Below are 129,037 nucleotides of genomic sequence, written 5' to 3'. Positions count from 1 at the left end.
TGTGATGACACACACACATAGAGACGAGACACGCACAGACACGACACACAAACAGAGTCATAGTGAGAGAGATATCCAAAAGTTGGGTTGATCTAGGTTCACTTAGAGTGGCGCGCCACTCTAAGTGAACCTAGACCAACCCAACTTTTTGGATATCTCTCTCACTAAGACTTTGTTTGTGTGTCATGTCTGTGTGTGTCTCGTCTCTATGTGTGTGTGTCATCACAGAGACGATACAGAGACGACACAGAGACGTCAATTTTTTTGCAATGTGTAGGAACCAGTGGGGAATCCCCGCTCGTTTGGAAAGGTGCCAAGGAAAGGCAAGCAAATAGCATGTAGTTTCAAAACGTGTTTAATCACGTGTAGAGGTCCCATAGAATGAAATTTCTGTATTGTGCATGTAAACGGCGAATTCAAGAATGAGTTTTTTACTTACTTAGAATTTTGTCATAATTTCTTGAATGAAATGTTTTTTTTTTGTATCCAAGAGATGTCAAGAAAGAGTTTGTTACTTACTTTCCTTTTTTTTATAATTTCTTGAATTAAATTTCTACATCGTGTATCTAAGTCGTGAAAACAATGAAGCGTTGTGTATCCATGAGGTAACTTCAAGAAAGGATTTGTTACTCATTTAGAATTTTGTCATAATTTCTTGAATGAAATGACTTTTTTGTTTATCCAAGAGGCGAATTCATGAAAGAATTTGCTACTTACTTACTATTTAGAATATTTTTTTCATAATTTATTGAATGAAATTTCCGTTTTGTGTATCCAGGAGTTTACTTCAAGAAAGAAATTGTTACTTACTGAAAATTTTGTCATAATTTCTTGAATTAAATTTCTACATCGTGTATCTAAGTCGTGAAAACAATAATGAGTTTGTTACTTACTTGGAATTTTGTTATAATTTCTTGAATGAAATGTCTTTTTGTTTATCCAGCAGGTGAATTCAAGAAAGAATTTGCTACTTACTTACAATTTTTTCATAATTTCTTTAATGAAATTTCTGCATTGTGTATCCACGAGGTGACTTCAGGAAAGAGTTTGTTACTTGCTCACAATTTTTTCATAATTTCTTAAATGAAATTTCTGCATTATGTATCCATGAGGTAACTTCAAGAAAGAGTTTGTTACTTACTTAGAATTTTGTCATAATTTCTTGAATGAAATATTTTTTTTATTGATCCAGGAGGCGAATTCGAGAAAGAATTTGATACTTACTTACAATTTTTGATAATTTCTGATATGAAATTTCTGCATTGTGTATCCACGAGGTGTATTCAAGAAAGAGTTTGTTACTTGCTTACAATTTTTTCATAATTTCTTAAATGAAATAACTGTATTGTGCATTCAGAAGGAGGATTCAAGAAACAGTTTGTTACTTACTTAGAATTTGTCATTATTTCTTGAATGAAATGTCTTTTGTATTTATCCAGGAGGCGAATTCAAGAAAGAATTTGCTTTAGTAAAATTCAGTAGAGAAATTGAACTTTTCTTCACTTCGTTGAGAAAATTGTAAATTGAACTAGAACTTTTTATCTTCAGGGAAAATATTCACAATTATGGTATTACTTTTTCTATCTTCCACCTAAAAACTTATAATTTAACTTTAAGTTTATTTATGTCCTTGTGAAATAAAGAACTTAAGTGGAAGATTTTTATTGTCTCTGGTGAAAATAGAATTGAAATGTGTACTTTGTTAAAATTCCGAAGAGAATATGAACTTTTTTATCTTCTGTGAAAAATTTGGAACAGAATTTAAAATATTTCATCTCTTCGAGAAAATATTCACAGGTATGTTAATACTTTTTCTATCTTCCACTAAAAAATTTAGAAATGAACTTTAAATTTCTTCATTTCTTTGTGAAATAAAGAACTGGAGGGTAAGATTTTTATGTTCTCTGGTGAAATTGGAATTGAATTGTGTGCTATGGAAAAATTCAAAAGAGAATTTGAATTTTTCTTCACTTCGTTTAGAAAATTTTGAATTGAACGAAAACTTTTTGTCTTCTAGGAAAATATTCACAAGTATGGTATTACTTTTTCTATCTTCCATCGAAAAATTTAGAATTGAACTCTAAATTTCTTTATGTCTTTGTAAAATAAAGAACTTAAGTGGAAGATTTTTTTTTTCTCCGGAGATATTAGAATTGAATTGTGTTCTTTGGTTAAATTCAGTAAAGAACTTGAACTTTTCTTCACTTCGTTGAGAAAATTTTAAATTGAACTAGAACTTTTTTATCTTCCGTGAAAATATTCACAAGTATGGTATTACTTTTTCTATCTTCCACCGAAAAATTTGGAATTGAACTTTAAATTTCTTTATGTCTTTGTGAAATAAAGAACTGAAGTGGAAGATTTTTATTTTCTTTGGTGAAATTAGAATTGAATTGTGTTCTTTGGTACAAATTCAGAAGAGAACTTGAATTCTTCTTCACTTCTTTGAGAAAATTTTGAATTGAACTATAACTTTTTATCTTCCGGGAAAATATTCAGTAGTATGGTATTACTTTTCCTATCTTCCATCGAAAAATTTAGAATTGAACTCTAAATTTATTTATGTCTCTGTAAAATAAAGAACTTAAGTGGAAGATTTTTGTTTTCTCTGGAGAAATCAGAATTGAAGTGTGTTCTTTGTTAAAATTCAGTAGAGAACTTGAACTTTTCTTCACTTCATTGAGAAAATTTTAAATTGAACTAGAACTTTTTTATCTTCCGTGAAAATATTCACAAGTATGGTATTACTTTTTCTATCTTCCACCGAAAATTTAGAATTGAACTTGAATTTCTTTATGTCTGTGAAATAAGAACTGAGTGGAAGATTTTTATTTTCCGTGAAATTAGAATTGAATTGTGTCTTTGTTCGAAGAGAACTTGAATTCTCTTCCTGTGAGAAAATTTAAATTAACGAACTTTTATCTTCGGAAAATATTCACAGTATGGTATTACTTTTCATTTCCACTGAAAATTTAGAATTAACTTTAAATTCTTTGTCTTTGTAAAGAACTTATGGAAGATTTTTATTTTCTGGATAAATTAGAATTGAATTGTGTTCTTTGGTAAAATTCAGTAGGGAACTTGAACTTTTCTTCACTTCATTGAGAAAATTTAAAATTGAACTAGAACTTTTTATCTTCCGTGAAAATATTCACAAGTATGGTATTACTTTTTCTATCTTCCACTGAAAAATTTAGAATTGAACTTTAAATTTCTTTATGTCTTTGTGAAATAAAGAACTTAAGTGGAAGATTTTTATTTTCTCTGGATAAATTAGAATTGAAGTGTGTTCTTTGGTAAAATTCGGTAGGGAACTTGAACTTTCCTTGACTTCGTTGAGAAAATTTTGAATTGAACTTTAAATTTTCTCATCTCTTTGAGAAAAGTCGGAACTGAATTTAAGAAAATTTAGAATTAAAGTGGAACTTTCTATCTTCATAGAAAATAATCACAATAATAGTATAACTTTTTCTATCTTCTATGGAAAAATTAGAACTGAACTTTAAATTTTTTATGTCTTGGTGAACTTAAAACTGACGTGGAAGCTTCACCTACGAAATACTAAGAAACCTTAGCTCAGAAAAGCCTGAAATATCCAACTACTCATCCCAAACTAGAAGTTTCAGACAACAAACACTTATTAGGGACTAGTAATCCAAGCTCTTAAATGTCCAAAAAGTAAACTACACCTCCCGAACAATAATTTTCTGAAAGCACACACTTATGAAATACTTAGAAATCTAACTCAGAAAAGTAAAAAATAGCAAAACACTCATTCCCAAATCATAGGTTTAAGTCAACACACACCTAAGATAGGCTAAAAAATCCAGCTCAGAAAAGTAAATAAATAGCAACCCACACCTCCCAAATCATTGGTTTCAGACACCACATACCTACGAAAGACTAAGAAATCAGGTTATGAAAAGTCGGAAATAGCAAATTACATACCTCAAATCATAAGTTTCAGACAACAGACACCTATGAAATACTAAGAAACCTTAGCTCAGAAAAGCTTGAAATAGCAAAGTATTCATCCCAAACTATAGGTTTCAGACAACAAACACCTATGAGGGCCTGTTTCACCGAAATAATTCCCTAAAATAATAATTTGTTCTGAAAAGATATAATAAAGCCTTAAAAAGTATTATAATGGAGGCTCGGGAGTCTTTGGGGCGCCGGGGGCCCCTCTGGGAGCCTAGAGAACCTTTGAGGACCGGGAGTTCCTTCGGGGTTGGGGGGGGGGATCGGAGCCCTTTGGGGTTGCGGTAAGGGGACCTCACAACACTGTTCAAATGGAACTTGTGTATTATAACGACCACAGAGTTTCACCCTCAAGTCCTCTTCTAAAATCATCTCTTAAAATATCTCTAACTGTTTCACCGAAATAATTCCCTAAAATAATAATTTGTTCTGAAAAGATATAATAAAGCCTTAAAAAGTATTATAATGGGGGACTCAGGAGGCATCGGGGCGCCGGGGGTCCTTTGGGGGTCCAGAGAACCTTTGCTGTCCGGGGCTTCCTTCGGGGTTGGGGTGGGGAGATCGGAGCCCTTTGGGGTTGTGGTAAGGGACCTCACAAAACCGTTCAAATGGAACTTGAGTATTATAACGACCACAGAGTTTCACCGAAATAATTCCCTAAAAAAATAATTTGTTCTGAAAAGATATAATAAAGCCTTAAAAAGTATTATAATGGGGGACTCAGGAGGCATCGGGGCGCCGGGGGTCCTTTAGGGGTCCAGAGAACCTTTGCTGTCCGGGGGCTTCCTTCGGGGTTGGGGTGGGGGGATCGGAGCCCTTTGGGGTTCTGGTAAGGGACCTCACAACACCGTTCAAATGGAACTTGTGTATTATAACGACCACAGAGCTTCACCCTCAAGTCCTTTTCTAAAATCATCTCTTAAAATGTCTCTAACTGTTTCACCGAAATAATTGCCTAAAATAATAATTTGTTCTGAAAAGATATAATAAAGCCTTAAAAAGTATTATAATGGGGGACTCAGGAGGCATCGGGGTGCCGGGGGTCCTTTGGGGGTCCAGAGAACCTTTGCTGTCCGGGGGCTTCCTTCGGGGTTGGGGTGGGGGGATCGGAGCCCTTTGGGGTTGTGGTAAGGGACCTCACAACCCTCTTAAAATGTCTCTAACTGTTTCACCGAAATAATTCCCTAAAATAATAATTTGTTCTGAAAAGATATAATAAAGCCTTAAAAAGTATTATAATGGGGGACTCAGGAGGCATCGGGGGCGCCGGGGGTCCTTTGGGGTCCAGAGAACCTTTGCTGTCCGGGGGCTTCCTTCGGGGTTGGGGTGGGGGGATCGGAGCCCTTTGGGGTTGTGGTAAGGGACCTCACAACACCGTTCAAATGGAACTTGTGTATTATAACGACCACAGAGTTTCACCCTCAAGTCCTTTTCTAAAATCATCTCTTAAAATGTCTCTAACTGTTTCACCGAAATAATTCCCTGAAATAATAATTTGTTCTGAAAAGATATAATAAAGCCTTAAAAAGTATTATAATGGGGGACTCAGGAGGCATCGGGGCGCCGGGGGTCCTTTGAGGGTTCAGAGAACCTTTGCTGTTCGGGGGCTTCCTTCGGGGTTGGGGTGGGGGGATCGGAGCCCTTTGGGGTTGTGGTAAGGGACCTCACAACACCGTTCAAATGTCTCTAACTGTTTCACCGAAATAATTCCCTAAAATAATAATTTGTTCTGAAAAGATATAATAAAGCCTTAAAAAGTATTATAATGGAGGCTCAGGAGTCTTTCGGATGCCGGGTGGTCACACAAAATCAGAAAAAATGTTCAATGTTCCTTTAGTAGCTATGCAATTAGATTAAAAATGAAGATATTTATGCAGAGTTTCAGGTAGCTATGGCTAAGTTTGCTAAAAGACCAGTTATTTTCTTGCGAAAACACACAAAATCAGAAAAAATAACTGAACCCCCCAGGTACCTGAACCCCTGTATAACCGACACCCCGTACACCTGAACCCCCCATGTAACTGAACCCCTGTATAACCGAATCTCTGTACAACTGAACCTCCGTGCTACTCGACCCCATTTAACTAATACCCGTGTAACTGAATCCGTATGTAACTGAACTCTCGTGCAACTCAACTCCCTCAAAACACTTTTCAGCCATTTCTTGTTAATTTTTTTATTTCTAAACTATTTAAAATTTACAACACTGTGCAAATCATCACTTGTGTATTATACAGACCACATCGGCGAGGTAAAGCTAGGTCAAGTCACAATGTCATTCTATCGTTACTTTTCAATTAAGCTATTGAATACCTTCTACCAATGTCTCTTGTAGGCGTCAAATCTATTAAGTATCTGAGCATGTTCTTTGTATTGTTGATGCAAGCATCCCATTCTTTAATTACCCGTGAGGCATTCTTAACCATCGCAATACCTTTACGCAAATACCTTCTCGCAAAAAATTCGCAAATCTCGTAAACTAAAGAAGTAATTACCCTTTTCAAAAAAACATTAGTCCTTCTATTAATGAATCCCATGAAAAGAAACCAGTCTTATAGGATCACACAATCTCGCTCCTAGTTCCAAAAATGGAATGCATGTAGCGTTCGTAGTAATAGGTTTAAAAACCTATTATCCAAGTTAAAAAAAAAAACCTACTAATCAACTTACAGATGAATGACCACGGATTTAACCTAAAAAAAACTTGTATATCATGAACTAGAAATCTACGTCAGAAAAACTTGTCCTTAAATTACGTAAATCTCTTGGCAAAGGTGTAATGCCCTGTAGAAATAGATTACCTACCAGAAAAACCTGTTTGGTACGGGGGCGTCAGCAAATAACATGGAGATTGCTATACGTCTGGGCAAATCCAGACGAGCATCTCTATTGACAATGGCGCCCTTGGTCCAGTGCCGAAGTTACATTAAAAGGCCAGGTTATAATAAAAGCGTTCAATTTGGGAGGTTCAAGGAGAAGTCTTTGACAGTCTTATGACCTCAGGGTACTAGATGTTGTAACGTTTTTACGTATCTACAGTGGTTTAAAAAAATTTGTTCGCCCCCTGGAGCTACTTCAGTCTGCATATTATTTCATTTAATTACATTTAAAACGGATGAGCTTTTCATTTTTTACTTAAGAAAATAGCTGGCACTTCATTTTTCTTCATACCGATTAAACCATTAAGTGTTTTTTGTTTCGTTGTAATTGAAGTGGTCTCATGTGAAGCGTTCATGATGTATTTTTCAATTTGATAAATTTACTCCTTTTAGATGCAGTTTATAATTTGACTTACATTAGGTATTAATGAGTTTCTAATTTGGAATGAATCCCCAAAAGAAAAAATGAATAATATCCAAAAGAGCAGCCAAAAGCAATAAAAAAGCAGCAGTTCAGCCGTAGCCTACATGACACATATTCTATACAGAAGCAAAAAAAAAAACTTTAAAATGTATTTTCTTTTTAATTGTTATTAAAAACCATTTTTTAATAAAAGAAAGGCTTCTTAGGAATCCAAAACCGCAAAAAAAAAAAAAAAACAATCAATATCAAAGTCGCCAATTTCAACTGTTTTAAATGTGAAAAAAAAGATATAGGCAAAGGACATTATTAAAAAATTAAGCCTCTAAGTTTAAAGTTATATTCAAAGTTTTTACCCAGATAACTGACGAATTTTGTGATACGGTATTTGAAGTTTTGTATGCAGTAATGCTCGATGAAAAAAAACTACTAATTTTGATAATTAATTATTTTAAGAATGCATAGCGAATAGATACTTCAACTACTCGTATTATGCAAGGGTTCTGAAACACCACAGCCATTTCGTTTCTACAAGATTTCTACTTCTCTTGATGAATAACGAAGAACAGTCTCCAGCCAGTGGCTTGTGAATTTTTGAACTCATGAATAGGCTCAAATCTGTTGTAAATTTAAGCTGTGATTTGAGAAAGACTAAAGAAAACATTAATGTTTGCGGTCAACATTGATCGCGCTAGCGGCGCGCCGCCGACATCTTACCAGTGGCGCGGCGATGGCGTGCTGTTTTGGCCCCGCCACCACCGGTGTTTCCTCATCGGCGCGCCACCGGGGTCTAGAGGTACCCCCTTTTGTATACGGAATTGTTTCTGTTCGTTTCAGGTTTTAATACTGCTCCATACTTTCAGTTGAAAAAAACAGGTTTTTTTTAATTTAAATTATGATTGTTATTAGAATAATACAAAAAAATCCGCCTCTCCCCTCCATGAAAAAATTTCTTTATGAAACGTTTACCCCGAGGCAAATTCCATTCTCACCGAAAACTTCCTCCGGAAAATATCCTGCGGGCAATTCTGCCAGGAAAATTCTCCTTGGCCTAATTTCATTTGAAAAACAGACTTGTTTTTTTAATGAAATTTCTTATTGCTTTTTGAATTATGCCGGAAATCTTCCCTCCGTGGAAAAGTTTTCGGGACCCCTAATGGAATTTTTTTCCCGCGTATAATTCTTTAATTTAAAATTCCTCCTGCGTAAAATTCTTTCATTTAGAAATTATTCCTGAAAGGCTGCCCCATAAAGAATCATGATCTTTGAACTATTTTTAACAAAATGGCTACCTCACATTTTTTATTAGATGTATTTGGGGAAAAGGGCCTGGGGGGCTAGATGCCCTCCAATCACTTTTTAATCTTAAAAAGGACACTAGAACTCTCGATTTCCAGTCGAATGAGCCCCCTTTGAAGTTTATACGACGACCCCTTCTATATGAAGTGCCTCTGGGAAAAAATAAATGGAGTTTGGGGGGAGGCTAGATGCCCTCCGATCACTTTTGACTCTTAAAAAGTTAATTACAACTTTCAATTTCCAATCATATCAGCCCTCTATGAAGTTTATACGAGCATCTTTTCCATAAAAATCATATATACCCCCAGGGCATAACTTACAACACCTACACCCGGGCCATGGGGGGCTGTGTCGACACTGGAGTTTTTGTTATCTAAACTTTGAATTATTTTGAACAAAATTTCTCTCTCAAAACTTTTATCTGATGCATTTAGGGTGTGGAGATGGGGGGGGGGGGGCTAGTTGCTCTCCGATCTCTTTTGACTCTTAAATAGTGAGCAAAAAGTTTGTTATCTGACCTTTGAACTATTTTTGATGAAATGGCTATTTTGAAAATTTTATCGGATGGGTTTGGGGAAAAAGGGGTTTGTGGGGTGCTAGTTGCCCTCAGATATCTTTTGACTCTCAAAAAGAGAACTAGAACTTTCAATTTCCAATCAAATGAGCCTTCTCTGAAGTTTATACGAGCATCCCTTTCATAAGAACTATATACGCCACCAGGAAAACACTTACAACGCCTACCCCCCGGGCCCTGGAGGGTTGTGTCGACACCTGAGTTTTTGTTATCCAATCTTAGAACAATTTTTAAAAAATGGCTATCTAAAAATTTGTAGCGGATGGGTTTGGGGGAAAAAGGCGTTGGGGGTCAGTTGCACCTAAATCTCTTGACTCTTAAAACGTGAACTAGAACTTTCAATTTCCAATCAAATGAGCCCTCTAGTAGAAAGGGGGGTCCGACTCCCACCCCTCACCCCTGCTGCCACCTACAACTTTTTTACATAATTTAAGCATGTTTTTATGGTTTTTGTCAGTGAGAATGAAAAAACAGAATTTTTCTCACTTGAAAAAACATGAATTTTCTCACTTTGATGGATTTTTTACATAATTTATGCATGTTTTCATGGTTGTTTTCTTGGATGGTTATGTGTGTTGGTCAATTTATTTGATGTTTTTCATGGATGTCAACAGCAATTCATGTCTGTTTTATGGTTTTTGTCAGTGAGAATGAAAAAACAGGAACTTTCTCACATTTATGGATGTCAACAGCAATTCATGTCTGTTTTATGGTTTTTTGTCAGTGAGAATGAAAAAACAGGAACTTTCTCACATTTATGGATGTCAACAGCAATTTATGTCTTTTTTATGTCTTTAGGTGAACCTAACCTGAGAAATTGATTTACATAATCGGCGGGGGAATATATTGATTCACGAAGGGGAATTAAGAAACAAACATGGCTTCTTTGATCTTTAGGCTAACCTAACCTGAGAAATTGATTTACATAATCGCTAGGGGAATATATTGATTCACGAAGGGGGAATTAAGAAACATTATGGTTTCTTTAATCTTAGGTCTGAAGGATAAACGTTCTTTAGGTCAGAGAGAAAAATTAATATTCTATTTTTAAATAGAGCTTCATTGATCTTTACTGTCAGGAATTAGAATTATGCGGGAGTCTAAAGAGATAGAAATTCTATTTTTAAATACGGCTTCACTGAGCTTTAAGTCGGAGAGATAAATTGATATTCTAACGAAACCTTAATAGTGTAGCTAGGAAATTTATGAGATGAAGAGATTAACATAGGAAAGGGTTTTCTAGAAATTTGAAATGCGTCAGCACAGAGATGCCAAAAACAAAAGGAATACGCTGAAGCTACGATTAGGGATTATTTGGGCGAAACCGTTTTAGGGAATTATTTCGGCGAAACAGTTAGAGACATTTTAAAAGATGATTTAAAAGATGATTTTAGAAGAGGATTTGAGGGTGAAACTCTCTGGTCGTCATAATACACAAGTTCCATTTGAACAGTGTCGTGAGGTCCTCTACCCCAATCCCAAAGGGCCCCGATCGCTCTACCCCGACCCAAAGGGCTCCGATCCCCCTACCCCAACCCCAAAGGAACCCCCAGTCCCCAAAGGTTCCCCAGGCTCCCACCCGGCCACCCCAGACCCTCTAAGGACCCCCCAGGCCCCAAAGGTCCCCTCCCCCTTGGCCCCCAAAGGGCCCCCTCCCTCTCCCCCTCCCCCAGCCCTCCTCCCCTCCCCCTCCCCTCCCCTCCCCCCCATTTTTTAATATTTTTTGAAACCTATAGTTTGGGATGAGTAGTTTGCTATTTTTGACTTTTCTGAGCTAGGTTTCTTAGCCTTTCATAGGTGTGTGTTGTCAGAAACTTATGATTTGGGATATCTAAATTAATATTTTTGACTTTTCTGAGCTATATTTATTAGACTATCATATGTGTTTGTTGTCTGAAACCTATAGTTTGGGATGAGTAGTTTGCTTTTGGACTTTTCAGAGCTGGATTTCTTAGCCTTTCGTGGGTATGTATTGACTGAAACTTATGATTTGGGATAAGTAAATTACTATTTCGGGCTTTTCTAAGCTAGATTTCATAGTCTTTCGTTGGTGTGTGTTGTCTGAAACCTATGATTTGGGATTTGTAGTTTTGCTTTTTGGACTTTTCAGAGCTAGGATTCTTAGTCCATCATAGGTGTTTGTTGTCTGAAACCGATATTTCGGGATGAGTAGTTTGCTATTTCAGGCTTTTCTGATTTAAGGTTTTTTAGTATTTCGTAGGTGTGTGTTGTCTGAAACTTATGACTTGAGGTGTCCAATTTGCTATTTCAGGCCTTTCTGAACTAAGGTTTCATAGTATTTCGTAGGTGAATGTTGTCTGAAACTTATGATTTGGGATATGTAAATTACTATTTCGGGCTTTTCTAAGTTAGATTTCTTAGTCTTTTGTTGGTGTATGTTGACTGAAACCTATGATTTGGGATATAAGGTTCTTAATCTTTCGTTGGTGTTTGTTGTCTGAAACATATGCTTTGGGATTTGTAGTTTGCTTTTTGGACTTTTCAGAGCTAGGATTCATAGTCCCTCATAGGTGTTTGTTGTCTGAAACCTATAGTTTGGGATAAGTAGTTTGCTATTTCAGGCTTTTCTGAGCTAAGGTTTCTTAGTATTTCGTAGGTGTGTGTTGTCTGAAACTTATGATTTGAGATGTGTAATTTGCTATTTCAGGCTTTTCTGAGCTAAGGTTTCATAGTATTTCGTAGGTGAATGTTGTCTGAAACTTGTGATTTGGGATATGTAAATTACTATTTCGGGCTTTTCTAAGCTAGATTTCTTAGTCTTTCGTTGATGTGTGTTGTCTGAAACCAATGATTTGGGATGGGTGGGTTGCTATTTTTGAATTTTCTGAGCTGGATTTCTTAGCCTTTCATAGGTATGTGTTGTCTGAAACCTATGATTTGGGAAATGGTTAATTTGCTATGTTTGACTTTTCTGAGCTAGGTTTCTTAGCCTTTCATAGATGTGTGCTGTCAGAAAATTATGATTTGGGATTTGTAGTTTGCTTTTTTAGACTTTTCAGAGCTAGGATTCTTAGTCCCTTATAGGTGTTTGTTGTCTGAAACCTATAGTTTGGGATGAATAGTTTGCTATTTCAGGCTTTTCTGAGCTAAGGTTTCTTAGTATTTCATAGGTGTGTGTTGTCTGAAACTTATTATTTGAGGTATGCAATTTGCTATTTCCGACTTTTCATAACCAGATTCCTTAGTCTTTCGTAGGTGTGTGGTGTCTGAAACCTATGATTTGGGATGTGTGGGTTGCTATTTTTTGACTTTTCTGAGCTGGATTTCTTAGCCTTTCGTAGGTGTGTGTTGAGTGAAACATATGATTTGGGGCTCAATTTTTCATAGAAGATAGAAAAGTTCATGATCTCTTCTGAATTTTACCAAAGAACAGAATTCAGTTCTAATTTCACCACAGAAAACAAAAATCTTCCACTTCAGTTCTATATTTCACAATGACATAAAGAAATTTAAAGTTCAATTCTAAATTTTTCGGTGGAAGATAGAACAAGTAATACCATACGTGTGAATATTTTCACGGAAGATAAAAAGTTCTAGTTCAATTTAAAATTTTCTCAACGAAGTGAAGAATACTTCAAGTTCTCTACTGAATTTTACCAAAGAACAAAATTCAATTCTAATTTCTCCAGAGAAAACAAAAATCTTCCACTTAAGTTCGTTATTCTACAAAGACAAAAAAAAATTTAGAGTTCAATTCTAAATTTTTCGGTGGAAGATAGAAAAAGTAATACCATACTTGTTAATATTTTCCCGGAAGATAAAAAGTTCTAGTTCAATTCAAAATTTTCTCAACGAAGTGAAGAAGAATTCAAGTTCTCTTCTGAATTTTACCAAAGAACACAATTCAATTCTAATTTCACCAGAGAAAACAAAAATCTTCCACTTAAGTTCTTTATTTCACAAAGACATAAAGAAATTTAAAGTTCAATTCTAAATTTTTCGGTGGAAGATAGAAAAAGTAATACCATACTTGTGAATATTTTCTCGAAGAGATGAAAAATTTAAAATACTGTTCCAAATTTTTCACAGAAGATAAAAAAGTTCAAGTTCTCCTCGGAATTTTACCAAAGAACATAATTCAATTCTAATTTCTCCAGAGAAAACAAAAATCTTCCACTTCAGTTGTTTATTTCACAAAGACATAAAGAAATTTAGAGTTCAATTCTAAATTTTTCGGTGGAAGATAGAAAAAGTAATACCATACTTGTGAATATTTTCCTGGAAGATAAAAAGTTCTAGTTCAATTTGAAATTTTCTCAACGAAGTGAAGAAAAATTCAAGGTCTCTTCTGAATTTTACCAAAGAACACAATTCAATTCTAATTTCACCAGAGAAAATCAAAATCTTCCACTTAAGTTCTATATTTCACAAAGACATAAAGAAATTTAAAGTTCAATTCTAAATTTTTCGGTGGAAAAAAGAAAAAGTAATACCATACTTGTGAATATTTTCCCGGAAGATAAAAAGTTCTAGTTCAATTTAAAATTTTATCAACGAAGTGAAGAAACATTCAAGTTCTCTTCTGAATTTTACCAAAGAACACAATTCAATTCTAATTTATCCAGAGAAAATAAAAATCTTCCACCTAAGTTCTTTATTTCACAAAGACATAAAGAAATTTAAAGTTCAATTCTAAATTTTTCGGTGGATGATAGAAAAAGTAATACCATACCTGTGAATATTTTCTCGAAGAGATGAAAAATTTAAAATACTGTTCCAAATTTTTCACGGAAGATAAAAAAGTTCAAGTTCTCTTCGGAATTTTACCAAAGAACACAATTCAATTCTAATTTCTCCAGAGAAAATAAAAATCTTCCACTTAAGTTCTTTATTTCACAAAGACATAAATAAATTTAAAGTTCAATTCTAAATTTTTTGGTGGAAGATAGAAAAAGTAATACCATACTTGTGAATATTTTCCCGGAAGATAAAAAGTTATAGTTCAATTTAAAATTTACTCAACGAAGTGAAGAAAAGTTCAAGTTCTCATCTGAATTTTACTAAAGAACACAATTCAATTCTAATTTCATCAGAGAAAATAAAAATCTTCCACTTCAGTTCTTTATTTCAGAAGGACATAAAGAAATTTAAAGTTCAATTCCAAATTTTTCGGTGGAATATAGAAAAAGTAATACCATACTTGCGAATATTTTCACGGAAGATAAAAAGTTCTAGTTTAATTTAAAATTTTTTCAACGAAGTGAAGAAAAGTTCAAGTTCTCTTCTGAACTTTACCAAAGAACACACTTCAATTCTAATTTCTCCAGAGAAAATAAAATTCTTCCACTTCAGTTTTAAGTTCCACAATGAAATAAAGAAATTTAACAGTTCTATTCTACATTTTTAGATGAAAGATAGGAAAAGTAATACTATGATTGTGATTATTTTCCATGAAGATCAAAAGTTTCACTTTATTTATAATTTTTCTTAAATTCAGTTCTGATTTTTCTCAAAGAGATGAAAAATTTAAAGTTCTGTTACAAATTTTTCATATAAGATATAAAAAGTTATACATTGATTGTGAATATTCAACATGAAGATAAGGGACTCCACTTTAATTCAGAGCTTTCTCGAAGAAGTGCAAAATGTTCAAGTTCTCTTCTGAATTTTCTTAAAGAAGAGAAAAAAGTTAGCTCAGTTCTGAATTTTACGAATGAAAATGAAAAAACGTTCCATTTCAGTTCACAATTTCTCAAAGTCATAAAAAATTTAAAGTTCAGTTCTAAATTTTTCTGTAGAAGATAGGAAAAGTTATACTATGATTGTGATTATTTTCCAGTGAAGATAAAAAGTTTCACTTTAATTCTAATTTTCTTAAATTCAGTTCCGATTTTTTGCAAAGAGATGAAAAATTTAAAGTTCAGTTCCAAATTTTTCATAGAAGATAGAAAAAGTTATACATTGATTTTGAATCTTCGACATGAAGATAAGGTGCATCACTTTAATTCTGAGTTTTCTCGAAGAAGTGCAAAATGTTCAAGTTCTCTTCTGAACTTTCTTAAAGAAGAGAAAAAAGTTAGCTCAATTCTGAATTTTACCAATGAAAATGAAAAAAGCTTCCACTTCAGTTCATAATTTCTCAAAGACATAAAAAATTTAAAGTTCAGTTCTAAATTTTTCTGTAGAAGAAAGGAAAAGTTATACTATGATTGTGATTATTTTCCAGTGAAGATAAAAAGTTTCACTTTAATTCTAATTTTCTTAAATCCAGTTCCGATTTTTTGCAAAGAGATGAAAAATTTAAAGTTCTGTTCCAAATTTTTCATAGAAGATAGAAAAAGTTATACATTGATTTTGAATCTTCGACATGAAGAAGTTATACATTGATTTTGAATCTTCGACATGAAGATAAGGTGCATCACTTTAATTCTGAGTTTTCTCTAAGAAGTGCAAAATGTTCAATTTCTCTTATTAATTTTATTAAAGAAGATAAAAAGATTAACATAATTCAGAATTTTACCAATTAAAATGAAAAAAGCTACCACTTTACTTAAGAAGTTCTGAATGAAATGAGACATTCTAAGATTTCTTTTAATTTTTCCATTTAAATAAAAAGGTTACCCATCATGTCTGTTTCTTTCTCAAAGAGATAGAAAATTTTATTTTGTCTTATAATTTTAAATTTTATTTTATCTCCTTTGTCTTATGGATTTACCCCTCAAATTTTTAAATTAAAAAATCAGTGACTCGTTCTATTATTAAAGACAATCGTTCGAACTCGTTCATCTAACCTCCAAAACAATAGGTTAGGTTAGGTATAAATAAATATTAATAAATAAATATAAACATTTCTACATGTTTAAGTTAGGTTAGTTTAGGTTAACTTATCATGAGCGCTCATGATAAGTTAACCTAACCTTTTCTGGCGAGTATGGTTAGGTTAGGTTAGGCTAGATTAAGTACACTTCACTTAGGTTAGCTTAGGTTAGGTGAGAGACAGGCAAAAAGTTAGGTGTATGATTAGGTTAGGCTAGATTAGGTTAGGTTAGGTTAGGCTAGGTTAGCCTACGTACGCGCACGTACGTAGGCTAACCTAGCCTAACCTAACTTAACCTAACCTAACTAACCTAACCTAACTAATCTAACCTAACCTAACCTAATCATACACCTAACTTTTTGCCTGTCTCTCACCTAACCTAAGCTAACCTAAGTGAAGCTTACTTAATCTAGCCTAACCTAACCTAACCATACTCGCCAGAAAAGGTTAGGTTAACTTATCATGAGCGCTCATGATAAGTTAACCTAACCTAAATTAAACATTTATAAATGTTTCTATTTATTTATTTATATTTATTTATACCTAACCTAAACTATTGTTTTGGAGGTTAGATGAACGAGTTTGAACGATTGTCTTTAATAATAGAACGAGTCACTCATTTTCTAATTTAAAAATTTGAGGGGTAAATCCATAAGACAAAGGAGCTAAAATTTAATTTAAAATTAGAATAGAACTTTAAATTTTTCATCTCTTTGAGAAAAAAACAGAACTGAAGTGGAACCTTTTTATTTTCTTGGAAAAATTAGAAGAGAACTTTGAATTTTTTATGTCATTGAGAAATTAAGAACTGCAGTGGAAGCTTTTTTCATTTTCATTGGTAAAATTCAGAATTGAGGTAACTTTTTTATCTTCTTTAAGAAAATTCAGAAGAGAACTTGAACATTTTGCACTTCTTCGAGAAAACTCAGAATTAAAGTGATGCACCTTATCTTCATGTCGAAGATTCAAAATCAATGTATAACTTCTTCATGTCGAAGATTCAAAATCAATGTATAACTTTTTCTATCTTCTATGAAAAATTTGGAACAGAACTTTAAATTTTTCATCTCTTTGCAAAAAATCGGAACTGAATTTAAGAAAATTAGAATTAAAGTGTAACTTTTTACCTTCACTGGAAAATAATCACAATCATAGTATAACTTTTCATATCTTCTACAGAAAAATTTAGAACTAAACTTGAAATTTTTTATGTCTTTGAGAAATTATGAACTGAAGTGGAAGGTTTTTTCATTTTCATTGGTAAAATTCAGAATTGAGCTAACTTTTTCTCTTCTTTAAGAAAATTCAGAAGGGAACTTGAACATTTTGCACTTCTTCGAGAAAACTCAGAATTAAAGTGATGCACCTTATCTTCATGTCGAAGATTCAAAATCAATGTATAACTTTTTCTATCTTCTAAGAAAAATTTGGAACTGAACTTTAAATTTTTCATCTCTTTGCAAAAGATCGGAACTGAATTTAAGAAAATTAGAATTAAAGTGAAACTTTTTAAATTCTTTGGAAAATAATCACAATCATAGTATAACTTTTCCTATCTTCTACAGAAAAATTTAGAACTGAACTTTAAATTTTTTATGTCTTTGAGAAATTGTGAACTGAAGTGGAAGGTTTTTTCATTTTCATTGGTAAAATTCAGAATTGAGCTAACTTTTTCTCTTCTTTAAGAAAATTCAGAAGAGAACTTGAACATTTTGCACTTCTTCGAGAAAGCTCTGAATTAAAGTGGAGGTCCTTATCTTCATGTTGAATATTCACAATCAATGTATAACTTTTTCTATCGTCTATGAAAAATTTGGAACAGAACTTTAAATTTTTCATCTCTTTGAGAAAAATCAGAACTGAATTTAAGAAAAATTATAAATAAAGTGAAACTTTTGATCTTCATGGAAAACTATCACAATCATAGTATTACTTTTTCTATACTTCCTCTAAAAATTTAGAATAGAACTTTAAATTTCTTTATTTCATTGTGGAACTTAAAACTGAAGTGGAAGATTTTTATTTTATCTGGAGAAATTAGAATTGAAGTGTGTTCTTTGGTAAAGTTCAGTAGAGAACTTGAACTTTTCTTCACTTCATTTAGAAAATTTTAAATTTAACTAGAACTTTTTATCTTCCGTGAAAATATTCACAAGTATGGTATTACTTTTTCTATCTTACACCAAAAATTTTAGAATTGAACTTTAAATTTATTTATGACCTTGTGAAATAAAAAACTGAAGTGGAAGATTTTTATTTTCTCTGATGAAATTAGAATTGAATCGTGTTCTTTAGTAAAATTCAGAAGATAACTTGAACTTTTCTTCACTTCGTTGAGAAAATTGTAAATTGAACTAGAAATTTTTATCTTCCGGGAAAATATTCACAAGTATGGTATTACTTTTTCTATCTTCCACCGAAAAATTTAGAATTGAACTTTAAATTTCTTTATGTCTTTGTGAAATAAAGAACTTAAGTGGAAGATTTTTGTTTTCTCTGGAGAAAATAGAATTGAATTGTTTTCTTTGGTAAAATTCCGAAGAGAACTTGAACTTTTTTATCTTCCGTGAAAAATTTGGAACAGTATTTTAAATTTTTCATCTCTTCGAGAAAATATTCACCGGTATGGTATTACTTTTTCTATCATCCACCGAAAAATTTAGAATTGAACTTTAAATTTCTTTATGTCTTTGTGAAATAAAGAACTTAGGTGGAAGATTTTTATTTTCTCTGGATAAATTAGAATTGAATTGTGTTCTTTGGTAAAATTCAGAAGAGAACTTGAATTCTTCTTCACTTCGTTGGGAAAATTTTGAATTGAACTAGAACTTTTTATCTTCCGGGAAAATATTCACAAGTATGGTATTACTTTTTCTATCTTCCACCGAAAAATTTAGAATTGAACTCTAAATTTTTTTTTGTCTTTGTAGAATAACGAACTTAAGTGGAAGATTTTTGTTTTCTCTGGAGAAATTAGAATTGAATTTTGTTCTTTGGTAAAATTCAGAAGAGAACTTTAACTTTTCTTCACTTAGTTGAGAAAATTTTAAATTGAACTAGAACTTTTTATATTACCTGAAATTATTCACAAGTATAGTATTACTTTTTCTATCTTCCACCGAAAAATTTAGAATTGAACTTTAAATTTCTTTATGTCATTGTGAAATAAAGAACTGAAGTGGAAGATTTTTATTTTCTCTGGTGAAATTAGAATTGAATTGTGTTCTTTGGTAAAATTCAGAAGAGAACTTGAATTCTTCTTCACTTCGTTGAGAAAATTTTAAATTGAACTAGAACCTTTTTATCTTCCGGGAAAATATTCACAAGTATGGTATTACTTATTCTATCTTCCACTGACAAATTTAGAATTGAACTTTAAATTTCTTTATGTCTTTGTGAAATAAAGAACTGAAGTGGAAGATTTTTGTTTTCTCTGGAGAAATTAGAATTGAATTGTGTTCTTTGGTAAAATTCCGAAGAGAACTTGAACTTTTTTATCTTCTGTGAAAAATTTGGAATGGTATTCTAAATTTTTCATCTCTTCGAGACAGATCTGAACTAAAGTGGACAATTTTTATATTATTTGGAAAAATAGAAATGATCAATGACTAATTTCTTTTTCATTGAGAAAATTCAGAAGAGAACTTGAACTTTCCTTGACATTGTTGAGAAAATTTTAATTTGAACTAGAACTTTTTATCTTCCGTGAAAATATTCACAAGTATTGTATTACTTTTTCTATCTTCCACCGAAAAATTTAGAATTGAACTTTAAATTTCTTTATGTCTTTGTGAAATAAAGAACTTAAGTGGAAGATTTTTATTTTCTCTGGAGAAATTAGAATTGCATTGTGTTCTTTGGTAAAATTCAGTAGAGAAATTGAACTTTTCTTCACTTCATTGAGAAAATTTGAAATTGGACTAGAACTTTTTATCTTCCGTGAAAACATTCATAAGTATGGTATTACTTTTTCTATCTTCCGCCAAAAAATTTAGAATTGAACTTTAAATTTCTTTATGTCTTTGTGAAATAAAGAACTGAAGTGGAAGATTTTTGTTTTCTCTGGAGAAATTGGAACTGAATTCTGTTCTTTGGTAAAATTCAGAAGAGATCATGAACTTTTCTATCTTCTATGAAAAATTGAGCCCCAAATCATAGGTTTCAGTCAACCCACACCTACGAAAGGCTAAGAAATCCAGCTCAGAAAAGTCAAAAAATAGCAACCCACACATCCCAAATCATAGGTTTCAGACACCACACACCTACGAAAGACTAAGAAATCTGGTTATGAAAAGTCGGAAATAGCAAATTGCATACCTCAAATCATAAGTTTCAGACAACACACACCTATGAAATACTAAGAAACCTTAGCTCAGAAAAGCCTGAAATAGCAAACTATTCATCCCAAACTATAGGTTTTCGACAACAAACACCTATGAGGGACTAAGAATCCTAGCTCTGAAAAGTCTAAAAAAGCAAACTACAAATCCCAAATCATAATTTTCTGACAGCACACATCTATGAAAGGCTAAGAAACCTAGCTCAGAAAATTCAAAAATAGCAAATTAACCATTTCCCAAATCATAGGTTTCAGACAACACATACCTATGAAAGGCTAAGAAATCCAGCTCAGAAAAGTCAAAAATAGCAACCCACCCATCCCAAATCATTGGTTTCAGACAACACACATCAACGAAAGACTAAGAAATCTAGCTTAGAAAAGCCCGAAATAGTAATTTACATATCCCAAATCTTAAGTTTCAGACAACATTCACCTACGAAATACTATGAAACCTTAGCTCAGAAAAGCCTGAAATAGCAAATTACACATCTCAAATCATAAGTTTCAGATAACACACACCTACGAAATACTAAGAAACCTTAGCTCAGAAAAGTCTGAAATAGCAAACTACTTATTCCGAACTATAGGTTTCAGACAACAAACACCAATGAGGGACTATGAATCCTAGCTCTGAAAAGTCCAAAAAGCAAACAACAAAACCCGAAGCATAGGTTTCAGACAACACACACCAACGAAAGACTAAGAACCTTATATCCCAAATCATAGGTTTCAGTCAACATACACCAACGAAAGACTAAGAAATCTAGCTTAGAAAAGCCCGAAATAGTAATTTACATATCCGAAATCATAAGTTTCAGTCAACACACACCTACAAAAGGCTAAGAAATCCAGCTCTGAAAAGTCCATAAGCAAACTACTCATCCCAAACTATAGGTTTCAGACAACAAACACCTATGAAAGGCTAAGAAATCTAGCTCAGAAAAGTCAAAAATTGTACTTTACATATCCCAAATCATAAGTTTCTGACAACACACACCTATGAAAGGCTAAGAAACCTAGCTCAGAAAAGTCAAAAATAGCAAACTACTCATCCCAAACTATAGGTTTCAAAAAATATTAAAAAATGGGAGGGGAAGGGGAGGGGAGAGGGAGGAGGGCTGGGGAAGGGGGAGGAGGGCTGGGGAAGGGGGAGGAGGGCTGGGGGATGGGGAGGAGAGGGAGGGAGAGGGAGGTGGGTCCTTTGGGGGGCAAGGGGGGAGGGGGCCTTCGGGGCCTGGGGGGTCCTTTGGGGGTCTGGGGGGCCGGGTGGGAGCCCGGGGAACCTTTGGGGACCGGGGGTTCCTTTGGGGTTGGGGTAGGGGGATCGGAGCCCTTTGGGTCGGGGTAGAGCGATCGGGGCCCTTTGGGATTGGGGTAGAGGACCTCACGACACTGTTCAAATGGAACTTGTGTATTATGACGACCAGAGAGTTTCACCCTCAAATCCTCTTCTAAAATCATCTTTTAAATCATCTTTTAAAATGTCTCTAACTGTTTCGCCGAAATAATTCCCTAAAACGGTTTCGCCCAAATAATCCCTAATCGTAGCTTCAGCGTATTCCTTTTGTTTTTGGCATCTCTGTGCTGACGCATTTCAAATTTCTAGGAAACCCTTTCCTACGTTAATCTCTTCATCTCATAAATTTCCTAGCTACACTATTAAGGTTTCGTTAGAATATCAATTTATCTCTCCGAATTAAAGCTCAGTGAAGCCGTATTTAAAAATAGAATTTCTATCTCTTTAGACTCCCGCATAATTCTAATTCCTGACAGTAAAGATCAATGAAGCCCTATTTAAAAATAGAATATTAATTTTTCTCTCTGACCTAAAGAACGTTTATCCCTCAGACCTAAGATTAAAGAAACCATAATGTTTCTTAATTCCCCCTTCGTGAATCAATACAGTCCCCTAGCGATTATGTAAATCAATTTCTCAGGTTAGGTTAGCCTAAAGATCAAAGAAGCCATGATTGTTTCTTAATTCCCCTTTGTGAATAAATAATTCCCCCGCCGATTATGTAAATCAATTTCTCAGGTTAGGTTCGCCTAAAGACATAAAACAGACATAAATTGCTGTTGAAATCCATAAATGTGAGAAAGTTCCTGTTTTTTCATTCTCACTAAGAAAAACCATAAAACAGACATGAATTGCTGTTGACATCCATAAATGTGATAAAGTTCCTGTTTTTTCATTCTCACTGACAAAAACCATAAAACAGACATGAATTGCTGTTGAAATCCATGAAAAACATCAAATGAATTGACCAACACACATAACCGTCCAATAAAACAACCATAAAAACATGCATAAATTATGTAAAAATCCATCAAAGTGAGAAAATTCATTTTTTTTCAAGTGAGAAAAATTCTGTTTTTTCATTCTCACTGACAAAAACCATAAAAACATGCATAAATTATGTAAAAAAGTTGTAGATGGCAGCAGGGGTGAGGGGTAGGAGTCGGACCCCCCTTTCTACTCCCTCTATGAAGTTTATACGAGCATTCCTTTTATAAGAACCATACATGCTTTTAGGGCATAACTTAAAACAACTTCCCCCGGGCCCTGGGGGGGGGTTGTATTGACACCGGAGTTTTTCTTATCCGACCTTTGAACTATTTTTAACAAAATGTGTATCTCAAAATTTTCATTAGATTGGTTTGGAAAAAGAAGGTGGGGGGGGGGTCTAGTTGCCCTCAAATCTTTTTTTACTATTAAAAAGTGAGCTCGAACTTTCCATTTCCAATCAAATGAGCCCTCTTCAAAGTTTATTCTAGCATGCCTTCCATGAGAACCATATATGCCCCAAGAGCAATAATTACAACGCCTGCCCCGGGCCCTGGAGGGTTGTGTCGACACAGGAGTTTTTCTTATCTATCCTTTGAACTATTTTTTAACAAAATGGCTATCTCAAATTTTTATCAGATGTATTTGGAAAAAAAGGCTCAGGGGGGGGGCTGGTTACCCTCCGATCACTTTTGACTCATAAAAATGGCACTAGAACTCTCGATTTTCAATCGAATGAGCCCCCATTGAACTTTAAATTACGACCATGAAGTTATCTGATGCATTTAGGGCGTAGAGGGGAGGGGCTAGTTACGCTCCAATCTCTTCTGACTCTTAAAAAGTGAAAAAAAAGTCTTTCATCTGACCTTTGAACTATTTTTAATGAAATGGCTGTTTTAAAATTTTATCGCATGGGCTTTGGGAAAAAAGGGTTTGTGGAGGGCGGGGGGGGTCTATTAGCCATCGGATATCTTTTGACTCTTAAAACCTGAACTAGAACTTTCAGTTTCCAATCAAATGAGCCCTTTCTGAAGTTTAAACGAGCATCCCTTTCATAAGAATCATAGACGCCACCAGGAAAATGCTTACAACGCCTACCCCCCGGGCCCTGGGGGGTTGTGCTGACACCGGAGTTTTGTTATCTATTTTTTGAACAATTTAAAAATTTAAAATTTTTTTGAATAATTTAGCGGATAGGTTTGGGGGAAAAAGGGCGTTGGGGGGCAGCTGCCCCTAAATCTCTTGACTCTTAAAAAGTAAACTAGAACTTTCAATTTTCAATAAAAGGAGCCCTCTATGAAGTTTATACGAGCATCCCTTTCATAAGAACCATACATGCCTTTAGGGTATAACTTAAAACGCCTTCCCCCGGGCTCTGGGGGGTTGCACTGACAAGAAGGCATGGGGGGGGGGTGTCTAGTTGCCCTCAAATTTTTTTTTACTATTAAAAAGTGAGCTCGAACTTTCAATTTCCAATCATATTAACCCTCTCCGAAGTTTATACGAGTATGCCTTCCAAAGAATCATATTTGTCCCCAGAGCAATGCTTACACCGCCTGCCTCGGGCCCTGGAGGGTTGTGTCGACACAGGAGTTTTTCATATCTAACCTTTGAACTATTTTTTAACAAAATGGCTATCTCAAATTTTTATCAGATGTATTTGGGAAAAAAGGCTCAGGGGGGGGGGCTGGTTACCCTCCGATCACTTTTGACTCGTAAAAATGGCACTAGAACTCTCGATTTTCAATCAAATGAGCCCCCATTGAACTTTATATGACGACCATGAAGTTATCTGATGCATTTAGGGCGTAGAGGAGAGGGGCTAGTTACACTCCAATCTCTTCTGACTCTTAAAAAGTGAAAAAAAGTCTTTTATCTGACCTTTGAACTATTTTTAATGAAATGGCTGTTTTAAAATTTTATCGCATGGGCTTTGGGAAAAAAGGGTTTGTGGAGGGAGGGGGGGGGGGTCTATTAGCCATCGGATATCTTTTGACTCTTAAAACCTGAACTAGAACTTTCAGTTTCCAATCAAATGAGTCCTCTCTGAAGTTTAAACGAGCATCCACTTTCATAAGAATCATAGAAGCCACCAGGAGAATGCTTACAACGCCTACCCCCCCGGGCCCTGGGGGGTTGTGCTGACACCGGAGTTTTGTTATCTATGTTTTGAACAATTTAAAAATTTAAAATTTTTTTGAATAATTATTGGATAGGTTTGGGGGAAAAAGGGCGTTGGGGGGCAGTTGCACCTAAATCTCTTGACTCTTAAAAAGTGAACTAGAACTTTCCATTTCATATCCAATAAACCCTCTATGAAGATTATACGAGCATACCTTTCATAAAAACCATAAATGCCTTCAGGGTATAACTTAAAACGCCTTCCCCTGGGCCCTGTGGGGTTGTACTGACAAGAAGGAGTGGGGGGGGGGGTGTCTAGTTGCCCTCAAATTTTTTTTGACTCTTAAAAAGTGAGCTCGAACTTTCCATTTCCAATCAAATGAGCCCTCTCCGAAGTTTATACGAGCATGCCTTCCATAAGAACCATATATGCCCCAAGAGCAATTATTACAACTCCTGCCCCGGGCCCTGTGGAGTTGCGTCGATACAGGAGTTTTTCTTATCTAACCTTTGAACTATTTTTAACAAAATGGCTACCTCAGATTTTTATCAGATGTATTTGGGAAAAAATGCTCGGGGAAGGGGGGGGGCTAGTTGTCCTCCGATCACTTTTATCACTTAAAAATGGCACTAGAACTCTCGATTTCCAATCGAATGAGCCCCTTTTGAAGTTTATACGACGACCATGAGTTATCTGATCCATTTAGGGCGTGGAAGGGAGGGGCTAGTTACCCTCTGATCTCTTCCGACTCATAAAAAGTGAACAGAAGTTTGTTATCTGACCTTTGAACTGTTTTTAATGAAATTGCTATTTTTAAAGATTTTATCGCATGGACTTTGGGGAAAAAGGGATTGTGGAGGGAGGGTGGGGCTATTTGCCATCGGATATCTTTTGACTCATAAAAAGTGAACTAGAACTTTCAATTTCCAATCAAATGAGCCCTCTCTGAAGTTTATACGAGCATCCCATTCATAAGAACGATATACGCCACCAGGAAAACACTTACAACGCTTACCCCCCGGGCCCTGGGGGGTTGTGCTAACACCGGAGTTTTGTTTTCTAATTTTTGAACAATTTTCAAAAAACTGGTTATCTCAAAATTTGTAGCGGATGGGTTCGGGGGAAAAAGGGCGTGGGGTGCTAGTTGTCCTTCACTCTCTTGACTCTTAAAAATTAACCCAGAACTTGTAATTTCCAATCAAATGAGCCCTCTATGAAGTTTATACGAGCATCCTTTTCGTAAGAACCATACATGTCCTTAGGGTATAACTTAGAACGCCTTTCCCTGGGCCCTGGGTGGTTGTATTGACACCGGAGTTTTTCTTATCCGACCTTTGAACTATTTTTAACAAAATGTCTATCTCAAATTTTCATCAGATGGGTTTGGAAAAAGATGGCGTGGGGGGTCTAGTTGCCCTCAAGTCTTTTTTGACTATTAAAAAGTGAGCTCGAACTTTCAATTTCCAATACAATGGGCCCTCTCTGAAGTTTATACGAGCATCTCTTTCATAAGAACATATATGCCCCAGGGAATAACTTAAAACGCCTGCCCCCTGGCCCTGGGATGTTGTGTTGACACCCGAGTTTTTGTTATCTGACTTTTGAACAATTTTTAACTTAATGGCTATCTCAAAATTTTTATCGGATGCATTTGGGAAAAATGGACGTGGGGGGGTAGTTGCCCTCCAATCTCTTTTGACTCTCAAAAACTGAACTAGAGCTTTCAATTGCCAATCAAATGAGCCCCCTCTGAAGTTTTTACGAAGATCCCTTCTATAAGAACCATATATTCCCCCAAGGCATAACTTACAACGCATGCCCTCGGGGCCTGGGGGGCTGTTTCGACCCCGGAGTTTTCGTCATATAGTCTTTGAATCATTTTAAGAAAATAACTATCTCAAAGTTCTTATCGGATGGGTTTGAGGAAAATAAAGCGTGGAAGGGAGGGGGTTAAGGTGCCCTCCAATCTCTTTTGACTCTGAAAAAGTAAACTAGAACTTTCAATTCCCAATCACATGAGCCCTCTTTGAAGTATATGCGAGCATCCCTTCCATAAGAACCATATACGCCCCCAGGGCATAACTTACAACGCCTGCCCCCGAGCCTTGATGGGTTGTTTCGACACCGGAGTTTTTGTTATATGATCTTTGAACTATGTTTAACAAAATAGCTATCTCAAAATTTTTATCAGATGCATTTGGGGAAAAAGGTTTTTTTGGGGGGGGGGGGGGGCTGGTTACCCTCCGATATTTTTTTACGCTTAAAAAGTGAACTAGAACTTTCAATTTCCAAACAAATGAGCCCATTCTGAAGTTTATACGAGCATTACTTTCATAAGAACCATACATGCCCCCAGGGCATAAGTTATAACCCTTGCCCTGAAGACAAAGCTTCTACGACAAAGCATTCTATAAGAATTTCCTATATGTCCCCAGGGCATAGCTTACAACCCATGCCCTGAGGACTGTGGGGGGAGTGTCCTCCTCAAAAACATAATTTCTATGAAATCAACCACGTAGAACAAAATGGCAATCTCAAAATTTTAATTGGATGTGTTAGGGGAAATGGTGGGCATAGAAGGGGTGTTAGTTGCCTTCCAATCACTTTTGACCCTTAAAAAGAGCCCTAGAACTCTCGATTTCCAATCGAATCAGCCCCCTTTGAAGTCTATACGACAACCCCTTCCATATGTAGTACATCTGGGAAAAAATAAATAAATAATAAAACATTGGAGCCGTATGGCCTTTACTATAGGCAACGCTATAGCGTTGCCTTTGATTTTTAATGCTTTAATTAACATCTTGCAATCACCCATTTAGGCTAATCCATCAGGTGATGGAGATAGTGACAATCAAATTCAGGCTAATTAATTATTAGATCTCAAAACCGACAATTTAGCCAGTGAAAGATCATCTGGTAAAAAAAAATGGGGGTCACGACGACGAGAAGGGTTAAAATCTCATTTTGATGATTATGAAACTTTTTATATACCGTACACCAAACTTAACTCCATTTTCGCACTCATCTCTTCTTTTTACATCAGAATAATAATTCAGTTCAAGAAAAAGGAACAATTACCGAAACTTAATTTTTTGTTAGGAAAGTTAGGAAACTGACACGATACGCAAAAACGCTAGTTTTTGCGTTGACCTAGAATGTGCAATTTTTGGATATATTGTTCAGATTTTTTTTCCTTAACAACATGGTGTAAAAATCATTACTGTTGCAATTTGTTTTTACTAACAGTCGACGAATTGGTGGACAATAAGTGCTAAAAGAATAAGTGCTAAGTGCTAACATGTCAAATGAGGATAAAAAAGTGCATATTGATGAATATGAAACGAGTTTTCTAGTAGATATTCCATCAGGTTAATTGGATTTTTGGGCTCAGCTCATCATTTTATGTCAGAATAGTTGTCTTCTGATAGTATGGTGAAAAAGAGGTCACAACGATGAGAAGGGTAAAATCACATATTGATTAATATGAAACGTGTTTTCTAGTAGATATTACATCAGGTTAATTTGATTTTTGGGCTCCGCTCATCATTTTATGTCAGAATAGTTGTCTTCTGATAGTATAGTGAAAAAGAGGTCACAACGATGAGAATGGTAAAATCACATATTGATGATTATGAAACTTTTTACTGGTACATTGTACATCAAATTTGCTTTCATTTGCAGGCTCAGTTCTTTCATTTTACATCGGGATGATATTTCATGAATAGAAAAACGAACATTTACCGACAGTTCATTTTTTTAGAAAAAACTGAAAAAATTGACAAGTAAAGCAAACAAAACTAGTTTTGCGTTGACTTAGACTGTACAACTTTGGATATGTTTTCAGCTTTTTTTTCTCTATAATATGGGATAAAAATTATTTATGTCGCAATTTATTTGGAGTCAAACTCTAGTTTGTCTGTACTAGGTATCGTCGTGGTTTTAAATTGTTTTGGGAGGAAGAACCTGGTCTACGCTTCAATTGCAGGAATAATAAGAGAATCTAGTTTTTATGACATCGCTGTGAGGATACTGGCCACTATGGTTATAAGCCTACTGATTTCTATTTGGCTGATAAAGAAAGTGATTCATCGTATGAGAATTTCGTATGTGACATTGCTTGAAATAAGCAAATTGAAACATTTGAATTTTATAATATGAATCAAAATAGTATTATTGACTTTACAAAGAGAAATCATAAAAATGAAGGTACATTATATTGTAGAAAATATCATCCTGACTTTGCATGCTAAGATGAATACAATTTGAATCCTGACGAGGTGCTACCACTTACCGTTACCGATGATTACCTATAAGTGGAAGAAGAAATATAAAGGACACAGAGTTTTAAACATACAAGTTTTATTAACAAAAAAATTAACAAACATTTCTTAAGCATTTCAGTCTTAGGGCGCTGAAATTTATATTATACAGGTAGGAAAGATTATTTTCATATAGAAAGTCGTTCAATCTAGGATTGTAACCATAAATGCTGAAAAATTCACAGTAAGTATATCCGTGACATAAAAAAATAAAATATAATGGTGCGTGAAAACCACAGCTTTTGATTGATAAATATTGTACTCGCTTCCGATTTTGAATAAAGGATATCTTGTTTTCCTCAGGCATATCTTTATTGTGAGGCCTGTAAAGAGTATACGCTAGGCCAAGAAAATCGTAAAATTCAATATTCATCGCTGTTTGAAAAATGCAAAGCCAATGCCCCGTCTTTACAGTTGATTGACTACTATTATTAATGGTAAGAGTACTTTAAACGCTTTGAATATGATCGAGGAAATCCTAAGGTGGGCAATAGCATTTGTATTTCGGCATGTAGGGATCAAAATTGAACAAACTGATTATTTGATTTGTGTTCAAGGTCCCAAGTCTAATAGAACACGGCCATCAAGGGTACTTTCCCAAAAAGTTTAAAATTAATTTAGCGAAATTAATCCTATTCTATCCTCTAATGGTTCAGCAAAGGTGCACTTTAAACTTACAGTAGCCCTTCGGACAATACTCATACCATGAGTACCGGACAAATCCAATACAATGATACCAAAAGTTTTGCAAACATTTCTTCGGTTATACCAATTTCAAATAGTTGTGAATCTCGATCTAGGGATTTCTTTTCAATTCATGTAAGGCTTTCTAAGATTTATCAAAGTATAAATTGTAGAGTAGAATTCCATTTACTTTATAGACAAGAGATGAAAGTCCAAACATTTCAAATTTATTTGGAGAATTTGTCCACGATCCTATGGCACTAGCACTTTTTACAAGAGCATAACTGAGTTTTGAAGGAATTTCACCATTGATAAATAACGAATGGGTGAAATTATGTGTACCCGTAGCAATGTGTCATACATTCGTGATTCTTTGTGGAACGAGGAGTTTGATATTATTTCCACTAGCTCTTAATCTTTCAATTGCCAAAGCAGCAGGACTCATAACTTGTTATTTTCGAATATGAAGTACTGGCGAAGTGAAAGAGACTGTTACATCAGGTGCAGTGCCAAGTACTTTTCGCAAAATAAAATTTGACGGAGCAGGTTGTAACATATCAATATTAACGTTGGGAGAAAACCATTGAGGTATATTATATTTCTCATGATTTATTTTATTAACCAAGTGTAAATCTTTAGTTGTCGCATCTCTAAGTATACTGGTAGAATCAGTGTCCGTTTTATAGTCTTATCACATAGCTATACCCCTCAAAAGATTTGACGATATTGAATTCATCAACATGAATTGCATATAACTTGCATAGTTTGAAATATTATGGCTCGTGCTCACCAATAGTCAATTTTTTTTAGACACTAATTTCTCCAAACAATTTGTGTAGTTCACAATTTCATAGGACAACGCCTTGGCTGTTTTCATTGTTAAATTTTTTAACAATCACATGTAAATCTATAAGTGTGGAAATCAAATCTATGAAATAGTCTTCACTGGAATAAATTTCAAAATGTACATTTTCAGGAAGCAGTTGTTGCAGATAAAATTGTTCATTATAATCATGTTTTACATTACATCCACATCAACATTTTCCACATTGAAAAGATTTAGAGAGGAGGTGACTGAGTAGTGAGATTCCTTATTTGGTAGATATACCATTTCCAGAAAAACAAATCCCTTTTAGATCTAAAAATATTTATTCTTGGTTTCTTTTGCTTCTTTGACAAGAGTGATGTTTTACGATTTTGACCTGAGTAGAGACTGATGAGTGATTAATTTTTAAACGTTTTCTGCTTTGTCGTGATTTCAATTTCCACCAATAAATTGCGCACCGGACCTGAGATTTTGTGAAACAGTTACTTTAAAATCCTTCCCAGTGCCCCAATCATTTAATATAGAGGACACAAAATCCATGGCAACCGGTGCAATATATTTTTAGTAAGGGGTAATACAGAACGAAACAACTTAAAAAACCAATTGCCAAGACCGTAACCGGACGTTGACAAACGACCCCTGTAATAGTCCATTTCCTGACCCAACTGTCATGATCTACGAGTGACAACATATCAATCAATATCAGGACAATTAAAAGTATTTTTCTATTAGCAATCTCACTGAATGGGTCGACAATGACATGTAATCACAGCCAAACCTTTTCTTATTGCTAGAATATTGCCCAATTCATTTCTTAATGTTAACTGACAGAGGTCCAAAAACGAAATCTTGACTGGGATATCATTCACTGTTATATCTTTTCTTCCGTCGGTTATCCCGGACGCGGTAGCACGGTTTTGTCTCTTTGTTTTGAACTGATCCATAATTTAAAAGAAGAGGATTTCATGGCTATTTTAGGACAGCGGCAAGCCACTCCTCTCTGTCTTTTGCAGGTGACCGATTTCCTCCTTCTTGAGAGTAATCCGCCCTCACAGTTTTCTAATCGCTGATTATTTACCCATAGCTGGGACTAGGGTTTGACTCTGTCGGGAAGTGTCCATGTGCCGGTGGGCCCAGCATAGAACCAAAAAAGGGGCCCTAGTTCCTCCTTAACTGTGTTTGGCCCCAGAGTCAGGGGTCCTAGTTATGTTTTAGGACCCCCCTTGGTCCACACCTTCTTATTGGTTATTCAAAGGAATCCTCCATATCTGGAGGACTTTCCCCTATCCGCCACCTGGGGACGCGCTCAGGTGGAAATCTCAAGTGTTGGTTATACAGTGCAAATCAATCGAAAAAGTAAAATTTTCGAAAACGGAATTATTTATGGTCTAATTAACTTTTTAAAGTGTCCAAAGTCTTAGACACTAAACCTGTAACGTCTCATCTACGTAATATGAAAGATAACGAGATTCTTGGCGGTTTTTACGAGTATGAATTACAAAAAGTTAAAACCAATGGAATACATTAAATTGAAAAGATATTAAAGATTCGTACTCATAGGGGAAAGAGACATTTGCTTGTTCGCTGACTAGGTTTCAACTCTGATTTTGATTTTTGGATTCCCGCTTAAAACATTCATAATGCTTAATGATTTCTATGGGAAATTCATGTCCAATGTCTCTGACCTCTTCTATGAGGATTTGAATAAAACAAGTGATTTTTGGACGAAGTGATTTTCGACGATTTTTGGACCCCTGCCATCTAATTCGAGGGTAGATATGAAGTGGCTCTTGTTGATTATATTCTTAAAAACACATGTGACATCCTGAGAAAAGATAGTACATATGATATAAAAGTTAGACCACATGATTGGTCACTCATTACCAAGGAATGAATATAATCAATTAACTAGGCTGAATACCCATTTATCACATTACCATACAAGAAATATGGTAGTGAGTTGTATTGTATCAGACTATATATATCTCATCAGACAATTGTATATTTCTATATGCATCCTTTGTTGAGACATCAAGAGTCGGTAATACCAATGTCTCCCTTCTACGTGTCCTTCAATGAAAAACCAGTCAAGAACACATTCGACACTACAAGTGGGTTAGGAAGGCAATATTTGAACACGGCATTAACAATGAATTTATTAATTAGTTAATTTATTAATTAATGAATTAATTAAGTAACGAAAAAAGCAAAATTGTTCACTTGTACGTGCCCTAGCTTGCAAAAAGAAATTAAAATATTTTATATGAAAATGACTTGTTCCAACGAGTGGCAGTTTCTTTTCACTGTTACTGCCAATAATTGCGGGACTTGTGAACAGTATTCTCTAGACGGCTAAACCTTACAAATTAACGCCAATAGAACTCTCTCTTTCACCAAAAGAGCACTTTGAAGATAATCTTGATAAATTTATTAACAATGACACAATGGCTGACAACGAAAAATTAATTTTGCTTCAAAAAACTCTTCGACGTCTCGACAAGCATAAACCAAAATTCACCGTCAGCACCACTACCACCATCAAAAGAGGAAGAAGGTTTATCTAAAGTTTTGTCATGTTCTGTACACTCAATGCCTCGATCCTATCGTGAACAAAGTATAAGACTCCTAACCTATCTCGCTGAAAATGAACATAGTCATCAAACTTTCCAAAAAGTCTTATTGGAAATATACATATTTTGAAACGATTAAGGGAATATGGACCATTATCAAAATTTGTTTTTAAATTGTTTTCTGAAAATGCTTGCACGCCATATTGGCGTTTCAACTATTGGTATGCAAAAGGGTAGTGGACACTTCACACCGTGCTTATGTTCAAAATTGCTCAAGTTTTTATGCGAGCTTTTGAAAATATTGAACCAGGAAGCTTAAGTTTCGCCACCACACTTGCCCGAGTCACTGGAGTTGAAACGAAGTTGGCAACAGAGTATTCACAGACTGAGCCCAGCTACACTCTTCATCGAAATAATAGAGTTCACGGTAGTCATTATCGAAGAACTAAGGCCTTTTTCCCATCGCGTATATGAAAAGCAGACTTTTTGACTCTAGACGAGATTCAAAGACGTCAAAATAGTCCGTACAAGTATATTTTACTTGTAATCAGTATTTTTAGTAACGATTCATGTGTTGTTCCATTGCGTTCAAGGAGGGGTGATGAAGTTTCTAGAGCCCTTGAATTTATCTTTGAACAAGATTCATATAGAAAAATTCAATCAGATCGGGGAGGTAAGTTTGTTAATTAACATGTAAAAAAGGTTCTATTGAAATATAATACAATACTCTATCATATTCATAATCCGATTAAGGCGGCATTGGCTAGATGGCAATTAATGATTGCTTACTATTCACGGGTAGATATACAGTTATGTTATTGTCAAAAATATTCGTGACCACATGTAACTCATCAGGTGTGTTTTGACTGAGGCCAAATAGAATGTAACCATGAGGTTTATTAGTAGCTTGATTGTATGCCAAGAGTAAATGTTAAGGTTCACTGAGATATATTTGCTTGTTTAAAGTTATAAGAGAATTTAAATCACGAACTGCCCTATACATGATACAGTAAGTACAATTCAAAGCAAGTGTTCTCATACATTTGCTCGGATGAAAGAGATTGTGGAGAACAACAGTTACGGAAATTTTGTCATCATGTCAGCGGCCCGTAAATAACTGTAACTCCTGAGACCATTCTTCAATGGATTCAGCTAAATCGTCAATAATCAACCACGAGTTTCGTGTCATAATATTAAAAACGTCAAGTTCTGGTATGAATTTTATATCTGGTGCAATATTCTTTATTTTATCATATGACTCCTGCCAAACACTATATCAAGAGTATATATTTTTCGGATTTTCCAAAAACATTTTATTACGATTTTGAATTATTTTCGTTAAAAGTGTCGTTTTGCCAGATATTGATGGTCCGCAAAGAAATGATCTGAATGGAGTTTTAAATTGATTCATATTACTCCTCTCGTTGTCAAAATACAACTAACCTAGCCTAACCTAAATCTGTTGAGTAAACTTACTTACTTACTTAAGGCTCATGCCGCGTTGGGGGCGGCGTAGAGAGCGTCGCAACTCTGCTCCTACAGGCTGACCGGTCTGCTGCTATTAGTAGGGCCTCGTCGACAGCAATGTTAGCTATCTCAAGGAATTTGTTGAGGCTATCCTTCCACCTTGTCTGAGGTCTGCCCCTCGGGAGAGACCAGCCATGAGCCTTAGCGTCAAAATAGTAGACTATTCGGGCTGGGGTTGTCGTCGGGATACGCAGGAGGTGTCCAAATCATCTGAGAGTACGGTGCGCTATTTAGACGGAGAATGGCACTTTGGAGGTGAGTCTGAGCAACCTTGCGTTGCTTACAAAATCGTCCCATCGAAGTCCCTCAATCCAACGGAGCTGTTTCGTCTGGCAGATGTCTATCATGCTGAGGATTGTTGATTTGAGAGGTCAGGTTTCCGCTGCATAGAAGAGGACCGAGCTTACGGATGCATTATAAATTCGCATCTCCGTGCGCCTAGATATATTTGGCATTCTCCAGAGATAGTTGAGCCTTCTGAAGATAGACGAGGCTTTTGAAATTCGGCTGCAGAAGTCTGCCTCTATAGAGCCGTCATTAGACAGCAAAGAGCCAAGATAAGTGAAGTTCTTTACAACTTCAACAGGAGCTCCGCAAACAATTATGTTCTTAGGGGGCGAGACTGTGCTTTGGGGCTTAATTGCCATTATCTTCGTCTCAAGCCAGTTTATTTTCAGCCCCACTTTTGCTGCCTCTTTCTGCAGGACTTTCAGAGCGTCAGTCAACTGGTAGATCGAGTCAGCAACGAGACCAAGATCATCTGCGAAGTCAGCGTCCGTCAGAACGCAATCTCCAAACTGCAGACCAAAGGGCAGGCGATTTGTTGTTCGTGTCATGACATGGTCTATCACGCAATTGAACAGTTCCGGGGCGGCGGCACACCCTTGTCGTACACCGGTTTTGATGCCCAATGTCGTGCTCCGTTTCCCGTTGACTTGGACGCAACCCACGGTCTCTTTTGTTTTCAGTTGTTTTCAAACAACTTGCAGTATTTGTCTGGTAGACCAGTTGATCAAAGTATTAGCCAGAGCAAGTTGCGATCCACCGAGTCAAACGCAGCCTTGAAGTCCTTAAAGGCTAGATATGCTTTCCTCCTGAATTCCTTCGTCTTCTCAATTAACTGGCGAATGGTAAAGATTTGTTCGACAGTGGATCTCCCGGGCATAAACCCCACCTGCTGGACTCTCCACTTTCTTCTGAGGATACTCGTGAATTTATCCAGCAGGGTCATAGCAAAGAGCTTACCAGGCACTCAAATGTAGCGTTATGCCTCTGTAGTTCAGACAGATGCTCTTGCTCCCCTTTCTCTTCCATAAGGACAGGATTATACCAGCTCTCCAGACCTTCGGGATCCATTTTGTGCGCAAAACCACAGAAAACAGCATATGGAGTCAAAGTAGCATCGCCGGTCCAGCATACTTCAGGAGCTCAGCAGATATTCCACATACGCCTGCCGCTTTGTTGTTCTTCAAATGTTTTACTGCTGTGTAGATTTCTGATGACGTGAAAGGAGTTTCTGTGTCACTTGTCAGCAGTTCCTTGGTGCTGGCGGCTAGGCTGATGAGTTCCTGGTCAGTCTGCGCTACGGCTTCGGCGTTGAGGAGGCCCGAGAAATGGTCTCTCCATCGACTGACCTTGGCAGCTTCGTCAGTGAGCGACGGGCCATCCACAGAGACAACAAATGCAACAGAGGGGGCTATGTTGCCTGTTAGATCACTGAGATGCTTATAGAGACTGCCAACGTCACCTTTGTTGGCTGCACCCTCTAGCTCATGTGCCTTCCTTTCCACAAACAGCTTCTTGTCTCACTGTATTAGTTTGTCGCGGACACCATTAAGGCTTCTGCAGGTTGGCATGTCACCGAGTAACCTCACCTTGCGTCTCTGCTCTATGACGTCAAGCGTATCCGACTGAATCCAGGCTTTATTACCACACTTTTTCCGTCCAAAATTTGCTGTCGCTGATTCCAGGACATTCTTTTTTAACGAGAGCCATGCATTTTCACAACTTTCAAATGGCAGAAGTGCGTCGAAGCAGTTCGAGACATCAATGGCATATTTCAACCATATCTTCTGATTTCAGAGGCGAGAGACATCGATCTTGACTGGTCTTGGTTCTGAGCGATGGGCTTTGAGCCTTAGTCGCATGTTAGTGACGACGAGGCGATGGTCAGTGTTGCCAATCTCAGCTGCCCTATACGTCCTGCAGTTACTGATCGAAGACCTCCATCTCTGTGACATGATGATGTAGTCGATCATTTTTTGGTATGGCCGTCGCTGCTGTACCATGTATATTTGTGAATGTCCTTCCTTGCAAACATGATATTCGTAATCACAAGGTTGTGCATGTTGCAGAGTTGTAGAAGCCTTAGACCATTGTCATTTAGGGAATCCGGAGGAACTGGTCCAATGACTTGTCGCCGTAAGTTGTGGTTGTCGCTCACAGTTGCATTAAGATCACCCAGGAGAATGACAATATCGTGCAGGCATATCTTAGACAATTCATTCGTCAAGGCAGAGTAGAAAGTGTCCTTTTTTTCGGTGTCAGCTTCCTTTGTCGGGGCATAACAAACAAAGACCGTCATTTTTCCTTGCTTGTGATTGAGTCGAGCAATAACGATTCTATTCGAGACGGGAGTGAATGACAGCAGACACTTCTTGGATTTGGCACCAAAAATTAGTCAGACTCCATTTCTTCTGGTGGTTGTCTGGCCAGACCAGAGAAGGTGGAATCCCTCACGTAAGGGATCATTTTCATTCCCGACTAGGTGGGGTTCTGTTATTCCAGCAATAGAGATGCGGAATCACTTCAGTTCCATCGCCAAAAGCGTCTTAGCTCCGGGACAATTTAATGTCAATACATTCCAGGTGGCAATTCGGAGGCGACCTTGGTCAAGAAGATTCAAACGCTGGTCATTTCTCAGTCCAGGGGCAAGCAAGGGTTGTGATGGGATAAAAGAAGGTTGGTCATCCGAGGCAGTTGCTAAGTTATTCGTTGCAATGGGTCTCGGGTGGAGGTTAGGGGTGGAGGTAGGATTCTGATTAGAGCCAGGATTTACCTGGATACTGAGAATCCTGGGGTGGGCTCCACCCACCTCATGAGGCTGAGGCCACCCTGATCGGAGCGTTTAGTTAGGGGAAACCCCGTATCCAGAGGCACGTGGTCAGCAGACATGGTCTGCATCATTCCGGACGAGCTCCATTCACCTCCATGTTGAGTAAACACTAAAAATTAAAAAAAAAACATTGTTACTTTAATATATAAATAAATTCACTACATATTTACATAAACACTTGGGAATTCAATAACATTAAAAAAACACTAAAACATATTTACATGGACATTTAGAAAGGCACTTAGAAAAGAGTCCCACCCAGAGGACCGGACACGATTGATTTTCCACAGAGGACAAAGTGGTCACTGTAGCGGCAGGATGGTGCTGTGCCCACTGCGGGCTGGGGAGAGCCGGCGTGATTACACTGCCGGTGAAATAATAGTATAATATTAAGCAATTTTCTAAATAACGATCCTGCCTTGCACAAAAATTTAATAAATGAATAAAACATGTAAAAAACACTACAAATAAAAACAATAGCATTTTTATAAATCATCTAGACAGTAATTTATATAAAGACTTAAAAAAGCGAACATTTCCTACAGGGTTGAACATGTAAAGATCCTAACTTGTGTTTTACTCAATGTAAGTACGGTGGTTGAGTTGCACGAGGGTTCAGTTGCACGGTGGTTCAGTTGTACGGTGGTTTACTTGCACGGGGATTCAGTTACATGGTGGTTCATTTACACGGGGGTTTAGTTAAATGGGCCGGAGTTGTACGGGGGTTGAGTTGCACGAGGGTTCAGTTAAAGGGGGTTCAGTTGCATGAGGGTTCAGTAGCACGAGGGTTCATTTGCACGGGAGTTCAGTTGCACGGGGGTTCAGTTGTACGATGGTTCTATTGGACGGTGGTTCAGTTGTACGGTGGTTCAGTTGCACAGTGGTTCAGTTGCACGGTGGTTCAGTTACAGGGGTTCAGTTGCTTGGGGTTACACGGTGGTTCAGTTACAATGGAACCGTGGTTTTCATTAAGATAGCTTGACTTTTTTGGGTTTTTCTCCCCTTTTTTGAAAATCACACGAATTTTCTCAGTGGAAGTCATCTGTCACAAGTACCACCGCCTTGCCTGGGGGAGATTTCGATTCAGATCATGTCCTTGTAATGAGCATATTGGCAAAACTCCGACTGAAAATCCTTCCTGTAAAGAAAAATAAGATCCCAAGACTCCGCACCGATAAACCGATAGAACCTATCACACGTACCACTTTTCTGCAGTCATTGGAAGAATGTCTTGGTCCTGTACTTAAGTCACTTCTGTCAACCTTAACCCCTGACATCTTAGATGCCCTAGTTGAGAAACTGAACACAGCACTCATAGATACAGCTAAGGAAATCTTAGGCCACACACCTAAAACAGAGAAGCCCTGGATCACACCTACCAGCCTGAGAAAATTCGCGTGATTTTCAAAACAGGGGGGAAAAACCCAAAAAGTCAAGGGTTCTTAATGAAAATTTCATTACCAGATTCAGCATAACAAAAAACCCTACTGCAGAAGTTTCAAGCTCCCATTTGCAAAAATACGGAATTTCGTATTTTCGTGCCAAAAGATAGATCATGGATGTGTGTTTATTTGTTGTTTTTTTTTTCGCAAGGGGGATCGCATCGAACTGATGCTCTTAGAAGATCACAAGAGGTCTCAATCGAACGATAATCAAAGGCTCTAGTGCCCTCTTTAAGTGACCAAAGGATTGGAGGGCAACAAGCCACCCTCCCATGATGTTTTTCCAGGAAGTCAGCCGATCAGGATTTTGAGAAAGCTATATTAGTCACCATAGTTGAAAGGTCAAAGAATCATGGGGATGAAATGACCCCTCAAAGAACCTGGGGGAAGGGCCACAAGTGATGAAATTTGCCCATACTTTACATATAGCATTTGTTATTGGGAAGTAAACAGAAGTTTTTCAGGGAGGGGAATTTTCTGCGAGGGGGGGGGGATTTTTACAGGGAGAATTTTTCGTGGAGAGGAAAATTTCTGGAGATGAAATCTTAAGGTGAAATTTTGCACGGCGGAATTGCCAGAACGGTTACACAAAATTCTTTTTTTTTGTCTTAGTTTCTGTTTGCCAATTAAATTTTGCATTTGGAGATGTCCCGGCACAAATGACCGGTCGAAATTTTCAAAGAGGTTGTAATGAATTTTCAGGGAAATTTTTCCGTGGGGGGTGGGGATTCTCCTCGGGAGAAAGCTCTCATTGGGGGAATTTCTTATGGGAGTAACTCTAAAGGGGAATTTCGTGCGGTAGAAAATTTCCATGGGGGGATTTCTGGAAAAAAAATTCAGGGACGGAGATTTTCGGGATGGAACAATTATAAACTAAACAAAAATAACCTTTTTTGAAACGAAAGTAGACTAGGAGAATTTTCCAGGGGGGGGGGAATGGTCCGCAAGAAATTTTTTCAGAGAAATTTTCAGTGAAATTGGAATTGTGGGGGGGGGAGGGGGATTTAAGCGGGAGGAACTTTCCATTGAGGAATTTTGTGAAGGAAAATTTCCATGGTGGGGGGAGGCAGATTTCCCAGCAGTATTGGAAAATGATCATAAATTAAATAAGAAAAGCAAGTTTTCTCAACTGAAAGTAATGAGCAACATTAAAAATTAAAAGCATTTTGCCATTTTATAGCCATTTTGGTCAGCATAGTTAAAAGGTAAAAAAATCATGCCTCTGGGGATGACATGATCTCCCGAAGTGCCTTAGTAAAGGTCTGTAAGTGATGAAATTTGCTTATTGTTTATATATAGTATTTGTTCGTCTGATGTAAACAAATATTTTTCGGAAAGGGGGAATTTCTTACGGGGGCGGGGATTTTCCACGAGGAGAATTTCCCATGGTGACGAAAGTTTCTAGATATGAACTTTCAAGTGGAAATTTTACACGGGGGTATTTGCTAGAATTCATACAAGAAATTATTTCAATTTGTCTTACTTTCTTTTCGCCGGCTCAATTATACACGGGGAAATACCAGGAGAAATTTTCAAAGGGGTTGGAATTTTCTGGAGGATTTTTCCGTGGGAGAGGGGGGGGGGGAGGATTTTCCGGAAGACAAATTCTTCATAAAAGAATTTTCCGTGGGAGAAACTTTCCATGGGATGGGAGGGTTTCCGAAAAAATTTCAACAGAGGGAAATTTCCGGCATGGTCTGAAAAGTGATTAGAAATTAAATAAAAAACAACTCTTTTTCAAACGAAAGTAGACTAAGAAGAGTTTTTCAGGTGGATTGGTCAACAAGAAATTTTCTGGTGAGGGGGGGGGATTTTTAGTGAGGAAAGAAATATCCGGGAGAGAGAAATTTTACGCAGGAGGAAGTTTCTGTTGGGAAACTTTCTGTGGAGGGGAAAGGTGGATTTCACGGCATTATTTGAAAAACGATCAGAAACTATTTGGACAGTATGAAGTTGGAAAACAATTCTTACTTCATAATATTCAAAATCATTGTATTAACACATTAGGCATGCAGACCCGCTATGCTTTACCCCCACCTCCTTCCTAATGGGCAAATAAATAGCCCAAGTTTGTTTCTAAAGTAATGTATTTTTATAATACTTAGGTATATTTCCATAGGATGGAGCATCAGAGAAACAGGTTCTAGATGAAGAATATTAGGTCGGAACTATATCATACAAGTACCCAAGAAGCTTTCTCAATAAATTAGAAAACCTTAGCGCGAAGAGCGAGGTATTGAGGAGGAGGCATTCCCTGTTACATACGGAACAGATGCTGTTCGTTTCAAGATCTAAATGTGCTCCTTACTTTCAGTTGGAAAAAAATTCTTCTTTAATTTAATAGTATTGAAGCTCAAACTTGTGTGGGGCTGATTATGCAAAAGATCTTGGTCCTCGTTATTATCACAAGAATATATAGTTTTTGCCGTTTTTGATTAAACTAGCTTATTGTAAATGGGACTTAAACGACTATCCCCTTCATCTTTATAGATACTAATCCCTTTTGAATAATTTTTAGTGTCTATAACTTCTCTAAAACTTTGCACCCTACACAATTATCAATTATTTTGTTTCATCAAACATTATGGTGTCATGCGGAAGATCAAATAGATATTTGAATTGGTTTATGCTTATTTTATTCATGTTTCAGTAAGACAACAATGGTTGAGCTTACCCAAAACTCACAAATTCCGTAATCTCCATAATTCTATAACGACCAAAATAAAAATAGTGGGAAATCCCAGATTTTAGGTAAGGGGGTAATTTTTTTCAATCTGTTGTCCTTTTTACTTCAAACAAATATGTTAGGGTTTTGTTAAAGTTTGTATACTAAACTAGGTTAGAAATGGAGTTTGGTCATAAATCCCAGCCAATTATGTGTAGAAACATTTCATATATTCAATTGATTTCAAATATAAAAGCACAATTGATAAACATTCTATACTATACCGAAGCAAATGCGTTTTTAACACATGGATCTAAACGTAAAATACAACTTTCTTTTTACATTAAGGGAATTTTTCTCATTGTTTTGTTTCAAATATTTTCAAATTTCTTTTTTTCTAATTTTCAAGGTGTTCCATTAATTTGTATATATAATTTGGGTCTTATGCCTCACTGCCTTTACCAGAAATAGATTTGGGATGATATGCTAGCACGTTCTGGCCAATACGATTATTTTACTAAATCAAAATTTTGTCGGTGAAATCTTTAACCTTTTCTTAATTTACGCTTTCTTTAGATACGAAAAAAAAAAATCATTTTCAGGTGTAATCTTACTAGAGATTTTATGTACCATTGCCTGGAGTTCACTCTTTATTAAGTTGTAGCTACAGCTTCAACCATGATAAAAATTTCAATCTACGATAGCTGACTTCAGTCTCTATCTACTATTTTTGTCATTGTTGTAGCGTATATTTTCTCATTAATAGCCTTCAACCTATGCTTAATTTAGGCCCACTTTTGATAGAAAATATATTTACTACGATTGCAACATTTTCCAAATATTTGTTTTCTAGATAAGATATTTTAAGCAGCGATAGGCCGGCTCAATTTCCACGAATTATCACCTTGAGTTTTTATATAAATACTCTATAACCTTAACGATGAACAATGGATCATAGGTTGCAATCATGTAAGTACTTTCAAATTTTTTTAATTTAATTCTTGTGTATCTAATAGTGAGATCAATGTTAATAAAATACGCCTGGGAACGAAGGAAGTACCTTCAATGTATTAGGGTAATGTACCTGTTGCTTGATTGCTGCCATTTCACTGGCAATATCTCATTACTATTTCTTCATCATCGGTTATTGATAAATATTCGTCCGCTATTGGCAAAACTTTGAGTGATTTTCTTAGAAATTTTTGAGTGATTTTTGGTTGGTGGTTCACTAAGAATATCCACTTTGGGGCAATTAAAAATTATATGGTATATTATTTGTACAGAAATTCCTCAATTTTCATTTAAAGTCAATCGATGTTCTAAGGGGCCGATAACTGGTAAATCACAATATCCTTTCCCTGATGACTTCTCGTAACAATAATTGTCAAAGGATCTTTCGAAGGGACCCCTTTGCTCGAAATTGAAGCTTTCAGTGGCCTTGTAAGGCTCAAAAGTGAGTGCAAGGCAACTGACCACCGTCTAATGCCATTATTTGCCTCCAGGCATCCACGTAGCCCTGGTGGCATTGAGTTAAAATTTACAAATATCCATTTTGCTCAGAATGTTACAATGTCTAAAAACAAAGTGCCGCCAAGAGGACTATGGCCACGGTCAAGGGCAACGGTTCTTTCACAATATAGTAGGGAAGGTGGGAATGTTACTCCTTGTTAAAACGAGAATAATTCAAGAAATTGAAATCTACGTTTTTGAAGATAACTGAGGATTCCCTCAAGCACACCCCTTGGCCTAGAACCCAAGCTTTTTAGCAGAATAACAGATATATTACTTCTTGTTTAAATCATCGTCATGCAAGAATTTTCAATCCCAATACGATCTAAGTCTAAACCGTGAATTTGTTCTCTGCATATCTAAAAAATTCTTAAGTCCTAACTCTAATAAGTCTCTCCAAGACCTAGCTATGTGCAAAAAATAATCCAAGTTCTGATTTGGTGCAAAAACAAGCTATGTTCTTTTTGGTGCAAAAATAAGATAGGTCCAGACTCCACGGAAATACAAACTAAATCTAATCTGTGGACGACTCGGCACGAAAATGATCCGAGTCCTGAACTAGTAAAAAAAAAACGAGCTAAATCCTGACCTAGTGCAAAAACAAGCTAAGTACCACTTCGGGGCTAAGTCAAGTCAAGTCTTGACTCGGTGTAAAACTGAGTCAAATAGAATCTGTATTCAACCCCCCTCCCCCTGGCCAAACTCAAATGGCAGGCAAGCAGGTCCTTGTTTGATTACGGAAAGTAAAATTTTTCTGCCTTCTGATTGGAGGTAAAAATAGAAGATTTCACTCAAAACAAAACATGTTTAAAAGTTGCCTCTTCTGTAAGGTTAATATTTCCAAAATTGCTGAGTAGTTAGTCCTTCTTATGTTTATAGTAATTTCTGCTCGTTTCGGGATTCATTTAATCATTGAGCGTGATTACTGAAAACCCCCAGTCTGCACCCCATCACCAACGTTTTGGTGTAACGGTATACAAGTTGCACCTTATTTGAACCAGGATCATGCAAGAGTATCCGATATGTATGGTTGAAGAGTAGAGGGTGTCCGTGTCCCCTTCAAAATAACTTTACGCCCAACTACCCCTCCCAGCCCACTGCGAGCATTTTAGCCAAAACGTAAGAGTGCTGCACCTTGTTCAAACAAGAATTAATTAAGACCAACTTTTTTTGTACAGCGGCATTCACGCTGCACTTGGTTTGAACAGGGATCGTGCAATAACTTTCAGTCGGTATGATCGGAAGACCAAAGTAGGTCTATGGCTTCTATAACTTTATGAAAGTGCTTAAGTCGACTTAGAACCTACGTAACAACAGCCTTGAGTCAGGAAGATAGAGTGAACGGATTTTCAGAGCCGTACGCCACTTGCAAACCCCAATTACTTTTAGTAAAAAACAATACGTGTGTCATTTTCAAATTTGGCGGGAGTACAGATACAGTTAAAGGTGAGAGTACGGTTATGCAGGCGGGAAAACAGATACGAGAAGTGCATCAAAAATTCCCCAAAAAAATTCTAGACCACGGGCTCTTTTCAGTCGTGACACTCCGGATTCAAAGATATGAAATTAGAGGATTCCCCAATATACGCGTATGAAGTTTTGAAGTCTGCTAGCACCTGGATTGTAAAAGTCAGCTGCGTAACATTTGCTGTGTGTATTCTGTGTTTATTTTTGCCTGCAGCCTGTGTATTTTCTTGCAACTAGACCATCTCGTGAGTGCACTGTTTAAGTAGAGTCGTAAAAGAGGGCCCAAGACCCCTTCTCCCCCCCCCGTAGCACACCAAAAAATTCGTTTCTTGGATGAGACCCGTTGCTTATTTTCATTTTCATGTCAAGACGATTTTTTTTTTTTTTTTAATACTTTAAAATAATTCAGTTTGCATTTTATAACAAGACTAGGCTTACAGTGCTTGGGCAACGTAAACTGACGTCTTTGGCCATCGATTAAAGAATGTAGTTGTCAACTTCTTAACAATTCTAAAGTGGTATGTCCCCAAAAAAATTTCTTTGAAAAAATAATGACATGGACCTTAAAGAGGGTCTAAAAATACAATCTTTCTACTTGTGACCAATATTGTTCCCTAATAGCCTACCCATTGAACGTTGCAGAGATCTCGAGAGAACAAAAAGTTAAGAAAAATTCCTTGGTAAAAAATTACCTCACGGAGGATACCCCCTTGCACAAAACTCCTCCTCAATGAAAATTCCCACCGCGTGAAATTCAACCCAGAAAATTAACTCCGCGGAAGACCCTTTTCTTAGCGTAGCCTACTAACAACAATAGCGTTTTTGAAATTTCATTGTGTTTGAAAAATTCCCAAGAAAAATTCTCCCACAGACAATGCTTCCCCGGAAAAATTACCCACCTCCCCCCCGCATGCGGAAAACTTCTACTTCTTAGACCCCCCCCCCCCCTAGCACAGGAAATTCCACCTCCCATGGAAAATCCCCTCCCTTGTGCGGAAAATCCTCTTCCTCCGACAATTTCCCTTCTTTGGGAATCGAGTCCATAAATCATATATCCCGATAATGCACTAAAACGATAAGGACGAACATTTTTTTAAGACGTCAACCTTCTCACAATAGAGTTAATCTCAGACTGAATAAAGCTGTCCTTTATCCTACATTCATTTAAATTAATTCCACCCGCCGGAAAGTTCCTCCTTCGAAAATTTTTTTCCCCCAACAGCTCTCCTCTGAAAAATTTTCCCTGCAGATAAAATAACGATGGTATATTTAAATTTAAAACTATTTGAAAAATTAGATTAAACGCTTATTTAACGAAACTTTTGTACCAAATTTAGAGAAGTACCAAATTTAGAGAAATTATTGAAAAAAAAGTTTTATAATCTTGGAAGTTTGTTAAATAACTGACATTATATTTAACTATTCTGTTAACTGAATAGCCAAAAATGTAGATAATGTGACCGGAAGGAACTGTCAAATATTTTTGTTCAGGGGTAACTAATTTCAGTCAGTACTTTTGTATAAAACAAAATTGATAGGGAGAGGCAGGAGTGATAGAGGGATCATGAGCCTATTTGTTCAATAAATCATATATTTGAAAATCTTGGCATAATTCTGGCTCAAATAAGGCACCAAAAATCCTGCATTTGTACTAAATATTGAAAGGGAGGAAAGGAACTGTTGGGGAGGTCATGGGCCCACTTTGGTCCTCAATTCATATAGATTTAAAATTCTTGCATGATTCTATAAATTTGTAGATAACCTTTGATGTTTCCATTATAGGAATAAACTGATCTCTGTTTTGGCTATTTGCTGCATTGTTGTTGCAGTACCTACTCGTAATAGTGGAAGAGTCGTTGTCAATGATGAGTATCAATTTGAGTGGGAATTGATGGGCGACGAAATGTATTTTACTGTAACAGTAAGTAATTATACCCTGCCCTATTGGCTTTATACACAGTATATACTATACCTTATCAGTTATTGCCCACCTTAAGATGTTTCTTACGTAGTTGACTCATTGGAGGGTGTTCACTGTTCGTTAAATTATTTATGTATACCAAAGACTTGGCGTATTTAATATATAAGAATAAAAAAAAATATGTTGATATTGAAAATAAGGAATATCAAACTGATTTGCAAATTGCAATTAGATTAGCAAATTGACGATATACTAGATAAATTAAATATACGAGAGCAATCACCCTAAATTATACAATTACCCCATTCTTTATTACCCATTCATTACCCCATACAATTACCCATTCTTCAAAGATGTATTTTAGTAGGAATGGTAGACCTTTTTCAGCTCGTTGAAATGAGTATTGGAGAAAATTTAAATGGTATTGGATGTACAAATTGACCGCCAAAACTTCCAACGCCGCAAATGCCCCAGTTTCAATAGTTAAAAGGGTGCCTCTCTAAGCCTCTCAGCCTAAACTATGCCGAAAAAAATGCCTAGAGGAAAAAAATTACCCGATTTGGAATGTTATTGACCAGGAAATTCCAAAACGAGGTAAAGAATTTAAAATATTTTCAATTCTAGACCAAATGAAAATATTAGACTTGGGTGATTTTCAATCAGTCAAGACTTAAATGATTTAAGTAAATTGGAATAATTTAATATAGAAGAGTTAGGGGTATTGGCGTCATTTCGTCATAATCATGGGGGGGGGGTAAAGTTGGAGCCAATTTTCCCAAACCAAGTGAAAATGACAGTGAAAACTCAAAAATGAGTCATATATTACCATAAACGCAAAGATATACTTAAGAAAACTGACCTATTTCTCTAGATACTTGAATTATGGAGGCTTATCTTAATTTTGACAAGATTTTTTTTCAGAAAATAAATTTCAGCTGGAGGCGGAACTTAGTTCTGGAGGGGGAAGTTGCCCCCCCCCTGCTCATTGCAAATTACGAACCTGGACTAAGGGTCACATTCAATTTTTTTACGGAGGGGTCCCCCCCCCCCAAAAAAAAGAACTAGTGATTATCACGGTTTCTGTGTGCCAAAAATTGTTTACCTATTTTTAGTTATGTTTACCTGTGAAATTTATTTGTGTTTTTGTTAAGTCGGACAATTTTTTTTTGGGGGGGGGGGCAGTTTAAAACCAGGTAACCCCCTTTCCTCCTCTGGATATCGCCCTCGGGAGAAGGTAGATTTTCTTTCATCACGAATAGCTACAACCAAGTTTCATCCAAAATAAATTTTTGAAAACTATTTATCATCACTAAGGCTAATTTATGTGTTCTTGGAGTTTCAAGTCAATCTCAGACTTTAAGAGACACAGTCTTGGCCTACTTAACGTCAGTAAATCAACATTATCAGCTTTCTATCAATTTTTTGTGCGCTTTGGGGTCCCCTTCTACCATCTGCACACCATGTAAATTTCAAGCCAATTGAAGACAAGACATATTTGGGTCCCTCAAAGACTGATGGATGTAAGTTTATAACCGATTGGAAAGTAATTGGTATTTTTCGGTGGGAGCCAACAATAATTTCTCCCCGTAGACATGGGTCCACTTGACTGAAGGACTTGACTGAAAGATCAAGTATCCTACTAATAAAATATAAGCAATTTTTGGCATAGATTTGGGCCCCTTTGCTCCTCTACCTTCTCTCAAAAACTTTAAGGACCCCTTGGCCCATGAAAAAATCCGTGAATTTTTCTACCTAGCATGACCTAGGTACTTAGGTCATTTACTACCTAGAAAAAAAAATCCGTTTTGCTACCAAAGATGACCCATATTGTTCCTTCTACCCCCTATTGGTTACTCTTTCCCTCTTATTTACCAAAAAAAACAAATCATCCCCACTATTCCTATCCTTAATATAAACCTTTTCCCCCAACACTTCTTTAACTAGTGCATAGAGCTCTAATGACCGTATCTTTGCCACCTCATAGTACTACATTCATATCTTCTGGTCCTCTGCCCTTCTTTCACTCTTTGATTGTCACACAAACATCAACATCCACACCTTTTCTTATTTTCAAATCAGACCATGCCTTCTTTCTATAGTATCTCCAAGACCTTTCCCCAAAACTTAGTCATTGCTACCAATCTTCCTCTTCCCAATGATGTCTGCCCTAAATCCCCCGACTATATCGAATTGTCACTTATGTCTGCAGCTCTATATCATCCGCGAGCTCTATATCATCCGCACACATGTCTGCCCTAAATCCCCCTACTATATCGAATTGTCGCTTACCAATTTAGGAACGTTTTCATGTCCCAAAGGTCACACGAATAATACATAGCCGGAACAATCATATTCAGAAATATTTGTTTATGCGTGTTTACATCATTAATCTTGGCAAATTTGCTTGTAATCACAACATAACTTCTTCACTTTTCTTTCCTTAAGCTTATTTCTACTTGTTTACTAAAATCCCCCTTTGCTGACAAATTACAACCCGTATAAGTAAACCCTTCTTTCACTTCCAGACATCTAACATCATACCAAATTTAATCTCTTTCCATCACCCTAAATTCTTTCCTGAACACAGCCCAAACCGACTTCTCGCGTTTAGATTTAAATTCTTCTTTATTAAATGATTACTAGTCCTATCAATCAGATGTTGTAGTTTATCCTTTGGTTCTACCGCGAGCTCTATATCATCAGCAAACATTAAACATACACAATCCATACACCTTCAACTAGTATGTCAAACCCTTAATGATGGATTGGAAATAATCGTGGAGAGAGAGAGCATATCCTTAAATCCCCTCACATTTGACCAAATCATGACAACGAACTTACCTACTATTTTCGTCAAAAGTTTTATCACTTTTCACTCGCTTATCAATAGTAAAACAAATAGGTACAATCAAATAATGTCCAACATACCCTTGTCAACAGATCCCTCCTAACATTGTCGAATGCCCCTCCTAAATTTAAAATTTCACGTATAGCCAACTTCCTCTACGCTTTTTTACTTACCTGTTTCTTAAATAAATAATCAAATATAGAGGTCTGATCAATTGCAACCCAGCCCTCCCCCCCCAAAAAAAACAGCAGAAGTATATTTTGCTGCTACTTCTCAATTCCCATTCAGCCACATTCTTAAAAGTTGGAGCTGAAGAGCCCGGCTGGTCAAGTAATTATAATTTTGGAAACGCTTGCTTTTCTGCTAAGTTCTGGTTTTCAGTTTGGATTGAGGCGGATAAACCATGCAATGGGTTGCTGCGAAAACTATATATTGATGCTAAACGCCAGTTTGCAAAAAAGCTTTCTCTGCATCGGAGTTCAATTATATCGTCTTGTTCGGAAGAAGTTCGGTCTCGGCCAAATAAGTTGTGGTCCAGTCTTGTAAAAGATATGCCCAGTCAAATACCGTCTCGTATACCACTTTCCTCATGGGTTGAGCATTATAAAATAGAATTTTCTGCTCCAAATCCACGTCTTCAAAATAGTTATAAAGTGAAACTCCGAGTTTTTTTTAGCATGCTTCTAACCCTGGACTGATTATTACAAAGAGTCTGATTATTTTTGCAATCAGTAAACTGAAGAAAAAAAAAGTCTAGAGGATTTGATGGGATTTCTGCACAGCATTTGCCATTGTGGGGTGAACTGTTTACGGAACACTCAGTCCTCCTTTACCAAACGATATTTAATCTTGGATTTGTCCTTGATTCTTTTTCGATTGGATGTTTGACTCCTGTCCCAAAGAAGATTAAACCTCCTTCTGAGTGTTCGTCTTTTCGCCCAATAACAGTTGCAACTTTATTTTGTAAAATTTTGAGGATTTGATAATTGATAAGTTGCGAACTAAATGTACAGTCCAGACCCACCAGTTCAGTTTTCAGTCTCGCCTTGGATGTGTTCAAGCCCTTTCTTCTTTGGTTGATGCAGAAAAACACGATGAAAGTATTGCATAAGCTGCCCATGATGTAAGACACATTTGATTTTGATTTTCGCATTTGATTTCTCCACGAGGAGATTATATTTGATTTGGGTTTGCCTGCATCCTAGCCCCGCTGGCTGACGTGTATGAAAATTGAAAGCGGAATTTAGGCTTCCTTTACTAGCTAATGAGCGTACTAGTCTCTTATATGATTTTGCTGTTTCTCTGCGTGGAAATCCACTTCTTCCAAAAAAGAAGGGGATGAGAGAAGGTGTTATTTTGTTACCGACAGCATTTTTTAACAATAGTGTAAGGCCACAATCAAAGTCACTTATGATTTATATTCTACGTGGTATTGATTTGTCTTTGATTGGTTATGCAGATGATGTGCTGAACCGGAGCCGGTCTCTGCATGAGCTAGAAGCTAATTTTATCAAGTTGCAATGAGAGTATGCACATAGTGGACTCCAGTTAAATGCTGAAAAGTCTGAACTGCTGCTTTTAACTCGAAATCTGATGTGGTCAGAGCGTCACACTTGGTGATTATCTGTGCCTCCCTATTGGACGGTCAATACTAGAGACGTGGCGGTTACTGCTTTCTCATTTTCAGAAGCGGTATTCTTTTACTTATAGCTGTATAGTGGCAAATAAGCGGAAGTCTGATTGTCGTCTGTTGGCCCAGGTGTACAATGCTGTGGTTTTGCCTCATTATCTGTATCTTAGCCCATTTTTGCGCATTTTTACGGCTACAGGTAAACTGAAATTACGTTCACTGTACTTCAAGTATGCAAAGTTTTTGCTGCGTTTACCACCGTGGACAAGCAATGGGTATGTTACGTGTCAGTACATTGTTACCAACCCTGAAGAAGTGATCCTGCCCCAAATTGACCAATATAATTCATCTGTCAAGTCCCATCCGTGGGTCAATGTTTTACAGCAGTAGTCGGCATCTGTTTCTTATTTTTTTTTTTTTTTTTTTTGCTGTCAGATAAATTTGTGTCTTGTGCCTTTTTTTCTTTTTTGTCCTCCATCTGTTTTTCCCTTTACGGGTATTATATACAATTCATTCATTCATTCTTGGTCTAGTATCCATTATCCTAGCAAACAACTTACCTATAGTATTCTCCATATAAATGCCCCTATATCTTTCATAATTATTTCGGTCCTCTTTTTTAAATATCGGTAGTCCTATTGACACAAATCCAGGTTGTTGGCCTTTCCATCCTGTCTGCAACTGAGGCAAAAGAAAGTGATATGAAATACAATGTCAAAGCACTGCTTCATATTGAGATCGCCGACAGCATGCTATCCAAACCTAAGAGCAGACGATCCTTTTATTTTTTTTCGCATCCCAATGACATAAGAATAAAAATATTTCTGCCCCCTGGCTCCTTTTTAAGTGTATTTATGCCTGAAAACCGGGATTTCCTACAGTTTTTCTATTGGTTATTGCAAAATTGTGAAAATTTTTGGTCTTCCACAAAGTCCCCCATTTTTGCCACACTGAATCGTCTTAAAAATTCGGCTGAAACCTATTCAGTAATTTGATAATACTTTTCATGTTTACACAACATAGGCTAGTCTAACAGTCACCTTGTTGGTTTATCGATAAAGCAATCAGAAACAGACAAAAGGATTTGAATGCATGATACTGATTGAGTTTTTTCTCCTGTTGTTTGAAGTAAACATTTGATTTTTTAATTGTGTCTTATGTAAAAAAAAAATCAGATAATGAATATAAAATTTTCAGAACCAAGAGAAAATAATGATTCTATTGAATTGTGAATAAAGTTGAAAAACCAAAGGGACAAGCATAACAGATTAAGATAATTGGTGTTTTTAAAAAGTTGCTCTTGCAAGCAAGTCAGTTGACAAATAATTTGAAAGGTTAAATTTGGAATAATTTTAATAGTAAACAAAATAGTGCAAAGCTTTGATCTTGAGCTGTCGAATGATACATAGATTTCTTTCAGATTTATATTTGGTAACAGGACAATTTCATTTTTTAAAACGTAAATGGTTGTGTAAGACTCCCCTTAACCAATTCAAAGAATCGGATTTCATTTTTACTGTCCTTTGTACTTTCAGGGTCCTTCATAATTTTATTTCATATTGAATAATGGATATATAGAATTAATCTTAATATTGAGCATGCCGAATATATCCTACCGTATATCCAAATGTTTTTCCATCTGACGCCTAGGGCTAGGGCATGGTTGATTCTTGATTTACATCAATATTGTAATCTTCATAAAATATTTCATCCAATAAAACTTAGCTACTCACTTAAAGCTCTCGCAAGGCAGCGTCACCTTCTCTTTAAATCTATTTCTACTTCACTTTCATTTCTAGGCACAGACAACTGGATTTGTTGGCTTTGGTATATTTCCAGAAAATGGATTAGACAACGAAGACGTTTGCATATTCGGTCTTTCTCCCAACGGCACAGCATACCTTGACGTAAGTATATATAGTCTTTTTTTTCTTTTTAATATATTTGAAATACAGAAACATCAGAGTACCGACAACTCAGTGAAGCGCCATGCCGTCAAAGGCAAACACAGCTACAAATACTTCTTTCCTACCATCAATCTACAAAGAATTTCATTCTGTACTCCCTGCCATGAAGTTCCTACTTTCTCTGGAGTCTATTTTATGACCTCCTCTGTCCAGGAATTTCTGTTATTGCTGTATAAGTAACAAGGCCTTACCCAGGAGGGTTTAGGGGTTTGAATCCCCCGAAATGTTTGTCTGACTCGTAAAAACGTAACGAAAATTGATAAAAAAATTATGCATTTTTTTAGTTTTTCGTATCCCCCCCCACGAAAAAATCCTTGAGTAAAATACCTCCAAAGAAATCCTGGATACGGCCCTGATCAATTCAAACTATGGTTTGTCGCGTTTTTGTCAATGGTTTGTCACGCCCCAGCGGTGAGTCTGGGGAGTTTACGGTTAATCAAATTCCCATGAAAAATGTGAATTTTAGATGCCAAGTGAGGCTGAAAACACGGATCCTCCTTCGATTACAAGTGCTATTAAGCGAAGTCAATTCAAACCTGATACAAAATTTGTCCTTTGGCAATTTCCCCCTAAAACGTTCTAGCAGATCTTCCTCAGTATTTCAAAGCCCACCCATTTAGAGCCATACTTAAACACTTTGATCACTTTGGCTTTTAGCCTACTAATCATAGTTCAAAAACTTACTTTTCAGATACTTTTAAGGTTTTATCAACTGCCAAAAAGCACCATGTGTTTTGGCTATTCTACGTTGTACGGCGTCACCAGATCCTACCTTGGTAAATAAAAGGGTCCAATCAGACAATCTTCTCACAATTTAAAATCATCTCGTCATTCTAATTTATTTCTAATTTCGACTCTTCTTAACATTGATCTTAAGACAAATTCGAAAATTTTGAGAGATGCAAGTTTCTCAAAATTTTCACAAATTCATTCACTTTTCCAAAATTTTTACCAAGAACACTAATATCATCTGCATAGTTTAAATCTAGAACAGCACTACCTTCTTGTTTAATACCATGGTCTCCCATTTGGTACCATGTTCTCCTCCCTCATTCTGTGGATTTTTTAGGATAAAGTTCATCGAATCAATGGGACATAAATGTGGATAGGATACAAACCTAAATATCACTTCCTATCTTAACCACAGCAACATTATTCTGGCATATAGCCAGAATAATCACTTTAATGCACCTACCTGGTGTACTACACAAGGATAGGACCTTAACTAAAGGCTTTCTACAGATTGGACCAAATACCCAATTATAATCTATGAAAATTCAGAGGTAAAGAGGTGTGATTTATTCAAAGTATCTTTTCGTCTAATAAGTGTCATCATGCTCAGCAATTTACTTCCTTCAAAAATGAAGCTAATGCTATGATAATTGCAATGCTCTATCTTATGGCCTTTCTTATAGAGTAGCTTAACTAAAGTTTTCCAATAATTACCAGGTACTTCCCCTCGATCACAAAAAATACTCACATTTTTATATTGTTAACCGTATTCTTCTTTCATCTCTTTTGTACAATCTCCAACTCCTCTTCATTAAATAAACCTTTTCTCACCTAACTTGCTAATACTTCATATTAATTCATGTATGTTGCTTGGGACCATAGCTGCAACCTAGTAGAGAATAAACCACGGCCCATAGTTACCAAAAACTTAAAAAAAAAATTCTCAAGTGAGAAAAATTGCCATTTGAAGCTGATTCCGGAATGGTAATTACGATTTCGATTAATCTTAATGGTAAAAATAAAGAATTTCTTCAACTGAAAGAAAGGAGCAACATTACAGCTTAAAATGAATATAAATAATTCCATATATGAAGAAGACTGTTCCTTTTTCATCCCTCACCCTTTACACTAAAGTCTTTAAGTTCTTTGAAAATGCTTCTCAGCCAAACTCAAAGGCTCTTGTGTTTCAGGAGTAATTACCAGGTACTTCCCCTCGATCACAAAAAATACTCACATTTTTATATTGTTAACCGTATTCTTCTTTCATCTCTTTTGTACAATCTCCAACTCCTCTTCATTAAATAAACCTTTTCTCACCTAACTTGCTAATACTTCATATTAATTCATGTATGTTGCTTGGGACCATAGCTGCAACCTAGTAGAGAATAAACCACGGCCCATAGTTACCAAAAACTTAAAAAAAAAATTCTCAAGTGAGAAAAATTGCCATTTGAAGCTGATTCCGGAATGGTAATTACGATTTCGATTAATCTTAATGGTAAAAATAAAGAATTTCTTCAACTGAAAGAAAGGAGCAACATTACAGCTTAAAATGAACAAAAATAATTCCATATATGAAGAAGCCTGCTTCTTTCTCATCCCTCACTTTACACTAAAGTCTTTAAGTTCTTTGAAAATGCTTCTCAGCCAAACTCAAAGGCTCTTGTGTTTCAGGAGTCGTTCTTAAAGAATTTGAATAAAAATTAAACTTCAGCATAAAGAGCAAGAGATGAGAAAGGGATACACCCCCCCTTAATACACAGAATATTTTCCATTCATTTAAAATTTTAATGTTGCTCCTTACTTTTAGTTGAAAAAATTGTTTTTTTTATATTTGATTTCTGACCGTTTTTCAATCATGCCAGGAAATGTGGGTTCCCAGCATGTAAGATTTTCTGAATGAAATTCCCCTCCCCCCCCCCCCGGCAATTGATCTCCCCTTGGAAAATCTCTTCTCCAAACAAAGTTTCCGTATATTTCCCAATAACAAATACTATATGTGCGAACAAAGGTTAAATTGCATAATTTACAGCCCTTTCCCCGCGGGTTGGGAGGAGTTATGTCATCCCAAATGCTAAGCTTTTGGACATATCCTTTCAGATTTGTAGCTTTTGATGAATAACATTTAATTTAATGAATTTTACATATTTAGAATCACTGCAAATTAGTGATGAAAATAACGGTCCTCAAATCTGTAAACCCCAACAGATATTCATAAATGTCATAAATTTGTTTTAGAGAATCGTTCACTATTCTATTTCTTGGAAATTCATCCATTTACATGCTTTAAATGTTAAATTAAAAAATTCAAATTGAAAATATAATTTTCTGTAAGACCTTTGACACTTTTAACTTTTTCTAGGATTACCATTCCGTTCAGCCTGACGACCCAAAGATTTTGGACACCACAGACGGGGGCACTGAAGATTGGTTTCTAGTTGAGATATCAGAGGATGTAAACACTACGACAACCATTGCGACTTTTTATAGAAAGCTAGAAACTGGCGACGACATACTTTTCGATCAGCCTATTTACCCAGGAGAAATGAAGCTCATCTGGTCCTATGGGGAGATGGATCTAGAAGATGGGGAGATGGATAACGTTATCTTTTATGCAGAGACTACAGGTAGATTTGATGTTGTGCTTATTGAGCCATGAAGTTTGGAAAATCAGCTTGTTTTATTATATATTTAGCCATGAGGCAATTAATCAGTGTTCGTTTTTATAAGTAATAATAAAATCGTTGTCAAAATATTTTGTTTCGCTATCTTCCCTTAGGAGGAGGATATGGGGCTGGAATATCCTAGAACAATTTTTTGTTTTATATTTAATAGTAGCCTCCATAGCCTAAAACGTATATCTCAACAACCCTTCGATTTTGGTGATAAGGACGTTCACAGAAACATCTGAAATACCCACCTGAAGTACCAAGGACATTAAAATGGAAACAGTTTTGCTCCCTTGACACACCTTAGGTCTATTCATACCTGATAACCACTATTTTCTAAGATTTTATTCTGGTTGAGTTGAAGTCATGAAGTTTCTAGGGCAGTACCATATTTTCGTCACTATTACCACCTTAAACTGTGAAAAAAGATGAGCACAATCAATCCGTTAAATTTGATAATTCTCTCAGTAAGTCAAGTTTCAAATATTAACAATGTGTTGGTTCCCAAAGACAACTACATATTCAAAGGGAAGTCCCACCTTAGTAGGCTATTTGATGCCATACGTTTTTAGCTTACTTTTTTTGCTGAATTTTCATCCACATTTCTTTTTCAAAATTTGCCTCACGCTGTCACCAAAAACTGCAAATGGAGTCTTTTTAATTAAAAATTGAATTCCAAATTTTCCAATTTTTTAAGATACATTTGGCTGTGTAAATTTCCACTTAACCAGTTCAAAGTATCAGGTCTCGTTTTTACTATTCCTAGTACTCACCGGCGGATCTAGAGGAAAATCTTGGGGGGGGGGGGGCCGCGCCGGACCCCGGGCTCCAAAAACTGATTATAAAGGACTAATTTTATAGCTCTTTATTTATATGAAAAAACTGCCAAATATGCTCATAAAGGTAAAACGTAGCAAAAGAAAAAAAAAACAGTACCACACTACACAACTAAACTCAATCGGCGAGCTTTTCTGAGAGCGAACATATCGATAGCATCGTCTGTTTTCGGCAGTTCGTCTCTGTAAGTCTGCATGAGTAGTAGAGCCTCCAACCTCTCTTCAGTCATCGTGCTTCGTATTGATGAACATGTCCTGTCAACCTTTGAAAACATTCGTTCTGCTTCACAGGTTGACACAGGAAGCGTCGCGAGAATTGTCAACAATGCGAAGATGTTGGGAAATACATTTTCCTGACAACTGTTCAGCGCTGAAATAGCTGTTTTCGGTTTTTGCACGGTTTCCTTAGACCAATACTTGTTCCAAATCTCGAACTCGGTTTTAACGTCTATCTCCGTACCCACGAGCAGCTCCTTGTACTTTTCGTACCCTGGCTGAACGTCCTCCCAGCGTTTGCCATTAACCACAGCCGGGATCAAAGCTGAAAGTTTTGCAGCCTTCGTAAAATGGCAGCTGAACCGCTCCGTAAAATCAAGCAGCATGGCGTCCAGGGCTGGAATAAATGCCGCCATCCTATAATGACTTTCTGGATCCATCTTGGGTACCCCTGCCCGGTATGTAGAACGTGAAGCTATGCGTGGCTGCGTTACCTTGATGGTAGCATCAATCTTTTCGGCCATTTTCAGAAGATCTTCGTAAAGCAGTCTGAGTTTGGTTTTGGCATGTGATCGCATATCTTCCAGCATTGCCTTCACGCTGCTAATGAGGGACAAGGCTCTCACGAGGTCACCATCCTTCTGTTGTAGTGACTCGGCCAAAGGTTTCATGATCGATGAAAACGAATTTAGGCAAACCAGTCCTACGAGTGTATCTGATTTTTCAATGCAGGATCGTAATGCATAAGCTCTGCTACTTGCCTCTCGATCGTGCCATCCTTCCATCTCCTGCAGAGCAGAAACGATCGACGGAAGGGAGTCCCAAAACCTGCTGATTGCTTCGTGTCTCTCTACAAATCTCGTGGTACAAAGACTGACGAGTGTCTCTGTTTTAGCTTTGTCCGCGATAAGATGCTTTTTAGAAGTCTTGTTCTCTTGGCACTTGAGCTGAAGTGAGAAATTGTGTCTCGAACAACGTCTTGGGCATTGCGCAGAATGGGAACTGAAACTATCTTTGAACATGAGAGATTTGTGGCATGGCTCACACAGTGGAAGTAATCTGCCAGTTCACACTGGCGTTTAACTTCAGCAGCAGCACCATTTGTCAAGCTTGCCATGCTAGCAGCTTTGTCGTATCCTTGACCAACGCACTTTGACAAATCCAGATTTGACTTCCTGACCTCATTCAACAGCAGCTTCCCGAGGCTCTTGCCGTCTAGCTTCTCTTCGATGCTTCTACCGTCGTCACTTTCCTCATCTCCAGCGAGTCTTGACAGGGTTTGAAAGGCATCGACAACTGCAAAAGGATCTTCTCGAATCACGTATCCCTGCTCGGTTTTACACACATAACGACAAACAATGACCATCAGCTCCCTGGTCTGCCTGTCTGTTGACTCGTCCAAAAGAAGACACCAAACCGTTGCTTTGTTTGCTTTTCTCACTACTTCGGTTTTTATCATTTCCCCAATTGTTCCAATCAGTTCATTCTGGATCTGTTTACTCGTATATTTGGCGTTGCTCGGTGCATTTTCAAGTAAATTTTTAAGTTGCGAGTCTCCACTCTGAATCCGATACCGAAGTAGGTGGCGGAAATTCCCGTCGTTTACTGCTGTAATGACATCAGAGTCTTGGATATCAAGTTTGCCATCATCACGGTGGCCACGAAGGGGGATATTCTGTGCCCCGCAAAGCTTGACAGTTTCAACAACGCTTCTCAAGAGTGCACGGTTCTGTGGTATTTGCTTGACCCTTTCACAGTCCAGAGCATTCCTGATATCTTGATCTTGACTACCGCGCTGAAACGTTGTTAGCAGCGCGGCAGCTTTTTCCTGGCAGTGTTTGTGAAACTGTGCTTCAGCATGGTTTGTCAGCGCACCATCTTTCCCGGTAAGTTTCGAAGAGTCTTTTAGCGGTTTCAAGACCAACTTTCCCATTTTTTGCCCTCCGCCGCCTCCAGATAAAGCCGACCATCCTCCTCCGCTTTCGTTGGTCCTCATCAAAACACAAACACCGCACCAAAGGCCTTCGTGGTCTGGATGACGACTCACTGCGAGCCAAGGATACCGGGCAAGATGTTCGGTATTCAAGCGACGCTTGACTTCGCCACCTTTTCTCTTTTGTGTCGAGACTGGAAGATCAGATTGGTTCTTCGGCTTCCACCTTTCGTTCATAAAAAACATAATTTCGCCAGAAGACAACTGATTTCGCTCTTTTAGCGCTACTGCAATACCAAAGTCATTCGACGGCGTGAAGTCAGTTTCAGGCGAAAAAATAGCGCTTTGATTCGGCTGCGGGTGCGGGGACTGTGAAATCAGTGTTGGGCTATGTACCACCAAGGTTTGAGTACTGCTTCTTGATCCTTCAGTCAGCTGATCAGTGTGTGTCGTTTCGCCGAAGTTTGTTATGAAGGCCGTCTGTGAAGTGGACGGAGTTGTTGGTGACAGTTCGTTCTCCTGGCTGAATGCGTTTTTGTGCATTCCGACCGTCGACTCAGAGTGGGCATCAGAAGTTGCCGTCGTCTCAACATCTAACAAAAAAGTTTCTCTTTTAAAGTTTGCACAAGACATTTATTGTAAACGTATATACACTTTGTATAATGGCTTGCTTTAGTAGATTTAACTCTCAACATGGTGAGAGGCAGAATTGGAACTAAATTTGAAAATAAACTGAATCAGCAACATTAACTTTAAACTCCCCCAACAATCTTCAACTTTCATACCCCAAAACTATTTCTAGGAAACCCGGACTTTAAAATAAAATACCACCCTAAACATCACTAATTTAATTTGCAACCCCAAGAACCGATCCCCGACATATGCTAACAAATATTTTTCAAGAGCTGAAACCCGAAACAATTATCACCGAAGTTTACAAGGCTAAAGAGAGAGCTTTAACTGCAAGAATTTGAAAGATAATTTCAGAGCTGACACAGTGTGTCGGTAAAAATACTGCTTTAAGCCAATATCATAACCGTCAGGCGAGACGAGTGGGCTGGTAAAAATCAGGTCAAACGTTTCGGACAAATTGCATACGAAGAACACTGTACAAGAGGGACCGTATGCAATATATAACAACAAAAGCAGCTGGTACGCGATGAAGCTTGACGAATGAGCCTTATCAGTAAAGCTATCCGAAAATGGGATAAAGCTAGAAATTAGAAGTGTTGATACCCACTTTAAACGACACTCCTTCCTTATTGTTCTATCTTTAAAAGCTTACCTTTAATCTGATCTTTCTTGGCAAAATAATCAGAGATGTCCCTCGATCCTTTACGGCTTTCCGGCATCATTCTTTGTTTCTTCTCTGTTCTATATTCATGCCCTGATTTTTTTTTCCGATCCATTTTAAATTCGTTTCCGTCTAACTGGTCTAGCACACGGAGCATAAATACTCCGAAGGCAGTGGCAGGGTCGCTCGCGCCTAGCCTCCCGCCGGTTGGATCTAACCACCCACGCAACTCCCCAAAGACATGCGTTTCTCGTAAGCATTCACAAAATGTTTTGCTCGTTTAGCACGTCCCAAAAATAAACCCAATAATCATGATTCGTGCAGTGTCGGATTTGAATTTTAGATAATGTGATAAAAATAAAGTTAAAAATGACGGCGTATCCGATTTTTTTTTTTTATCGTCGGCCGTAGGTGAATAATTCGCAAAAAGGGGTCGTTTGCACGATGGATTGTCGGGTGCCCGTAAATATCGGGGGGGGGGGCAGGGCCCCCCCCCCTGGATCCGCCGCTGCTAGTACTTGAAGGCGTCTTATTTTGCAAGCAATTTGTAATCTGAATTTCAATAGATTACTTAAACGAAGTAGGTCTACCATTCGTAAAGATGATAGTTTCTATGAACTAAAAAAAAAAAAAAAAAAGAGAACGTGATGCGTGCTATGAACAGGTTTCAAGACCAACTTTTTGTTCAGTGGGAGTAAGACAGGATAGTAAGCTTTCGCTCAAGTTGATTTTAATAATACAGTCGATTACTTTGCGGGAGTTAATACAAAGCTATGACTACTGAAAACATGTCACTAGGCCAATCTGCCTACGGCCAACACATCAGCTAAATCGTTTGCTAAGCGTCTCAACATTTTTCGCTATAGCCCTAGAAAGCATGACACCTGTGTCTCGGAGCCATACTTGAACACAGTCATTGCCGTGGCTTCTAGTATCCTAATCTTAGTTCCAAGTTCTCTAAACCTGTTTCAACAATAGGGCGATAAGGAAGGATGGGGAGAATATTTTGAGACTGTGCTGAAATGTGACAAAGCTGTATAAAATGCTATTGAAAATGATGAAATGATTTTTGATAATTTAGAAGCAAAGAAAAATTTATTTAGGAAGAGTTACAAATAGTATTGAAAGGACAAAGAAAATTCTGCTATAGGTACTAATAGTACGATAAAAGTTTTGAAATATGTCAAGGAAAGTACCTAGTGATTAAAGGAAAACTTTAACGTGCTTAAGAGTCAATTCTAGGAAGAGTGAGTCGCTAAGACTAGAAATAAATTTGAGAGTTAAGTATTAAACTCTCAATTTAGTCTTAAGTTAAGTATTAAACTCTCAAACAATCTTTTATTGTTTCAAAAAGTAGTTGTGAGAAAAAATCAAACTTTAGCGTAAAGAGCGGGGCGTTGAGGAAGGGACAGCCCCTTTCATATAAGGAATAATTTCTGTTAGTTTTAAGTTTTAAAGTCGCTCCTCACTTTCAGTTAAAAAAATTTTTTTTTTTTTATTTAATTCATAAACAGGAACTGCCACTAAAACGTAAAATATGGTTTTGAGGAAAACCATCTTAATGTTCTCTACAGTAAAAGTTATAGCCAGTATTTCGAAAAGAAGGTGAACAGTGTTAAACAAAGAATAAAAGTTTCATTCAATTCTAGCGTTGTCTGTCGACGGTTTCTAAACATGGTGTTCGATTCATCATTTCTATCGACCAGGATGTTGACAGAAAACTAGAACGTACAACAATTTTTTAAACAGAAAATAATTTTTTTTATGTCGTCTAAAGATGACATTTATGTCAACATAGAATAAATCAAACAATGTACTCTCGACATAAATGTGAATTAAGCACATTCATTTTCTGTTTTGTCGACTTGTTATATGAAAAATAAACAATTATTTGGAAGTCCAAATATTTTAGCAAAACTTGATAACACGCCAAGGCTCCGTTGAATTTTACGTTTGTGTAATGACATTTTCCAAATACGGTGTACGATTCACCGTTTCTGTCAACAGAAGAGAGAAAGCAAATTTGTTATGTCGTGAACGACGACATCTATGTCGACAGAGAATACATCGAATGCTCTACTGCCGTCATAAATATGAATCAAACACACTAATTCTCTGTTCTGTCGATACGTTATATGTAACAAAGAAGGCTCAAATATTCTGGCAAAACGTTCTAGCTTTGAATGTCAGTATTTTCAAATATGGTGTCCAATTCATCATTTCCGTTGACAGAAAAAAGAGCATATAATTTTCTATATCATAAAAAGACGGCATTTATGTCAACAGAGAATGAATTGAACAGTGAACTGTCGACTTATAAATATGAATCAAAGACATTAATTTTCTGTTTTGTCGACACGTTATATGAAATAAGCAAGGCTCAAATATTCTGGAAAAACTTGTCAAAATATCGGAACTTCGTTCCATTCTAGCTTTATTATGTCGACATTTCCAAATGTGGTATTGGATTCATTGTTTCTGTTGACTGAAAAGAGAGCATATAATATCTTATGTTGCGAACAGACAACATTGATTTTGGCAAAAAATGAATCCAACGTTGTATTGTCGACAAAAATATGAACCTAACACACAATTTCTGTGCTCTGTCGATATATTCCATGAAATGAACATGGCTCACGCAGGTAACTAATCTTTTAAGATTAATCTCTGCGTGGGAGTTTTGTCAAATATAAACATTTTCTTCAGTATATTTTTCCATCTTTTTATTTTAAGTATAAATTTTTTTTTAGAATTTCCTGCTTCTTCCTGAAGTTTGAACTCTTTGTGGAGTATGTATTTTTACCGCAGAAACAGCGTTTCACTGAAAATTACATTTCACTGTGCTAAATTATAACTAATACCGTCTATAAAATGTCGAAAAACCCGTATTTAAAGACCAAACACCTTTAAATTGATTTTAAACCAATAAATAAACATTAAGTCTTTCCATATACATTAAATTGAGAAGCTTTGAATTTTTTCTGGTGTAGTTGAAGTGTTCAGAAGCCAAATTAATCATGTCCAGTTATTTTTACACTTTTTGAGACTATAACATTTAAGTACAGGATTCAGACTATCTTAAGAGAATGGTTCGAACTTCATTTTGTCCATTATTCCCCTATAAATAGGAAAAAAACAAATGAAAATATTGATTTTGGCCATTAACCATAAACTAAACAATTTAAACTTAAATTAGCTTATTCAGAGCGGTCCAACTTAAACTTGCTTATACCGGGCTACTTTATAGTTACACTTGCCGATAAAATCAAAATTACGCACGACTACACCGCTAATTGTGCAAGCTGTTCGTTGTTCAACCGCTAATTGTTCAACTTTCGTGCATAATATTTAGGCTTGACAGAGTCAAAAGTTAAGGCATTGTTTTTTGAAAAAAAACTATGAATAGCTAGGAACAAATCAGTATTGAAACAAGTTTTTCAAACAATTTCTTTCCATTCTATATTTCGCATCTAAAATACAAGTTTGACTTTAAAATCAAGATAAAACCCATGTTATCGAAAGGTGTCCGCAAAAATTTTTCTGGGGGACTTTTTTTTTTTAGCAAGAATCGAATAGTCTGGGGTGAATTTTCCTGGTTGGAGGGGGGTGGGGGAATTTTACATTGGAGGAAATTTCCTGGGAGAGATTTTTCATGAGGAGAGGAAATTTTTCATGGAGGGGAAGCCACATTTCCTGGCATTATCTAAAAAAATGATCAGAAACTATATAATAAAAACAAGTTTTCAACTGAAAGTAAGGAGTAACATTAAACTTACCTTTTTCTCGAAAGGTGTGGCTAGGGAATTAATCAGATATAAAACGTATATTTTCGTGGCAAATTAATCCTTCCTAATCTCTAGGGCTAAATTATTTTTTATAATAACAGTTTACACTTTACAGATTTTATTAGATTTTTTTGCAAGTAGATTTATTTCTATTCTTCTTCTGCTTTTGCGAGCTGTAAGCTTGTCTTGAATAGCCAAAGGAACACACAATTATTTTTTTTTTCCCGAGGAATGGGCGAATATGCGATACATTTCCCAGGGATCAGGTTTATGGATTTAAAAAAAAGTCGGTTTCCCAACTGTTACACCATCTTGCTTTTTACTAACCAATTTTTGATCTTCCAGTGGGGGAGGGGGACTGATTGCTTTCCCCTGCAGGTATCCTTAGACTCACCTGCCATAAGAGATTAGACTCACCTGCCCACCAAGGAATATTCTTTGATCCCCCCCCTTTTGAGAAAAATGATCTGGCCTCGAGACTTTACGCTTCCCTTTACAATTACTTTGGTTTACCACATTCTTTGCCTGTTATTAGTGCTTCTTTCGGAGTTAACCCCCTCATCCCCCCCACGGAAGTAAATTCCTATTTAAGCACCAAATCAGAATTAGTATTTCATCCATATTCCTGAACGCACGATTACCCAAAATGATATATTTCTTCGAAAAAACAATTTAATTTTCAAAACTTGACAAAAAATTGTCCATAAACACTGAAACCAATTACCCAAACAAAACACTCAAAGTGACTACAACGCATTCCTGTGTTCAAAACTTCTATAGCAGACACAACTCTGTATAAAACATCAAGGGCATACAAAATAAATATTGAGAAGATGAAATTTTTATAGTAAAATAAAAAGTTGAGTCCATACACTTGTTGACATCAATATGGAGGTAATTTTTGTTGTTAAATTGCGAAAAGGAATAAGTCACTCCTCTCAAATACTGGAATTGACATAAGAACCTATCATGGACAATGAATGGAATAGAAAGACCAATAAAAATGTTGATAGAAGAAATTCAAAATCTGACCAAACAAGAAAGTAAAAAAGGAAAAAATAATGAAGAACAAATTCAGAAGTTTTTTCAGTACAAAGATGTACAAATCTTTGTACAAAGGTTTCAACTTTGCTACACCTTGTTTGGCGTATCTTGAACTGTTAGTTTTTGCAAGTCGACTCCTAGGACTCAAGTGCAAACGTGATACTATATTTTGGTCTACTGCCGAAACTGATGCCACAGAGAGTGTTTTAAAGTTCATACCTCAATCAGTACTTACAAGGCTTGGTTAGTTTGAAACAGTTGGGATAAATTCATTCCAGATGGCAGAACTCCAGACAGAAGATTCCTTGAACCAGAGACTCAAGGCGCTGATACTGGAGTCAGACAAAACAAAACGATGACATACTGCAGAAAGGACAGATAATTTCTGTCCCCCTTAATTAACGACTGAAATGAATATGTATGCCCTCTGATAGGTGTTATATCCCCTTGAACAAGGCCATAGCCAGGATTTTGTTAGGAGGAGGAGACAATTTTTTTCGTTTCACAAAAAAAGCATCACAAATGTGTTTATAGAAATTTTTGTTATGTGTTTACGAGTCGGACAAAAATTTCGGGAGGGGGGCGGGGGAAGGAGTCACCTTTCATCCCTACTGAGTTTTGAATGACATCTCAGGCATAAGCCGACTCAAAATATTTTCGGATTAGCCCTATAAAACTACACCGTAAAGTATAAGACTTTTTGGGGGGGAGCATCTTCATATACATGAGAACCAGTGTTTCTTGAAAATATTTTCAAAATGGAGCCCACAGTTGAAACAAAAACACTACCAAAACAAATCAAATACATTCCCCCAAACTCGCTTTACTTTTTATGAACGCTATGGATATTTCTATATATCGAGAGTTACTTATGGTAAAAATAAGTTTAATTCACTTTAATACTGAGTCAATATCTTTAATAAGCGTATGTTGATACACATATATTTTGAATACATGCATGTATCATGAAAGTATGCATATTATGGACATATATCCTTAAAAGCAAAATCTAAAAATTAAGAGTCTGGAAGCATGTAATAAAGGTATTCCTTTTCTTGCTGATTCTAAAAATGTAGGCTAGTTAGAGACTTAAGTAATAAAGCAAACAAAAAAAAACACAAAAAATTAAAGAATCTCCTCTTTTTCTTCTCAGAAACGGTTGTCTCCCTCTGGGACAACCATAGATTATTCTAGGCTCTCACACAACGTATAATTGCAATACAATACAGGGACAGAATAAGAAATTTATCATTAAATATTTAGCCTCAAATAGCAATTGACATCTCTTATATTGGCAATACTTATGCTTGGATTCTCATGCTTAGAGTTCCACATGCCTGGCTTGACTTAGTCAAAACTGACCATCTACTGGGTTTTGCTACACCAAATTCAACAAATCAGATGGTTTAGAAGTGTAAGCATATTATATAAACTTCATAACAATACCCAAGTACCCAAGCTTTTTTTTAAATTTATCAATGTAGAACCCTAGAAAGACTTTTTTAATGCCTGTATAGGACTAAAAATTATAGTTTTACTTAAAAAATTGCTTAGGTGGTAACATCCGAGGAAGTGAGTCATATTTGATTTTAAGTTTGTTATTGCTCAAAAAATAAAATTTGACTTGAGTAACTTTTTATTAAACTGCAAGCATTATATTAAGGAAAATATAAAATCGATGCGACACTTTGTGTGTCATGGATTCAATTAAGCACAAAATCAAGAAATTTTGAATCTAAAAAGCCAAAAAAAGACAGTAAAATTTCTTAGGGCTAAGAAAGAACTAATAATAGTTTTATTTTAAAAATTAAAGCAGTATTTTAGGAATCTTACATTGTTGAATTTTTATGCAAAAAAAGGGATGTAAAGAACTGAAGTTTAAACAATGACAAAAAAATAAATATTAAAAAAAAATAGTGTCAAGATAGTGTTAGATTGATTTAGCAAACCTACGAAACAGGGACAAGGTAGAAAACAAATCCAAACTTAGCCCACTCAATCCAAGGACGCCTAGTTTCTTGACAATTTTGAGGTTTGGACTTTTTTCCGTTACTTTTAAGTGAATCAAAGGTTAAAGACTTTTGTTAAAAAAAAAATTAAGCTCTTAGCAATTTCATAAACATGAGCGGATACATCAAAATAACCAAATTTTAAAAGATTTTCCCCTGCAGCTTCTACTCTACACTGTGAACACACAAATAAGTTCTGAGACTGCAATGGCTAGACCAACCAAAACAAACAAACAAGAAAAAAAAAACGAGGAAATTTTTCAGCAAAATAGAAAATAGTTTGTTTAATATTCTTTGAAGGATATCCTTAGAAATGAATGTTTAAGGATAAAAGGCCTTTAAGATTAAGGATAAGATCTTACAAAATACAATTTTTTTATCCTTAAAGAGTATTAAAATCCAAAATAAGTGACCTCAGTAAAAACCTCGGCTAAAAATAGTCTTCAGCAACCAAGAAAATTAAATAAAATATAAGAGAATAAAGAAAAACAAAAATAGTGAGAACCAGGAAATGGCAAATATCCGTTTTATCCGGGTTGGTCCTATTTTTATACTAGCCTTTTCTATTACTTATAATTTTATGTTTTGATTTACTCTATTTTGAAGAAAAAAAAATCATCTTTTTTTGTACTGAAGACGGCAGAGCAGAGGTTTTAGCGGAAATATCTGCATTTACCCCATTTAATTGATCTTCTTTTCTTCCCTTTTGATTATTATGAAGAAACAAAACTACATTCTTCTCAGCGCCTCAATACAGAGAAACTTGTAGAATGTCAATAAACCATAGGTAGATAAACCCATGGCAGACATTTCAGTTTTTAGGAGAAAACAAAGAGCTTATTATTTCCAGGCCCCATTATAACTATTAAACTCCATTACAAACTTTGTATTTATACTAGTATTGAAAAAAAGTAAAATACCATCAGGAAGACATGCAGGGGGGAGGGGGCTTCAACTTCCCTAAAATCATAAGAAATTTCCAAAATCCTGGATATTTATTATTCAAAATATCAGATAACTGCTTTTTATCATCGAGCCACCCCCCACCCCCAAAATAAATCCTGCGTGTGTACCTGAATACCATATATTAATTTTTTCTAATTAATGTTTATATGGTATAACATTAATATTTATGATATTAACACGAATTTTTATATATTAATTTTTGGAGAACAGTTTGTTCTAGAAATATTCCTCAATTTATCTCCTAGAGGGGAAGTAGGCATTCAAAAAAGCAAAGTATGGTCAAAAGCAAGATATTTAAACATTTGGGATGTGCATTAAATGATTTAAGATAGAGCAGACATTCTCTATATTGACTCTTAATTACTTTAGTATGTAAAAAAAAAAAAAAAATCTTTTGCATGTTAACTGTTCTCATATCCTTTTATTTTTCTCTGCTTTTAATTGTATTTAGATTATTGAAGATATTGTGCAATAACTGATGCATTTTTTACAAATTATTTCAAGCAATCGACTCTTCTAGAATGTAAGTTTTTTTTAATATTCTTTTTTTTTCAATTTCTGTACCTTTTCTAGTTGGCATTTTTTTTTATCTTCAAAGGGTATTGAGATGTATAAACTAATTATAAATTAGATGGTAGTGGCACCTTTTCTTCTTCTTTTTACAAGCTCGTATATTTTACACAAGAAGATTTGGCATATTTTAGTTTTTCAGACCAGGATCATAATATTACCATTTAAAAAAAAAAACATTTTCTTCTTAATTTACAAAAAATTTCAAGGACTTTTTGCCATGCCATCTTTAAAACCCATCCCTTTACAAAAAGCCAACACAATCAGCAATCTCAGAGCAAAGTTTTTGGTCAGCTTAAAACAATACAGAAATCACAGATAAAAAAAGATACATATAATATTAATTAATAAAACCTCCTAGAGCCTTTTACAACAAAAGACTTGTTTTTCAAACTACCCTTTCTTCTTTTGTTACTCTTTTTTGGGACATAGCCAGAACTCAAGGCAACTTTCCTAGATTCTAAAGGCAACTCAGGTCGATTGAATTCATCAGGTTTTTTGACACGATAAATTCTTACAAGCCAGTGTTCAGTTGTATATGCTTCTTCTAGATAGGTTAGTTCAAAGTTCTTTTTACCAATCACTGCATTCCTGGTTCTATCAAATCCAGCTGGAGAACGATAATCCATCTTCAAGTCACCGAATTTATAATATGACAACTTGTACATTAAACAGTTCAACATAGTTTCAGATGCTTCATTATCAACACGAAATTCACCCCGCTCAGTAAAGTAATTACTTTCTTGAATATCTTTAGGGTGCTCACCTTCAGCAATTCGCACCATCCAGAGAAATTTATTAATGTCATCACCAGAGTAGCCAATAACACCACCGAAAATAACAAGAACATAGTCCACGTTCAATTCAGTCATAATCTTATAAGCTTCACTTTCATTAGATGACATGGCTTTGCCAACTAAAGCAATATGAGAATTATTCCAAGTATTATTATCAACTAAAGTGGTTCTATTTGCCATGCCTGCAATCTGATAACCATAGTCCCACCATGACATTACTGTGGCATCTTCATGGGTATTCTGCCACAGCCAGTAATATGCTTCTCTAAAATCGTCAATAATCTGACGACTTCCATCTTGACCATATGATGCTAAGACAATGCTAGGGCTTGAATAAGCGTTTGATGTCACCCATGTACAATGCACAGCAAACATCATCAGTACCATCATCAATAGTACAAGAGCAAGGCTTCGCACGTTCACTCCAAGGCCTTCATTTTCTTTCACTTGCTCATGTTTCATCTTTCTTAATTTTCCTGCTTTGTCATAAAGATTGCTTTTATCACTTCCATCTTCATCAGACCCACCTTCATCTTTCTGATCATCATCTTCCTTCAAGAACAATCCCAAGAGCTTTGAAAAAGCAATACCACTTAGAATACAGACAACTGGTGTTAATGTTAGCATTAGTCTAACCATAACACCAGCAAAATATACAGCAAACACAGCATAAAGAACGATAAACACCCGTTCTTCGTTCACCTCCTTGACACAGTACCAGAGTCCAACAGGGAAAGCAGCTACTAGCACATGTAAGTCAAAAAAGAAACTGAACCATGTAGTTGGCTGATGTTCAGAAACTGAAGCTATAATTGGAATGTGAATCTTGGCATAACCTGTATCCCAGAGGGAGTAAAATCTTCCGCTCCATGGCGCAATCACACCAGCATAAGTCAATCCAACAACAGTTAGAAAGACAATACCAGCAGCAGCAAATCCAGCAACAGTGAAAAAATACCGAACTTCCGCCTTCTTAAGATTTGATTGCAAAAATTTCAGAACTGCAACAGCATTAATTAAAGCAAAAACACCTGCTGATGCCATATGCTCACTAGTACGAACTGGCTGAAATCCAACAAAAGGGATCTGCATACTCAACAGTGTACCAATTACATAGAATGTACTATATGCAGCATAGACTTTTTCATTACACTTTCCCATCAGCAAAAGAACAAAGACATGGAGTGGTATTAAGTTTATAATAAAAACATAGCCACCCCAAGCAGAAACCATGTAAAAGTAGGATAAAGCTGTCAACACTGACCAATAAACAGAGCCTGTCTTCACAGACTTCACCCACAAGAAGTATGTAAACATCAATGCGAAAATGGCAATCCCTTCATTATCATAGCTTCCTGCCACAGAGCGACTGATGTATCCAGGAACAATGGCAATAAAACAAGCAGCTAATAGTCCAGCGCCAACAGACCACAGTTCTTTGGTTAAAAAGTATGTGGCCAAAGCAGTTAAACCACTAAAAACTGGGGCTAAAAACACACAGATGTCTCTAATGTGCACTGGAATGTTCAAAGTATGCAGGACATAATGGATGGCGCCAGATGTGATCATTAATCCCGGGTATACAGTACCACCAACAATTCTTCCTAGTGGGTACCAGGCTCTTTCATCAAACCAGTTTAAGAAGTTGTACCAGCCGTTTTCAACCATATGAGCAGTAGCTCTGAAAGAACAAAAAAGAAAAATGTATAAAACTAAAATTAAACTATTGGTAACAGTGCAGAAGAGCAGCTTTAACCAACTCTGTTAATTTGGACAGTTGTTGAGTTCGGTAATTGAAACAATAAGGAATAGATCTACAGCCCAAACTAGTGTCCAGGAAGAAGTTATCACTTCTTAACTCCACCTCCTTTCCACTAAAGAAACTTGAAATTTTCTGTAAAGACACAACAGTCTTCAAAGTGTTTGAAGATATTGTATTATCTTCAATATTTTCTTTAAATGAACAAATCATGCATGTCAAAGACACAAGAGTACTCATATCAACCCAGAGTGAGGAATACAGAAAAACTGTGAAGAGGCAGATAGATTATCATCAAGATTTTGCATTTTCAAATTAGGCTTAATGTCTGCTTCTCTTGGATTCTTTGGAAGACTGTTTTTTCAGGATTTGGGTCGGATTTTAAGCAAAATTAGTTTTCTAAACCAAAATTACAACAAAAACTAAAAAGTTATATTTTTAATATCATCTTTCTTCCATTAGAGTCTAATTTTTGTTTAGGGATGATTTTTCGTTTAGGACCTTCACAGGCCCTAAATTGGGCTGTATATTGAATCCTGAAAGTTTCCTTCACCCAGAACTTAAATTTGTCCGCTTCAGGAGAGAAATCATTGTACTGAAGGGATGTAGCACAGCAACTAGAATACACTTTCTGGGGAGGCTCCCAAAACCTTAGATTAGGCTGCAGGTCCATTTGTAAATGTTTCAACTTTTATTTCAGTGACTAGCACCTAATCTGCACTTATACCATACCTTTTTAACTTTAAATATAAAGTGCTGGAATGCAATTCCAGAATATTCGGGATACAATAATAATCTCTGAGAAGCAACTTCTCTCTTTACAGATGCTAGGGTCATATGCGCCAATGAGGAGAAACAGGTGGAAGGTTAGATTATTCCCCTTGGTTCGTTTTACTTCAATATATCTTATATTTTTTTTTATATTTTGACATGTTACAGCAGGCCTGCTCAATTTCAAATGAAAGGACAGCCCAATTACATCAAAGAGAATATGTGTAGTATAAAAAATGGGAAGAAAACTAGCCAATATAATGATTTATTTATATTATTTTATCTAAATTTAACGTGATGAATTCAGTTTATTTCAGCCACTTTTTTTTAAACATTATTATTTCTAGCCGTAATTATACAATCAAGTGATACAATAGAAAACGGTGAAAGAACATTGCTGCAAAAGACAGACAAAAAGACATGCACAGAAAGACAATACTAAAACATTGGAAAATATTTTTGGCAGGCTTAAACCCTCTCTAAAACATTACCACCAGTAACTAACATACGTCAATACTCTCATTTCAAATAGCAAAAAAACAGCATTTAGAATTTATTTATTTTACTATAGTAATAGCTACTGGTAATTTATATTTTTCAAATTTTAAAGCTAAAACAAACAAAATAGACCTTCTTTTACTCACTGAATTGTTAAATCTTGATAATAATTTTCTTTTAAATGCCACTAGTTTAACTCACATTTGATTGGCACATGTATATTAGTATTTATTTATTGAACTCTGTTAAAAGCTATATATTTGTCAGATTTTATAGTTAAAACAAAAGAATGAATATATCTCGTTATAGTCATCAAAATGTTTCAAAGTTCAACACTGCTTTCTTTAAAATAATACTACTTCTAACTATTTCCATTCCTACTGATAATAAAAGACATACCGCGTTGACAACGCGGTACAATTATACCGTTTTTAGTACAATTTAGAGATCTTGGTACAATACAGTGAAATTGAAAATTTGTTGGTGCAGTACAAATTTTCCAATAATGTACATTTTGGTTTTACTTGCTCCTTTATGAATCAGATATCTGTTCAAATTTTAGTTTATCAAAAAATTTCTTCTGTTATGAAATATTTTTAACCCTGTTCAAATTAATCTTTCATGATACAATTGGTCGGAAAACTGGCACAGGTTATTTCAAAGCATTGGCAACACTGCGTACATCTTCATATTTATTTCTTTTACTACAGTAATAGCAATGTATTTGTGAAACTTCCGAATCAAAGCAAACAAAAGTTGCCTCTTTTTGGCTAAAGTAAGGAGAAACATTAAAACTCAAAACAAACAGAAATTATCCTGTATATGGGGGGGGGGGGCACCCATTCCTCAACACTCACTCTTTAAACTAGTATTAAAGTTATTCAAAAATAATTCTCATTCAAATTCAACAGCCTTTGTGTTTCAGGAGTTATTCTTAAGAATTGGGACAAAAGTCAGTCAATTGGGACTAGAGTAAAGAGCAAGGGATGAGGAAGGGGCAGCCTCCCTCATCTATAGAATCATTTCTCTTTGCCTTAATTTTTAATGTTAGTCCTTACTTTCAGTTGAAAAAACTTGTTTGTTCATTAATTTCTGACTGTTTTCCAAATCATACCAGGAAATGACCCTGCACTTTGAAACCCCCCCCCCCCATTAAAAATTCCCCTGGTAAATTTTGTATGTTTCCCAATATCAAATACCATGTCTAAACAATGGGCAAATTAGCATACTTATAGCTTTCCGTTAACATCACTTGAGTTTTTTGGGGTGTTTTTCACCTTTTTTGAAAATTGGGCAAATTTTTTCAGGATCATAGCATTTGATGAGCAACGTTAAACTTAATGAATTTTATTTATTGGGAATCAGCATAAAAAGCCAATTCTTTTTATGTATTGTTTTCGAAATTATTTTTTTAGAGTTCAAGTTACTATTGGACTGAATTGCTCCTTCCATACAGTTAGTTATTGCAAACTGTTTGATTTGTTATATATTATTCAAAGTTAACTGTTTGATGTGAAATTGGGATTATAAATGCCTTAGATTTGGAATGATCTATCTTAAATGGCTAATTTAGACACATGGCAAAATAATCAGCCCTAAAGGCATCTATTCAGAGCCATAGCCAGTGAAGGAGGCTAGACCCTCCCCCGCCTCCTTCCCTTACCAAAATATTTATGTGTGTGGTTTTTATTTGAAGCATTAAAGATAAATAAATAAGAAAACGATGGTACTGAATCAGATGGTAGCTTATATAAGTTTCTCTTTGGGTTTTCCAGATAAATTGAAATATATTTCTTTAATTGTGCTTTTTTTGTGGGAAATAAAGACATCAGAAGATAAATTAATTTTTGCTAATCAATTTAAAATATGTACAATAAGCCATTCCATTAGTCAACACCCTTAACACTACTTAGATTCATTTTATTGTTAAAACGGAGTAGCTAAAATTGGCTATCAAATCATCTTCCCTAAAGCATTTAACTTTCATTGAACTCCTAGTTTATTACAATAAGGCATGAGAAAGTCAATTTTCTCCAAGATATGGAGATCTTCCACGCTACCCCTAATCCTCAAAAATAAAAGCCCAAAGATAAGCCACCATCATTTGGACCCATACGCATAATCTTAACCTAGGCAGTGATAGAAAAAATGATTCATATTTACCTCCTATAACTTGCTGAAAAACCCTTGACACAAAAAGGCTTCAAAAAGCACTAGTCTACCTGTCAATAAATATATTTTCCACCTCACTAACCCCATAAAGGAAATTTCTTTAACAATAATGTTTCCTAGATTTTTAGTGGATGCATGAGAACCACTTGCTTCTTGTAAACTAGTAAAACTTGAAGTGATGTTGATAATAATATGCATTTGTTTGCTGAGGATGAAGGTTACAGGACTGAACTTAAGATGGGTTCCTCCAATTTCATACAACCAAATACTGTATTTTGCACCTTGGTCCTAACAACCTGAAGGCTACCAACTCAAGTTACATGCCATCACTAAAAAAGGGAACAACTAGAGAGTAGAGAGGGGGAAAGAGACCATGGCGTCATCATCAAAACAAGTTAAGGTTTCACAGGCATTCCAGCACATGATTTCCCATGCAAATTCTAGTCTTGGCCCATTAAAACAGACCATCAGTAGCCAATAGGTAAATAATTTTCACAAAATTGTATAGGCTCTTGTTAGACCCATCTTGATTTTGGCATGTGACTTGCTGGTCTTTTATATATGCAAGATGTGGGGCTCATTAAAAATCTTCAGAGGTAAGCAACAAAGGGCACAATTGGCTTTATATGAAGACTGCATCAAGCAACTGGAGCTACTTACACTTGTCTACAGATGCAGGCATATTGATCTAATGCTCACTTATGAACTTCAAGAAGAAGTCTCTACCATTTTCAGCAGCAGTCACACCGCTAGCCACTATTATACAGGAGGACACTACAAGAAGCTGCCCAAGTTAAGGTCCCAATTGACAACATGTCAATAATATTTCTCAAGAAGAGTCACAAACCACTGGAATCGAATGAAGGACTCAAATGTCAGCACTCCCTTTATCCACTCTTCCAAATGCCATCATGACAAGGAGTGGGAGAAGAGGCAGTGAATGTTTTACTGGGAGGCATCAACTCAAGAGCAATATAGATTTAGACAACATTAAAGCTCTCACATGGATTAATGTGATGTGAGAGGACTGACTTGGTATATCCTATGATGTATTTCTTTTTATTTAGCTCAAAAGGGTAAAGTCTCTTATATAGTCTTGAATCCATAGAAGTTATTCTACTGCCATGAGGCTAGAGGATTTGTTTGCTTCAAAATGGAAAAATGTTTTATATAGCCTATTTATTAGTTTATATGCATTAATAAAATCCTCTTGCTTATACCTTTATACTAAGACTGGTATTTTAAGTACTGATAGTCTCTCAGGGTGTGGCTTGTGTCTAAGACTGTGTACAAGTTTTTTAGCATAATAATAGATGTTTTCCATGGTTGTCATATCCTTTTTGAGCTGAAATGCAGCAAAAATTGAAACATATTCAAGTTTATGCCTGCCAAACGATTTGTACAACTTGGCTAAGATTGCTGCTTCATGACTAGACATTTTCTGCATTATATATTTTAACTGAGGGTCAGATATTACACCCACATCTTTCTCTGCATCTGTCATGCTTATATTATGTATTACATCATTACTACTTGTCAATGTTTAGGTTAAACATTCCTAGAGTAAATGGCTGCAATTGAGTCAATGACTCCCTATCATCACTAACCAGCACCTCTACAGGATTATTCTTTATTTTGCTGGACAAAGCATTTTAAGGAAACTTAAGCTAGAGTTGTATTTTACAATATGCAGAAGCTTGCATTTGGATATAGTGACCTTCAAGCTTCAGATTAGTTGCAAATTGAGTTGATGTCACTCTGCAGAGCTACTGTCTGTTCTTTAAGCATGGCCTATAGCATGGAAGTCATCTATGCAACATAATTACCATGTGCTTGTCCATGCTGTGCTTATTGTAGTTGTCTTACTATGTGCCTTGTATATTTGCCTTGCTTAGCTCACATAATTTTGTAGGTGCTTGGTTTTTATTTTTTAGGTAAAAGCTTGATACTTGCCAAAATGTTACATGGTGCCAGAAGTAGTCAACAGCCACAGATAGCACACCACACCCAAAACTAGACTGGCATGGATTAGACCTCACAGCAGCAGGGAAAAGATTAAAAACCCATTGTGAATTGCTGTTCAAAGACCTGTTGAATGGTAACAGAGAGATAGTGCAGTGCTCCTATCTGCAGTTTTGGGTTGGTGACAAAGGTCATGATATTTGCAGTACTTAGAAACTATCAAAAAGCCAGCAAAACAAAATAAAAGTATCACTGGACAAGTTTGGTGAACATATTGGACCATTAGAAAGCCAAATAGTCAGCAAATTCAGATTCCACAAAAGTAACCAAGGACAAAAGTCTAAAGAAAAGTATGTGGCCCATCTAAACATGATTGTAAAAGACTGTGAATTTAGTGAGTACACATATGAAATGATTTGTGATAGGTTTGTTTTTGGTGTAAAAGATGACAAAACTTGTGAGAAATTGCTTAGTGAAGATGGAACTCTAACGTTGATGTGAGCTATTCAGATCTGCAGATCTGTGGAAACAGTGCAAGAAACACAAGAAGAGATTATTACATAATGAACCCCCTAGGGTAAAGCACAAAAAGGGAGTTCTGAAAAAATCACATGGCCATCCTGACTGCTATTTTTGTGGCTTGGCATACTCAGAGTATCATAAGGTCCCTGCAAAAAGAAAGAAACATAGTATATATGGTAAAACGAACCATTTTGCTAAAGTTTACAAAAACAAAGCTATGGATCAGGTTTCCAAAGATAAAAGGGAATCCTCCAGTAAGTTTATTATCAGCTGTGTTAGAAACTTAGTAATAGATAATTCAGCTGCTTCTGATGTCAGCTTATATCTAGAGGAAAAAGCAGTGGATGTAATCTTCAAGATTGATACAGGTGATGAAGCAAATGTTTTTCCTTACAGAGAATATGAAAAGATTATACCCTGACCAAAATATAACAGTACAAACAATGTGCTAACTAGCTACAGGGGAGGGGGGGGCAAGCTACCAGTGAATGGAACTTGTCATCTTCTGAGAGATGTTAGGCAAGATTCTGCTCCTTACTTCTGTCCCATGTATGGAAAAGAGGAAGCTTTGGTTCATTTTGTGGGGAAGTGTAGTGAATTGATAGATTTAAGAAAAGAATTGTTTGGGGTTGAGGTTTGGGAGAGAGATGAGATAATAAATTTATTAGCAAGAAAAGATATGGGAGGCATAAAGAGACTCGGAAGGTTACTAATGATGGGTATAGAACATAAAGAAGGGTTTTTTGAAGATTAGGGATGAGGGTGATAGTTCACTAGCCTAGATTATACTTTTGTGCTATTTCAAGTTTGTATGAAAGTGTCTTTGTTTTTGTGACCACAACCCTTTGGGCTTTTGTGTCAATAAATTCTATTCTATCCTATTGAAGGACTGGGATAGTATATCCCAGAGACACAATTCTACATAGTAAATATAAAGAATTAGGTCTTGTTAACACAGGTTAAAGAAAAAACACAGGCTAACACAGAGTATGTAGGAAAAACATCTAGGAATCTTACTGTTTGATTAGAAGTTTGAAGTTTTAGCCGAAAAGGGTATAAACTCCAATTTTCTGAAATTAGACCACTTTCACTTACAAATTTGACAAAAAAAGTTACCTGTTTTTGATGTTAGTTGGAACCCACATGTTGAAATAATTGGGGAATACTTGTGGGCAGATCCTTGTGCATTGGACATGCCTATTCTTTTTACTTTATTTCTTATTTTCTCTCAACTTTGTTTAATGTATAAATGTATAAAACACTATTCTGATAGTGGAAGAAAAAACTGAAAAATTGTCTCAGGTATAGGAACAAAATTGGATAATCATATGGAGTTTTTCACATTTCTGCATATATGCCACAAGAATTGTATCTCTAAATGCTATCTGGAATGGGTCACTTCTTCTCAGATTTAATGGTTTAGCAAAGATTTCATTGTTGTCCCCACTGCCCTCAGTTAGACAAACTAAGCAAAAAATCAGCCCAGATTGTTCAGAGACTGATGACCAAGGTATTTTTGCACAAGACAGACCGGTACTTAGCTCTTCTGGAGTACAAAAACACTCCTATTAATGGTCTAGTATCACCAGCTGAACTTCTGATGAGTTGCAAATACAATTTTTGGTATTAAAACAGGAGGAGAAACTAATCCTAAAAACAGTGGAGCCCAAACTGTTCAGACATGCACAAGAAATATCTCAACAGTACCAAGCCAATTGGTATAATAAATCTTCTAGACAGTTGTAAACTCTTTCCCCTAGAGATATGGTTTGTTCAAGTAAGACAAAACCTCACACTGACAAAAAGGGAACATTTTGAAGCTACATGGGCCATCCCTTCACTTGTTTATTTTGAAGCTGGATAATTCACAAACCTATGAGTGCAACTAATGTTTTTTAAGAAAAGATTTGAACAGCAACTTGATTCCTACTTGCCAGCTACATATTTGAATGATGAAGCACTGAATCCTCTGAATATGCCATAATAGCAGGGGACACCAACAGCAGCAACAGAAATATGCCTGTAGAAGTCCAGTTCCCACAGCTGCTTTTGGGGTCAGAGCAAAATCAGAACCATTCCAAAGAGATCAGCAGCAACATAGATGCTACACAGGTGTGTGAAAGCTGCCAGTAGCATAATTCCAAAAGCTGCCAGCAGTTTAGCAGCACAACTCATGTTTTGACAGCTTTGCTTTGAGTAAAAAATATTTTCATATGTAAAATTTGCAGAAAAGTAACAAATGTAACTTAGTATAGCTTGCAGTAAGAAATATTGATAGATTTCTGAATTGTAATTAATAAAATAATCTAATTCAGTGGCAAGCTGTATACTAGCCATAAATATCATGCTTCTTAATTTTATATGTACCATTTTATCAAAAGTACTGTATCATATTTACTCTAATTCTGCTAGTGGAGTATAGTATTCAAAATCTGAAGTATACTGTATATAGCTTACTGTTGTTACTTTATGGATGGATTTGTACAGTCCACTGCCATTGGTATTATAAAAATAATACATGCCCAACTGTATGCTTGATACTAATTGATCACTACACAACAACTATAAAAAGCATCATTTGATTTTCTGGGAGAACAATATTGATTGGCAGTCTGGAAGTCACAAGCATTATGAAGCTGTGATATTAGTTTTTGCCCTAATCTAATCCCCAAAATAAACAGAGAAGAGCTGCTACATTGTAGTGTGGCTGTTTTGGGCTACCAATCTTCCACGTTCCAGCTTTCCTATTACCTGCTATAATTATATATATACTTTGATATCTACCAACTCTTTTTAGTTTCTTTCAACTGACAAATAAACAATTTTAAGAGAATTTGGCTATACATACAAGATTTGGACAAATATTCACTTTCAGTTGAAGAGAAGTGGGATAAGTAAAAACTTGTCCACAAGGATGAAGGATAACAATGACTTAAAGCTAAATTTTCACATAGCAACATCAAAACTCAATGAGCTTTTAGTTTGAACAAATTTTAAAAATTAGCAGTGTTAGAGCTCACTCACAAAGCAGGATAGTAAGTAAGTTCTCTAAATACATGCTCTGTACTAATATACACACAAAAATCAATTATCTCAAAATGGAAAAAACCTGTAACATTATATTTGGAGAACAAAAAGAGACAGTAATCATGAAATGTAACACACTTTCAGGAGTTTGTAAATGAGCTATATTTACAGTTGAACACAAAGGATTTATGTTGTAATTTGGCTGGTCATCAATGGTGTTTCTGTTGAAAAGTTGCCAGATAGGTGTTTGTTGTTATCTTTTATAGATTTTACCCAGGGAACTTAAGGGCTGGGCAAACATAGCTGATTTCAGGAACTGATTTCCAAATAAGTGTCAATTTTAAAGGAAATCAGTGTTGATTTGAGGTTGAAAAATTATCAACAGATTTACAAAATCAGTGCTGATTTTCATCATGATCATCACCAAAAAATAGGGATACAAATAAATAGTCAGCCAGAGGTATCTGTGGTGAAAGACCCAACTACTGAGCTTGAGAATTAAACTGAGAACAAAGCTAAGATTAATCAAGTAACTATTAATAGACTCCAGTTGACTATTTGTGTCCATGATTTTTTGTTTTGAAAATTTTGTACAATAAATTTTTCTTTCAACCAAATTTTTCTTATCGCTTTTGTTTGTCCACTGATGCTGAAATCAATTCCTGAAATCAGCTATGTGTGCCTAGCCCTTTAATATTAAGCAGATACGTTGAAGAAGTGATACTTGAATACATTATATATACACAAAGTACAAGATTAGGAGCCTGTTGTCTATGTTTAGAAAAGATACTTTTAAATATGGGTATATGTCTGAGACTAGACACTGTCCGTATACTGGGGGCCTTACCCTAGGACTTTTTTTCAGTTAGGCTATAGTCCATTTAGACTAGAGAGCTAAGATTTGCAAAACTTAGCAATAAAGAATTTAGCAGAATTCAGAAACAGCAAATTACCTTTTAGAATAAAGGTAATAACCTTGAAAACACATTGAGTTTGAATGGGAATGAAATTGTTAATATGCCTAATTACTGTAATTATTTAGGTTACCAAGCTGTTATGGTAAATTTTTGACAGTTCATATTATTGACTTACAAATAAAGTGAACATAACACTTGATGCCTTTTTTTATGCTCTTTACAAATATAATAGGGCCTAGTTGAATATATCAGAACTTCAAATTTACCCACCCCCAGTACTTAGCCTATCCATTATGTTACACACTGCTATATAGGGTAAGACACCCAGTAGTCGGCCACCTGCCTATTCTCGGACATAATCTTTTATACTATTTTAATCACTATTTACAATGAGCTGTTTGTATGTCCGAGTTTAGGCAGAATTGTCACTTGTTAGTAAATTCAAAAATAGGAGGTGCTGTACAAGTGAAACTATTTGAATTAGTAACCTACTTGTTCAGAAATTCTTCAGAAATTTTTAGATACAAAAATTAAGTTTCTAGGTGGTATAATACAGTAATTAGAGTAGTTTAAATGTCAAAAAATTTTCAAAGTGATTAAAGTGTCCGACTACTGGGTGTCTTACCACTGTATTGGGAAACCCTAAAGGAAACCAGTAAAATGGGTATTTGCAATAGAGAAATGGATTGCAAAGAGTGTTTTCTCAATTTATTTACAATACTTAAACTAGGTCTATTGTTTTTGGGGGTTTAAGGGGGGGGGAGGTACCTAGGTTAGGGGGTGGATAAATTTGAATTTCCAATAGAAGCAATTATCTAGAGGAAAAGTTTTAGCCAAAAAGGGTATAAACTCCAATTTTCTGAAATTAGACCACTTTCACTTACAAATTTGACAAAAAAAGTTACCTGTTTTTGATGTTAGTTGGAACCCACATGTTGAAATAATTGGGGAATACTTGTGGGCAGATCCTTGTGCATTGGACATGCCTATTCTTTTTACTTTATTTCTTATTTTCTCTCAACTTTGTTTAATGTATAAATGTATAAAACATTTATATAACTATTCTGATAGTGGAAGAAAAAACTGAAAAATTGTCTCAGGTATAGGAACAAAATTGGATAATCATATGGAGTTTTTCACATTTCTGCATATATGCCACAAGAATTGTATCTCTAAATGCTATCTGGAATGGGTCACTTCTTCTCAGATTTAATGGTTTAGCAAAGATTTCATTGTTGTCCCCACTGCCCTCAGTTAGACAAACTAAGCAAAAAATCAGCCCAGATTGTTCAGAGACTGATGACCAAGGTATTTTTGCACAAGACAGACCGGTACTTAGCTCTTCTGGAGTACAAAAACACTCCTATTAATGGTCTAGTATCACCAGCTGAACTTCTGATGATTTGCAAATACAATTTTTGGTATTAAAACAGGAGGAGAAACTAATCCTAAAAACAGTGGAGCCCAAACTGTTCAGACATGCACAAGAAATATCTCAACAGTACCAAGCCAATTGGTATAATAAATCTTCTAGACAGTTGTAAACTCTTTCCCCTAGAGATATGGTTTGTTCAAGTAAGACAAAACCTCACACTGACAAAAAGGGAACATTTTGAAGCTACATGGGCCATCCCTTCACTTGTTTATTTTGAAGCTGGATAATTCACAAACCTATGAGTGCAACTAATGTTTTTTCAGAAAAGATTTGAACAGCAACTTGATTCCTACTTGCCAGCTACATATTTGAATGATGAAGCACTGAATCCTCTGAATATGCCACAATAGCAGGGGACACCAACAGCAGCAACAGAAATATGCCTGTAGAAGTCCAGTTCCCACAGCTGCTTTTGGGGTCAGAGCAAAATCAGAACCATTCCAAAGAGATCAGCAGCAACATAGATGCTACACAGGTGTGTAAAAGCTGCCAGTAGCATAATTCCAAAAGCTGCCAGCAGTTTAGCAGCACAACTCATGTTTTGACAGCTTTGCTTTGAGTAAAAAATATTTTCATATGTAAAATTTGCAGAAAAGTAACAAATGTAACTTAGTATAGCTTGCAGTAAGAAATATTGATAGATTTCTGAATTGTAATTAATAAAATAATCTAATTCAGTGGCAAGCTGTATACTAGCCATAAATATCATGCTTCTTAATTTTATATGTACCATTTTATCAAAAGTACTGTATCATATTTACTCTAATACTGCTAATGGAGTATAGTATTCAGAGTCTGAAGTATACTGTATATAGCTTACTGTTGTTACTTTATGGATGGATTTGTACAGTCCACTGCCATTGGTATTATAAAAATAATACATGCCCAACTGTATGCTTGATACTAATTGATCACTACACAACAACTATAAAAAGCATCATTTGATTTTCTGGGAGAACAATATTGATTGGCAGTCTGGAAGTCACAAGCATTATGAAGCTGTGATATTAGTTTTTGCCCTAATCTAATCCCCAAAATAAACAGAGAAGTGCTGCTACATTGTAGTGTGGCTGTTTTAGGCTACTAATCTCCCATGTTCCAGCTTTCCCATTACCTGCTTTAACTGTATGTACACCTTAATATCTAACAGCCCTTTTAAGATTCTTTCAACTGACAAATAAACAATTTTAAGAGAATTTGGCTATACATACAAGATTTGGACAAATATTCACTTTCAGTTGAAGAGAAGTGGGATAAGTAAAAACTTGTCCACAAGGATGAAGGATAACAATGACTTAAAGCTAAATTTTCACATAGCAACATCAAAACTCAATGAGCTTTTAGTTTGAACAAATTTTAAAAATTAGCAGTGTTAGAGCTCACTCTCAAAGCAGGATAGTAAGTAAGTTCTCTAAATACATGCTCTGTACTAATATACACACAAAAATCAATTATCTCAAAATGGAAAAAACCTGTAACATTATATTTGGAGAACAAAAAGAGACAGTAATCATGAAATGTAACACACTTTCAGGAGTTTGTAAATGAGCTATATTTACAGTTGAACACAAAGGATTTATGTTGTAATTTGGCTGGTCATCAATGGTGTTTCTGTTGAAAAGTTGCCAGATAGGTGTTTGTTGTTATCTTTTATAGATTTTACCCAGGGAACTTAAGGGCTGGGCAAACATAGCTGATTTCAGGAACTGATTTCCAAATAAGTGTCAATTTTAAAGGAAATCAGTGTTGATTTGAGGTTGAAAAATTATCAACAGATTTACAAAATCAGTGCTGATTTTCATCATGATCATCACCAAAAAATAGGGATACAAATAAATAGTCAGCCAGAGGTATCTGTGGTGAAAGACCCAACTACTGAGCTTGAGAATTAAACTGAGAACAAAGCTAAGATTAATCAAGTAACTATTAATAGACTCCAGTTGACTATTTGTGTCCATGATTTTTTGTTTTGAAAATTTTGTACAATAAATTTTTCTTTCAACCAAATTTTTCTTATCGCTTTTGTTTGTCCACTGATGCTGAAATCAATTCCTGAAATCAGCTATGTGTGCCTAGCCCTTTAATATTAAGCAGATACATTGAAGAAGTGATACTTGAATACATTATATATACACAAAGTGAAAGATTAGGAGCCTGTTGTCTATGTTTAGAAAAGATACAGATATTTTAAATATGGGTATATGTCTGAGACTAGACACTGTCCGTATACTGGGGGCCTTACCCTAGGACTTTTTTTCAGTTAGGCTATAGTCCATTTAGACTAGAGAGCTAAGATTTGCAAAACTTAGCAATAAAGAATTTAGCAGAATTCAGAAACAGCAAATTACCTTTTAGAATAAAGGTAATAACCTTGAAAACACATTGAGTTTGAATGGGAATGAAATTGTTAATATGCCTAATTACTGTAATTATTTAGGTTACCAAGCTGTTATGGTAAATATTTGACAGTTCATATTATTGACTTACAAATAAAGTGAACATAACACTTGATGCCTTTTTTTATGCTCTTTACAAATATAATAGGGCCTAGTTGAATATATCAGAACTTCAAATTTACCCACCCCCAGTACTTAGCCTATCCATTATGTTACACACTGCTATATAGCCTACTGTATTGGGAAACCCTAAAGGAAACCAGTCAAATGGGTATTTGCAATAGAGAAATGGATTGCAAAGAGTGGTTTCTCAATGTATTTACAATACTTAAACTAGGTCTATTGTTTTTTGGGGTTTAAGGGGGGGAGGTACCTAGGTTAGGGGGTGGATAAATTTGAATTTCCAATAGAAGCAATTATTATATTCAAAAAGAGCATAAAAAAGACACTGTGTGGTAGGCCTAGGCTATGTTCACTTTATTCCTAGGCTAAGTCAATAATATGAACTGCCAAAAATTTACTGCTGTTTGTATTTAACATTAATATCAGGAACATTGTTGCTTTGGGATCATAACATTATATAGTTTTGTTGTATGTAAATTATTCATGTGTGTAGGCTTATTTCTTGCTAATCAATCTTACTCTTCAATACCTTATAGGCTACTACTTATGGTGTAATTATACTGTAATGATTTTGATTTTATAATGATTTTGTTTGTGGATTTTGAAAATAAATTAGTACTAGGGTACTAATTGCTGAAATACATAGCTGAGGAGGTTTAAAAGGACATATAAGAATTAAGATAAGCTAGGCTACAAACCTGTAGTTAAACCAGGGGTCAAATTCATGGATGATGCTTTCAAAGCGAATAACAGCAAATAATCTTGATGAAAATCCAGCAATGCAGGCCAAAGTTAATACTATGAATATAATTAGACTAAGGGAGCCAGTGACTCCAGAATCATATATCTTCTTGGTGGCCAGGAGTGCCATTTTGCTAGAAAATGACCCGGAATTTTAACGAAGCTTAATGTACTTCTTACAGAAACTGCTGAAAGACAGTAGCTGCGTTCGTTTTCACCGTTCGTCGTTCTGAGTACTAAAAAGATTTTCTCGGTTTTACTCTTAAATTGCGTTTTATTTCGCCGTTCTAAGAACTTCGTTTTAACTGAAAAAACGGCTTAAAAATTTATCTGGCTTTCCTTAGCCAGATAAATTTCAAAGTCACAGATAAAATTTCAATCAACCAGCACAACAAAAATGGAAAATATACTTGTGAATGTAGCAAAACAAACAATAGAGTTACTAGAGGAAAGTGACTGTTGAGTGACTGTTGCACCGTTCTATAGAGTGCAAATGGGCACTCTTGCTTTTGAATGCTTATGAATGGGCATAGACATTAAATTAGTTGAAATGGGGGTGCATTCCTAAATAGTGGACTCTACATAGGGACACATGTTAAGAAAATATTTTTTACTCCATAATATGGACAATACTCATAGTTGTGGCACTTAGCCTAACACTTAATCAGCCGAATTTCCTTTCTAAATTTTAAGCTTAAGACGTTTGAAAAACTGAACATATTCCTAAGGGTATTGAAACCTGGGGTTAGCTGGAGTTTCTTAGTATTAGTTGTGATCTAAGATATCTAGAAATTCCTCTCATGATGTTTCCAAGTGACCCCTAAGGAATTTTTGTAAGTTTGGAAAGCAATTTATCCCAAAAATGCTTCCAGAACTTTCTGAAGATTTCAAAACTGTGGCACATATACGAAAAACAAATCGCTACAATTTTTTAGATGAAAGACCCCATCAACATAATCTACAAAATTAAATATCAATAAACTTGTTTTCTGTCATGTTTTTTTTATTTTAAAACTTGGCGCCCAAAAGTAAAACTAAAGTTGTTGAACGGAGTATGACGCTCAGTTCGTCGTTCTAAGAACGTCGGCACTAAGAACAAAGAACGGCATTTCAAAGAACGGCTTATAAGCGAAACATTTCATAGAACGGCGAAAACGAACGGCTTAATTGTAATACCGAGGATTTGATTTCCATAGAACGACGAAAACGAACGCAGCTAGTATTTTGCAAGGTTGCCAAAGCACAAGTAATCCTTTTTCGCGATTAAATAAAAAAACAAGTTTTTTTTTAACTGACAGTAGGGAACGACGTTAAAACTTAAAACGAACAGAAATTATTCCGTATATGAAAGGGGCTGTCCCCTCCTCAACGCCTCGCTCTTTACGCTACAGTTATTTATTGTTAAAAAAAAATATAGCTGTGAGAAATTCAAACTTTAGCGTAAAGAGCGAGGCGTTGAGGAGGGGACAGCCCCTTTCATATACGGTTTTAAGTTTTAACGTCGTTCCTTACTTTCAGTTAAAGAAAACCTTTTTTTTAATTTAATTTTTGAACGTTTTTGAATTAATGCAGGTTTTTATTTTGGCTCACCATACATGAATAATTAAAACAAAATTTGCATATTAATTTTCCTTTTATTTGGTTAAATGGCTTTCTCAAAACTTGTTTAATTTTATTTACGAACGTTATTATTAGTATTAAATATACGTACCGTAACTTACGAATTAACTTACGTAACGAACTTCTTTATTCATATATTCTTAATACGTATATTAGGGGGTTCGCCCCCTAGTTAATACCTTGCTCTTTAAGCTAAAGTTCGAATTTTGTTCCAATTCTCTAAAAATAACCCCTTAATCACAAAGGCCGTTAATTAGAATAAATAGCTCTTATGAAAGTACTAAAAAATCTTTGGCTTAAAGAGCGAGGTATTGACTAGGGGTTAAACCCAATTCTATACGTAATATTTTCTGTTCGTTTTAAGTTTTCATGTTGCTCCTTACTTTCAGTTGAAAAACTTGTTTTTTTATATTTAATTTCTGATCTTTTTTTTAAATAATGCTGGGAAATCCGACGCCCCCTTCATAGAAAATGTCTCCTCCCCCATGAAAACTTCCGTCATGGAAAGGTCCTACCACATAACCCCCGACACCCCCCGCCCTCCCCCCACTACCGGAAAAAATCCCCCCCTGAAAACGTCTGTATACTTTCTAATACCCAATACTATATGTTAACATTGAGTAAAGTTCATAACTTTCAGCCCTCCCCCTGGGGACTTCGGGGGGTTAAGTCATCCTAAGAGACATAGTTATCGTATTTTGGACCACGCTGAACAAAATGGCTATCTCAAAATTTCATCGGGTGACTTTGGGAAAAAATGAGCGTGGGAGGGGGCCAAGTGGATCTCCATTTTTTTTGTCATTTAAAAGGGCACTAGAAATTTTAATTTCCGTTCCAATGAGCCCTCCCACAATATTCTAGGAACACTGGGTCGATAAGATCACCCCTGGAAAAAAAAATAAAATAAACACGTATCCGTCATCTTTCTTCTGGCAAAAAAGGCAAAATTCCACATTTTTGTAGATAGGAGCTTGGAAACTCTACAGTAGAGTTTCTCTGATACGCTGAATATGATGGTGTGGTTTTCATTAAGGTTCTATAGCTTTTAGGGGGTCTATCCCCTTTTTCTCGAAAATCAGCCAAGTTTTCTCAGGTGCTTAGTATTTGATGGGTAGGACTAAACTTGATGAAACTTGTATATTTGAAATCAGCATTAAAATCTGATTCTTTCGATGTATCTATTGGTATCAAAATGCCGTTTTCTAGAGCTTTGGTTACCATTGAGCCGGGTCGCTCCTTACTTACAGTTCATTACCACGAACTGTTTGAAAGAAGTAGTTCGGCCACAATAGTGATAGATAAAAGTATATTTTTTTCATCTGTTATTTCAACCCAATTTAGGTAGATACAAGAATAGAGACTTTATTCTTGGAAATTTGTTCAGTCAAATTTTTTGACCTGGAATCATTTTATATTTTAAGCTTTGAGAGTGGTTACAACAGACCATTCGGTCCCTGAGTTATGGTAAATCACTTAAGGGTCAAGATAACCGTGCAGCCTGGACTATGGTAAAGTCAACCACAGTTCTTACGAAGTATGTGCTTCTTTGGCAGTGTGGAGAAGTGTTTGAAATTAATTAATAATTTATAACTGTGTTTGCATAGTTTTGCATTTACAATCTGTATCTGAACTCCAAGCACAAAATCAATGGCTACAGAGGCTGCAGAATAAAACAAAAGCTTGCCTTCAAGAAATTTACTATCACTACTTGCCAATATTGATATATAGTCGCTATGCCATTTCTGTTAATTTTCAGAGGAACTTAAACATAACGCCTTTCAAATAAAACAAGACCACCTTCGTCAGAAATCCAAAGCCCATAACTGAAGTTCCCAACATCCTTGAGAGTGTGCTTGGACCTTGGGTTCATGTTGACTTGATTACCTGACTGTCCAAACATCAAAGCTTGCTTTTTTTCAAAATTGGAAAATGTCTGGAAATAAAACCCTAGCCTCATTAAAGTTAATTTAATTGGCACAAAAATAAATAAAATTATAAATACGAAAAGTACCCTTAGAACTTGTTTAAGGAGTTTGAAGAGAGTGTTTTTTCAAAAACCCTAAGACCAAATTTTTTAAAAAATTAGGAAGCTCATTCGTGAAATTTCCATGTCTTAAAGTTACTGCACGTTCTGGTTATAGGAGTTACGAAAAGCCAACTACAGGATTTTGAGGGTGAACGAAAGAGTAGTTTTGACTATGGACGGTAAAACACAAACTTTCGAACAAACTCTTAGTATAGACCGACGTCACGCACTTCTATGGTGAAATTGATGTTCAATTAAAATTAAAGAAAACATTGAGCGTGTTTTAATATGAGCATACATTTTTCTTCGAGATATTTTAAGTACCTTAAAGCGTTTTTGCCAGGCTGTAAAAATCTTAGCCTACTTCTGAGCTGTCATCTCAAAAGTAAACTATAGGAGTTGACTCAACTAAAGGAAATGGGGATAGTATCCCCATTTTTTTTTTAGCCAAGTTATCCTTCAATAAAGAATGGATTTATATAATAAAGAATAAGATGGCATTCCCAAACTCAAATTGTTCTTATCAGCCAGGATAACTATTCTGCAGACTAGTCCAAAGGAAGGAGAGGCAAGCGGCGAGAAAAAGATTTCAGTCGACTTTTTTATTTGTTTTCATCGTCTAGGAAAGAATGTTGATAACAATTTTGCCGCTATTTCAATAAAATCTTGAACCTGTGAAACGTTACAACCAATTAAATCCCCGATATTAATTTTTCAGAGACCGGTCTCTGCTTCTTTTTTCTGTTTCTGCGTGTCTAACTTGCAAAATGAATTACAAATTTCATGAATTGCGTAGTACATAATTTAAAAATGTGTGTTTTTTATACTCTGACTTATTTTGTCTTCTTATATGATGTTATATGGAATTTGCAGTCAAGACTATTGAGCCCTCTTCATGTTTCTGTGTCTTAAAAGGAAATGTTACACTTTGCCTGAGGTTTATATGTTTTGTATTAGTTCTCTGAAATTCAAGGCATCGGAATATTAAGTTAAACATTTTAAGATCGACACTCTGTGTAACAATGTAGTAAACTAAGCGTTGAAATGAAGGTGGTAGTTAGTTGTATTTGAGGCCGTTTAACAATTTATTTCGAAGGGTATACTGTAGTAAAGTTATCACAATCTGTTCGCATTGGCAGTGGTCACAACTTTTATTTCTAAAATTGCTAAATATGTATTATAGAATAAGTGGGTAAGGCTTATTGTGTTAGGGCTTTATTAAGAGATTGCAGGCAAATGTTTGGAAGTATCTCTTTTTTTATAGAGAAGTATCTCAATAATTGACAGGTATTTATCAACGGAATCCCAGAGCCCTCGAATTGAAAATTTTATCACCTTTTTTTAATTTGGAAGTCAGTTTTGTTGCCTAAAAGCAACTTACAATTTGATCATCAAATTGTTTATCAAATTGATCATCAAATTGATCATCAAATTGATCATCAAATTACATTTTCGACCAGCAATAATCTATCTACTGTTTGACTTTTGCTTCTTCTCACGCTAAAAGGAAGCATAGGGGTTTAGCTTTGCTTTTTTAAGGCGATTGCAATCTATAAGGTATGATATATGTTCGTGCATTGAAAAACTAAGAAAGCCTGTGTAATATTCGCTTCTTTTGTTTTCCTTTTTCTTTTCTTTTTTGGTTTAAAAATTAGCATTTAAACTGACGGTGAAAATGAAAATGAAATATTATCAAATAAAGGTAATAAACAAAAGTAATTGGAAGGGAATAAGAGGTGGTGCTATTTTGCTGCTAAACCTTAGACTTACAAAATAAGTATAGGAAACTGCAGGAAAACATGAAATTATTATAAGGGCACTCCTTTACCTCTTATCCCCTCTGATTGTTGTTTCGTTTAATAATTGGGCATATTTAATTTCAATATCTAAAATCTGTGATCATTCTATACTGCTAAAGGCAAACAGTGCGTCTGAAAAAGTCTCAAGTCGTCTCTGAAGCTTGAGATGGCGAGGATATGTCCTCTTTTTGGTTGTAAAATGGCCCCAGGCTGTTATTGTACATATGACTAAGTGTATCTTTCAGGTCTCCCTCTTTAGTGGCTGCCTTCGAAGAATCAAATATATTAATTCTAAGATTCTAGAATCACCCATATACAGTATATATACCAGGCAGCCCTGTTTTTGCCATTGTATGGTCTTGATGAGAGCTGACTGACCTGTTATGTTCCCTGTGAGCTTGCTCACAGCTTTCGGAGCTTAATAGACTCCCAATAGACAAGAAGTCAATGGAAACTGTGAAGTTGAATACAGACTTTTGCTTGACGTCAATTGAAACGAACAACGAGAGTTATTGGTGATATGGGAGTCTACTTTAGGATAAAACTGTAACTTTATGTTTATGTGCACTTATGATGCCTCCTTAGGTGGCATCATGGTGGCAAAATTCTATTTAATATTTTCAAAAAACAAAAACTAAAAGAAAAATATTTGCCATTAATGGCCGCTTTTATGGAAGAAAAAAAAATCTGATTATGACCGTAAATTAAACCAAATAATATTCTACCAGATCAATGTTTCACACTTCTTTTATCGAACTTTATTGATTATCAAAAGACTTGACTTAAACATTCTTTTAAATAATACAAGACTAGTGGCCATTTTTACAGACTCTGCAAGGTCTTTCCAGAGACCGACATCTGCGTTCTTGAGAGCAAATCCTACACTTGAAGCATTTTACTTCTCAAGGGCTTAAGTTCTCCAAACGCGAGTTAAAATACAGGTAATAGAAATAGTTATTGAGAAAGAATAATAAGCTCTCGAGGCTTACCTTATTTGGCTTTGAAAAATAAGAATTTTTAGCTGGTAGCCATGAGAACTCTTCAATTGACAAAATGATATTCCTTTTAAAATTCATTCTGACAACTCCAAAACTATCCCATCAAACAATAAAAATTGTCCTGTACTTTCCCACTTGAGTTCTTTCACACTTCACCAAGAAGCTGCATGCCCAAACAAACTACTTAGAATAATGTAAGTGTGCGCAATAGTGCTGGAGAACAGCTTAAGAACGGCCACTGGGAAGATTTTCTCAGTCTTTTTATCGCTCCTTATTCCCCTGCTGCTTATGATGACACAAGGACCACCACGGGAAGAAAAACTACGGAAGTGAGCAGTATAAAGATGTCAGCCCAGCCCTTTTGGAAAATACCAGCGAACCTCCGCCAACAAAACGTTAAGACTAACGGTCTGAATTATGGATAAATTTTCGGAGTGGTGATTAATGTGCTGAATAAGTAATAAATATACGATTTTATTAACATTTCGTAAATCTTTCAAAATATATGTATCGCTACTTTTATGATTGCATCCCAGCCCCTGTAATGCCTAGACTATGCGCAAAGGTTTATATATGTAATTTTTCATTTTTGTGCACTATGAGCCAAATATTGACAAGAAACTAATCAAAAATAAAATATGAAACAAAAAATCACCTAACTTTTGTTTATAGCGCACTGTTATATTTTGGACAGGAGGGAACTGGGACACAATTGTGATAGCAATAATTACTGTATTTGGAAAGAGCGTTGATTAATTCTTGATTAGCCTTGTAATTTCATAGTGTGACTGTGTTATCAATAATGTTAAGAAAATAAAAAACACACTGCTCAAAACACAAATCATTATCAGTAAAGCGCAATTAAAATTCTGGAGGGTTAAGCAGGGCGGTATTCCTATTCTTATTTGAGGTATTTTCTGTTCGTTTTAAGCTTTATATGATTATTCGTTTCAATTTCTGTTCGTCTAAGAATTCATTTATTCGTTCTTAGCGGTACAAACATTATCTGTTATCTTTATATTTGACTAAATAAAAAAAATAAATAAATAAATAAACTGAAACTAAGGAGCAACATTAAAACTCAAAACGGACAGAAATTATTCCGTATATGAAGAGTGTTCTCCTCCTCAATACCTTTCTCTTTACGCTAAAGCTGTTAGCACTTTAAAAAAGATTCCTATTATAATTCAACGGGCCCTGTGTTTCAGTAGCCATTCTTTACAAAAAATCAGACAAACAGTCAAACTTTAGTGTAAAGACCGAGGTATGGAGGAGGGGTCAACACTTCATATATGGAATTATTCATATAATTTCTGTTATATAATTCTGTTATATAATTCATATAATTTCTGTTCATTTTGAGTTTTAATGTTGCTTCTTATTTTCAGTTAAAAACTTGTTTTTTTAAATTTATTTTCTGATCGTTTTTCAAATAATCCCGGTAAATCTGGCTCATCCTACATGACATATATCCCCCCTCACGGGGAAAGTTTCCGTAAAAATTTCATCCAACGTAAATCGCACCCCACCCCCCCCCCCGTCAAATTCCCTTCCGACAACTCCATCCTCGCTGAAAACCCCCCTCGCCTCCCTGTAAACTATCTTACGGATGATTCAGCCTGAAAAATTCTCCTTAGCATACTTTCATTTGAAAAATACTTTAATCTCTAATCGGTTTATCGATCACCCTGGAAATGCCCCCTTTCATGGAAATTTTTCTCCGCAAATCAGAACACGTGGAATATAGCCCCGGAGAATCCCAAAACTTCTCCACATGCAAAATTGAGTTGGCAAAGAGAAAGTAAGACAATTAAAAAGAATTTTATATAGGAATTCTCGCAAATCCCCGCAGTGTAAAATCTTCCCAGGAAAATTCACCCCCGGAAATTTCATTCCCCAAGGAATATTTTTCCTATGGAAATCCACCCCAAGCCCAAATCCCCCCCCCCCCCAGGAAAAATGACTGCATACTTCCCAATAACAAGTAACTTATAGGCCTCTCCCAACGGACTATGGGGAGGTCATTTTACTCCGAAAGACATAGTTATTTGATTTTTCAACTATGACGAACAAAATGGCTATCTCAAAATTTTGACCAGACAACGTTGGCAAAAATGGACCTGGGAGGGGGGCCAGTTGCCCTCCAATCTTTTTGGTCACTTAGAAAGAGCACTGAACTTTTAATTTCCGTTCAAATACATCCTCTCCCGATTTTCTAGGATGATTATTTCAGTATGATCACCCCTGGGGGAAAAAACAAACAAAAAACAAAAACACAAATAAAGAAGCATTCGTGATCTCTCTTCTGGCAAAAATAGCAAAATTCAAAATTTTTGTATATAGGAGCTTGCAACCTCTACAGTTTGCTTGCCTGGTACGTTGAATCTGATTGCGTGATTTTTATTAAGATTCCTTAAATTTTAGGGGATGTTTCTCCCCTATTTAAAAAATCAGGCAAATTTTCTCAGGCTCGTAACTTTTGATGAGTAACACTAAATTTCATGAATCTTATATAGTTATAATCAGTGTAATAAGTTGATTCTTTTGATATATCTATTTATATCAATATTTTTTAGAGTTTCGGTTACTATTGAACCGACTCGCACCTTACTTGTAATTCGTTATCACGAACTGTTTGATTAATTTAAAAAATTGTTCAAAAAATTAAGTTTTTCAAAAAAACGTAAAGAGATCAAACCAAAATGAGAAGAAATAAAGTCAAATAATCTTCCAAGCATAAAACTACTGTAAATCAGTATCAATAAATATATGAAACCCAAACGAACAGAAATCAAAATGAATAACCGAGTCAAACCCAAAACAAGCAAAATTAAAATGAGAAGTGCTGACAACCCCCATTCCTTCTCAAGACCAGAACATTATTTGAGCTTTACTGAAAACAAAATACGTTTAGAATGTTTTCATTTCTTTCTTTAACTAATAAAAACTATTAAATTTTTAAGGAACAAAGATCAGTATATGTATACTAAACTGACAATCCAAGGTCATTTGCTTTTTTATTTTATATCTTTACGTTTTCAAACAGTTCGTGGTAACGAACTGTAAGTAAGGAGCGACCCGACTCAATGGTAACCGAAACTCTAAAACACGGAATTTTGGTACCAATAGATACATCAAAAGAATCAGATTTTTATTTTGATTCCAAATATATAAGTTCATCAAGTTTAATCTTACCTATCAAAAGTTGCGCGTCTGAGAAAATTTGGCTGATTTTTGAAAAAAGGGGCAAAGACCCCCTAAAAGCTATGAAATCCCAAGGAGATTTAAAACATCATATTCAGCATATCAGCTAACCCTATTGTAGAAGTTTCAAGCCCCTATCTGCAAAAATGTTGAATTTTCCATTTTTTGCACGAAGAAAATTCACGGGTGCGTGTTTATTCGTTTTTTTTTGTTTTTTTTCCCAGGGGTGATCGTATCGACCCACTGGTTCTAAAATATCGTAGGAGGGCTCATTGGAACGGAAATTAAAAGCTCTAGTGCCCTTTTTAAGTGACCGAAAAAATAGAGGGCAACTAGGCCCCCTCCCACGCTCATTTTTTTCTCAAAGTCACCCAATTAAAATTTTGAGATGGCCATTTTGTTCAGCATAGTCGAAAATCTAATAAATATGTCTTTTACGATGACTTAATCCCCCACAGTTCCAAGGGAAAGGGCTGCAAGTTATGAACTTTGCCCATTGCTTACATATCGTATTGGTTATTGGGACGTATACAGACATTTTCTGGAAGAATTTTTTTCTAGTGGGGGGGGGGGAGGGAGGAGGGGGGGACTCGGGCGAATATTTCAGTGGAGGAGGTTTCTTTGGGGTCAGGGAAATTTCTATGACGGGGGCGCCGAATTTACAATTATTATTTAAAAAACGATCAGAAATTAAATAAAAAAAAGAGTTTTTTCAACTGAAAGTAAGAAGCAACATTAGAACTTAAAATGAACAGAAATTAATACGTATATGAGGGGGTTCTCCCCCAAGTCAATACCTCGCTCTTTACGCTACAGTTTTTTTTAGCGCTTTCAAAAGAGCTATGTATTCTAATTAAACGGACTTTGTGATTCAGGGGTTTTTGAATTAAAATTTTTTTTAGCTTTTAACGTAAAGAGCGTGGTATTGACTAAGGGGAGAACCCCATTATATACGTAATAACATATACGTAATAAAAAAAACAATAAAAAAAACAAGCGATACGGCTCAATAGTAATCGAAACTTTTAAAAACGGAACTTTGATGTCAATAAATGTATCAAAAGAATGGGCTTATAATGCTGATTCTAAATATATGAATTTTATTAAGTTTAGTATTACTCATCAAAGGCTACGAGCCTGAGAAAATTTACCTGATTTTTTAAAGAGGGGGGAAACATCCCCTAGAAGGGAAAAAATTTTAATGAAAATCACACCGTCAGATTCAGCGTATCAGAAAACCCTATAACATAGGTTTCAAGCTCATATCTGCAAAAATCTGCAACTGTGTATTTTTTGCCAGATGAAAAATATACTAATATAGAAGTCCGTTACGTAAGTTAATTTGTAAATTACGTCAGAACCAAATTTAGAGACAGCCATTCAGCAAAAGAAAAGTAAATTTTTTAAGCGAATTTTGTTTACTTATTCAATGCCGGCGAGCCAAAATAAAAGCTGCATTAACTAAAAAACGATCAGAAATTAAATAAAAAAAACAAGTTTTTTAAACTGAAAGTAAGGAGCGACATTAAAACTTTAAACGAACATAAATTATTCCGTATATGAAAGTGGTTGTGCCCTCCTCAACGCCTCGCTATTTACGCTAAATTTTTTATTGTTTAAAAAAAAGAGTTGTGAGAAAGTCAAACTTTAGCGTGAAGAGCGAGGCGTTGAGGAGGGCACAGCCCCTTTCATATACGGAATAATTTCTGTTCGTTTTAAGTTTTAATGTCGCTCCTTACTTTCAGTTTAAAAAACTTTTTTTTTTTATTTAATTTCTATAAGAATCCATAGTTTGGCTTGCTGTTTGTATGTTGGAGAAACTTTTACACCAATGTTTAATCCTGAAACAAATAGCATTGTTTAATTTTATTTTATACCTCCTCAAGCTTACCTGAAAAATAAAACATAATTTCATTCCCGAAAAAGTCTTTCTATGCTCTTTGGATACACTTGGATACAACTTGGATACACTTACATTCTTTTAAATTATTTAAATTTTAATGAGCAGAAGTAGTAACAGTAGTAGCCCTGAAAGTTTCAACTTAATGCCCCCAGTCATTGTCTTTAAAATGCTGAAGTGTCTTATTTTCAATCAAAAACACACTGCCTTTTTATTTAGTTTTAAAGCAACTTTTAGTTTTAAATCATAATGGGCCAATTCCATAATTGTAGGGGATTGACATACCCAATATCCCAAGAGAAACAGTTACTGGAACGTTCAACTATGCTGAAAAAATACCTTTCTAAAAATTTTGACTGGATGTGTTTGGACAATTAATGGGTTTACTAGGAGGGCTGCTTGCCCTCAAATCTCTTTTGACTCTTAAATATGGCACTATAAATTTTTAATTTAGCTCAACATCCGCCTAAATATTCCTTGAAAGCTTCACCGTAATACTCTTAGCATGCGCAGTAGCAATAGTTGTGGTACCATTAGTAGCAGTAAGGACATAGCACCTTTGGTTTCTTCAAAATCCCCTTCAGTACACACTGGAAGTTTAACCTTAATACTATCAACCATTATTAAAGCAATTCCGATACATCCTCTTAACAACATGTGTGGGCATAGTGTATTTCGAATTAGCACCATACAGCTTCAATATTTCCCAAAGTTTTCGCCTTAACACCCTTAGTTGTAGTAGCAGCAGCAATAATAGAAGTAGTAGAATTAATAGTAGTAGCCTTAGCTCTAGTGCTAGTAGTAGTAGTAGAAGTAGTAATAATAGTAGCCATAGTAGTAGTACTAGTAGAAGCAGTAGCAATAGGATGGAAATATTTTCTTTAGTCTGTTCAACATCCTACACAACAAGCCCTGTTGGCTTCAAATTCACACACCAAACTGTTCCTAGGATATTGCTGTTACGCCCTTTTGACAACCTCCATACAGATAGAGTATTGCGATTAAGTTCACCTCCTTCCCCACCAAAAATAAATCCTTGAAATTTTCACCTTCATAACCATAAGAATAGTTGTAATAGTACTCGTAGTAGTAATATTTTTATTACTAGTAGTAGTATTAATTATGATAGCAGTAGTACTAGTAGCAGCAGCAGTTTTAACGTATTGCCTTTACAAGTAGTTGTCATAGAAAAAGTAGTTGCAGTAGTAGTAGTAGTCAGGGGAGTCATTAGCCTTTTACCTTTGGGAGGGGGAGGGGCGCTCAAAATATGCCAACGAATTTGGGTAGGTGCCGACGACAACCGACATTTTTTATTTCGTTTTTTATTTGTTAAAATAATGTTTATTAGTTGCAGAATTTGTCGTATATGGTACAGAAAAAATTCAAGTTTTAAAGCAAAATCAAGACAAATAAAATAAGCTAAAATTTAAGGCTGGAGGGCTTTTCAACTTTCCACTTTTCTACAAGTCGGTTGAGGTCAATTTTTTTCAGTAAGTTTTATTCTGACATCATGAGCATGAGATGGTCAAGTTAATCGTTTCCTGTAGTTGACTTAATCTTTTCTTGACGATCTTCATCATGCTAAATAATCGTTCAACTTCAGCGAATGTAACGGCAATGGTTTTTGCAAAAGTGAACGCTCTGTAAACTAAAGGGAGCCCTCTTCTGTTATTTTTCGCTAAAGACAACAACCCGGCAAACTCAGTGATGCTTCCTGTGCTTTTGAACATCTATGCAAAAAGAACAATAATGTTCCTTCTGTGGGCTAGGCATCTTAGGTATTGAATATTCCATCCAAAGTTCTTGGAAATGTGAGCCTGTATTCCATCGAAACGCCCACTCGTGTTACTTGCAAAATCGTATTTTAATACCAGTTTTTCTTCATTGATACGAGCCTTTCGAAAAACTCGTAGAATTTCTTCTGCTATATCGGTTCCTTTTTTTTATTCCGATTCTGAAAAAATATAAGGCTCATTAAAAATATAATGAGCCCTTTTTCAAGTTTCTACGACAAAGATTTCAATAAAAACCTTATATACCCCAGGGCATAACTTATAACCCTTGCCCAGAAGACTTTGGGGGGAGTGTCCTACTCAAAGGTATAATTTCCTGAACTTTGAACTGCGTGGAACAAAATGGCTATTTTAAAAAGCTTTATTGGATGTATTTGGGGAAATGGTGGGCTTGGAAGGGGTGTTAGTTGCTTTCCAATCACTTTCGACTATTAAGAAGGGCACTAGCCATTTCAATTTCCAATCGAATGAGCCCTTTTTGAAGTTTCTACGATAACGCGTTATATTAAACCTTATATTTCCCTGGACATAATTTACAACCCTGAGGACTGTGGGGGGGTTGTCATTCTCAAAGACCTAATGTCCAGAAGTTGAAACTATGTTGAATAAAATGGCTATCTCAAAGTTTTGATTAGATGTGTTTCGGGAAAAGGTGGGCGTCAGAGGTGGGTTAGATGCCCTCTAATCACTTTCGACTATTAAAAAGGGTGCTAGCCCTTTGAATTTCCAATCGAGTGAGCCTTTTTTGAATTTTCTACGACACCACCTTCTATAAAAAGCCTTATATGCCCCCAGGGCATAACTTACAATCTTTGCCCTAAGGGCTGTGGGGGTCTGTCCTCAAAAACACAATTTTTATCTGGAAATCAACTACGCTGAACAAAATGGCTATCTCAAAATTTTGATTGATGTGTTTCGGGAAATGGTGGGCGGTGAAGGGGTGTTAGTCACCTTCCAATCACTTTTGACTATTAAAAAGGGCACAAGCCGCTCCAATTTCCAATTGAATGAGCCATTTTCGAAGTTTCTACGACAATTTCTTCGATACTAAGTGCCCTGTTCTAAAGGAAAAAATTAATAAATAACACATTGTGCAAGCATCGTTCTTATATGCCCCCATGTCATAACTTAAAACCCTTGCCCTGAAGGTTGTGGAGGAGTGTCCTCCTCTTTACTTAGTCCCCGTTTCTTGTCTCGGTCTCTAGTTTCCCTGTTCTTTACTTAGGCAGCGCAATCGCGCTGCCTATGATTTTTACAACAACTATCTATATAAGCCTTATATGCCCCCAGGGCATAACTTACAACCCTTGCACTGAGGGCTCTGAGGGGGTTATCATCCTAAAAGACCTAAGTTCCAGAACGTTCAACTACGTTGAACAAAATAGATACCTCAAAATTCATAATGGATGTGTTTTGGAAAATGCTGGGCGTGAGAGGGGCGTTAGTCGCTATCTAATCACTTTCAACTATTATAAAAGGCACTAGCCTTTTGAATTTCCAATAGAATGAGCCTTTTTTGAAGTTTCTACGACAACGCCTTCTATAAAAACCTTATATGCCCCCAGGGCATAACTTAAAAACCCTTGCCCTGAGGATTGTGGGGGAGTGTCCTCCTCAAAAACATATTTTCTATCTGGAAATCGACTAAGCTGAATAAAATAGCTATCTCAAAATTTGGATTGGATGTGTTTGGGGGAATGATGGGCGTTGGAGGGGGGGGGGGGCTAGCTGCCCTCTAATCACTTTCGACTATTATAAAGGGCACTAGAACTCTCGATTTCCAATTGAATGAGCCCCTTTTGAAGTTTCTACGACGACTCCTTCAATATGAAGTGCCCTGCTCTAAAGAAAAAAAATAATAAATGATACATTGTTCCAACATCTTTCTTATATGCCCTCAGGGCATAACTTGAAACCCTTGCCCCGAGGGATTTGGGGGAGTGTCCTCCCAAAAAACATATTTTTTATCTGGAAATCAACTACGCTGAACAAAATGGCTATCTCAAAATTTTGATTGGATGTGTTTGGGGGAATGATGGGCGTGGGGGGTCTAGTTGGCCTTCAATCACTTTCGACTATTAAACAGGGCACTAGCCACTCCAATTTCCAATCGAATGAGCCCTTTTTGAATTTTCTAAGACAATTCCCTCGATACGAAGTGCCCGGGTATGGAGGGAAAAAACACATTGTGCCCACATCGTTCTTTACTTAGGCAGCGATATCGCGCTGCCTATGAAACCGAAGACTAGCAGGATCAATACAGGATACTAGGGTATATAGGATTGCTCTATTGATGTTAAAAGTTAAGATCATCATCTGATAGTTTCAAGGGTTAATTTAAAGCTCAAATTTTGAAAGGGTAACTACCTCCCGGGAAATTATGATGATGGTAGTCTCCAGGATGTGAATTTGAGAGAAACTTTCCAGGAACAATTGAAAACTAAACTTGAGAGTTTAAAATTTGATAATGTGGAAGATGGTTGGAATAATTTTAGAAAAATGATTTGTGAAGATCCTGAAGGTGTCGTAGGGAAGAAAGCTAGGACTGCAGCTAAGAATATTAGTGAAAAAGCTTTATGTTTAATAGAAAGGACTTGTACAAGAATTATCTGAGTGATAGATCATATGAAAACAAAAGGAATGTAAAGGAAGTGGAGAAAACATTAAAATATGAACTAAGGAAGTGTGAAGTGCAGACCATGGATAAAATTACCGAGGATCTGGAAGATGCAGCTAGACGGCATAATAGTAAAATATTGTCCTGGCATGTTAATAAACTGAGAGGGAGTAGTCAATCCGGACTTGGCTCAGTTAAAGATAGGAATAGGGCCTCAATTAGCGATAAGGAAAGAAAACAAGAGAGATGGGCAGAACATTTTGAGAATTTGCTAAACCGACAAAGAGTTGCAGGAAAAGATACAGAGGAAAATGAAAAAGTTTGTGATACCTTGGATGTGAAGGAAGATTAGTTTTGCGAGGAAGAATTAATGACAGTACTAAAAGGATTGAAAAATAATAAGGATCCAGGTGCTGATAGGGTAGTAAATGATTTTCTTAGATATGGTGGCTCTAAGGTTAATAATAAGATACTGAAGACTATGAATATGATTTTTGAAAAAGGAGAAATACCAAATAATCTTAGGAAAACCTTAATTAAGCCACTTTATAAGAAAAGTGATAAAAGTGTGTGTGGTAATTATCGAGGCATTAGTCTGGTCTCTGTACGTAGCAAATTACTTACTAATATGATAGTTTTTTTACTGAGAGATGCCGTAGACAAAGTTTTAAGAGAAGAACAGTGCGGTTTTAGAAAAGGTAGAGGATGCGTCAACCAAATTTTCACTCTTAGGCTAATAATTGAGAATTGCCTGAGTTGTCAAACCCCTTTGGTCTTTACTTTTGTAGATTATGAGCAGGCGTTCGATTCTGTTGATAGAAGAGCTTTAAAAAAGTTTTATCCTTGTATGGTATACCAGACAAATACATTAAAGTGATTAGTGCTATGTACTACTTAGCAGCTGGTTTTGTATTAAATCCGGAGTTAAGCAGGGTTGAGTTCTATCCCCTTCTATATGGATTATTTGGGCATGGGCAATTCGACAAGCGGATGAAGATTTGCTACATGTTTTCCAGAGAAATTGCTTAAGGATTGTTCTGGGCACCCGGCTGACTCACCGTGTTTCAAACAATAGGCTGTAAAAAAATGTGGTTCAATACCGCTCTCTAGGGCTGTAATAAAAGAAAGGTTGAGATGGCTAGGGCACGTTGTGAGGAGGAAGGATGACAGATTGCCGAAGATTGTTCTTTTCGGCCAGCCGTCTAGGGCTAAACGGAAAGCAGGTCGTCCTCGTCTAGGGTGGGAGGACGTCATAAAGAAAGATTTGAAGGAATTGGGAACTTCGTGGGAGGGCGTAAAAAGGAAGGCTTTGAATACATTGGGATGGAGGAGGAGCGTGCGTAGCTGTTATGGCCTCAGGTGGCTTGGTGCTGTGGTGAGTTGTTAGTAGTTAGTAGTAGTAATTTCTGAACAACGAATTTTTCTTTGCTTCTTGAAGGCAATTTGGTATGCTTTAGCTCAGTTTCAGCTCAGTTCCATTTGTAAGATTGCCCTATTGTTAGGACTAGAAACTCATTCTCATTGTTGCTTTAAGCAGGCTCTGGGTAAACTTATCCCTCTAAACTTTGTTTCTGAACGTTTTAAATTTTATTTATTAGCCTTTCTCTCAGAGTTCTTAAATTTTAACTAAACTTTATTAGTAAATTCAAGAAGAAGGAGAAACTTTCTAACTCTAATCATTATAAACCTTCCAATGGCTCTCTTCAGAGTTGAATAGTCTTATATTGTGTGTGTCCGTGGGTCTTCTATTGTCCACGTGCCGTTCGCCGAAAAAAGGATTATCTTAGCGTTAGGGCTACTGAAATTCTAACTGAATAAATTACACTTGGCTAATTAGTTAAGGCTTGGGTCTATTGTGTTGAGTCTTTAGGTCTAAATTATCAAATTAATTAAACTCTGTTAATTTGGTTAGAAGTGAGCACCAAAATTACGAGTTTTATTTGATTCGTTAAGATACTTCAAGAAGATAAATCAAAGGGGTTTGAAAATGGACAAAACTCGGAATAACCAAATCAATTGGTTACAAGTTTCTCAGTAACCTAAAACAAGGTGTTTTAAAATTATTTCTTGTAGAAGGAATCAGTGTTCCTTGGATGTCGGGATAATCTTAAACTCAAATAGGAAAGATCCTGGATTAAAATTTCCCTCGACTAGAAAGATTTTAAACTCTCTGCCTGTCCAATAGTACTCCCTTTTCTTAGTCTCTCTGTATAACATCAAGACCGCTATTTGTATCTACAGCCGGAGAAGGATTAGGTAGGTAAAGGACAAGTAAAATATAGGGTTCTCCTCTCGGATTCGGACTGCCATATAACGTTAGAAGGATCAAAGTAAGGGATACGCAAAACTGGATTCCAGGGAATTTCCATTTCTGGGTGGGAGATCCATTACAAAACACTAAGCCTAAGTTTCAAGAAACACTAGGCTGGAAAGGAGGGGACACAAAAGCTCACTGTTTACTCTAGATACTGTTGTGATAAACTGACTATTGAGAGGATTGGTGAGTCTGGTAAGAGGCCTTTTAGGTTTGGTGAAGTGGAATTGATGCTTCTTAGGTCACGATTGGCAGAAATTTCTTGGGGTGGTTTTGAGAGTGACTCTGATTTTGGTAATTTATTTGATACTTCTTATGAGTCTATTAAAGATGCTGTTCTTGATATTTGTTCTGTTTAACCTTCTAATCGTAAGTTTAAGAAGGATTTTCCTCTAAATACTTGGATGACCCCTGGTCTCCTTAGGAACTGTAGGAGAAAAAATAATCTCTGGAGGGCCTTTAAGTCTGCTAGCCCTTAAATGAAAGCTATTTGCCTTCAGCGATTTAAAATTTATAGGAATATTTATAATTCTGTGCGTCGAAAGGCCAAGTCCCAGTATTATTTAATTATTTTTCAGATTTTGGTAAAGATACACGAAAAACTTGGCAGGTTATAAACCGCTTTCGAATACTTTCGATAAAGCTATAAATCTTATCCAGGACGTAAATCGTTCGGCAACTAAACAGTTACTTGATATTAAAAAACTTTATATTCTTTCCTGTGCGTCTTTTGCTTTTCTTCAGCTCCATTTGATATTCCTAGGTCCCTTAGGCTTACGTCTTCTTTGTATCTAATCGGTCAAATTATCAACTCCGTAGCTCTATTCCAAATTCCCCATACACCAACAATAAGATCCGATTCTAATCCTCTTTTTGCGTGTCATTTGACATGGAACACCTTTCCCGATTCGGCTCGAGAATGCCACTCGTTTAGTACCTTCAAAAGACTAGTAAAAAATATTTGTTTTCATGTGATTAATTTTATTTACTTTTGCCTGCTGCCAATAGTTTCTTCATTTGATTGTTTTTCTTTTTTTTCTTTTTTTTTATTGATGTTGTGATTCATTGTAGTTTGATAAAGCTTATTTAGTGAACCTTCCTTGTTTTTGTTGTTATTTTTTTCTCCATTTTATGAAGCAAATGCTTTATATGCTAAGAGTTCAAATGTTTACGTTTGTATGTTTAAATGTTAATGTTATGTCTATATTGTTTAAATTTTAAGCGTTTAAATGTTTAATGTTTGTTTGGTCTTTTCATAATCCCCCTCCTACCGGCCATGGAGTCTTTGTGGGGATTTGTAGATTTTTATGTAATTATTTTACTGATATATGTGTAAGGTTGCCCATACTAACAGGTCTAATATGTTTGGTAGCGTGATAAAAACTGAGGCGTTGGGTAAGAAATCAGTGCTCAGAATTCAGTGACAACTGGTTTTTATTACAAAAGAAGATAAAAAGAAAAATATTCTAATTCTGATTATGTTGAATCTTCCTAAGACCTCTTCTAGGTCTAAGGTCAAATGATCTACTTGTTCAATCCACCAATGTTTACCGAAAAGAAAAAGATTAAGTTAATTCTAGGCTATCAAATGTTTCTACTTAAAAAGGTTGCACTTGAACAGCTAGTCAAGGCTTGAGCTGTGTGTTATTAAAATACTTTAGTTCAAACTATTTTTGAGCTAAGCTAAGAATAACCGTACTTGATTTTAATTCATTTTTCATTAACCCAAACCAAGAGATTCTCTTATTATTTCTTGAAAAGGGCTGTGTATTCCTTGGACCTTTATTAAGCTTTAACTTTAGCAGGGAAAACTTCATTGAAAATATCTGGACATAAAGGTTTGGAAATTCTTAAGCTGACAATATTGGTCCCTTTTCCACTAACCTGGCTGTTTAAACATTAAGGCCACCTTTGTATATACATACAGTATAGGTTTAATGAAATGAAAGAATGGTTGAAAAGGGACCGGTTTTCGTCTTCGTATAAATTTCTGAAGATTTCAGAAAGCGGGGGAAAGTACCTTTATTGTCCGGAAATTCCGATTTTTGGATGTAAGGTCTTTATAAAGTAAAGCTAAGCCTCAAGGGACTGTAGGCTGAAAAGGGGAAACAAAAATGACTCTCCTAGCGTTCTCTTCTTGGTTAAGGTTCCTTCCCTCTTTTAACCCTCAGTTATTCAAAGCTTAAATTTCTGGGAAGAAATTTAATTTAGCTTATTTAACCTTAAAATGCTGTTTTGTCCAAATAGCTCAAGCCTTGTCTAAGTGGAAATACTACTTAAACCCAAAATCACCAACTTTATAGTAAATGTAGATTTCAGCACTAGTTGTTATTATTTTCTCCCATATACGTATTAAAGTTATCTCTAAATGACAGAAATCTTTAGAGGTTTTCTTCTTATTTTAATTTTATCTTCAAACTTTTGTCTCCAAGGGGAATTTAGACAGACAGTGGCAGTTTATCGAAATTACAAAGTGAAACACTTACTCCTTGTTTGATCCGAAAAAAGACTACCCAGTTTTCGTCCCAGAATCCCTATTTTAAGTTTCGTCTTATTTTGTTATTCTTTGTTCTCATTGGCCAGAGACCAGTTTTGATGTAATCCTAATAATAAGTCTTTTGTTCAAACGGTTGGTTTCCGCTTTCTCTATTTAAAACCCTGTTTTTGTCATGTGATACAAGTCGCGTAATACTTCTTGCCGTTGACCCCTTGAGTTTGAAACGGAGGTCCGGTATTTGCATTTTATGGCCCTTGATGGATCAAGGGTATTTTTATTCAAATTTAATGTTATTTACTGCCCTTACGCAAAGAAAATTAACATTTCGCTTTCTTTGTAACTACTCAAAAGGTCAAACTTTGATAATTTTACAATATAGTCTGCTTATGATGGCTTTCCCACATTCTCACACATGGAAAATAAATTTATCTATCTATCTATCTATCTATCTATCTATCTATCTATCTATCTATCTATCTATCTATCTATCTATCTTATAGCTTTTACTCCTTGTTGTGGGTTTTTCCACCTAAACTTTAAGTTATTCGAAGCCTATTACTCAAATTTTATGTTTCTGGAAAGAAACTTATTGGAGTTCTTAAATTTAAATAATCTAAGTTTATTCTATTCTTTAATAAATTTTATCCCTTATTTAGAAATAACCAGCCTTAACAAAAAGGAAATATACAGACGAAAATATGAGACCAACCAACAAAATGGAATAAATTGTAACAAAAATCTTGAATTTTTTACAAGGGTTATCTCCACCCTTTTTCTGTGCTCAAATCAATTTTAATTTGATCACGTATCTTTTAATTAATCAGTATAGATCCAAAGGCTACCTTGAGCTATACGTAAGGCTTTAAATCTTTAATAGATTAACCGACAAGTTTCAATGAGGAAAATATCGCTCTCACCAAAGTTGGAGCCAAAGTGGGTTAAAAAATTTAATTGTTAACTGAATTCAATACAGACACAGGATATTTTGGGTTTTGACCGAGCAACAGAGATGTTTCACAGCTTTATCTGAGTATTACATTCAGATGAATTTTGACAGGCAAGTTGTTGCTATTTTACTAGTTAAAGAGAAGTCTACTTACTCATTTCCTAGTTCCAGAAAAAGACTATTCTTAATTTTTCGTAATCACTGTCTTTTATTTGCTTAGTGTATTTTTTTCTTGACTGTCATTTGCTCAAGACTAGTTTCTTTTGTCATCTCTTCTTTCAATTTTAGCCAATCCCCAACCTTTCTGTTAAAAGGTAGTTTTTTCCCAGTATTTTGGGATCTTGATTCTAAAACCTTGACAAGTCGTAAGACTTTAGGACATCCCACTCTGTTTTATACAAAACTGGTCTAGATTGGGTTTTCGAGTATTTACTATGGGTTCAAAATGTCGTTCAATACTTAAACAAAGAAATGTCATTTCAAGATTTACGACTAAGTATACAAAGAGAAGGTATTTTCAAATTTAAACTAATTTGAAATAGTCGGTTTACTTCTGATCTATTGGAGCAAAGGGGATTCCAACTTTTACTGAAATTGTGACACTAAATTTACACAAAAATAAAGCCTCCTTAAACATTTTAAAGTATACCTCAGAAGAAAAGAGAGTAAAAACCCCAAAAATAGAGAGCATGCTCAAACGTGTAGAGATCCAATGCATAGTATTTTTATATAATTAAATTATGGATATAAAATTAAGGATTTTTTATAATCAAAAATTAAGGATAGAATTTTTTAATTATCCCTAATCTTATTATTATTTTCTCGTTTATCAACTACAAATTGTTCAGTGTTTCAAACTGATTTTTTAAAGTTTACTGCCCTTTAACAAACAGGCACTCGTTCATCAAATTTCTCCTTAAAAGTAAGAGTTTGTCCATACTTTGGGAGTCTATCCTATCAAATCGTGTATTTACGACTAAGAAATGATAAATATTTTCAACGGTCTCCAAATGCAAGACGCGATGTGGCTGCGACTGCAGAGCACGAAAATAAGAGGCACCACTGATGACAGACTATAAGTTTTCTGTTGACTTAAATTGTACTAATCTATATTGCTGTTCTAGATAAAGTTCGCACGTAACAGGGCTTCTACAGTTTTATTTGAACTTCCTGGACGCAACCGTTTTGAAATATCAAATAGATTGGTCTTTTAAATAATCTTTGCCCTAATCTTCAATTCGGTACCGTTTTTGAATTCCTCACTATGATGCTTTAGAATGTGGGTAGGTTTATACTCAGAGTCAAATTCGTAATACCTTTCATCTTTCATTCTTTCGAAACAAACTTCACCCACAAGCTTTATTCTAGTTCTGGATGTTTTACTTTGTACTACAAACATTTACATGTACTGATAATCTAAACAGATAAAATCATGCTCCAAGCGTCCTTTTAGGTTCAATTGCAGTACCGCACTAATTCAAATTACAATTCCTAGATCACTGAGAAACCTGATTCCTGTAAACTTTCCTCACTCTTGACAAAACGGTTTGGTTTGAGTTTATTTCGACGTGTGTATGTATTAAAGAATATTCTTTTGGAGTAATAGGGTAGTATAGCCAAAGTTGGTAGTGGGGCCCTAATCTGGCGCATGCAAACCTCATTAGCATAGCCATAGTAGCACAAAATTTGGGTGAATGACCTACATATTCCTGTAAGGACATAATTAACTTATATTCGACCTTCACTGAAAAAGAGGAATGATCAGTTATTATATTACTTAATATTCAGGTCATGACAATTATATGAGTGAATTTTTTATTTGGGTTGAATGAAACTAGTTTTATGACACGCGCTTGAGTAAATCGAACAAATGTTATAAAAGTAAATTGGACACATGTTATAATACAAACAGAATTTTAATGAATAAAACGCGAGAAATATGCTACCCTTTTTTAATCATGACACACACTTGGGTAAAGTAAACCAGCAAACATATGTTCCCCAATGAGGCAATTGCCATGGCACGTTTTTAAGGGAACTTATAGTTATCCATGTGTCACCTCCAAGGGGCCCCCAATACCCCCCCCGTATTTCCTTACCTTTTTTGGACATATATTTTCTGGATTTTTTTAATTATAATTTTTGGGACTTTGAATTTTTGAATTAACTTGAATTAACTTTGAATTAAAGGACTCAGAATTTTTTTGACTTAGAATTTTTTGGACGTAGGATTTTTCGGACTTAAAATTTTCAAAGAAGCTGGCTCAAAATCCTTTGTACTCTGTTTTACACAAAGCTCGATGAAGATACATTTCTTTGAATCAAATGTTAGGTTCAAAACGTTTTGTACTCTGCTTGCATAAAACTCAATGAAGATACATTTCTTAGATACAAAAGTGTAATTCAAAATATTTTGTACTCTGTTTTGAACAAAGCTCGATGAAGATACGTTTTTTTAATCAATGTATGGTTCAAAAATTTTTTATGCTCTTCTTTGCACAAAGCTCGATGAACATCCGTTTCTTTAAATCAAATGTATGGTTCAAAATGTTTTGTGCTCTGTTTTACAGACATGATATACTAGATATGGTATACTAGAGCCTGAAATAGGTGAATTAGGGTTTTACTAAAGTCTAAGAGAGATGATTCGAATTCTTTTTACAGTTAGAGACATAAGTAGAGGGAATTTAGTGGGAATAGTGGGAATTTTCTCTCTCAGACATAAGTCTGAGAGAGAAGAATCGGATTATTTTTTGATTTAGAATCATACGAAGTGGAAACTTATCAATATTCAGTCAGACACAGATACTACTACTAGCTCACTAGTGGAATATTAAAGTTTGAAATAGGTGAATTAGGTTTTTACCAAAGTCTGAGAGCGATAAATTGGATTCATTTTAGAGTTAGAGACATATTATATGGGAATTTCTAAACACCTGCTCAGACACACAAACACACAAAGACAGATATGGGGACAAGTAAAAGCCACTCAGACACATAGGCAAAGAGAAAGAGCGAGAGATACAGAGAGAGAGAGAGAGAGAGAGAGAGAGAGAGAGAGAGAGAGAGAGAGAGAGAGAGAGAGAGAGAGAGAGAGAGAGAGAGAGAGAGAGAGAGAGAGAAAGATAGAGAGGGAGAGAGAGAGGGAGGGCGATAGAGAGAGAGAGAGAGAGAGAGAGTGAGAGAGTGAGAGATAGAGAGAGAGAGATAAAAAAAAGTAGAAACTCACAAATTCCCGTAATTCTCTGGTCTCATTTATTATTAAAATATGTCAGCTCTTTCTCATGTTCTGGAAATAAACAACATAATTTCCCAACAAGTTTTTTTCTCAGTAGAGCCGATGGAACTGTCTCGGCTAACCAACAACTCTCTCTCTCTCTCTATCTCTATCTCTCTCTCTCTTTCTTTCTCTCTCTCTCTCTCTTTTTATTTCTCTCTCTCTCTCTCTTTCTTTCTCTCTCTCTCTCTCTTTCTGTAGCTTTGTGTCTGAGTGGATGTTTACTTGTCCCCTTGTCTATTTACCACCTACAAGAACAAAGAGTCAGATACACAAACACACAAATATAGACAGAAAGAAAAGCAAACATCCACTCAGACACACAGGCACAGAGAGAGAGAGAGAGAGAGAGAGAGAGAGAGAGAGAGAGAGAGAGAGAGAGAGAGAGAGAGAGAGAGAGAAAGAGACAAAAAACACCTACAAACACACAGAGTCAGACACACAAACACACTAAAACAGAGGTGGGAACAAGCAAACATCCTCTCAGACACACAGGCATGGAAAGAGAGAGAGAGAGAGAGAAAGAGAGAGAGAAACGAAAACACGTGCAAACACACAGAGTCGGACATACAAACATACAAAGACAGACACAGAAATCCCCGTGCCTGTCTTTGTGTCTTTTGAGAATAAGAGAAAGAGGTCTAGTTCTAAATAAACTTAGTATAACCTCGTAATTCTCTTTTCTCATTTATTATTAAAATATGTAAGCTCTTTCTGATGTTCTGGAAACAAACAACAATATTTCCCAACAAGTGTTTTTCTCAGTAGAGCCGATGGAATTGTCCCGGCTAACCAACACATTGAAATAAATCAACTTTTGCAAGGCTCCACCCGACCAGTCGTCTTATAGGTTGCCAATTGGTTTCTGTTAACTTCACGCCGATAGAACTGTCAATTTTGTCGTCTTTGCCCGATGGAAGCCATTTATGACATAGTAATGGACCGACAAAATATTTTGTATTTGTCAACTTCGCGCAGATGAAGCAGTAAATTTTGTAGTCTCTTGCACAACGGAAGTCTTTAATGACATTAGATTAGACCGACAAAATACCAAGTTTTTTGGGTGCAGCTAACAGGTCATTTTTAGGGGGGCAATTGGTTTCTGTAGACTTTGCGCAAATGCAGCAATACATTTTGTTGTTCTTCCCCCGACGGAAGTGTTGTATGACATTAAATTGGACCAGCAAAATATAAAATTTTATAGGGGTCCACTCGACTAGTAGTTTCTTAAGGGGGCAATAGGTTTCTGCCGACTTCGCACACATGAAGTATTAAGTTTCGTCGCTTTTGCGGCGGAATCAATTTTGGCTCTTATAAGGGAACTAGAACCTGATTTTTTTATTCAAATGAGCCTCCTCTAAAGTTCACACAATAACTCCTTCCACAAAAAAGCTTATTTGACCCCGGGACATAACTTACAACCCTAGTCCATAGACTCTGGGTGGTTTTGTCAACCCCAAATGCCTTGTTATGTAATTTTTGGACTTATTTCGAAAAAAATGGTCATCTTAAAATTTGTATCGGATGCATTTGGGAAAAAAAGACCGTAAGGGGAGGCTACTTGCCCTCTGATTACTTTGACTCATAAAAATGGAACTAGAAATTCTGATTTTCAGTCAAATGAGCCCCCTCCAAAGTTTATACGACCATCCTTTCCATAAAAACCTTATATGACCCCGTGGTATAATTCATAACCCTTGCCCTGTGGGCTGTGGGGGTGAGTTGCTCAAGTTTAAAGACATAATTACTGGACCTCTCAAAAACGCTGAACGAAATGGCCATCTCAAAATTTTGATTGGATGTGTTTGGGGGATTGATGGTTGTATGTGAGGAAGCCAGTTCCCGTACGATCCCTTTCAGCTATCAAAAAGGCCACTAGACTGTGCAATTTCCAATCAAATAAGCCAACTTCAAAGTTTCTGTGACAGTTCTTTCTAAACGAAGGGCCTTCGTCTAAAACCAGAAAAGGGGGATAGCTGTCCTCCGATCACTTTGAATCTTAAAAAGGGCACAAGAACTTCTGATTTCCTCTCCCAAATTTGCCCCCTCCAAATTTTATACGACCATTTTATAAAAACCTTATATGCCCCAAAGGCATAACTTACAACCCTGCCTTAGGAGCTGTGGGGGTGGGGGGTGTCATCCTCAAAGACATAATTTCCGGACCTTTTAAATACGCTAAAAAAAATGGCTATCTTAAAATTTTGATTGGATGGATTTGGGTAAAATATGAGCGTGGGGGCTGGTTGCCCTTCAATCACTTTGGAATATTAAAAGGGGTATTAACCCTTTTAATTTCTAATCGAATCAGCCCCTTTGCAGGTTTCTACGACAACTCTTTCTTTACGAAGTGCCCTGGTCTAAAACAAAAAAAGCAAACAAAATAAATAAATAATACATGTTCTCACATCGCTCTTTACTTAAACAGCTCAAAGGCTCTGACTATGATTTAACTATTCCCTTTAGCATTTATTCCATTGGAGTTTCTATAGTCACATAAATTCTGTTTGAACTGTTTTTTTTCTGCATTATTATTGAACATTTTGAATCAAGATGAAATTTTATTCCTTCTGCTTTTCGGTTTTAATATGGCTCTTTACTGTTATTTAATTTTTTCGGAATTCTTTTGTAAAAGTAATTTTTGGAAAGAGCAGTGAATGTTGAATCAAATGATTGTATATACTCTTTATCTAGCAAATGGGCCCAAATACAAATCACCACTGTTTGACAGAGAGGACTAAAAACCTAAGGAGACAGTAAGGATGAAAGTTTTGCTAGAACACCATAGTATAAACGGTTTAAAAGGGAGAAATCAAAAGCACTCCTTCAAAAAATGTACATGGCGATCCTGATAATTTCTAATTTTTTCTCATTATTCCCCTGCCGGAAAAATGTGCCAAATCGTATTTCGCAGAAATCATAGGAGTGCTGCGGCACCTACTTAGGAAGAAATGGAATAGTTTTATCTAAAAGCCCAATTTTCAAATGAAATGAATTCTGCTGCTGTGGTTGACACTATCAAACAGGTGATTGGGGATGTTGTTGAGAAAGTAAAGACACCTACACCAACTAGACTGAGGGACTTAATTAGACAAATAAGGTCAGCCAGAACAGCAGCTGAGGAACGTGCTGTTGTTAATAAAGAATGTGCTTACATCAGATCAACTTTCAGAGATGAAGATGCAATGTGGAGATGCAGAAATATTGCCAAGTTGCTTTATATCCATATGTTAGGGTGAGATTTATATTGTACCTTATAGAAATTAGGGCAATATGTTACATTTCATTTGTGCCCTTTCATAGGCTAGGCCTAGTTCAAATTGTTGATGAAAAACTTGTCAGATTTAAGGTATAAGACAGAAATCAAAGAGTAAAAAAAAAAAAATACTATTTAATCTCAAGATTTCTATTCTAATGGAATCACTGTAACAAGAAGTAAGCAATAGGCTAGGCCTACAGTTCAATTCCCCATTCAACACACTTGGTAGGCAATCTTTGGTAAATTTTTGGGTGTTACTGTAATTTAGCTAGGATGAAAGTGAAAACATAACTGGTAGGGTAAGACACCCAGTAGTCGGCCACCTGCCTATTCTCAGAAAGAATGTAACTAACAGGGAACCTAGCTCTAGGCTAATGTGCTTAGAAAGTTTTTATACAAAGACAAAGCTGGTTTCCCTGGTCACTTAGCCTAGATATCCATATATCTAAGCAACACTTTCAACTTGTCGCTTTCTTTGTCTAAAATTAAAATAGTCTGCTAAGTGACCAGTTTAGTGACCACTAAGTGACCATATTAGCCTAGAGCTAGGTCCCCTGTTAATTACATTCTGTCCGAGAATAGGCAGGTGGCCAACTACTGGGTGTCTTACCCTAAGTATATACCAAATCATATTAGGCCTATTGAGTTAGGAATAAAGTGAATACACCATTTGATGCCTTTTTTTTATGCTGATTACAAATATAATAATCATTTCTATCAGAAATGAATTTCAGCCCCCCCCTATGTATGCCAATTCAGGTTATAAATTTCTACTTTAGGGGGGGCAAATTTTGTTTCTGATTTAAATGGGAGGTAAGTTTAAACTTTACCCCCAAAAGCTTTAAAACTTCAACAACAAAATTTCTGTTGTATGTGATTTGTGTTTTTCAAACTAAGCCCTTGTTATCTTTTTAAACTTTTAAGCATTTCAGGTCCCCTGTCACTTTTTACCAAAATTGCTTTGGAAGTTTCCTATGGTGCTGGGAGAATTGCTAACAGGCTTTTTGTGGGAGTATACCTAATGGATAATATCTAAAAATTTCTATTCTGTAGAATATAAAAATAATATCCAACCATACTTAGATATTGCCAAAATTATCCAACTAGTTAGCTATCTGAAAAATTCTTTTAAGCAAATAAGAATTTATCCAACTAGGAAAATAATTAAAACTTAGAAGAAAACTAGTTTTATCTTGCTAGCCAAATACAATAAAGCATAAGAGCCAACTTAATATATCTAACTAGGTGGACAATACCTTAACTTAATGCTTCTTATATATATCTAACTAGACAGATAAGTAAATTCTTCATGCAAACCTGTGATAATATCCAACTAGTCAGACAATTTTTTCTTTTAGACATAGGATGAACATCTAACTTGGTGGATAACACTTTGTCCTAGCCCTTCTAATATTAATCAAACTAGGTAGTTAAGTAACTTCCTGCCTGGTTAAGTATATATAAGAAGATCTAAGACTCAGCATTATCCACCTAGTAAGATATTCTTACTGTACCTAAGAGAAACAATTTATCTGGCTAGTTGGATATTATCCCAAAACTGCATAGCCTAATGGTATTTACTTATCATCCTAGTTGGATATATATCAGGAGTGTTAAGACTTGCTATTATCCACCTAGTTAGATGTTCATGCTGTGCCCAAGAGAAATGAATTATCTGGCTAGTTGGATATTAACCCCACACTACTTAGAGAATCTTCTTATCTGCCTAGTTGGATATATATCAGAAACACTAAGCAACATTATTATCCAACTAGGCAGATATTCATGCTGTGCCTAACAGAAACAATTTATCTGGCTAGTTGGATATTATCCCAAATCTGCATAGCCTAATGGAATTTACTGATCATCTTAGTTGGATATGATCAATAGTGCCACCACAATCATCATATTGTATAAATAAGAAAAGTAGTTAAAAACAGAAATAGCCTATACATAAAAATAACAGCCTACCACATGTAATTGGCCAAGGTTTGTTTTCTTCTCCTGCATTTTGATAAGTTCAATAGAGTGAGCTTATTTGGATTTTTATTCCATCATTTATTGCTGGCTATGTTTACTAGTAGTACAGTTGTGACAGTGGGGTACTACTAACTATAAAAGTGTATGTTCTGCTTTGATGTGTTACCCCGTACCTTAGTAGCCTTAGTATACTTGATTATTGATATATAATCTGCACACCTATTGGAAGTTTTGGAATTATAGCCAGTTTAGTAGCCTATTTACCAGTGTGATGCTCCCTCCACAAAGTAACAAATATCAGAAACCAATTACTCCTGAAAAAAGTATTGATAAATGTGCTGTTGCTGGGTGTTTACTTGACAACAGTTCTTGTGCTATACAGTGCGATAAATGTGACCAATGGTTGTGTGCACAATGCCCATCAATGTCCTCCTCTGAATATGATATCTTTGTAAAAATGAATAACTGACTTGGTAGCACCTGGGTATGCCCCATGTGTAAATCTAGAGGTTCAGCCCAGTAAGATCTTCCCCAGCTACTGAAGTCAGCTCTTAATGAGCATTGTAGTGAAATGAAAGCTATGTAGGTTGGTTTTCAAAATGAAATTCGCACCTCTCTTGAAGGTATTAATGCTAGAGTTCAGAGTCTAGAAAATATTATCTCATCTAAGGTGTCCACAGCCAATGTTGAAGAAATAGTCAATCATACCATTGACATTAAGCTGAAAACTGAAGTTCAAAAGATGGTGCTACAAGAAAAGGACAGACTGAAAAGACGTATGAATTTTGTTGCATATGGTGTTCCACCCCAAACCAATGACTTACAGTTCTTACGAAATCTTCTTACAAATATGTTTCAAATTGATGTAGGTGCAGTGACCAATTTGCAAAGGATGACAAGGAATAACACCAACTCAAGTGCTCCAAACTCATACAATCGACCAGATCCATTACTGTTCTCAGTCAGTTCCTTTAAAACTAAAATTGACATCCTAACACAGTCCCGCATTAAAAAAGGAGACATTCGTTTCTATGCACATACCTAAAAAGAAGACCGACCCCACAAAAAAGATTAGCAGAAAAAATCAAGCAAAAAGCAGCTGCTGGTGAGCGAAAGTTAGGAATAAAAAATGGTTGCATAGTGACAAAAAACGAGCTAAAATAGGTTGACATTACCCCTAACAACAGAATGGCTCTTTAAAAACCTATTCCCTGCCTTTAAATAGTATTAACAAGCAAAGTAATTTATCTGTTCTGTATACTAACGCAGACTGTTTATCTACAAAAATTGATGAATTTCATGCCTTAATATCAACCCGCATACCCTATGTTATTGTTATTACAGAATCACTCCCCAAGAATTGTCAGCACCCAGCTATATTTTTCCAGCAAGTGCCTGATTATAAACTCATTACAATTAATAATCATAAGCGTGGAATTTTCATTTGTGTTCATACCTCATTGAAGTATATTGAAGTTAATGACCCAATTTCTTCAATTATTAGTGAATCCTTAGTAGTTGATGTGAAATTACCTGGGTCCTCAATTGCTTTTATAGTTGTAGTCATTTATTGTAGTCCTAGTGTTTGTGAATTGTCTTCATTTAATAATAGAAAAATATTGCAGTATTTATCCACTTTCTCTTTATCTAGTTCTAAATTTTTAGTAGTTGGTGACTTTAACGTACCTTCTATTGATTGGACATCGGGTACAAAAAAATTTTCTGATGAGTCATTTGAAAATCATATACTTGAAGCTTTACAAGAGCATTATTTGTATCAGCACATTCAAAACCCTACACGGTTGCGCGCTAATTCAACCCCTTCAGTTTTAGACCTTGTAATTACAAAATCGCCAGATGATGTTGCTAGTGTTGAGTTTTTGCCACCACTAGGAAAAAGTGATCACTTGGTATTGGTGATATCACTAAATTGTGTGATAGGTCGTTATGATATTCCAAATCATTCTTCCAAATATGATTATGATAGAGGAAATTACATTGCATTTTCAGATTATATTTCGTCTCTTTCTATACAAGAGGAGTTACAGCAATGTAATGCTACTGTTGATGCATCTTTTGATTTTATTAAGCAGGCCCTTATAGAAGGTAAGGATCAATATGTACCAATATATACTAGTAGACAGTTTTTCAAAAATAGACAGATCCTTCCTTGGTATATTGTACAAATGCTAAAAGAAAAAGGTGATAGGTTCCATGATCATTTAAGATTTAAAACCTTAGATTCTTGGTTAAATTATAAAAGAGCTAGAAATAGAGCAACTAAATTCCTTCGTTTAAATTATCAAGAGGTGGAGACAAAAGTTATAGCATCACTCCAAAGCTGCCCAAAAAGATTTTGGAGATATGTGAGAAGGAATCAAGTTTCACAATCCCCATCATCCACTTTCTTTATAGATCCCGAAACTTTTTTACATATAGATGATGATTTTGTAAAATCACAACTTTTCAATAAGGTATTTGGTTCAGTTTTTACTCAAACACATACCAAAACCCACACTCAGTTTATTCCTCCAGATTTAACAAAAGAATTTGTTGATTCAGAGTTTACAGTCCAACAGGTTTATCTGACACTCCGAAATCTTGATCCAGGAAAGGCACCAGATATTGATGGATTTTCCAATGTGATGTTACGTGAACTTGCATCAGTACTTGCTGGGCCACTCACATATCTCTTTAATCTTTGTCTCTCATCTGGTAAATGTCCTTCAGCTTGGAAAAGAACTATCATTAGGCAATTGTACAAGAATGGTTCAAAATCCCATTTCAATAATTACAGACCAATTTCAAATACATCAATCTTTTGCCGTATACTGGAGAAAATTGTGGTGAGTAGAATCTAAGCACATTTTGAGGAAAATAACTTATGGCATTCTGCTCAGCATGGTTTCTGTAAACAACAATCTTGTAACACACAATTTCTTGAGGTGATTTGTGATTTTCAATTAATGGCTGATAATGGTATTTTGTTTGACTGTATTTATATTGACTTTTCCAAAGCATTTAAAAAAATTTCCATTCCACTTCTGATAAAAAAATGTCAACTATATGGTATAGGCCCATTAACTAATGCATGGATAACAGATTATCTTACAAATAGAACCCAAGAGGTTGCAGTAGGTGATGCCTTGTCATCACCTATTTCTGTCATAAGTGGAGTTCCACAAGGCAGTTGTCTTGGGCCAGTACTCTTCTGCCTTTATATCAATGATTTACCAGGTGTTGTTAGGAATTCAACCATAAAAAAGTTTACAGATTATGTAAAAATCTACAGGCCAGTCATGAGTGAACAAGAGATTTCTTTACTTAAAGAGGATTTGGTTGCTCTTGGCCAGTGGTGTACTGCAAACTCTATGTTCATTAACAAAACCAAGTGCAATGCTGTGCACTATTTGCGTAGAATCCCTCAGCATTACCATTACTTTGTTGTTGGTAAATTAATTTCAAGTTCAGAATATGTTTGTGACCTTGGGATTTGTTTTGATTCAAGTCTCAAATTTAATAAACGCGTATCAGACATCACCCATAAGGCTAATTAGCAATTATTACGTCTAAGGTGTACTTTTTCTAAGTTTAATCTTCATTCACTGATTTCACTTTATGTATCCACTGTACGTCCAGTACTTGAGTATTGCTCATCAGTATGGCATCCCCTTAATAAGAGAGATATAGAGAGGGTTGAGAGTGCAACGTAGGGCCACCAAACTCATACCATACCTGAGTCATCTACCTTACCACCAGAGAATGGAAAGACTACAGTTGCCTTCTCTCCAGTTCAGTCGTGATAGAGCCGACGTAATAAATATATTCCGCATTGTTAGGAACACTGATAATACCACTCCAACTCACTTTTTCACTTTTACAGAATACAGTAGTATCTATCAACACCAACACAAAATTTATCCACCATGTTCACAGAAAAGATTAGGCCAAAACTCTTTGTCTAGCAGAGTGTGGAAGACTTGGAATTCACTTCCATCAGAAACTGTTGCAAGTACCACAGTCCAGTCTTTCAAAGGTGGTTTAGCCTCTACAGATTTCTATACTAGGTCCTATCACAATCCATTTTGAGATTATTTAAAAAAAAAAAAAAAATTTTACTTTTGTATTACCTGATTTGTTACAGTGTGACAGTTATTTTGTAAGCTTACTTTTTTGTAGGTTTCAATTATTAACAGATATGTATCACTTAAGTTGGTATGTTATTGTATGTTTCAGTAATATTGTTTTTCCAATGTTTTTCAGTTACTGTGTGTTTGTGTTATGTCATTGATATTGTTATAGACTTTTTTATAATTGTTTTGTGCGACAAGCTTGTTAAAGCTTACCGTATATTGTTATTAATAAATAAATAAACAAATATATATCAGGAGTGTTAAGACTTGCTATTATCCACCTAGTTAGATGTTCATGCTGTGCCTAAGAGAAATGAATTATCTGGCTAGTTGGATATTAACCCCAAACTACTTAGAGAATCTTCTTATCTGCCTAGTTGGATATATATCAGAAACACTAAGCAACATTATTATCCAACTAGGCAGATATTCTCTCTGCCTAAGAGAAACAATTTATCTGGCTAGTTGGATATTGACCCCAAACTGCTTAGAGAATCTTCTTATCTGCCTAGTTGGATATATATCAGAAACACTAAGCTACATTATTATCCAACTAGGTACATATTCATGCTGTACCTAACAGAAACAATTTATCTGGCTAGTTGGATATTATCCCAAAACTGCATAGCCTAATGGTATTTACTTATCATCCTAGTTGGATATATATCAGGAGTGTTAAGACTTGCTATTATCCACCTAGTTAGATGTTCACGCTATGCCTAAGAGAAAAGAATTATCTGGCTAGTTGGATATTAACCCCAAACTACTTAGAGAATCTTCTTATCTGTCTAGTTGGATATATATCAGAAACACTAAGCTACATTATTATCCACCTAGGCAGATATTCATGCTGTGCCTAACAGAAACAATTTATCTGGCTAGTTGGATATTATCCCAAATCTGCATAGCCTAATGGAATTTACCGATCATCTTAGTTGGATATATATCAGGAGTGTTAAGACTTGCTATTATCTACCTAGTTAGATGTTCATGCTGTGCCTAAGAGAAATGAATTAGCCTATCTGGCTAGTTGGATATTAACCCCAAACTACTTAGAGAATCTTCTTATCTGCCTAGTTGGATATATATCAGAAACACTAAGCAACATTATTATCCAACTAGGCAGATATTCTCTCTGCCTAAGAGAAACAGTTTATCCGGCTAGTTGGATATTGACCCCAAACTGCTTAGAGAATCTTCTTATCTGCCTATTTGGATATATATCAGAAACACTAAGCTACATTATTATCCAACTAGGTACATATTCATGCTGTACCTAACAGAAACAATTTATCTGGCTAGTTGGATATTATCCCAAAACTGCTCAGAGAATCTTCTTATCTGCCTAGTTGGATATATATCAGAAAACTTAGCTGCATTATTATCCACCTAGGTAGATATTCATTCTGTGCTTAAGAGAAACAATTTATCTGGCTAGTTGCATGTTATCCCAAAACTGCTTAGAGAATCTTCTTATCTGCCTAGTTGGTATATATCAGAAACACTAAGCTACATTATTATCCAACTAGGTAGATATTCATGCTGTGCCTAAGAGAAACAATTGATCTGATTAATTGGATATTATCCCAAAACTGCTTAGAGAATCTTCTTATCTGTCTAGTTGGATAAATATCAGAAACACTAAGCTACATTATTGTTGACCTAGTTAGATATTCTTGCTGTGCCTAAGAGAAACAATTTGTCTGGCTAGTTGGATATTATCCCAAAACTGTATAATAGAATTTTCTTATCCTCCTAGTTGGATATATATCAGGAGTGTTAAGACTTGCTATTACCCACCTAGTTAGATGTTCATGCCGTGGCTAAGAGAAATGAATTATCTGGCTAGTTGAATATTAACCCCAAACTGCTTAGAGAATATTTTTATCTGCCTAGTTGGATATATATCTGAAACACTAAGCTATGTTATTATCCAACTAGGTAGATAGCCTGTTCTGTATATTGCACAGACAGTCAAATATTCAGCTAGGTAGGTAAAGGTGTAAGAGTCTTAAAAATGTTTTTATCTGTCTAGCATGATAATTTATCTTGATACTAAGTGTAGTTGGATATTATTTTTACATTCTATGGAATGTAATTTTTTTAAGAATATCTATTGGGCACCTTCCCGGCTTTTTGTATTTGATACTGTCAGCCAACACTAAGACTTGCTAAATGATTTTTTTGGCATCAAATCCCCTCACACTTTTTTTGTTTAGGTTGCTACTCTATCTGATATCCTGATATGATGCCCTCTCAAGTCTGTTGACTCTAGGATGGACATAAAGAGTGATCAAGATTAGACAGAATTTTCTAACATCTCTTTTAATACTTTCCTTATCTCTAATTGAACCTTTGTCTTTGAATATAAATTTTTTTATTAGGTATAATACACAGGAAAAAGCCTTTGGCTTATTCTCCATTGAATTATAGTTCAGATGAAACCAAACTGAGTGAGGCTGTTTTATCTGTATTTGTTTTTGTAATCCTCATTGTTATGGATTTTCTAAAATGCATTTCATAATCCTCATTGTTAAGCATTTTCTAAAATCTTTTTAATACTTTCCTTATCCCTAATTGAACCTTTGTCTTTGAATATAAATTTTTTAATTATATATAATACACAGAAAAAAGCCTTTAGCCTATTCTCCAATGAATTGTAGTAAAAATCAAACCAAAGGGAGTGAGGCTGTTTTATCTGTATTTGTTTTTGTAATCCTTGTTGTTATTGTAACACCCCTTAATCCTTTGTTTTTCTCTGTTGATTTTTTTTCTTGATAGCCCTAGTCTGTGGAATATATTTGTTTTCTCTGCCATTTTTTACTTTCTTAAAATCTGGATCACAAGACAACCTGGTGTCTATTCTAATATGTGCTCAAGTTCAACTCCATTCAGTGGCCTTTTTACCTCTTGTAAATCTGTTCTCACAATTTTTAGGATGCTATCTCTATTTTTGCTGTAGTGCTGTTTCCTTGCAGTTGATACTTTGGTTGCCCAGCTTGGATATTTTCTCTGGTTTTCTCCTGTTTAGCTTCCTCTCTTGACACCATTGTGTTTATAAGCTGTTTTTACTAAGTACCATTTTTTTTTATAATTTCTAACTCACAAATAGGAATGTCCTCTTTGTACTAATGTATGGGTAATGTATTCATCCTAGACATGGGCATTGACAAAACAGCTTGAAAAACAAATGCAAGGTTTTGAAAATAATTGCCTGCAGCATATTCTGGGTATCTGCTGGTCTGATAGGATTACAAGTACCTTCATGTGTGAAAAAAACAAAGCAAACATTGGTAGTTGAGACAATTTGAAGTAGTAGATGGCAGTATTGGGGCCATATGTTCTGCATGGGTAATGGCAACTTCCCTCATGATGTTTGGTGTTGGGTCCCCCCCCCCCCCCCCAGCATTAGAAGACATGGACAGTAGAATGCATTACTTGGATAGTGTGTAGAGAGGAAGGCTGCACTGGCGGGCGCATCTTTGCTTCACCTGTGGTTGCAGACTCTTAAGAGGTTGTCATGGAGAGGCACCATTGTTGCCTTGTGCACTAACTGGTGTGGGAGGAACTAGGTCTAGGTAACTATCAACTTTAACTGTTAGGGCCACTTGATTTGTCACCCTCTTATATTTGTATATGTTGTCATTGCAACTGGCAGCATCATATAGTTTTTTTTTTTTATTATATAGTTGTTTATGGTTGTAACCTACAATTATCACATCATTCATCATCTTATATTTGAAGAAGCAGTTTACAAAAGGCACTAGCTATAGCAATTTTCTTTCAATTGTGCCCTTAAACAGATGTGTACGATATTCCAGTGCTCTGCTAGTAGTGAAGGAAGAAAAAAAGGAGGACATATCAGGGCTTCAAAAAAGCGATTTTCTTTGTTGTTCATGCCAGGGGGCTGTAAGTATCCTGTATAGGATTTTCAGCAATGGTGATTCTAATGGTGAACTTTTTGTTTCAATCCGACGCCATTTTTAGGGGTTTCAGGCCCTTTTTCGAAATTTTCATAAATTGGTGTTCAAAATAACATTTTACTGTTAAGACTAAGCAAGATAATAGTTCCTGAATCAGCTACAAGTGGAAATTTTTTCTCATGAGCCAGTTTTTTTAGGTGTGTTTTTTTTTTTTTCAATTGTGGTTTCTATGGGCTGTGGTTTGTTCTCTACTAGGTTGCAGCTACCAGTGCAGCCATGAAGATATAACACAGGCTTCTTTTGAAAAGTTATTTTTCTTGGGCATGATGTCAGCAGAGTGATTATACTGCCTGGTTTCCAGTGGTTTGTTCTTCTCTAGGTTCCAGTTATACTAAACAAAGGTTTACGCTAACATTCTAATGTATAGGTACCCTTCCTTTTTTTTTAATTTGTATTATATTCGGTTATTCCATTGTAGAAAATTAGACTATAATTTTAATGTTTAGGCACTATGCTTCTCTTGATAACGACTTTATGCTTGGTATTTATGCATAGTATTTATGTTACAAAGAGTTCTATTATAATTTTAGCTATCCTGCTCATTTTGGTCAGTTGGAATGTTTGAAATTAGTTGCATCGGAACGTTTTACAGACAAAAGGATTGGATATCTAGGTGCTATGCTTTTACTAGATGAACGTCAAGATATTCATGTTTTAATTACAAACTCCTTAAAAATGTAAGTGTTTTTTAAAAACTGTTTTAAGTGCAAATCTTCAGTGGCCTCTCAAGAGCTTTGCAAAAGCAAGTGATATTGTTTTATTTATTCTTTACCACATAGCTCTGTCTTTGGAACTGAAATTATTTTTTATTATCCTATTTATTATAAAACTATTTACAACACGCTGTATAACAATGAGAAGTCCAGTAACAGACACAAAAAGAAAATATAAACTAAAGAAAACCATTGGTGAAGAGAAAAATAATTCCTCAAGGGTTGCAGTTGTGGGAGCTTGTGCCTTGCTAAGACACTTATAATTAACCCTGACAGGATCAAACTAGGTGCCGGTTGAGAGATTTGACTTGCTTGAAAACTAGTCTCCTTCTGAGCCTCAACTAGGTTACTTGTCCTTGGAATTTATTCAATGACCTAGAAATTTGTCTTAATCACATGTCTTGTCCCCAAGAGGAAGCCATTCACGTCACCCTCCGAGGTTGAAACCACCCAGTAAGTTGACAGAATAGATCTCCACCTCCTTCACCAACCTATCAAATTCAAACACATTATTAGTACCACCCAATTCCTCTAGTACCTAGTATGATCTTCTGAATCTACCCCCAGATTATTGCTGCTTTCTGGAATGAGGACCTTCTCCTCACTGTAAGTTCTTGTTTGTTGGGTGACTAAAGTGGGTTCAAAAATGGATCATGTCCCTGAAACCAGAAGCCATCTACCAATGCAGACTGAATTGTAGAAGCATATCGCTTTTCTGTAGCTCTATTCAATTTCTTGGATTTCCTTACTTTCATATTAGGATTAAATAGATCATCTTCAAATGGGAACTGCACCTGCACATTAGGTGGCTCATACTGAAGCACACATGGACTGGTGATTTTTAATCTCTTAAAATCAGGGGTATCAGGTCCTGACCGGCTGCACAACCTGACGTTAAAAATATGTCTCAGAATTTATTAGTTGCTGTAACAGTATTATCTACTTGAAACTTGTTAAGTACTTTATCAATAGAAAAGAGCTACAATAATACCAATTCTAAAATCAGAAATGGGCCCAAAAGAAATGATGTCCTATAGACTTATTTCCCTTAAATCATGCCTATGTAAACTAATGGAACATGGGAATAAAAGCCAAGATCCTTCCAAAACTGATGAGTCAGCTTCAATTAGAATATTTTGGTTTTTATCTCATAGGAGTACAGCAGATGCTCTCTTTAGGATGGACCGTAAAATTAAAATGAGTCATATGCAAGGTAAGGGGATGTTAATAACTTTTTTTTAGACATGAAAGACACTTTTGACAGGGTGGACGTTGGTAAGTTAATTTTAAAGTTAGCTAAGTTTAATTTTTCAATGAATACAGTTTGTTGGATTATTGATTACCTTATAATTAGGGAAATAGAGCCTTAAAAAGGAAATTTTGTCTGATGTTAGGACCAGAGCTATTCTATAGTGACTGCCTTCACAAATTGGCAAGTAATTTCAAATGGGGTACATCTTTTATTTGTGCACAGTGCATTTATAAGATTTGCCCTGCTTTTGAGGGAGTCATTAAGATAACTTACATGGTATTTCCAGACTAACTTCCTGTCCAGACCAAGGTAACAAAACTTTGCAACATGGATATAGCGGTGATTACTGTATATGTTTTTCAGCTTGTTGATTGCATGGTTTTTCACTTTCATTTCTTTATTTCCCATCTTTATTTACCATATCTTTACTTTTTTCTCCATATTTCTTTATTGTATCTTTACTTGTATTTGGCAGCAAATTAAAACTAAATGAATATATAGACATGCAGTGCCTGGGGTGCTTCACCTACCGCTTTTTCTAGCTTATTGTAATGACATAAGTTTTAGTATAGTTCAAGGCAGCAAGCTGTTTATTAATGCAGATGATATTACACTCGCAGCAACTTCAAGAAACCAAAATAGACTTAAAGGCTGCATCTGCAAAGGTCTTGATTATCTTGAGCTACAAGGATTGGAAAATGATATGGAATTTTCCCCATCAAAGTTAGTCCTAATCCTTTTCAGAAGGGAGGAGGTCATTACTCCTTCTAGTGTATTAATTTACTCAAGCTCTATACCCCATGTTGCAAAGTTTTGTCTCCTTGGTATTGTGGTTGACATAAAGTTAGCCTAGAATCACCCTAGAATTATCTTATTGGTTCCTTCAAAAGCAGGGCAAATCTTATAAATGGAATATGCACAAATAAAAGGGGTGCTTCATTTCAAATGAGTCAAAATCTTGGTCCTTCTTTGAAACTACATTAAGAACTTTATACTCAACAGACTGTGTATTCAAGTTTATATTGAACAATTTAACTACATTCAATAGACAGTGAAAATCTAGAAGTTGTACATAAATAAGTGACATTGTTTTTATTTGATTTTTTTTTTTAAATCAATAATTTTTTTAAAATCCAAAGTTGTGCATAAATAAGTGATAAATAAGTTTTATTTGATTTTTAAAAAATCGGATACATTTTTAAAAACTAAAGTTGTGCATTAATAAGTGATATTGTTTTTGTTTGATTTTTTTTTTAATCAAATAAATTTTTAAAAATGAAAGTTGTGGATAAATAATTGACTTTTTTTTTTTTTTTTTTTTTTTTTTTTTTTTTTTTTTTTTTTTTAATCAAATAAATTTTTAAAAACCAAAGTTGTGCGTAAATAAGTGACATTGTTTTTATTTCATTTTTTTTAAATCAAATGAAATTAAGTCATTTTTTTTATTTGTTTTTTCTTTATATCAAATAGATTTTTAAAAGCCAAAGTTGTGCGTAAATAAGTGACATTGTTTTTATTTCATTTTCCAAAAATCAAATAAATTTTAAAAAACCAAAGTTGTGCATAAATAAGTGACATTGTTTTTGTTTGATTTTTTTCAAAATCAAATGAATTTTTAAAAGCCGAAGTTGTGCATAAATAAATAAGTGACATTGTTTTCATTTGATTAAAAAAAAAAAAAAATTAATCAAATAAATAAATTTAAAATTTTAAATTTAAATTTGTAATTAAAAACTTTCAAGTCTACCTCAAGTATTCCCTCATTAATTTAAGGAAAGAAATACTGTCTAGCACAGAGATGACAGCGGTGGGAGGATGTTTAGTTATCCCTCAGTGTTATAGACTCTAATATTCACTGTAATGGCACAATCTTTACCTCCAACACCTTTGACAAACTAAACAATTTTTTAAATAAGCAAACACTTGAAATACCATTTAGTGACTACTCCGGACTACGAACGATGTGAAAATTCTGTAGATGCTTTTGAGACAGGGGATTTTTGGTGTATGACGTTCTATTTGTTCTTCGCTCTTTTTGGACGCATTTTCAGGTCAAAAATGATTTTTTTTTGTCAAAACGGATACTAAACCAAACTTTTTTCGAGAATCCGCACTGAAGCTTCTGAGAAAAATGAAAATCGTAATTTTCAGAAAATTTTTCATTTTTTCGTAGTGAAACTTTTCAGGAAAGCAGAAATTATAAAGAAAAGTTTGGATCTTTTTTTAAAAATTTTAGCTCTTTCATATTCAGTATATCTATATGATTATTCAAATGTTTTTTTTTTCAATTCGTGCCTATATTTTAACTCTATTATCCTTCATCTGAGACTCGTTTTTATAATTGTCTGAAATGCGGCCGCGTTGTTTACCAGCGTTTTAGCT

The 129,037-nt window shown here is 35.6% G+C and overlaps 4 protein-coding genes across 4 annotated transcripts in view; 2 read left to right on the top strand and 2 right to left on the bottom strand.

The window, feature by feature from the left end:
• Positions 1 to 34,977: 34,977 nt before the first annotated feature.
• LOC148947195 (uncharacterized) lies at positions 34,978 to 35,442 on the bottom strand. Its single transcript, XM_089096532.1, has one exon. The coding sequence runs from the start codon at positions 35,440 to 35,442 to the stop codon at positions 34,978 to 34,980; it is 465 nt and encodes a 154-aa protein (XP_088952658.1).
• Positions 35,443 to 42,778: 7,336 nt separating this feature from the next.
• LOC148947194 (MOXD1 homolog 2-like) lies at positions 42,779 to 56,657 on the top strand. The gene is made up of 4 exons (XM_089097317.1): positions 42,779 to 42,797; positions 46,587 to 46,725; positions 53,003 to 53,110; positions 56,265 to 56,657. Coding segments are annotated over exons 1-4 (546 nt in total). The 5' UTR covers positions 42,779 to 42,795; the 3' UTR covers positions 56,562 to 56,657.
• Positions 56,658 to 65,272: 8,615 nt separating this feature from the next.
• Positions 65,273 to 86,528, bottom strand: Stt3B (catalytic subunit 3B of the oligosaccharyltransferase complex). Its single transcript, XM_089096923.1, has 2 exons — positions 86,302 to 86,528; positions 65,273 to 71,702 (listed from the first exon to the last, which is right to left on the bottom strand). Exons 1-2 carry the CDS (start codon positions 86,472 to 86,474, stop codon positions 69,569 to 69,571), a joined length of 2,307 nt encoding a protein of 768 aa, XP_088953049.1. The 5' UTR covers positions 86,475 to 86,528; the 3' UTR covers positions 65,273 to 69,568.
• Positions 86,529 to 114,304: 27,776 nt separating this feature from the next.
• Positions 114,305 to 129,037, top strand: part of AP-1gamma (adaptor protein complex 1, gamma subunit) — a 61,866-nt gene continuing 47,133 nt past the window's right edge. Inside the window, exons 1-2 of the mRNA XM_089096921.1 lie at positions 114,305 to 114,570; positions 125,221 to 125,367. Coding sequence (XP_088953047.1) covers positions 114,326 to 114,570; positions 125,221 to 125,367 — 392 coding nt within the window. The 5' untranslated portion in view covers positions 114,305 to 114,325. The remainder of the gene's footprint in view (positions 114,571 to 125,220; positions 125,368 to 129,037) is intronic.

The sequence above is a fragment of the Artemia sp. Qi Xiang Cuo genome, chromosome 11 (assembly GCF_049724085.1).
Source record: "Artemia sp. Qi Xiang Cuo chromosome 11, ASM4972408v1, whole genome shotgun sequence".
NCBI lineage: Eukaryota > Metazoa > Arthropoda > Branchiopoda > Anostraca > Artemiidae > Artemia > Artemia sp. Qi Xiang Cuo.
The sequence above is the reverse complement of the archived record's forward strand: the minus strand, read 5'-3'. Positions and strand labels throughout refer to the sequence as shown.

Bases quoted from the DNA above. Each gene is read 5' to 3' on its own strand.
- LOC148947195 (XM_089096532.1), bottom strand. From the start codon at position 35,442: ATGACACGAACAACAAATCGCCTGCCCTTTGGTCTGCAGTTTGGAGAT.
- LOC148947194 (XM_089097317.1), top strand. The intron at 46,726-53,002 runs GTAAGTAATTAT...TTTCATTTCTAG, and splicing joins AAATGTATTTTACTGTAACA to GCACAGACAACTGGATTTGT. The intron at 53,111-56,264 runs GTAAGTATATAT...AACTTTTTCTAG, and splicing joins ACGGCACAGCATACCTTGAC to GATTACCATTCCGTTCAGCC.
- Stt3B (XM_089096923.1), bottom strand. From the start codon at position 86,474: ATGGCACTCCTGGCCACCAAGAAGATATATGATTCTGGAGTCACTGGC. The intron at 71,703-86,301 runs GTTTGTAGCCTA...TTGTTCTTTCAG, and splicing joins GACCCCTGGTTTAACTACAG to AGCTACTGCTCATATGGTTG.